General features: G+C 48.0%; 1 protein-coding gene and 1 pseudogene across 2 annotated transcripts; one reads left to right on the forward strand and one right to left on the reverse strand.

The window, feature by feature from the left end:
• Positions 1–893: 893 nt before the first annotated feature.
• Positions 894–97,160, forward strand: TppII (Tripeptidyl-peptidase II). Of its 2 annotated transcripts, none has more exons than XM_089546554.1 (29): positions 894–1,090; positions 1,598–1,726; positions 10,089–10,184; positions 12,880–12,972; positions 26,782–26,936; positions 29,630–29,727; positions 29,807–29,872; positions 31,543–31,771; positions 40,762–40,892; positions 42,199–42,298; positions 55,508–55,641; positions 57,191–57,315; positions 57,391–57,571; positions 61,324–61,481; positions 61,729–61,805; positions 64,719–64,825; positions 65,367–65,521; positions 65,591–65,707; positions 67,123–67,223; positions 69,945–70,041; positions 70,962–71,099; positions 71,794–72,041; positions 73,792–73,870; positions 78,045–78,184; positions 83,965–84,070; positions 87,957–88,084; positions 89,171–89,396; positions 95,885–96,004; positions 97,046–97,160. In XM_089546554.1, the coding sequence occupies exons 1-29, from the start codon at positions 929–931 to the stop codon at positions 97,133–97,135; spliced, it is 3,786 nt and encodes a 1,261-aa protein (XP_089402680.1). In that variant the 5' UTR covers positions 894–928; the 3' UTR covers positions 97,136–97,160. The 2 variants fall into 2 exon arrangements, with proteins under 2 accessions (XP_089402680.1, XP_089402681.1); XM_089546555.1 differs by having other exon boundaries at positions 26,785–26,936.
• Positions 1,802–5,708, reverse strand: LOC149345270 (uncharacterized; annotated as a pseudogene).
• Positions 97,161–144,179: the final 47,019 nt, after the last annotated feature.

The following is a 144,179-nucleotide window of genomic DNA, read 5'->3' on the forward strand; positions in this document are numbered from 1 at the left end:
CGGTTTTAAGATGGCCTAGCCTCACCGTCATTCCAGTACTTCTCTTTTACGCTCGGAAGACAACAACCAGACAAGATTAATGCACGTACTCCTTTGCCGCGACAGGGTGAGATCTGCATTCACGTTTTCTTCGGTTTCTCAGAAATTACAGGGTTCTGCACACAATGCTCTCATTTCCAGCGTTCAGCTTGCTTGTTCCTTTCGTACAACAGCAGACATTACACAAGAACAACGCAAAAAACTGAGAACGAAAGGGCAAAGACGCGACTTTTTGCATTGAAATACACAGCAGACACCCGCCTTCCGAGACAAGCTATCCAACTTCCGGTGGCTTCACTCGCGCTCGTCTCGGAAAGCAAGAATGCGGCATCCAGCTAATCCAGCTATAGTCACCTAGTGAGATCTCCTACTGCGCTCACGCGCGTGGTACAATCCCTTAAAAAAAAAAAAGAAGACGGCCCCTATTGTTCTACTAGCTCTGCGCGGATGTCACACGGCTTTTTCGTCGGATCACCGAGCAAGCAGTCAAGGCAAGGCTCAACGCAGGTAGACCCCGATCGGTACGGGGCAGTCCTTGATTCTAAAACATTTCATTCGCCGGAAAGAGCTTGGTAAGAGGTCGCGTTAAGTGGTCGAGATACTAGCCCTCGACGACTTTGTCAGGCCCATGGTCAGCCCTTGCCTTCCTCCATGGTCAGCCTACTCCACCGCCAAAGCTTGCGTTCTGGGGTCAGAGCTAGCCAGCACGCTCTCAGGCACTGCAAGCAGCATTCAAACCACGCGCGCCGATTATTGTCTCGTGATAATAATTTTGTTTCTTTTTGTGTATTTTGTAGTTATTTTTGATGATGGCTCTCGATATTCATTTTACCATCTCCCCAACCGTAGCCCGCTCTCGACCACCAGTCTGGCAACAGCGTTGTGGAAGATGGCAGCCGAGGCCTCTATGGAGTTCCCGGTCTGGGCGCTTCTGCCCAAGAGGGAAACCTGTGTGCCGGCTTTCCTCGGCAAGTACCCGGAGTACGATGGCCGAGGCATCAAGATGGCCATCCTCGACTCCGGCATTGACCCCGGCGCCCCGGGACTACAGGTTAGCGCTCTCGAGCGGCCGGCCTCGCGCGGTCTCCCCAGCCGCTTCCCGGCACGGGACTCGTTCGCCCAGTGTCTGATTGGAGCTTCGATAGAGGCGCATCTGGTTTTAATATTTTTTTCCATGTGGAAGTGTGCCGCAGGCAGGGTCAAAAATAAGCTTTGATTGAAGAAAGGAGTTGTAGTGGAATGCTGGGCTGGCAAAAGATGACTGCGCGGAAGCTCGGGCGAGTTGGTGGCAGAACAGACATCTCTTCACGGCGTCCTTGTCGCTGTTTTGAGAATGACAGAGATCAGACAACGTGCCGTACGTGTCCCTAAGCAGTGCGGTTTACTACCGGTGCATTCTTGCATTGCTGCATGGAGGAATGCTGACAGGTTGGTGCTGCATTTCTGGCAGGCACCGCAACAGCGGAGAGTACCAGGATAGGCAGCCATCAAGCCAGTGTCTCTTCGCTCACAAGAGCAGCGGCTCTGCATGGGGCTTGACTCTGCCTTTTGTCTGCAGGTGACCAGTGATGGGAAGCCGAAGATCGTGGACATGATGGATGCATCTGGTGCTGGAGATGTGGACACATCCAAGGTGGTGGAGATCCAAGATGGCACTATCACTGGCCTATCTGGCCGCAAGCTCAAGGTGGGTGATCTGCCGTGGGCCACATGTGCCAGTGTCACGTCCTCACAGGAAACAAGTACATGTTGCTTTGTGCCGTCAGAGCAGTCTTTTGATGGTGACTTGCTGTTTCTGGCCGCCACTGCGCCTGGCAGAGCTGTAGCCAGTGTAACTGGGCGGCCACGGCTGAGACTCCTCTTCACGCTGTGCCTCGTTGTGGTGGTCTTTCAGTGCTGCAGTAATCTGCATGGTTCAAGAGTTCTGTGCTGAAACATCAGTGCACAGGAGGAAAAAAAGTAGTGCTGCGGCCTCCTCTCCTGTCGGCCAGGAAGGATTTCCAGCTTGTGGAGAAGAACGTATAATTGAGGAGCAGAAAGGAAACAAGGACATCGAAGAAACATTCAGACGAGGACGATGCTGCACTGACAACTGAAGATTTATTTGAAAAACCGCATATTTATACTGAAGAACAGGCATTGCTTCGAAAGATAATCTATCGTCTTCTGCTTACATCACCGCGCAGGTACTTGACTTCTTTTTTCGATATAACCGCTGTGGTGGCTGAGTGGTTACAGCGCTCGGCTGCTGACCCGAAAGACGCGGGTTCGATCCCGGCTGCAGCGGCTGAATTTCGATGGAGGCGAAATTCTAGAGGCCCATGTACTGTACGATGTCAGTGCACGTGAAAGAACCCCAGGTGGTCGAAATTATTCCGGAGCCCTTCACGACGCCGTCCCTCATAGCCTGAGTTGCTTTGGGAAGTTAAACCCTAACAAATCAAACCAATCTTTTTTCGATAGGCAAACTGCTGGCTTGCTGACGCATTGCTCTCCCGAATCATTGATGGCCCAGGCTTCCAGGATCTCATGTGCCAGCTGGCTTTTGTTCTTTTTCAGCACGTGGTGAAGGTCAGCAGGGCTGGTTTGCTTTTTGCACGATTCGCGATCCCTGCAGTGGATTGCTAGGTTTGCCGGAGTATCAGTAGCCATATTCCTGGAGGAGCCTACCTTAGGTCCACCTTCGCTTCCCACGAAGACGGGCTGTATGTTCAAAGGAGTGGAGTTTGCATCGGCTCCAGAGTCGCTCCTGCACTTAGTGATCTGTACCTCGCGGCCTGCGACCTAAGAATTCACGAAGCTACCAAGGACAGACGCGTCGTGAGGATCGCCCGCTACGTCGATGATTACTTGGTGCTATGCAAACAGAGGGAAGGTGACATGGAGATCCTAAAAGGCTACGCGTTGACCACCTTTAATAAGTGTTGTCCTGGGCTTAGATTCACATCGGAGCTTCCTGAGCACGGTGTCCTACGCTTCCGAGACCTACGCCTTGAATTCTCACCAGTGCACCTATGTTGGTCGTACCAGCCTCGAGCTAAAAAGCAGTTCGTCCCTTTCAACTCGAACCACTCCAAGACGGTCAAAAGAGGAATTGAGAGGGCGGCATTATTGTCTGCCGAAAACCAGTCCTGTCCACGTCAGATGAGGCAGAGCTTCCAGCAGCAAATTACTAGGCTTCAAGAAGCGGGATACCCGGAGACTTTGCTATGCAACATAGCAGAAAACATCGTGCTCCCGAAGAACCATGGCAAGAAAAAGAATAGCGCTCCTGAAGAAACCACGGAAAGAATGAATTATTCCGTGGTTCCATATCCTGAAAAAGATTGGAAAGAAACACAACATCAAGATCATTCCCTCGGCACCTAACAAGGCGGAAAGCGTGTGCGTGAGTGAATGGACAAGAAAACAAATCATCGGTCACAGAACGGAGTTTTCTGAGTGCATTCAAGGCATCGTGTATGGCATCCCCCTTTTCTGCGGAAAGCATTACATCGGCCAAACATCGGAAAGCATTACATCGGTTAACGACTCAGCTAGAGAGCACTCTACAGCAATAGCAGGGAAGTCCAGCACAAACCTAGCGATCCACTGCAGGGATCGCGAATCATGCAAAAAGCAAACAAGCCCCGCTGACCTTCACCACGTGCAGGTGCTGAATAAGAACAAAGACCAGCTGGCACGAGAGATCCTGGAAGCCTGGGCCATCCGTGATTCGGGAGACCAATGCATCAGCAAGCCATCAGTTTGCCTATCAAAAAAAGAAGTCAAGTACCTGCGCGGTGATGTCTTGGTCACTGCGACCAGGGTTGGTTTAGGCTGTTTGGTTCATAATTTTTTAACAAAGAAAAAACGATAGACTGGGTGGTACTAGCAGTTGCTGAACCACCTTCCGTGTTTTACAGATTTATGCAGAGGCAAGCTGAGGAGGTTCTCAGTGTGGACGTATAGTGAACGCAGCAAGGAGCTTAACTCAGTGGTGATCGACGGATGTGAAGCATAATTTCAGTGCTACCTTGGCTGGATGGATAAATCTGGGCGGTGGCTTACGCCACGTAGTCATGACTCGTGAAATATCACATTATTTCGGCCCGCTTACAATCTATTTTTCCTTCACGGTCCTTAAACCCCAATGCTTTGAATAAATCAGCCCTGTTTCTTTCAACTGTAGGGTGATGCCCCTTACAGAAAAGTATCGAGTGTTCCGCCGTTTCCTTCTCGTCACAATGCACACCACATAATGCGTCTATCTCAGGGTACCTGACTCGGTAGGTGTTAGTCTGCAAAGCTCCCATCTGGGCCTCGAACAAAAAAGCTTCTCGTAGCATTATCATAGATAATTTCTTTGCCAATTTCCTGCTTAAACGTTTGTATGTTCCCAGTGCTTATTTCGTCAGCATCTCTATTCTCCACGGAGCCCTCTCTGTTTATTAAGGTGAAAGCCTTTAATGCCTCATACTGTAGTTAGCATTAAGAGGATTTCAAATTGGGCTAGTTGGTGGTTAACATGGTCAAACATAATTGCGCTTTTGAAAAGACGGGACAAAACAGGGACGACACAAACTCTTGTGCGACACGAGAGTTTGTGTCGTCCCTGTTTTGTCCCGTCTTTTGAAAAGCGCAATTATGTTTGACCATGTCGTTAGCAGATGCGTCGGCAGCCGTGTCGGCAGATTTAACTGCCTTTTGGCACCACTGCTTAAAATGAAACTGCGCCGAGGGTGGGAATCGAACCAGGGCCTTTGGAATTTGAAGCGGAGACGTTACCACTCCGCCACGAAGGCTCGCGGTTCGAGCATGAATGAAGGCGCATCTAGTGAATGCATGGGTTTCAAAAATAAAATAAAAGGAATAAAGTGAAGGAAAGGAAAAATAAAAAATAAAATTAAGAAAATAAACAAAAATAAAAACAAAATAAAAATAAAAACAATAAAAGTAAGAAAAGGAGCAAAAACAAATTATGAAAAAAAAAATAAAAAGTAAATAAATACAAACAGTGCGCCAGGAAACGCTTTCGCCTTGGCACCGAGAGCCAGGGGGCACTTTGGCACCGAGAGCCAAAGTGCCCCTTGAATTTTTTTTTTTTACCTTTTCCTTAACCGATAATTCCTGATTTGCCTTCAGACTGCTGTCCAGATATTTGCTTGGAAAGTTTCCTAGTTCGCATTCTCCATTTCGTGCCGACATCCCTCGTGTACAAGTAGCTGAAAACTTTCCTGGCCCACTGCTTTTCGCCCATTTCTCTCTCTATCCTCAAATTCTATCTTACTGCTTCTCTGCTCTCGAGCGACGCCTGTGCCATGTCACCTCGAACCCACTGATTGGTTGTATTGCGATATGCTCCCAAAGCAAGCCTCCCTAGATCACATTGTTTGATTTCTGACCGTGCTTGCACCTCTCGTCTCATGCACAGGATTGCATTGCTGAAAGTCAAGAACCATCGCCTCTTTCCAGATCCCTCTTACCACTTTGTACCTATTGTAATTCCACAATGCCCTATTTTTCATGACAGCTGCATCCCTACTAGCTTTGGTCATTACATATTTTTCATGCTCTGTCAGATACTCAGCACCATTACTGATCCACACCCCAAGTTACTGGTACTTATCCACTGACTCTAGCATGATCTCCTGTATTCTATGCTCGCTGCCCTCATCATTAAACGTCATGACTGCAGATTTTTCCTTATTAAACTTGAAACCTAATCTATCTCCCTCTCTACTGCGGATGTCTATCCACTTCTGCAAATCTTCCTAGTGGTCAGCCATTAGCACTGTATCATTCGCGTGCATTAGTCCCAGTAATGACTGTTTTATCCATTCGCCTTGCTTGAAGAAAGAAAGGTTGAAGCCTAGTCCGCTCCACTCTAGTTCGGTCTCTATCCCTTGTAGGTATGACATGAACAACAAAGGTGGCAGAGGACACCCTTGCCTAAGTCCCTTCTGTATCTCTTAGGCTCTGGTACACTTTTTTCCCATTTTATAATGTTTACTCCATCTTCCACATCAAATCGGCCCAGTATGTCCCACAAATCCTCTTGGATAGCGCTGTCGTAGGCTCCCTTGATATCCAGAAATACTAGCCATAGGGGCCTCTGTTCCTTGTCAGCAATCGCTATGCACTGCATCAATGAAAACAGATTCTCCTCCAACCTCCTTTGTTTCCGGAACCCATGTTGTTTGTAGCTCCCCTGGCACCCCCTCTTTTTCCACCCATGCCTGCAGTCTGTCTTCATAATCTGCATCACCACCCTGTAAACCACAGACTTTGCTGTTATGAGGCAGTTGTTTATGTCAGCTGTCCTGCTTAATCGCCTTAATCATGTCCTGCTTAATCGCCATCCATCAGGGGTTTTCCCATCAATTATCATTTTGCTCACTTATCTCTATTATTGTTTGCTTGGATTTGGGTCCTAGCATCTTTATTAACATAATCGGAATACCACCTGGTCCCATCGGCGTACTACTAGGAACCTTATTCTCTGCCCTTTCCCACTCTCTTTCTCCATCCAAAACAATTACGGTGACTGGTCGGTCCTCCTTTGAAAAAGAATGTGCTACTTTTCTTTTATTCTTTCTTTTCTTCTTCTTTTCTTCTTTTTAAAAATTTTTCTGTCATCCCAGTTCCTATGTGTTCCATTGCCTCATCCCCTTCTAGCCGAATACTGTGATCTGTAACTGTAAACCTTTGCTCTAGCCTAGTCTCATTACTCATGGAGTTGAGATGTTTCCGAAATTTCTGGGCTGCTCTTCTACCGTTTCTATTTACTTTTGACGTCCACTGGGCCCCGTTTCTTCTAATTTTCTCATTTATCAAACAGGATGCTTCCCTTCTACACTTTATGAAGGTATCCAATTTTCTGTCCATTTCAGCTTCTGGTTCCCCCCTTCTCTTGGAATATCTGTCGAGGAGTTGCATCATTGAGTGGGCTGCTTAGACACTGTACTTCAGTTTCTTGCATAGTTTGCATTTTTCCTGTGAGACTGCAATTTTTGAAATGCCCCTGAAGTTGAGGTTCCGCCTAAGTGCGCTCAAAAAAATCCTGCTTTGCACAAGTCTACTGCACCTGTGGCAGGTTTTTCCAATGCATCAAGCAGTGGTTCTGACAGCAGTATTGCATCGTCGGATTTTGACTGCAACAAAAAAACTATGCAGTCTCAGCATGAAATGTGCACACATTATCTGCTTGTAAGGTGCATTTTTCGCTTTTTGACTGCTTGTTCATTTCTGGTGCCAGTTTACGCATTGCACTGATGTTGTGAATGATATTTCTGGTTTCTGTAGTGCCTTGTAATCACATGGGCAAGGTTTACTTCCATCTGCCCAATATAGAATAGACTTCAGGGCACTGATCTTTGATTGACGCTCCGTAATAGCACCAAGCTGTTTGCGAAAACTTGGATGTGTTCTGACTGCTCTTAAATAGTCCGAAACGACTTCCAAAATTGTTTCTTTAAAATCAAAGCACGTCCAATTTGTAGAGCATTTTCAAGCAATTTACTATCAAACGTTGTTATGATAGTGACCGCGGATCTGGATCATGAGAAGGAAGTAACTGGAAGTATAAGAATGGGGTGGAGCGCATTTGGCCGGTTCTATCAGGTCATGAATGGCAGTTTACCAATATCCCTCAAGAGGAAAGTATGCAACACCTGTATCTTACTGGTACTCACCTACGGGGCAGAAACGTGTAGGCTAAGGGTTCAGCTTAAGTTAAGGACAGCGCAGCGAGCTATGGAAAGAAAAATGATAAGTGTAACGTTAAGAGATCGGAAGAGGGCGGAATGGGTGAGGGAACAAACACGGGTTAATGGCATCCTAGTTGAAATCAAGAGGAAGAAATGGGCTTGGGCAGGGTATGTAATGCGAAGGCAAGATAACCACTGGTCCTTAAGGGTAACGGAGTGGATTCCAAGAGAAGGCAAGCGTAGCAGGGGGCGGCAGAAAATTAGGCGGGTGGATGAGATTAAGAAGTTTGCAGGGATACGATGGCCGCAACTGGCAAAGGACAGGGTTAATTGGAGAGACATGGGAGAGGCCTCTGCCCTGCAGTGTGCGTAGTCAGGCTGACGATGATTGTTATAATGAATGTAGATATTACGATATATTAGCTATATTGAACTATTCCTGAATATTTTCAGCAAACTCATGCATTTCTTACTTTGAATGTGGATTTTCATAAAACGGATCTTGCAAACTGCCATGCACCAAGCTGTGCTCACTTGGATAGCGGGTGGCAGGCTTTAACTCGCAACACTAGTGACTAGCGGTGGTGCGCCAAGCATTGTGTATCTCGTGTTTGCCAACACCGCCAGAGAAGGTATAGTGGCAAGAATGGCTGCTAGGCAGACGGTTGGCACCCGTCTGCACCTCTGCCACCTGTCAGTGGTGCCCTGGAACCAGCTACACGTGGTCTGTTGTAGCTTTCCAGCGGCATCCTTTGCTCACGTCGACTGTCCTGGAGCAGAGGTGGCAAAAACAGCGATAGCTTTCGTCTTGATGTCCGATTTTTGGCTAGACACCTCTGTAATGTAAGGAAGCCACCCAAGCTGGCCTGCCGCAGCTGCAGTGGTTTGTGGGGAAACCAACCTAACTGGCATTTGCTACTCATTTTTTTTTTTTTGCATCCTCTGCAACTGCAGCGAACGGCTTCGAAACTGTGATAAAGCTATGCAAGAGGTCGCTCCCAGTTGCCATTGTTTCGCTGATTAAATTTTACTTCTCGAGCTTGAGTTCTTGGTGAAATTTTATTTATTTATTTTATTTATTCAACATATCCCTAAAGGCCCTCCTTCGAGGGTAGTATTACGTGGGGGGGGGGGGGGGGGCAGTGTAAAATAAACATGTATAAGGAAAGGAGGAATTACCGCGAACTTGAACGAGACTTAAGAACGAGAAGAAGACAGGACGAGCGGTAACTAGCAACTGAAGTTTATTGGGAAAAAAAACATGTTGCAGCAAAGGTTGCACCTGCGCATAGCGTACGTAACACATTGTGAGAACTAAGATAAGGATACATGGAACACGTGAGTTGGCTAAGGAAACAAATCGAAACAAACACAAAAAACAAAGGAGATGCCTGTCACAGGTTTAACAGAAACTGGGTCTCTTTATCTAAGAGCGCCACAGAAGGCTCACTCACACACATATCGAGCCCAAGTTTGCGCATGTGTGCCGCCTCTAAAATCTCTCTTTCGAGCCTCGACCTGCCCCTTCCGATGATGGTGGCTTTGTTGAACTGTGGGTAGCAGCCATCGCATTCCCAGCAGTGTCTCGGCAGATTGGCGCCGTTATCAGGTTTCAAGGACCGGTAGTGCAGTCGCAGCCTATCGTTGAGACATTGACCTGTCTGGCCAACGTATACTCCGCCGCATCACAGCGGGAACTGGTATACCACATCAGTGGCACAGTTAACATATCGGTGTTTGTGCTTGGTCGTACACGCGACACTGCGCCTACCTTCCGCCACGCGCCTGCAGAGTTGAGATAGCTTGCAAGGGGCTGAAAAAACAATTTGAATGCCTTGTCTACCCGCCGCCCTCTTGAAGTTATGGGCTATCTTGTGCACATAGGGCACAACTTCAAGCGGGCTTTTGTTCAGAGGGATCGCCTCTACTTGACCACGCACCTTGTTCCACGAGGCTCATTTTAAAGGCCTGCTATATTAAAAAGCTAGGTAACACCTGTATCAGCAGCCCATCGATGAATCTACTACCTAAGGAACATGCGTATCTTAATCAGTGGCGTGCCTATTTTTTCAGTCAGGTTATGTGGTCGTGCGGTATCTTTTTCTCATGCTTTTCTTGTGTTTTTACTTGTGTCATTTCATTTATAAGCTGCCTTGCCTGTAGCAATAAACCATTTAGTTGTTAGTCAACACTGGTGTTTGTCCTTCTCTTGTCTCGTCTTCCGGTGCACCATGCACGTGCACGTCTTCCGGTGCACGTCTTCTGGTGCATACGCCAGACCGGGTGTTGACTACCCTAGTGAGCTGCAAAACTTTTCGTCACCTTGTGCGTAATGCCTGTGTGCCATTGAACCCAATGCAGGTTCCGGAGTCCTGGAGCAACCCGAGTGGCAAGTTCCACGTGGGGCTCAAGTGTGCTTACGAGCTGTACCCCAAGTGCCTGAAGGAGCGCGTCCAGGTGCGGTCCCGCTCTTCTTTGCAATGCTGCCTGCTCGTTAACTGTTGTCACAGCAGGGGCATGCAGGATAATGTTATGAGGGAGGAATGCAGAACGAGAGAACAACAAGACAAAGCAATAAGTGGGACAAAAAAAAAAAAAGATCCGAAACACGTGCTAGGAAGGATGCATCCCCAAGGTTGTACGATTGCGTCCTTGTAAGTATGTGTTTTGTCTCCTTTGTTACCCGTTCATCCTTAATCTTCTATCAGTTTTTTTTTTGTCCCGTATATTTTTTTAGTGTTTTCAGTCTCATCCTAAATATTCCTAATAAAATTTCAATTATGATCTTGCTTTTTGTATCCATTGTTTTTTGCACTGATTTTCCCGAACATGCAACTTATGCTCTGCCGTGGAAAAACTAATTTTTGCTGCCCAGATGCATAGTTGAAGGGATATGTAGTGGAAGCATTTCATCCGATTCCAGGTTCATGGTCTCAGATTTCTTTTGTCCCAATGTAATAGAAGCAGAGCAGCGTGTTAGACATGGGAGGGCCCAAAGAACTGGATTTATTTGCAACACACTGCTGGTGCATACTTTAAAACTGTGGTGGTTGTATTTTTGTGTGATGTGAAGACTTTGCTGCGGTTGACGACAGGTCTGCTAAGGCAGCAATTGCTGCAAGCACTAGGAATTTTGGAGGAGGACAGGCTTCTTAACTCTTGTGCACCACTTGTGTTTTAAAAGGCCAGCCTGAAGCTGTAATTTTGCGCCTTCTAAGAATATTCACCCAAAAGGAATAAGGCCGTGCTTATGGGGCGATGGTACATAACCTCATTGCTTACGGCATAATCGAGGTGGGTTTCACGGTAATATTTTATGAGGTAACACAATATAAGGTAACACAACAGTTACTAGAATGCATTTCTAGAATAAACACTGCTTGACCGTAAACAATTGCTTCATGCAGAAAGGCAGTGCTTTATGGCTGAATTGGAGGAGAGAAGCGCGGTGCCAAACGTCTCTCATTGTTCCTTGAACAAAAATTCCAAGGGTGCACTCAAGTCTGCTTAGGTGTAGTAATGCGAGAGCATTTCTCTCACTGCTGCCGATTATGTTGCTGCGTGTTCGTTATTTTATGCTTTACCGTTTTTAAGTCGTGTTTTAAGGCGAAAGCCTTTAATGTCTCATCGTTGTAAGCAGCAGTTGTCGACAGAAATGTCACGCTTTTCAATTGGTCGAAACGGTCGTGACGTCACAGTGCGCGAATTTCAAACGGGGCCAATTGTACTTTGGCTAGTAACCATGCAACCAATTGAAGGGATCATATAGTGATGCTCCAAGTAAGTGGGACTGAGCTTCGTTAATTGCCTAATTACCCAATTAGCCTAATTAACTTTTCTAGTCAGGCCATATAAATAAATAAAACCGAGTACGAAATTGGTCGAGCTCGGGAATCGAACCCCGGTCTTCGGAGTGCGAGACGAGCATGCTATCCACTCCGCCATGCCAGCTCGATGGTTTGGAATGAACAAAGGCACGTCTAGGGAATACGGTGTCTTCGCTCACTCCCATCCTCCTCCCTTCCCTTCCAGCGAGGTTTAGGTGTCCACCGAGATGACAGAGAATTACTGCGCCATTTCCTTTCCTCAAAAAGCGTTGCGTTCAAAGGCCAAGGCATCGCGCCGAACGGGTGGTGGCGTTCCGTGGACTCCCTGGCAGCGCTACAAGACGCTGTCGCGTTCCACTCCTAAAGGCGAAGCTTAAGCGTTATTAATTAGCAGTTAATTAGTATTCAGGCATTAATCAGTAATTAACCATTAATGATTTGTCATCACTTAGTAATTAGTACTCAGTTACATGTGACGCCACCAGTGCCACAGAAACAGTCAAAGTGGTGCGGAAAACGCTTTCGCCTCTACGCACTTTAGACAGTCAAAGTGCCCCCTGAATTTTTTGCTCTTAACTTCGGTTCTACCGCATCTGAAGACGTGGGTCCCCTAGCTAGAGTGTCTAGCAAGCACACCTAAGTACTATCAGTTAATTAGTTAATTTAAATAATTAACACAATATTAACTAAACCTACAGTTAAATTGAATTGGCAATTAATGTAAGAATTTACAAATTTGACTAATTTGGTCAATAATTTAATTACCTAGTTAATTAACACTTTGGTGACTACTGTAATACAGCTTGATTGTTTATTTAATTAAGTAATTAAACAGTTCACAGATTCAATAAATTGCTGCTTAATTTGTTAAGTAATTGATTAATTCAACTAGTTAATTACTCTGGTAAATTATTTATCATTTTAATGATAAATACAGCAGCTAGTAGCAGACTGCGCACTCCAATGCAAGCGCCAAGAGGCAGCACCCCACCCGTCTAGCTGTCCGGTCCGTGTTGGCCTAGTTCTGTCATTGCTTCTTTCTTCAGCCGTTCACCTGAAACGCATGCCTATGTTGCCCTTCAGAGCAGATGTTGCACCACCTGCTTATTCCAAGCTCATTTGTGCATCTTAAAGGCAAACAAAACAGCAACACTCTTTGTCTGCGTGCACCACTGTTTGGGTCAGTCCTACAAGTTTCCACTCCAGAAGATGATTTGTTTTGTTGCAGTTGTGTGGTTTTGATTAGAAGGTCAGCCACTGAGCCTCGACAATGCATGATGCATGTGCTGATTTGGGGAGTGGCTTTCTTGGTGTTGTGTGTGCAGAAGCTGTACAAGGAGCGTGAGTGGTCGCCCGCCCACAGCTTGGCCCAGGCCCAGGCCACCCGCAACCTGCAGGAGTTGGAGGCCTCAGGACAGGTGGGTGTGTGTGTGTGGCCCTGCAACCTGGTCAGGGGCATTGTTGGGAGGGAAGGGGCTCGTGGAGAGTTTGTTGTCCTTCAGTTAAGTAAAGCAACATGCAATTGTTCTTCAGTGTCTGGACATTTAGCACCCCACTCACTGTTTGCTTGTTTGTGAAAAGAAAAGGTGGCGGAGCATCCTGCACAGGTAGGCCTTTTAGAATTACCCACTCTTTATTTTGCATTGTTACAGCTGAACAGTTTCTGCCTGAAGGGGGCATGGTGCCAATAGGAGCAGATTTCGCCCCAAATGCTGGCTTTGGTTTATTCTTTGTATTACCGTTGACCATGTGTATTAATGTACAGCCTTTGTCAAAAGTTTGCAGCCCAGGGGGTTTTTCTTTTGAGCCACACGGTGTCGCTCTTAATGAATCTCTAGTGCTCCAAATTTCCTGAAGGCAAGAAGATTTCTGGTACTGCCTCCTGCAATAGGTAGGACTTCCACGAATGCTCCTGGAGTCCCAATCTAAAGCTTAGAAGTGAATCCCCTGGGCTGTAAACTTTTGACAAAGACTGTACCTGCTCATTAAGAGCAACCCCAGCGATTTTTCAATGTTCACAAATGTTGATGACTTTTGTATTGTAAGTTCTTCTCCAAGTGAACATTCTGTGTGCCAAATAGCATGCCCAAGAGCAATTTAATTTAGCACCGACGTAGTGCTTGGCGGCAAACAGTCGTTGTCTACAACGAGGCAGACCTTGCGATCTTAGCCAACCGGATCGTCATTCCAAGCCACTTGACCAAAAGTTTGCACGTCGTCCACGCTCTTCGACTGGACCTGTAGGACACCGGATCCAAAAGCATCACAGAGATTTGCTTTTTCCGCCGGGTCCGCTTTAACCCAACGCCAGTCTTTTTCTTCAGAATGGTGGGCTACTCGGAATCTTGTACACTGCGGGGATGCCAGACTCCTCCTCACCTTGTCGTGGAAAAGGGCAGGTTCTGCCATTTCACGGCTGCTATCACAACAGAGACAACGAAAACCATTGGCAGCACCGTATGTGCCAGCTGCGCAATAGTGCAACTGGTGCAATATGCTCAAAATGCGTAATGTGGTTGGCCGGCTATGCATGCGCCACCTACGCCATGGGAAAATGCAGGTGATGCGCCATTTTTCAAAACAACTTTTAGGTTTTCGGTCGGTGTTGAGGATTTGTTCCATTCCGTTCCTCATGACGACCTTCTCCGATGTACGAATGAGAGTATAGATAATTTTCGTGCAGTTGTCTTTCAAAGCGAATGCGGCATTCTTGTTGAATGAAGGCTCCAGGGATCTCCTATCAGCTTACCTGAAATCAACTCTTGCGACGTGGAATGAGTGTCTTTTTTGGCAGAAGCAGTGTATTTGCATCAGACCTGTTATAGCCCCAGTATTAAGCAACCTGTATCTAGCTGAACTTGGCAATGTTATTAAAGGTGCACTGAACAGGAATCTGAACTCGTCTTTATGCCACGGGAACTCGATCTACACGTTCCCAGCATTCTTAGAAACTGCAACTTATTGCCCTGTGTGGCCGATTTCCCGAATTAAATCGGATTAACGTCCGGCTCCCGCCTTTATTTTTTGAATTCTCCCCGTACGGTGGGCGGAGTCGACCAACGCTTGAAGTGCTTTTCAGCCAGCTCCGTGGAGGCTTTGCTTTTGCTTTATTTTGTTTTTTAGGTTTTCGTGAAGTTTTATTCGCAGATATTATAGCTGCAAAATAAGCCCGCAGAAATAAAAATACGCGCAAACTATTTGCTACTACGGACTACTACGTATTACTCCGCCGATGGCAGAGCGGCAAGCCGCCACGGGACTGGCTGAAAGGCACTCCACGCGTTGTTCGACTCCGCCCACCATACGAGGAGAATTTTAAAAAAAAAAGGCAGGAGCTGGATGTTAATCCGATTTAATTAGGGAAATCGGCCACACAGGGCAATAAATCGAAGTTTCTAAGAATGCTCGGAACGTGTAGATGGAGTTCCCATGGAAAAAAGACGAGTTCAGGTTCCTCTTCGCTGCACCTTTAATAGCCTCCTGGAAGGAATGAAGGTCATAAAAGTCTTCCAGTTTGTTGACAATTTCCTGGTGCTCTTTAATTGCACTCAAGAAATGGTTTATGGGGGTTTAACGTCCTCAAGTGACTCCAGCTGTGAGGGACATTGTAATGAAGGACTTTGGAAATATTGACCACCTGGGGTTCTTTAATGTGCACTGACAGAACACGTGCTTCCATTGAAATTCAACTGCCGTGGCGTCAATCGAACCTGCGTCTTTCAGGTCAGCAGCCAAACTCCATAACTACTGAGCCACCGCAGCAGCACTGTACTCAGGGATGTTTAATTTGGAAGTCTTGGGAGCCTTAACTTTCCTAGGACTCAGTCTTGAATTTAAGGTAGATCATGCCTGTTGCACGTGTAAACCTAGGGGCAACAAACCCACTCTTCCGTTTGACTCAGCCCATTCAAAACTAGTTAAAAGGAACATAGTTGAAGCTGTATTCAGAAATGCTCTCACAAAATCCTGCGTTCATAACACTGAACAAAGTTTCTTAGGGCAGACAGGTAGGTTGGAAAAAGCAGGCAACTGTTCTAAGCTTCTGGCCTCGGTTGCTGGAGTTATGCTGAAGAAATCTAACCGACCTGGAACTGAAGGAGGACAGATGCGCAGAAATAAATTGGTTCTCCAGCATCAAATTTCGCACAGCCTGAGAGAAAATTCAAAGAAGGGTAGGGTTGAGGTCGCTTTCAGTGCCCCAGAGCTGTTATCTCGTCTCTGCAGTCGTGTGAGCAAGCCTAAAAAAGAGAGCAGTATTTGCACCACTCACCACAGACAGCCCTTTGCTCAGTGCTCTGAGTCAGTAATTTATTCCATTCTTCTGTCTTGGGGCAAAAAGTACTTTGTCAGACCTGTCCGGTCGCTGCAAAAAGGGAAACTGCATAGGTTTTAGAAATCAACTAGCTTAAGAGGGTCGAATGTGTGAAACCTGCACTTAAAGCATGCGAAGTCGTTTTGGGCTAGCACTTGAAATATTGAAGTAATCATAGAAAAAAATCCGGACGCTCTTCAAGCTTCTCCGCAGTGCACAACGCCAAGTGGGGGGCGCATGATGACATCATCGAAGGTATCGGTATATTTTTAACGCACAAATGCCTGCTTTGAAGGGAAAAAAAACAACGCCACTGAAGGCGAACCCTGCCGAGAGTTGTTTGGCAGCCTCTAACGAGTCAGGGCAGGGTGTGGCTGACAACAGCGGTAATTTGAAATCATACCTTCTGTGACATCATGCTGAGTTTCCCTGCACTCCTCTGGTGCATTGAGGAGAAGCGCAAAATTCAATCGTCGATTACGTCACTATTTTAAATGCTAGTGCGAAAACACTTGGCATGCTTTACCTACAACCTATATAGATTTGAATCCTTGAATATGCGAAGTTGTCATAAAAGTGCTGCAGTTGCCCTTTAATGAGAGATTGAAAGGAAACAACTACAGTGTGAGTGCTCAAAAGTTGCGCCGTCTTGGCATTTACTGCAGGGATTGTAAAGTTTTTGACACAGGCTGCTTACCAGACTTAAAAAAAAACGCTGTGTTTGGGAGACACGTTGACAAGCTCGCATGTGAGATTAACGAAGCTGCCAGCATATCAAAGTTGAACGATCAGTGCGTGAGCATGCCTTCAATTTCATTGTCAGAAAAAGAAGGAGCCTTTGTCTCAAGAAATTCCAGATTTTAGCAACATCCTTTAGAACGCAAGTTGTTTCTCATTTCTAGGTTTTTCTTTTTGCCCTTTCTAGTTGAACACCGCTATTTTACCTGCTTTTTTAGCCATGTTATTTGTTGGGGTTTCATCCTTTCACTGTCATGCGTACCAATCATGTTTTTATCTGATCATCGCTGTTTCTAATTTTTTTTTGCCGTGCTCACTGTTGAGCTTTCATTATTTTTAGTGTTCATATTGTTACCCATCATTTCATTGCGGTTTTTGGCATTTTTAATTTTTGGCCATGTTCTTTGTTTTATATTTCTCGCCTTAAAAATTTTGATTGTGTCTTTGTTGAACCTTATAATTGATCCTTTGATTCACTTTGGGTCTCTTGGCACTGATTGATTCTTGGCTGTTCTTTGAAGAGAAGCTTTTCCAACTTGGTCGCTGTGTGTGGGAGTAATGGTTGGTCTGGAGCTATCTCTGTATCCTTCTTCACGGGTTTGTTTTGTTTCCTGCAGCCTTGGTTGTGTGGCCTGATTTCGAAATAAAACTGTGGGAAGGAAATGGGCTATGTAGCACCTACACGTCTATGCGGGAACCTTAAGGGACTGCCAGTGTTGCTCCAAGTTGGATCTATCGGATGTGAGGGCTAATTTTTGTGCGATGTAGCCATGCATTTTCCTCTACATTGACTTTGTAGCTTTTCGATCTAACAGAGTGATAATCAACCACAGTGCTTGCCCCCATATTTAATCAGCTTTGAATTAGTAAAGAGCTTCCACTGCTCCGTGTGTTCTCTCAGAATGGAACTTCCATAGCAGGTCTCTAGTGGCATATTGACGACAGTCATTGTCTGGTGAACATCCGCTTTATGCAGTTGGCATTCTGGGTGAGGGCCATTTTGTGGCATGATGGCGAAGTGTTGGCATTGCTTGAAAATTAACTGGGGGGTGTGCGGGAAGGAGTTGAACCACATGAAATGGAAGGATGTTGCTCACAAGTCACCATCATCGTAATCAGCCTGACTACGCCCACTGCAGGGTAAAGGCCTCCCCCATGTCTCTCCAGTCAACCCTGTCCCTCGCCAGCTGCTGCCACTGTATCCCAGCAAACTTCTTAATCTCATCCGCCCACCTGATTTTCTGCTGCCCCTTGCTATGCTTGCCTTCTCTTGGAATCCACTCAGTCACCCTTAAGGACCAGCGATTATCTTGCCTTCGCATTACATGCCCTGCCCAAGCCCATTTCTCCCTCTTGGATTTCGACTAGGATGTCATTAACCTGTGTTGGTTCCCTCACCCACTCTGTGTGCTTCCGATCTCTTAACGCTACACCTATCATTTTTTTTCTTTCCATAGCGTGCTGCGTTGTCCTTAACTTAAGCTGAACCCTTCTCGTTAGCCTCCACATTTCTGCCTCATAGGTGAGTACCGGTAAGATACAGCTGTTGTAGACTTTTCTCTTGAGGGATATTGGCAAACTGCCTGCCGTATGCGCTCCACCCCATTCTTATTCTTCTAGTTATTTCCCTCTCATGATCCGGATCAGCTGTCACTACCTGCCCTAAGTAGACATATTCTCTTACGACTTCCAGCATTGCGTCATCAATTGTGAACTGCTGTTCCCTTGCTAGACTGTTGAACATTACTTTGGTTTTCTGCATGTTAATTTTCAGCCCCACCGTTCTGCTCTGCCTGTCTAACTCATTAATCATGGTTTGCATTTCATGTCCTCAGTGGCTTAGCAAGGCAATCATCATCAGGATTAATGTGACAAACTAAAAGAAGGTGATCTCTTAATTGGTGCAGCTTGGAAGTGTTTGTATATATGGGCAAAGCTTTTCGCTCTCTGCTGGATTTCATATTTCCAAGCACTGTAGCATTTCACTGACACTTGGTAAGGATGTTGTGCTCCTCTTGGGCTGACTTTTATGAGTGACTTCTCATTGAGAACAAGGAGACGGTGCTTCTATGCTCGGATGCCAATGGTTCCTGCCGTGCTAGTACGAATCGGAGCTTGGATGGTTCCATGTGTGGAACAATGAGCTGTGAGCTGCTACTTAGCGCCACTTGATAGCAGGTAGAGCAGAGTTGCAGCAGGTGTAGGATGCCCTTCTAGGAGACACGCATCTTTGAGGGGATGCTGATCAAGAAAAAGGCTGGTTGGCACCGTCCAAATGTTCTTCATTATCAAGCTGCTGGGGGCGGGGCACGTTGCCAGAGAATTCTCAAATTCCAAGGTGTCTGTAGCTTGTAATGCCACGAAAGGTTATGCAAAAAAAAAAAAAGACGACACGAAGACACGACAGGATGAGCCCAAACTAACAACTAGTTTAGTCAGAAGTTTACACCTCTACATATAAGACAAGCAGGTGCATGCGCTGCGGATACACTCGCAGCATGCCTGATAAACGTGATAACACCATCATACCCTACAAGACAGATCTTAACAATGCTGACTCGCTTCTATACAAAGTAAGAGACGTATCGCTGATGCAATTATGTGCATTCTTTATCAAGAAGGATTCCATTATTTCTCGCCCCAGGGCGTTGCTGCCCTGGCCTAGAATCTTGATCTCATTCATATGTGGCCTGCATTGGCATTTTCGCAATGCTTGGTCAAAGTCTTGCCACTTTCCCTATCACTACATTGCCTACATTGGCCAAACAGGATGCTGCGTTAATGATCGTGCAGGGAAGCATGAGCACACTTTAAGTGGTAAGGAAAGGGGCAAGAGAAAAAGGTGCTGAACAGCAGCTTGACAAGCTCCCACCCCCCGTGGTTACATTGGGAACAGCAGAGCACACAGAATGTGTATGTATACAATTCATCATGTACCACAACTATCATGAAACGTTGTGATATACAAAGCAATCATGGGTGAAGATGTGAAGCAGAGGTAGACTGACAGGTGCTTCACATAACGTTTTATCTTTGTTCCTCTCTTGTTCTCTGATAGCTGAGCTTGCAGTTTCTTCTTTTTTCCAATTTTTTCGCTTGGGAGGATTCGGGGTGTGGACTTCTTTTACCTCATCATACCCGAAGACTTCTTCAATGAGCTGCTCCCTCAAAGCCAGATGATAAAATTTGGCACGTTAGGAGAGCTCTAAAACATCAGGATGGGTGATTATTGATGTGGTTCAAAAGCCAGGACACTGCAAGTCTTGTCAATAGATGCTGCCGCCACTGAATCACCCAGGTCGGTTACGTGCAAAAAACAAACAAACAAAAAAGCGAAAAACTAAATTTGGGATATGATTCTTGATGGCAGAAGGCCAGAATAGATTATTCCTGTATTTTAGTGGAGATATAGTCGCGGCAGGTCAACAATTCCAATCGATATGATGATTTCAATGTACTTCAGCATCTCCAATGGATTCACGTCTTCTCATGAGCCATCACACCGAGCGTATGTTTGCCTGTCCAAAATCTTCATCCATGCATATTTATTAGTGTTTTCGCACGTGTTCTTCATCACTTCACCCTGAGGAGCATAAAAAAAAAAGTCGAGAGGTTGAGCGAATTTCCGAGCACCGCTTTGCAGCGATGCGCCAATATGGACACCTGGCTGTCGTCTTGGTTGAAAAATGCGGAACCTGGAGCATTTGGCAAATTGTTTTCGCCATACGTTGTGAAGACCCTGAAGCACAAAAACAATCTACTCTCATCAGTTACAAACTGCATGCACCGCAGAAAACACAGAGCGAAGGAAAACAGAACCTGCATGCAAGTATGCGCTGACGTTCCAGGCCCCTGAGGTGAAGTCTCGCTGTCTTAACCGAAATCTGGCATTTGTACATTGTTGCCTGACTCATAACCGCTGTTTTCATAGCAAAAAACGAAACCGAAACTGGCCAATGTGCTTGGTGTCAGCTTTCGCTTTCAAGGAGTGCGCGGCGATGCGGACGCCATTTTCTCCAGCTGACTTTGCTGTGGCCATTCAAAGTTTTATTTTTCACGGTGCCCCCTCATATTGAAACACCGAAACAAAAATTGAAATCAAAAGAACAGTTGTTGAGCACACAAACTAGATGGCGCAACACGTCCACGACGCTTCGAAATAAGCTTTTTTCTGCGGGCGATTTGAATCATTCATATGTGAACGATGGCCTATGGCGCGGTAGCAAAAGAGTTAATGCCAGCGCAGCGAGCTGTGGAAAGTAAAATGATACGTATAACCTTATGAAACCAGAAGCGGGCCCAGTGGGTGAGGGAACAAATGCAGGTTAGTGACATCCTAGTCAAAATGAGAAGAAGAATTGGCTTGGGCAGGGCATGTAATGCGAAGGCAAGATAACCACTGGTCCCTAAGGGTAACGGAGAAGGCAAGCACAGCAGGGGGCGGCAGAAAGTTAGGTGGGCAGATGAGATTAAGAAGTTTGCAGGGATAGGGCGGCCGCAACTGGCGTAGGACGGGGTCAGTTGGAGAGACATGGGAGAGGCCTTTGCCCTGCAGTGGGCGTAGTCAGGCTGATGATGATGATGACGATGAAAAGCACTGATGTCTGCTCAACCACCAGTCTGACCGGTTGTATGGTTGAAAAAAAGTTGTCAGTAATGCATTGGTGTCCCAATAGAGTAAAACCACATTTATTGGAACGTCAAGGGACTGGAAAATAGGTCTGAATGATCTGAAGTTTGCACAGTCGAATGACTACAAAAAACCTTTCAGAAAACTGTTTTGCACCACAGCAAATTGAACTGATGGAAAGATGAGCAGTTTTGGTTTGCTTTGTAATGAAAACTGCATGGCAGTGACGATTTTTCACAGTTACGTCATGGTGTACTGTTTGCCGTCTGTCATGAATATCGAAGGAGAACTGCTTCAAAATAATAGGGCCTTCTGTGGCCTCCTTCACAGGTTCTACACAGTAGCGGTGGATCCACCACACAGCGAGCAGCTTGCGATGACCACGCATTTTCGGCAAACGACCACATAGAGGGAAGTGAAGGCACGCACATTTGCCTTGGAACAGAGCGCCTAAAAAATAAAAAGACCAGTGAAGGTTGCTGCTGACACTTCAGAATCACTTGGTTTTATCAGACGGCACCTCAATATTTCCCCTCCTTTCATTTGCAGTCTAGCCTACAAAACTTTCGTCCGTGCCAAGCTATGCCCGGCTGTCTAGACGAGGATTAATGTCATTCCGCCAGAAGTTAAGAACATGAACCAAGCTGCACCCCTTTAGCTCGGTCCTTCTAACAGCCGAGAAACTAGAATTTGCTTCCCCAATTTGGAACCTACAACAAGCCTATTTAACTGACAGTCTCGCCAGATGTTTGCAGCACGACGGAAGGCAGAGCTGTCTCATCCAATTGGGGCTCCAGGAGCACAAAACATAGTCCCTCGAATATTTGAGCAGTGTAGGACTATTAATCAAACAATAAGCACAGCAATCGAAAACATAGTTTGGACTGGTAGATTTAGATGGTAGAGAGTGCTTCAATCACTGGTGAAATTAACAAAGCCCGCACGGACACAGCTCTGCGGAGGCCTGCTGCGAGGTAGTGATGTGATGCCATTTCCCAACATGGCGTCGGCGAAGTTGGTTGTGTTGCCTGTGTGCCCTACACCGACAGTGCGCTGCTGTCCCAAGCAGGTGTTCGCATTTGGCTTCTTGAAGTGCTTCGCGTCGAGAGGGGGCAGTTCAAATACGAATGCGCTCATCAAGAGGACAGCAAAACTCACCCAGGTGAGCGAGCGAACGCTTTACCAGTGAACAACGCAGACGTTGAATGCGGGCTGAATGTTGTCCCCGAAGAAGCCGGCAGCGTTACAGTGATGGACAACATGCTGTATCATTCTGTGAAGCAGTGCAATGCAGCAGATGAGCAGCCTCAAAAAAGGACATACAGACTTGGCTGTCTGGAAAAGGTGTCGCGTGGAGCAGCATGTCGCTACTCCACGCGACACCTTTTCCGGACAGCCAAGTCTATGTCCTTTTCTCCAGTCCCTTGACGTTCCAATAAATGTGGTTTTAATCTATTGGGACACCAATGCATTATTGATAACTTTTTTCAGCCATACAACCGGTCAGACTGGTGGTTGAGCAGACAGTGCTTTTCGTCATCATCAGCAGCAGCCTGACTCCGCCCACTGCAGGGCAAAGGCCTCTCCCATGTCTCTCCAATTAACCCTGTCCTGTGCCATCTGCGGCCACCATATCCCGCAAACTTCTTAATCAGATCAGCTCAACACTTGCGCTGCTCAGTTACGAAGTCCGCAACCTTTTCCTCCAGTTCGACGTGACCGCCACGGCGAGGCATTTGCAGTCGGGCTCGCATTTAAAAGGCACCTCCCGCTGCAGCCGCCCCCCGCGGATGGTTGACTCCTTCACACCCAGCCGTCTAGCTGCCTCAGAATTTCCGAGCTTTTCAGCTATCAGGATGCTTTTCTCTTGAAACGAGTGTCATACTTAGCACGTGTTGCCATCATGTGGATTGCAGTAAGCAGTTGAAACAACCTAACCATGAACGAACACGGCGAGACCAGCATGGGCACTCAGTCAACACTAAGAATTACTTTTGGTTGTAGTTTTGACTTTGAATTTGGCTGGATTTGGCTTCTATGATAGTCAGGTTGCCAACACAACATCGCAAAACTGCGGAAACCGAAACTGCCTTGGGGAGTTTGGTCTGCCGCTGCTCCGATATGTGATGTGCCGTGCTGATCGCTTTAGGGTATTTGTAGCTCGGAGTTCCCATTGGTCGACCAATGCGACATTCTAACTGTTTTTTCGTTCCCCATTGTTGGGGGCTGACCTGCATGACACAGCAGCCAATATGTTGCAAAATATGTCATAGCGAGCTTTTTTTTTCAGGAATATTCGATTATAGCGTGAGGTGTAACATTTCACTTCTAATTTTGGTAAAAAAACTCGCATTATAATAGAGTAAATATGGTATCTAATACCCCTCGCTGGAGTCTCTAAAGGGTCCCTGAAAAGGGTGTTGGAGGTTGGCTAATAAAGTGTTTGCATTATGTGGAGTACAGGCCCCTGAGCGTTCATGCTGCATACGAGATCTCAAAAGTGAGCCGATAATTTACAATACAGTTTTAAGAACTTTCGCTTCCACGCCTCGCAGCAACCAGTGGTGTCGAGCTTTCGCTTGAATCCGCGTGCATTGCGTCGTGTAGCGCTCTTTACGTCAGCAGTGGAATGCCATCATTGCTGGGGAAAAAAACAGCGCTGAGAAGAAAGAAGAGGACAACAGGACCGGCCCTCATCTCAGCGCTGTTTTTTCCCAGCAGTATGTACCAACCAGCTCAACTGTCCGTTTTATTTAATCATTGGTTTTTCGCGTCAGCGCTGTCGATGCCAAACCACTTTAGGAGGTGTTGGCTCCGCCTCCTGGGGAATTCCCATGGGCGTCAGCGGAGGGGCCGAATGTGTTTAGCCGGCTGACCGACATTTGAGCGTGCAAAAAGTGACGAGAGGAGAGGGAAAGGTGCAAAGATGCGGAAATCCAGATTTTGACTACAGGTAACCCAGCGTCAATACAGATGCGTGCCAATATCTGGTAGTGAAGTGCAGAAAACGAAACTGTTCCATGTCAGGGCGACTCCAATTGACACAACCCCCTTCAGACCGCATCTGAGTTAACCACTTGGAGGGACCAAATTTTAAGCTCAGGCAGTGCCGCAAACTGGACGTATCCAACCTCAGCCGCCACTTTTTCTTGCGCCGCGAGCATTTGAACAAGTCAAGAAGTTTGAATTAAGCGAATTTAAGACAGTTGAATTAAGCAGCTTTAAAATGCGTTGAAGATATAGCCTAGCCAACCGAAATCTTGAAATGTGTTTAAATTAACCGCTGTATCTTACTGGTACTCACCTATGGGGCAAAAATGCGTAGGATAACGAAAGGTGTTCAACTTAAGAACAGCGCAGCGAGCTATGGAAAGAGGGAGTGGATCAGTGATCAAACAGAGTTTGATGACATCCTAGTCCATCACTTCATTTTCCTTGAAGACCCCTAGTGGGATGTTACATGAGGAATGGGATTTACAGGATGCAGGCGTTGAAAGCTGTCATAAACTTGATGGGCAAGTTATAATGTTGAGAAGGCTGTTTCGGTCAGCTGCTGCTCGCCAAAAAATTGAGTCAGTAAAGACCTTAGTGCGGGTACCTTGGCGCAGAACTTGGACGAAGGTGACCGATGCGATGGGATCTGCGTAGTAGGGGATACGCAGACGTAGGGTTCTTGCCTCAGCAGTGAATAAAAAACTTGCGGAACAAGACAAAGCTGGCCGTGTGGCAGCGAGCAGAAAGATTACACAAGCCTGATTGCAATTTTAATGATTATATGCGAACGTCACATGAGTATGGAGAACGAATGAAACTGGTGGCTCTGTTTTGTACAGCTTCGAGGGCATTCGTTAAATATTCTTGACGAGGGTTTCAGATGGCTGATGCGTATTCTAGTTTAATTCTGATGAGCAAAATGTTGAGGGGCATCCCGCTGGTGACGTTTTAAGAAGCCAAGTGTTTTATAGCCGATGATATCAGGTTAGTTGCATGCGAATTCCAGGATAAATCATTAGAAATGGTGATAGCTAAGTATTTGTATGACTGGACAAGGTCAACAGGGGAGTAAGTCATCAGCCACTCTAAACACCAGTTTTGCACATCATTTAGATGAAATCAAGAGCAAGAAATGGGCTTGGGCTGAGCATGTAATGCGAAGGCCAGATAACCCCTGGTCCTTAAGGGTAACAGAGTGGATTCCAAGAGAAGGCAAGCATAGCAGGGGGCGGCACAAAGTTAGTTGGGCGGTTGAGATTAAGAAGTTTGCAGGGATAGGGTGGCCACAGCTGGCACAGGAACCGATGATGATGTGAAGATCGTATTGGAGTAACGCTATTTCAAGGCAGTCTGATTTATTAATGATGTTTCAAGCATTTGTGTTTAGCAAATGCACATGTTTCTTTTGAGTTTGAGAGTGACGTCATGCCTGAGATCCCGCAGCAGGTGATTTCACGACGAGTGATTGTATAGTGGGTGATTCCACAGTGAGTAATTCCATAGCCTGAGTTTCCACAGAGTGATTGATTAGCCATAACTTGGATGCTCCTGTTTTGTGTTTGATCCCAAACAAAAACATCTTTTTCGATCCTCAGCCTATCATGACCGAGAAAAACCTTCTTTTTAGCATCCTGTTCCGCCTTTGCACTTTCCCACATCAGCTTGTGTTAAAAGAGTCGAATTGGAATAGTTGTTTTGAGTGAAGATACCGGACCCTTTTAGTTTCTTCACGTTTACTTGTGTTGCTTTTTTTTTCAGCAAAATTTTGGAGATATACAATAACTGGTCTTTTCCCGCTTTGATTTCTGAGCCTGTGAGCGCCCAATAGACTTTACCTTCACATTAAGTTTATTATTGAAGACTTGCTTTATTTAGCAGCTTCGCTTTACAGGCTGAAAGAGTTTGAGTGCCTACTTGTTCAGATCTGCACACTTGTATGGCTCCCATACAGGAGGCCAACAAGGCCATTTCTCTTGCTCATCAAGTGGACCTGCACTTTAGTTTGCCCAAACATGGGCTTGGGCAGTGTGGAAGGATTCTTGTATCCAGCCGTCGCTTTCCTCCTGCACAAGGCAGTCAGCAAAGGCGTCCTTATAAGACCTAAGCGCCACAGACACAGAAATGATTCTCTGTGGGTACAAATTTTGTGTGTGACTGATGTATTCTTCACAGTCTTGTGTGATGTGCTAGGCCTAACGCAATGAGCCAAGCAGCCCATAGTGAGTCGAGGACGCTGCGTAGATAGCGCACCGTGAAAGGCAAGGCAGTAAGCAAAGGCTTCCATTCTTTGTGGGTACAAATTTTGTGTGTGACTGATGTATTCCTCACAGTCTATTATGTGATGCGCTAGGCCTAACGCAATGTGCCAAGCAGCCCATAGTGAGACGAGGATGCTGCGTAGATAGCGCACCGAGGAAGGCAGCCTTGCAGTTTTTTCCCGTATTGCGACCAGTGCACGAATGTAACGTTGTCTTTGTACGTTGGCTTCCTGCCAGCGTTGTTTGAGTGGGGAGAGGTGGCGAGTGACGGAGTGACGGAATGTGCTTGTTCCAGCAGCCGCAGCAGCAGCAGCAGCTGAGCCTGGAGCAGAAGCTGGAGCGGGAGGAGCGGGAGGCCCAGGTGGAGGTCTTGGCCAGCCTGGAGAAGAAGTTTGAGGACGCGGGGCCGGTCTATGACTGCGTTGTCTTCCACGACGGGGCCACCTGGAGGTAGTGGCGCTTCTTTCGATTTTGAATGACGTGTGTCCTGCTGGGGAGATGGGCTCTTTCAGCAATGTGCGGCTGTGGGGTAGAATGAGCAGACCCGCCATTGTGAGCCATTGTCACGGCTGCCTGCTCCGCATGGACTGCACGGCTTCATTCCCTACCTTTTTTTGCCCTTGGGCATGTGGCAAAGAACCGCCCGTGTGAATGGGGCTGTTTTCTAGCTTTCAGCAGGTGGTTTCTTATTCAGTGTCGCTCATGCTCAGACCTCCGACCCCAAGACTAGGACGCACAGAATCTTTGTCCAGCTTTATCTGCTGCTCCCCACTTTCCATCAGCACTATTTTTTTCTTCTTATTTTGACAGATATTGGCTTTGCAGTGTGAATGGATTCCCCAGCGGCAAAACTCTGCCCCAGCAGCACCAGATAGCTCTGAAACAGGCCCAGTGAGACGCTGCCGCTTTCTTTTTTTGTTATGGCTAACTTGGCGGTGCTGCCCACACTTTCGGTACGCATGCGCACGAGTGAAGAATGGCCAGAGGGGTGAGTTGGTGCATGATGAAATGAATGGCGGCGCAACAAGGACACTAACAAGAAAGGGGACACCACATGCGGAGGGGTCTATGTAGGCCAGATGGGTCGCTGCACTAACGCCAGGGCACGGGAGCATGAAAAATCGTTGGAATACGGAGGCGGGTCGAATTTGCCCCTACATTGTAAAGATTGCATTGCGAGTGTGAGGCAGTGCTTAACGGAATAAGGATTCTGGGCAGGAGTCGCGATCAGATGGCATGTGAAATTCTGGAGGCTTTTATGATCAATAAGAAGGGAAGCACTTGTGTTACCGACCCTTCAGTATCCCTCTGTAGAAATGAAGTGTCCTTTCTGGATAGTTTTTTGTGACGTCATGTACTGTGCATCTTTTCAGCCCTGCATTTTCAGCCCTGCAGCCCTGCACGAGTTCTTAATTTTGTTAGTTTTTGTCTTTTCCTTTTTGTTGTTTTTCGGGTTCTGACTGCTTTTGCTTCATGTGTTTGACTCTGCCTTTGCTACGATTGTCATTTGTTCTTTACTTTTTTTACTTTTTATTTTCGGTGTTTGGTTTCTGACTGATTTTGTTTCTCATGTATGACTCTGCTTTTGCTACGAGATGGCCTCCTCTAATTTCTGTTATCAGAATCTCTTAGTTTTTTTCTGCAGGGTTTCTTCTCTGTTATCCTGATGTTGCTGCTTTTTTTCCACGTGTTTGGTTCGGAGCGATAATGTGATGAGTGTAATATGCCTGAGCTGCATGTTTAAGTATGCCACCTTTTCGTGTAATAAACAGTTGGTAGTGTGCGCATGTGGTGTCCCTTTCTTGCTAGTGTCCTTGTTGCGCCGCCGTTCATTTTTTCATGCGCACGAGTGAACGTAACACACGTGGCCACTGAATTAGCAGGCATACGAGAGGCCGTCCATTATATTGGTGAGCAGACAGCCAATCAGTGGACTATATTCTGCAACTCAAGAGTCACATCGCTGATCATAAAAACTTTCATGAACCCTGGACGTGCGAGCAGCTAACTGCAAATTGCACTTTTGCTAGCTGAGGCGTTCCAGTGCTGCCACACCATCAGGCTTCAGTGGATGCCACCCAACCACTGCAGTATAGCGGGAAGTGAGAGCTGGCTCATGCTGATCGTTCTTCCATCCAAGTCAAGGAGTGACGCAGCACCCTTACCGGCTCATTCAATGCACTGGAACGATGTGAACCACCAGCAGGGCCTCGTCTCTCAGCTTGATGCTGGTTGGTGACTTCGCCCACCATCAGATGTTATGCGACGTCAAGCTTCATCAGTTGCAGTTTGGTGTAGCATGCACTGAAAGCTACCTGCACAAGACTGGTGTTGAAGCAAGCCCGAATTGCTTGAATTGCAGCCATCCAGAGACAATGCATCATATGAATTGCAAACTACACTGGTGCGGGGAGGGCCTTGGAAAATGCTCTCAGTCAGCTGGACGGACACCCTCTCTCTGAGCAAACTACCCTAGATGCCAGGGCGAAACTTACTAACGGCTGGTCTGCAGTGAAGGCTGTTCTCAGGTTTTTCAGTGGAATAGGCCTAGATTTCCATGTGTGGGCTGTGCTGTGCGTGTATACAGTGCAGACCATACATGTGCTTACGCGTTTGTGCCGGGACATGTGTCTGTGTACTTTCAGCTTTTTCAGCAACAGTGCGCGATGTGAGTGCACACCCGTTTGTGCCGGGATGTGAGAGTGTGCAGAACCCTTCTCTGCAGCCGTGTGTGGTGTGTGTGTGTATGCTGCATAAGGAAGACATGTGCTCGATGTGCTACACGTCATCTCGGGAAATGAGTGCTGCCCAGTGTGTGCGTAGTCTCCTCTAACCCACAACACTCCCAGCAATTCATGGCATCATCACCCTCCACTTGCACCCTCACTCTCCTTTTACTTTCCTTTTCCCCTTCCCCAGGGGCATCCCTCATACCCTGAATCACTTTGAGACATGAAACCCCCATAAACCGTAAACCTTGCACAATTTGCGACCGTGCACCAAGCTGTTGTTTTTAGAACATTTTCGTGGTAGAGAGGGGGCAGTTTCTCTCAGCTCTCAGTCACCTCTGAAGGTGGTCCTGAAATATTGTGCTACTATTGCATGTTCTCAATTGTCTCGACTGAATTTCCCAAACGATGCAGGGCGGTGGTGGACAGCACACAGCAGGGGGACCTGGCCAGCTGCACTGTGCTGGGCAGCTACAGTGAGACGCTACAGTACGCCACCCTCACCAAGGAAGGCGAGTAACTCCTCCGCATTATTGACAAGAGAAGGAGAGTCTGGGTAGCTCAGCTCACTGCTGTTGTATTCCCCTCCAGACTGCCTCAACTACGCCGTCAACATCCACGATGAGGGGAACCTGCTTGAGCTGGTGGGCAACTGCTGTGAGTGTCTTTCAATTCTGGCTGCTGTGTGGTCTGCACAGATTTCTGGTACTTAGATTCACACTGCACTATTGCAGTCTTCCGGGTCATCTTAGCGCATGGCTAGACAGATCATACACTTGTCATGCCGGTTGGGAAGCAACTCTCAGTGGACACTTTGCTGGGATGGGTGGAAGTTAGGGTGTCCCCTTTGAAATGTGGGGGGGGGGGGGGGGGGGGGGCAGTTGCTGCTTGGCATTTTCTTTTCCCTCATATTTCTTTAAGCGGCCCGTCAAGCTTAGCAGTACTATCTATGAATTCGCCATTTCTGTTTGCATGCATTTTTTAACCCTGAATGAAGTATTTACCGTATTTACTCGCATAATAGGCGCACTTTTTTTCCAGAAAATCCGGCTCAAAGTTCTGGGTGCGCCTATTACGCGGGGTAAATTTTCCGGAAATTTTTCGACTCGCAAAATTGAACACACCGCGTAAACGCACTCGTGTACGGGCCGCACCCCGTTTTCGCGAAGAAAATGTTAAAAAAAAAATCCGTGTAAGGGTCGCACCGAAACTTTCCACGACACACGCGGGAATAGCCTTTGTAATGCACGCGCCGAGGCCTCCGCGATCGGCTCCAGCTGCGCACAACGGGCGCTTGATCGCGGAGGCCACACACGTGCACAGGAGCTTCCAGACGCCGCCCACGGACGGCGCCCAAGGCCAAGCTCATCATCATCATCATCGTTTTCCTCCGCCGCGAGCTTTCGCTATCTATATCGCCATCAGCATCACCAGCTCGTTTTTTTTTTGTTGTTGTTGCTGTCAAGTGCCGGGATTTGCGCGATAGTTATCGTGGTTTATGGCTTTGCCGCGGAGCGTTGCTGTTTTAGCACGACAGGCAAGCAGCTTAACAGCTACATGGCTGGGAGTTTGCTCTCAAACGCGGCAAGCGTGCGGCAGGTCAGAAAATACGATGTGGCCGAGAATTGCGGCAGTTGCGACTGCGGCGTCCCTAAATTTTCGCACGCGACTCCAAGCGCCGAGGTTTTCGTGGGCCTAAGTCGGGAACGTTTCCGGCTGGAGATGAAGCTTTCCAAACAGACGTTTAAAGTGAGCATCCCTGAAAACTGTGTGCGGCTGTTCTACGTGATGTCGTTGTACGTGCTGTGGGTCCGCAGCAGCTGCGACGGCAGCAGCACTAGTAGGGACTAGTTGTCAGTTCAGCAAAAACTTTGTTAAAATAAAGATTGGGAAGCGGGGGGTGGCGAGGCGTCAGCTTGCAATCGTGTAAATACAGTACTGATCACAGTGCCAAGTTCGGGGTGCGCCTATTATGCGCGGAAATAAAAAAATCTGATTTTTCGCGCCCTAACTAAGGGTGCGCCTATTATGCGAGTGCGCCTATTACGCGAGTAAATACGGTACATACCTGCCACACCGTTGCGCGCCTTGCATGGTGCATGTGAAGTGTATTGTGCTGCACTAGAGCAGAATTAGCTTGTTCTCCTACGACTATGTGTGAACTCTCGATTGTATTAGAGGCCCGTGGTGTACTGTGCGATGTCAGTGCACGTTCAAGAACTCCAGGTGGTCGAAATTTCCGGAGCCCTTCACGACGGCGTCCCTCATAGCCAGAGTCGCTTTGGGACGTTAAACCCCATAAACTAAACTAAACTAAACTGTTCCAGCGACGCATGGCACCCACGTGGCGTGCATTGCGGCGGCCTGCTTCCCGGAGTCGCCCGAGCGCAATGGCGTGGCCCCCGGGGTGCAGCTGGTGAGCGTGGCCATTGGGGACCTGCGGCTGGGCTCCATGGAGACCGGCACCGCCCTGGTGCGCGCCCTGGTGCGCCTCCTCCGCCAGGGCTGCCACCTGATCAACATGAGCTACGGGGAGCACACCCACTGGGTGGGAGGGTGAGTCGTGTGGGGGCTGCCCACAGTGTGTGCGGGGGGGGGCACACCGGGAGGGAAAATTTGTGTGTGTATATTTGTACCCTTTATTTCACAAAAACATGGATGACTTCAGAACTGTTGGAATACACATGTCTACGTTAGCGGAATAGCAGCCTTTATCGGAACAGCAGCGTAAGCGGAATAGCAGCAACTATATTTAGGAATCTGCAAATATTCAAATCTTTTGCGTACAAATCGAATTGTTCTGCACTGTGTTCTTGTGCCTTTGTTCTGCACTGGGTGTTGTCAGGAGGATGATGATAATGACTCATAAATTCGATCATGGCAGAAACACAATATCTGGGCAGATTATTCAAAAATTGAGTTTAAAGTGCCGAGAAGACAATACAAGTGCCACCTCTTCGCTTTCTTCTTCGTTGTTTATTGCGTGGACGGATCGCATTAGGACACTGTTAGGATTGGCCTAGTGCAAAGTTCAGCAAGTGAGCTCTCCCACATGACACCTGTTGTGAACTAGGTGGACGACCATCTGCTTTCTTCTCCTTAGTTTATCTCGTGTACTGATCACATTATTACATATTTGGAAAAAACAACGCACCCTTAAGATACGGACTGAGCAAGATAGGATGACACAGCATAACTTTGCTTGAACCTCTGATCTCATGGGTCGGACTGCATTGTCGAAAGTCGGACTAGGAGCCACCTCCCCTTTTCGAATTCCTCTTGCCACTTCGTACTTATTGTAATTAAGTAATGCGCTCTTCTTTGTAACAGCTGCATTCCTGCTACCTTTTGCCATTGCATATCTTTCATGCTCCATTCGATATTCAGCACCGTTAATTATCCACACCCTAAGAAACTTTTACTTAACCACTACCTCTAGCATAATCTCCTGTGTCCTGTGCTCACTGCCTTCATCATTAAATGTCATGACAGCAGATTTTGCCTTTTGTAATAGATACTAAAGTGCAAAAAGACGAGCACACGGAAGAAATGCCGCACACAACAAGTGCTTACAGCAACAAAAGCGGATTTATATCCGCACTGAGAATAAATAGCAGTTGGGAAAAAAATGTCAAGGAACAAGACGGAGAAAAAATGATTTGCCATTACTACCCAAAAATGCAAATTCTTTCCCCGAACAGATGATTCCCTGACACATCCTCCTGTCTTGGCAATATATTATGCCTCCTCAATCTCGCTTGTCCTCGGCGCACGGAGGCACATTCTTCTTCCCGCATGCTGGTAAATTGGTTTTTGAGGAAAGGAAGTGCCGTAGTATCAGTCTTGCATATCTTTGGGGGGGGACAAGTATCTCTTGTGTCTCGTCCTCGTTTCTTTCTCGTAGTGTGCATGGTTTGTGCTATTTTTTCTCTAATTCAAGTATGCACCAACTAGCCAAAAAAGAGGTGTTAATCAGGCTACGAGAGACGCCGTAGTGAAGGGCTCCGGAAATTTTGACCACGTGGAGAAATTTCAGTGTATTTCTAGGAAACATTCACTGATAAAATGTTACAAGATTTCTTATTCATATCAGCAGAGTCCGAGTTGAGAAATTTGTAATTTTAGTTGTGTATTGGCCTCTGCTGGGAGGCAAAAGAAAACTCCTGCAGTTTTTTGTGATCTGCTGGCTCAGAACAACAGTCCTGGGTTACTTTAGGAGAGACGTGTGTTGCTCTGGTTATTATCGTCTACGTAGCTGTCCTCTGCTCTGAGAAGCTTGCAACCGCTTTCCTTCTTTTTAATCTTGAGTGCAGCAGCAGCAGCAAGCGTTACTCTATTATTTGCCTGAATCAGATGTTTGTAGACAAACAACACGGCGATATCTATTCTCTTGTTTCCACATTTGTTCAGAATGTGATTTTGCTTGTTTCTTCGCACAAACTGCACAACCATGTTTTGCATTCTGCTTGTGAACCCGAGCACATTGTCAGTATCAGCAGTGTCGGCTGTCTCACCAACATTGGCCTATTTCTGAGCTATGGTGATAGGATTGTTCCCTGAGGGAACACTTTCACTTCCAAGTTGTTTTGTCATTGATGCTGTTCTAGATCGTTACATTTATGTGCTAGTCTGTTTGAGGTGTTGGTTTGCTTGTAACAATTCTTTGCTGCTTTATTTCATCTGCTGTGGTTTTTCACTTCCATGCAAACACCTGTGCAGAATGAAATGCTTTCACATTCCTGCCCTGCAGTCGCATTTAAAACTCTGAAATGCTTTCGCCAACTCATGCATTCCAGTTATATCTGTGGGTACTTTTCCAGTGTCTTCTTGAGCATTTTTTATGCCCTCTGGCATCATATTAACACATGACACACAATTTGCGCAGTGTTTGGGAGCAGTGCGCAGCAAAATCACACACAATTTGCATAGTGTTTGGCAGCAGTGCGCAGCAAAATCACACAATTTTCGCAGTGTTTGGCAGCAGTGCACAGCAAAATCACACAAAATTTTCGCATTGCTTGGCAGCAGTGCGCAGCAAAATCACACACAATTTTCGCAGTGTTTGGCAGCAGTGCACAGCAAAATCACACACAATATTCGCAGTGTTTGGCAGCAGTGCGCAGCAAAATCACACACAATTTTTGCAGCGCTTGGCAGCAGTGCGCAGCAAAATCACCTGCAATTTTCGCAGTGTTTGGCAGCAGTGCGCAGCAAGATCACACAATTTTCGCAGTGCTTGGCAGCAGTGCACAGCAAAATCACACACAATTTTCGCAGTGTTTGGCAGCAGTGCACAGCAAAATCACACACAATATTCGCAGTGTTTGGCAGCAGTGCGCAGCAAAATCACACACAATTTTCACAGTGCTTGGCAGCAGTGCACAGCAAAATCACACAAAATTTTTGCAGCGCTTGGCAGCAGTGCGCAGCAAAATCACATGCAATTTTCGCAGTGTTTGGCAGCAGTGCGCAGCAAAATCACATGCAATTTTCGCAGTGTTTGGCAGCAGTGCGCAGCAAAATCACACACAATTTTCGCAGTGCTTGGCAGCAGTGCACAGCAAAATCACACACAATTTTCGCATTGCTTGGCAGCAGTGCGCAGCAAAATCACACAATTTTTGCAGTGTTTGGCAGCAGTGCACAGCAAAATCACACACAATATTCGCAGTGTTTGGCAGCAGTGCGCAGCAAAATCACACACAATTTTCGCAGTGCTTGGCAGCAGTGCACAGCAAAATCACACACAATTTTTGCAGCGCTTGGCAGCAGTGCGCAGCAAAATCACATGCAATTTTCGCAGTGTTTGGCAGCAGTGCGCAGCAAGATCACACAATTTTCGCAGTGCTTGGCAGCAGTGCACAGCAAAATCATGCACAATTTTCGCAGTGTTTGGCAGCAGTGCACAGCAAAATCACACACAATATTCGCAGTGTTTGGCAGCAGTGCGCAGCAAAATCACACACAATTTTCACAGTGCTTGGCAGCAGTGCACAGCAAAATCACACACAATTTTTGCAGCGCTTGGCAGCAGTGCGCAGCAAAATCACATGCAATTTTCCCAGTGTTTGGCAGCAGTGCGCAGCAAAATCACAATTTTCGCAGTGCTTGGCAGCAGTGCACAGAAAAATCACACACAATTTTTGCAGCGCTTGGCAGCAGTGCGCAGCAAAATCACACACAAGTTTCGCAGTGTTTGGCAGCAGTGCGCAGCAAAATCACACACAATTTTTGCAGTGTTTGGCAGCAGTGCGTAGCAAAATCACATGCAATTTTTGCAGTGTTTGGCAGCAGTGCGCAGCAAAATCACACACAATTTTCGCAGTGCTTGGCAGCAGTGCACAGCAAAATCACGCACAATTTTTGCAGCGCTTGGCAGCAGTGCGCAGCAAAATCACACACAAGTTTCGCAGTGTTTGGCAGCAGTGCGCAGCAAAATCACACACAATTTTTGCAGTGCTTGGCAGCAGTGCACAGCAAAATCACACACAATTTTTGCAGCGCTTGGCAGCAGTGCGTAGCAAACTCACACACAATATTCGCAGTGTTTGGCAGCAGTGCGCAGCAAGATCACACAATTTTAGCAGTGCTTGGCAGCAGTGCGCAGCAAAATCACACGATTTTCGCAGTGTTTGGCAGCAGTGCGCAGCAAAATCACACAATTTTCGCAGTGCTTGGCAGCAGTGCACAGCAAAATCACACAATTTTTGCAGCGCTTGGCAGCAGTGCGCAGCAAAATCACACACAATTTTTGCAGCGCTTGGCAGCAGTGCATAGCAAACTCACACACAATATTCGCAGTGTTTGGCAGCAGTGCGCAGCAAGATCACACAATTTTAGCAGTGCTTGGCAGCAGTGTGCAGCAAAATCACACGATTTTCGCAGTGTTTGGCAGCAGTGCGCAGCAAAATCACACAATTTTCGCAGTGCTTGGCAGCAGTGCACAGCAAAATCACACACAATTTTTGCAGCGCTTGGCAGCAGTGCGCAGCAAAATCACACACAATATTCGCAGTGTTTGGCAGCAGTGCGCAGCAAATTCACACACAATATTCGCAGTGTTTGGCAGCAGTGCGCAGCAAAATCACACACAATTTTCGCAGTGCTTGGCAGCAGTGCACAGCAAAATCACACACAATTTTTGCAGCGCTTGGCAGCAGTGCGCAGCAGAATCACATGCAATTTGCGCAGTGTTTGGCAGCAGTACGCAGCAAAATTGCACACAATTTTCGCAGTGTTTGGCAGCAGTGCACAGCAAAATCACACAATTTTTGCAGCGCTTGGCAGCAGTGCGCAGCAAAATCACACACAATATTCGCAGTGTTTGGCAGCAGTGCGCAGCAAAATCACATGCAATTTTTGCAGTGTTTGGCAGCAGTGCGCAGCAAAATCACACACAATTTTCGCAGTGTTTGGCTGCAGTGCGCAGCAAAAGCAGTGTTCCTTATACAGTAATCCCTCGTTATAACGAAATCGCTTTACTCGAAATATCGCTTTATTCGAAATTTCTTCCGGTCCCGACCCAAAGGCATGCATTTTAAGCCGCATTACTCGAAGCGCACGAAGGGCTTGACACGCTTAGAGCGAAGTGGCGAGCGGAGGCACCGCCGCCGCCGAGCGGAGGCATCGCCGCCGTGGCAGCAACCTTTTGCGCATGCATTCCAGCGCGCATTCCAGCGCGACACTCTCATGCTGAATTCCAATGGCAGATCGAGACCGCTCCGTAGGATCGCGTACGGAGCGCGTCGGAGCGCGTAGCTTCGCCACCTCCCATTTTGCGATTGGAATGCGAGTGCTCTCTCGGGAGCTAAAATCGGGAGCACGACGCCAGCGCCGCAGCGGCGAGCCGTGAAACTAGGCGCGCCGCCGGAGCGGACGCCCTGCTAGCTTCGTGTTCGAGTCCGACAGGAGTTGCGCGAGGCGCGATCTCTGCGTTGACAGACGCCGTCTGGGCGAAACAAAAAGGAGGTAGTACGAAGGCCGGAATGTAAAGCCAAAACCAAAGCGTATGTACAGGATGGTCCACCCTCCGTGAACACGCGAGTACGCGGCCGCGGTCTTCGGAGAGCCAGTGAGCCTGTCCCTACCGTTCACGAAAGAAGTGGCGGACGACGCGCAGGCAAGTCACTCGCTGTTCGATTTTCCAGCCTTGCGACTGCGAGACGCAAGCCGCTGAACCAATCAGCGAGACAGTCGGGCTTTCGGCAACGACGCCGCCCGCGGACACGCAGAGCGACGAACTGCGCTGCCCCCCGGACAACGTTTCTCCCTGGCTGCCGTAGTCGTCGCTAAGCCTAAATGTTTTTCATCGATGCCGCAGCTGAGGGCCCTTCGGAACTGGCCAGCGCTGTAGTAAAGGTGCTACTCGCGTCACCGTTTTACTGTGTTCCTCGTCTCATAATAAAATAAAGACATGATCGATTTCTGCGACGCCTCCAGCAGCGGAGCTAGCAGACAGCAGGCCAGCCGCACTGGGCGTCAGGAAGAAATGTGCTTGTATCGCAGTTATCACTTCTACCAGCAACTCGGTATTGGCCAACGATCCTCAAAAATGATTCATTTGTTACATTCCTCTACTCCAGGGCTTGTTATGAACGCAAACAAAGAATATTAGCGCATTTTTCTGACGCCGGCGGCAGGCATATACAGGCCGGCAGCTTCACACTCGCTGTCCGTTTCAGACGAATCTTCACTGCTGGACTCTGAGCTTTCAGTGCCCGAGTCGGAACTGTCACTTCCATGAAGCAAAATTAGTGCCGCACGGCTCGAAGCAAGATCATTGCCGTCCACTGTTGACTGGAAAGTGCCCGGCTCGCCCGGCTCACCACGTGCGACGAAAGGAACGAAGCGTCTGCTGCCGGTCGCGACCGGAAGCAGACGCGGCAGAAAAAAAAAAAAACGTCACGCGAGGTTCCGGTCAAATCTGCCGATTTCGGCGGATCAAGTATTGCTGCTCCACGGAGCGATCCGGGATTTACGCCTGATCCCGATCTGCCATTGGAACATACAACTCGCGCTCCCATTTTACCATTGGAATACGACTGATCCAAACCGAGCAGAAAAACTTGATCCCGATCTGCCATTGGAATTCAACATCAGTCTTTCGTAACCCGCGCACCCCCCTACAAAAGTGGCGACTGCCCCCCCCCCCCCCCCCCCCCCCCCCCGCCTTCCCCCCTCAATGTCACACTGCTGGCTAGGCAGGCAGCTGCGCATTTGTGTCCGCTCTCCCAGTGCTCTTTCCTCCCCATCCCACTTCCTTTCTGTCGACACGCAGGCAGCGGGCGGCTCAGCCACCAGTGGACGAACACCCCCTACACTGAGTAGGCAAGCCGTTTCACTTCCTCTTTCTTCCCGCAACCGGCGCCTCAACGCTCTTTCCAAGGTCAATGCTCTTTCTCTTCCCTCTTCTTTCGCTCTTCGGTCTGCTAGCTTCTCGCACGCCAGTTCTCCGCTCACTCGTCTCCTCGCTGCTAGCTACGACGTAGCGCGCTCTGCCTTCTGCGTCGCCCGCCGCGTGCGTTTGGATCCCGGCTGTAGGCCGTGTGATTAGTTGAGCGTGCCTCACGTGTGCTTTTGTGGTATTCAATCATAAATGGCTCCGTCAGTCTCCGGGCGAAAGTGTCTGACTTTGGAGCAGAAAGTTTTGCTGATAAAAGAAGTGGAAAAAGGCGGCCGGCAGAAAACCGGCATTGCGAAGGAATTTGGCATACCGCCTTCTACTTTGTCAACTGTGTTGAAAAACAAGGAAGCTGTGCTGGATGGCTTTGAAAAGAGCTTCTCTGCGAAGAGAAAGAGGAATCGCGATTCGAAATATCCGGAAGTGGAAGGTGCACTTCTACAGTGGCTCAAGAACGCCAGGAGTGCAAATCTCCCCGTACATGGACCTGCTCTTACCGCAAAAGCCGAAGCTCTCGCCCTTCAAATGGGCCATACAGATTCCAAGTGCAGCAATGGCTGGCTGGAACGGTTCAAGAAACGACACGCCGTGACCTCGAAGTCGATCGTCGGCGAAAGCGCAGCCGTGAACCGTGACACTGTAGACGTATGGCGCCAACATCGGCTCCAAGCTCAACTTGAAAAGTATGCAGACAAAGACGTCTACAATCTAGATGAGGCAGCATCTTTCTACAAGATGCTACCGAATCGCACGTTCACTACCCCTGGCGCATCCTCATCCGGAGGAAAACAGAGTAAGGAGCGTGTCACGGTGCTCTTTGGTGCCAATGCAACAGGCGAAGACAAGCTTCCCTTGTTAATACTGGGGAAGGCAGAGAAACCGCGGTGCTTCCGAAATGCAGCGATTCCTAAGGAGTGCATCTATAGGAACAACAAGCGGGCTTGGATGACTGCAGCTATTTTCGAAGACTACGTGCGCCTTATGGATAGACGGTTCCGCGCAAAGAATCGGCAAGTGCTGTTTATAGTTGACAATTGCCCGAGCCACGGGAAGATCGAAAACCTGACGGCAATCACTGTAGAATTTTTGCCTGCCAATACAACCGCGGTACTGCAACCGATGGACCAGGGCATCATGGAGACCACCCGGAAGCTGTACCGCAAGGCTTTTTTGCAGCGCATGCTCACAGCATATGATGCCAGCAAGAGCTACAACATCGATTTGCTTGGTGCGATCCACTTGCTGAACTTATCCTGGAAAGAGCTCGCACCTTCGAAGGTCGCGAACTGTTTTGCACATGCCGGCTTTTCCCGCGCCGTCGTCAGCGGCCCTGACGATGACCAGCCTGAGGATGACCAACCTGACGATGACCGGACTTGCAGTGATCTTTACGAGGCCGTTTATGAACTTTCTGGCCAAGAGGTAGAAGGAGACTTTGTGACATTCGCGTTGGCTGATGCTGCTGCTCCCGTGGTTGCCCCAGCGACGGATGCGGATATAATTGAAACTCTTGGTGGTCCCGACGAGGACGAAGAGTCGGCGGACGAAGAGCCACGTGAAGTGCCGACTATGGTGCAAATGCGCGAGTATCTACGCCTCCTGCGAAATAAGGTTGAGTGCACGGGCGGCGACCGCGGCCTCTTGCAATGCTTGGGCAAGTTAGAGCAGGGGTTGCTCGCGCCCGGTATGAACATGAAACAGGCAAAACTCACTGCCTTCTTTTCACTTGAATAAAGTTTTGCTTCACTGAATACATCGTATTTTGACTTTCTCGCAGTTGTGGCGCAATTAAATCTCGACTATTTTAGTTTTTTTTCGAGCGGTCACTTATATCGAATTATCGCTTATAACGAATTTTTTCGCCGTCCCGCTGACTTCGTTATAACGAGGGATTACTGTATCAATGTGCATTGCTGCTGAACTGCGTGGTGAGCTTTTACGCCATTGTTGACCCTCAAAGTGTTGATAGCGTCGCCAGATTTCCACAAACGATGGGCGTGGTTCCAGAGGGATGCTGTGCTCCTGTTGCAGAAGTAGCGTCTGGCTAAAGCAGAGTGCCAGACACAAGGTGATGCCATTCGTGAGGGGATGAGACGAACTGTTGTTGGACCCCACTGATTGTGGGGTGGATTTGCATGTGATGCAGGCGGCTGCTGGACCTGATACACGAGGTGATTGACCGGCATGGGGTGATAATGCTCAACAGTGCGGGCAACCATGGGCCAGCACTGTCGACTGTCAACGCACCGAGCACCATGCCCACCTCGTCTGTGATCCGTGAGTGCTTGTGCGAAGCTGCTTCCTTCCTTGCAAGGCTGCTTACCAGCGCGAGCGCCCTGTCCTACGCCACTGCCAATGAGTCAATAGCAGTTCGCAATTTCTAGCGGGGTGCTGGAAGCAGTAAGGGAATACTTCTACTTAGAGCAAGCAGTGATCACTGATCCAGATCATGAGAGGGAAATAACTAGGAGGATAAGAATGGGGTGGAGCACATATGGCAAGTTCTCTCAGATCATCAATGGCAGTTTACCAATATCCCTTGAGAGAAAAGTATACAACAGCTGTATCCTACCGGCACCCACCTATGGGGCAGAAACTGGGAGGATAGCGAAAGGGGTTCAACTTAAGGACAGCGCAGCGAGCTATGGAAAGAAGAACGATAGGTGTGACGTTAAGGGATCGGAAGCGGGCGGAGTGGGTGAGGGAACAGACGCGGTTTAATGACATCCTAGTTGAAATCAAGAGGAAGAAATGGGCTTGGGCAGGGCATGTAATGCGAAGGCAAGATAACCGCTGGTCCTTAAGGGTAACGGAGTGGATTCCAAGAGAAGGCTAGCATAGCAGAGGGTGGCAGAAAGTTAGGTGGGCTGATGAGATTTAGAAGTTTTATGACGGTGAAGAAGGGGACGCCGACCAAAAGAAAAAACAAAAAAACAACAAGACGTTTCGGCTCCCGTATGGGAGCCTTGTTAATATTGAAATGAAGCAAGGGGCTGAGTGGCATTAAATATGCTTGAAAAGAGGGCGCAGCGAGCGTGCGTAGACTGGGTTCAGATTTCCATCGTTGTGGTTGAGGGTGTGACTAGTGCCCTGGAGTGGGCGTAGTCAGGCTGCTGCTGCTGCTGCTGATGATGATGATGGCAGCATTGTTAGAATTGAATTACTCTGTACTGCATCCACTGCAGGACAAAGGCCGCTCCCATATCTCTTCGATTAACACTGTCGTGTGCCAGCTGTGGCCATCTTATCCCCGCAAACCTCTTAATCTCAACCACCCGCATAACTTTCTATCACTCACTGATGAGCTTCCCTTCCCCTGGAATCCAGTAATCCACTCCGTCACCCTTAAGGACCAGCGGTTATCTTGCCTTCGCATTACATGCCCTGCCCAGGTCCACTTCTTCCTCTTGATTTCAACTAGGATGTCATTAAGCTGCATTTGCTCCCTTGCCTTCTTCCTTGTGGCGAGTGCCACGGTGCGATGAAGGTGGCACCGCCTGTGCCATGTTAGGCCATGGTGTGCGCACTTAATATGGCTGTGGGTAGTGGTGCACTGAGTGCCCTCCCCCCCTCTTCCTGCCAGCGGTTGGAGCGTACGTTTCTCCGGACATGATGGTGGCCGAGTACTCTCTTCGGGAGAAGATGCCTGGCCTGGGCTACACCTGGACCTCCCGGGGACCCTCGTAAGTCTACTCATTCAAATATATCCCCCGGATGGGAACCCAACAGCTGGCTGACACCAGTCTTTTTTTTTTTTCAACTGTGCTTGCTGGCTGTTGTGTCATTGGTGTTCAAGAAAGGTCATGTGAGCCTGATGTTTTTTTGAAGAAGTTAAATGTAATATTCTGACATTTTTATTTCAGTTAACGTTGTAAGAGGGGAAAGGCATTCTATTGGAGCTGGCAGTCGCACTGCCAGCCCTCCACACGAGTGTGAGCACACCAGAGTGCCAGCTAGCCATGCCGGGCAGTGCCTTTGATCTCAGAGGGATGAGCACTTGCTGATATTGATGGCTGCTAAAACAGCAACACTGGCTAGGACCATACGAGAAGTTCCTCTAGGGGATCCAGGACATCCATCTGGGTTATGAGCAAGTGTCCACCCATTGCTTTTGTGGGAGTTGCTCCCAGGGTGCTGTGTTCGGCTGCCAGAGAGAAGAGCCTGAGAGAGCGAAGCTAATTTTCGCTGCATTGCTTGTGTGCCCTTGCTATAAACACGATGCAGATTTGAGGACTAGGATGCAGGCCTTGTACGTGATGTTCAAAAAAGAATTTTTTTTTTTTTTTTATCAAATGAAAGCAGCACACAAATCGGGGAATGAGTGGCATTTTTCTTCCAACTCACTCTGAGCTGGCGCTGGGCTCCGGTGCGTGCTCATCCCATAAGGAGTTGTGCCATCCAAACTGTTTGAGATGCCACTCGCCTTCATACTGCACGATGTTAAAGACAGAGTTCCACGTGCACAAGATTCTGCCAAGCACAGTCATGAGCGGTGCCTTATTGGCCCGCCCGCCGGACATTTCCTCTTTGACTTTCAATTTAAAGCCAGCCTGTAGCTTGCCCATCGTGCTGAAATTGCAACGCTTGGCAGCAGCTCATGACAGAAAGCAAGCAGCACATGAAAGCCACAGTCATAAGTTGGCGAATTCACTCATGAGTCGACTCACTCGGGCTCACTTAGGCTCATTTAAGATCATGATCTGAGTTGTGAGTGAGCTCGGACTTGCATTCAGATTGTGATATGAGTTGTGAGTGAGTCCGTACTCATATTCATGATCTGAGTCGTGAACAAGCCCGGACCCATGGTCCGTTCACGATCTGAGTCGTGAGTCCGGGCATACGTTAAGATAACGATGTGAGTCACAGTGAGAGTGGGCTCATCTTCAGTCTTTGATCTGAGTCTTCCTCGCCAGTCTGGTAGAGTGTGAGCTTATCGAATCAAATAAGTCCTTGATGTGAGCCTGAACAATCACGCCATTCCAAATGAATCCATGACGCCGATTAGGCACGAGTTTGTAACGGTATTAAATGAGACTTTCCTGTGCACTCATAATACTGAATATGCTTTTGGTCGAAATGATGATGTGGAGCAATTTCGTTGTTTTGTGGTATGCAATTTTCGTGGCTGCTGCACTCTGGAACATAACTAAAAGGCTTGAAAAGTTGGTTAGTTGCCGTGCTTGGTCACATTGGACATTAGCTGTGGCTTTCTCTATTGCGGCTGCTGTTTTTTAATTGGTTGCAGAACACATGCTGTGGCCTTAGACCGTTACTTCCCACGAGGGGCAGCTGCAGGCCTTTAGGCCTCTGAGCCAGGTCTGGCTACAGGCTAGCTGCAATTAAGAGCTCATTGCATCACTGTGTTTAGAGTGAAAGCTTTACGACGCGAGATACAACTTCTGATTTGGCGTTGATTCGTTGCTATCACCTTCAAAGCCTAGCAAGATCAATCTAGGACTTAGTCATTCTGCCATAGCCATGATATTCAAGGTTTTCTTTATAAGCTTGGCTGCTGTGGAATTTGAGGTGTTGCATCATGTCTCATCAGAAGTTGTCTTTAAAATACGAGATCATAAACGTCAGTGGAGAACACTCAGAAAACCTACAAATAAATGTTGGGGTACCTCAAGGTTTATTTCAAAGTGTAGTGCGGGGTAAGGTATAACTAATGACCAACTAGCATAACCACTCACCAGCGGTCATATGACCTTTGAGTTTGACTTGAACTTTGTTCTTTAGTTTCGTGATGTGTTTTCCATAGTTCGCTGCGCTGCGCTCCCTACATTGCCCCACCAGCCGGCATATCCCACCACATTCGTCATCCTTTCCAAATGTTTTGCCCCCGTGCCCGTACTGTTACCTGTGCCGCTTCTTTTTTTCACTGTGTTTCTGTGGACTGGAACGACCTCTCCAATGACATCGCTACCATCTCATGCCCATCAACATTCGCCGAAGCTGTTACCAACCATTTTTCAACATAACACTTGTTCATTTGACTGTTTGTACCCACCCCTTATGTAATACCCCCAGTGGGTCTTTAAGGTATTAAAATGAAATGAAATGAAATGAAGTGGATGTCAGGGATGACGTGTGCTTCTGATGTCATAGTTTTCACTTGTAAAGCCAAGCAAAGTTAACAAAAGCCAAGCAAAACCAAGCACAAAACCAATCAATTTTCAATTTTCTGTCCAATGTATGAGCTTATAGTTCTTAGTCAAGGTGAACCTGGTTGAGTCATGAGTTGAATTGTGCGAGTGAGCCCGAATGAGTGAGCCCAGATGAGTCACTAGTCGGAATGAGTGAGCCCAGGTGAGTCCAGATGAGTCGCGAGTTGAAATGAGTGAGTGAGCCTAGGTGAGTCGCGAGTCTAAGACGTGAGTTGCTCTGGGTGGTTGACCAATGACCGTTGAGTCTCAGTGAGCCCAAGTTACCTAGTTGTGAGTTTAAATGAGTTTGAGTGAAGTCATGACTGGTTAGTCATGACTAGTCATGGCTGGTTAGTTATGACTAGTTAGTCATTAAACAGTCATGGCTTGTTATTCATTGCCCAGTCATCAACTAATTAGTCATCAACTAATTAGTCATGACTAACAAGTCATTACACAGTCATCAACTAATTAGTCATGACTTAGTCATTAACCAATTATGACTAGTTAGTCATTAAATAATAATGAGGCCTCTGTGAATGTCAGGTTGAGAGAGTCCAAACTTTTGTGAGTGAGTCTGAGTGAGCTCTCATGATTCTTCTGAGGTATGGCCACAAATAAAGTGAACTAGAATATACCGTAGTATCACAAATGACTGCACACAGGCGCCCCGTTTTCACATGGGTGCCGCAAGATGGCGCTGCTGCAACTTTTCCTACTGCTGTGCTGTGGCAGCCTACAGTTTCTGGGAATTTTCCTCGTGTACTAATTGTAGATATTGAAATAATCAGTATCTAAACAGTTCCATCTTCCACGTGCAGTTCTTTATTATTTTCACTCTTCTGGTGGTGGATATGCCGGTAAAGCAGTTCAAGCCCGAACATCACGCTATGCCTGTTCAACAGCATGCCCCACTGCTGGCTCCACTTACATGCACTGCCCTGAGAAAGCGCAAGCTGTCTATAGACGTAAGTGAGCAACGCAGGGCTGACTTTGCGAAACCTGCGCTCTGTGTCCTCTAACAGTGTTGTCACAAAAACCAGTAAACATTCTTGACGAGCAGTTGGTAAGCGCGCGTATTGACACGGATGTTCATTTCAGCTGGGCCAAACTACATATGCAAGTGTTCCACCACTTTGCCCTGCAGACAGATTGATTGAATGACGCACAAAGAATATTTTCTGCACTTTCTCTCTAGCTAGCGTGGTTGAGCAGGCTAGTTGGTAATTGGTGACAGCCAAAATTGCAACACAGACAGGGATGAAGCAAAGACGGGGTGCCTGTCTTGCAATAGGAAGCTAGTTGAAGTCAGCACTTTGTTGAGGCAGGCTTCCCAAATGTCAGAGGCACTACACTTCAATCTGAGAGCTGTTCAAGAACCCTCCAGACGCACCGTCCTCCACTCGTCTACCATAACCCTCCACGCTCTCTACTTTACATTCATTGAAGCAATGTTGTGAGATCCAGGTGAAGTTGGCCAGCTAGGTCACGTCATGGAGTGCGCTAAAAGCCAAGGCCACATTGAATTTGCAGAAGCAGAGGGCAGCAGCTCACCCACCCACCGTTTCTATGAAGACTCACAAGCACTCTACACATGGTTGGCACCCAAGAGAGAGAGAGGGACAAAACGTTTATACACTGCTGCTAGGGAGTGGAGTCCCTATACTCCGTTTCATACATAGCAGTCAACGCTGCCAAAGGTACGAAAGTAGTCTGCTGCAAAAAACAAGCGCAATGTATCCGTCCGCCTCGCATCGTGGCTGAGTGGTATGAAGCGCGCACCTGTCTGTTCATTTTATAAGGGGCCAAGGTTCGACTCCTGGCTTGGCTGTTTTTTTTAATTCATTTTTTTTTAAGATTAATTAGGTAGAAACTCAAACTGTCAAACTCTAATACCTACTTCGAAAAACACAGCGCTGTTTGCTTGTTTCGAAGGGAAAAGGCAGTGTAGTGTATGGCATACATACGATGTAACTTGAGTCGGATGGCGTTGAGTGCAAAGCTGTCATATTTAACACTGCAAGAGCTAGATATTGTCACCTTGCTAGGTCGTTGTTGCGGTGATCCTATTCCAGTAGAGAGACGTTCTTTCTTGAACCTCGCAACTCTCCGAGGGCTCACCCCGGTCATCTCGCCCACAGTTTCGAGAACTTCACCCACGGTCTTCTCCGGGAAGCGCTTCCTTACGCTAGAGTAAACGTTGACAATCACCTGCTTGCAGTCTTTCGAAATTTTCGGAGACTTCAGCTTGGAGAATAGGCGAGCAGGAGATGTTTTTGAAGCTGCAGTGGGCGAGAAAACAAGCGAGTAGGAGATAGCGGTGCCATTTTCGCATACTCGGAAACCGAAAGACGAAAGCAGATGACATCACCGACCGGCCTAGCTGCGAAAACCTGATACAGGAGGAGCCGGAAAAAAACCAGAAAACTAAGGCACTCTGTTTTGAAGAACATAAAAAAAAAGCAATCTTTCTGCAAAATAAAACACTTTTATTATTATACTTCAATTTCGACCAACATTTACTTTAATTTTAAGTTCATTACTTTTTTCACTTTCGATGCACTACGTTACGATGTGGATGAGGAGCGCGAACAGGCGCCGCAGCCTTCGCTGCGTTGACTGCTATGTATGAATTGGAGTATAGTCCAGGAGCCCTGCGGGCTCGTTCTACCAGTGAAAGCTCATCTCCAGGTTCCCAGCTGGACAACGCTACCTCCCACTGCTCTGGCCTGACATTGTGTATGACGGGCTGCTGGATTTTGTTTGTATCCCCATGGGGTGGAGTCTAGTGTGGCTCTCTCTCCACAGCATGGGCATGCATGCCTGTATGTATTGGGGTGTATCTTGTTTAGAATAAATACGCATGGATATGTGTTTGTTTGGAGCTGTCTCCAGCTCACAGTCTTGGCTATGGGGACAGATCCTCCAGCATGTCGCCATACGTCTGGCTACTGGCTCGAATCCCTACGCATCAGCTGTCTCTCGGTCAGTATGTCCTTGAGCGATGGTGTCCACTGCATGGTTCCCGGCCAGGCCGGTGTGTCCCGTCGCCCCCATGATGGAATGTTTTCCTTTGCTTGAGCCAGCTTGGCTTAGAATGGGGAGGGCATTTGTCCCAATTCTGCCTCCCGGGAAGCAGTCTGTGAGTCTGAGATGATTGCCAGGACTCTTCTGTTGCCTTTGTGCCTGTGAGAGCAGTCTGTCCTCTGCTGCAGTACAACCCCTCTTGGCGACGCTGGCTGGCTCCTTGTGAGTGTAGTTGATTACCTCTGCCACCATGGCTGTGCGTCTGCGAGGATGGATTCTTTTTTGCCAGTGATGCACTACTGCTCTAACACCCTTGCTTCCCTCCGTGCAGTTGTGGGTGCATGCACTTAGGGATGGACAGGACTGGGTAGGTCGATCCGATGTCATCCGGCACGTCCTTCGTCTCTGGTCAGGGTAGCCTAGTTGTCTGGGTAAGGCTCTGCCTGTGGTCGTACGTAGAAGTTGTTCTTTCTGAGCGTTGAGAAGTGCTTTCTGATTCTCTAGCCGTGTGTTGGAGACTCCAAGGTCCATTAATTTAGCAGTAGATGTTCTCAGTGCTAGACCCAGCGCCATCTTATGTCTTCCGCAGCATGGCTTCTACCCGCTTGAACCCTTGGGATGTAAGGATTTGTCACGGCAGGCTGTGTAGGGCTCTGCTGACTACTAGCACTCTTATCGGTCAGACCATTCCCTCCTCCTTGAAACCTCCTCTTCTGTTGGCTACTCGGGTGATCATCCGAGTCACTTGGCCTGTAGAGTAGGAGAGGAGTCTGAGCATGTGGTCCACTCTGTGGTTGAATTGTAGCCACATGCCCAGGATCCATTAATGTTGCTATTTCGGGTATCTCCTGTCCATCAGGATGAATGTTGAGTCGGAGGTTCTCCTTGTCGTATCTACGTGAGTAGATGCATGTAACTTCGGAGTTTTCTGGTGAGCAGGAGGGACCGCATTCCCTTGCGTGCTGGGTAATGCAGGTCATGGCTTTTGGAGTTGGTCATTTTTTTCCCCCAAGAGGTCCCTCGCTTGACCACACCGTGATATCATCAGCTCTCCTCTGGTGGCCGCTGATCGGTCCCTTAGGAAGGCACTAACGTGATCTTCTTGCCGCTGCTTAGACGGTTTAGTGCCATCAGGACTGCGTCATGGGTGACGTTGTCAAGACTTTGAGTTTGCCACCATGCTCGGCTTTTTTTTATATTTATATAATGGTGTTACCAGTTGGTCTAAAATTATGCCATTTCTTTCATTACATTTTCACTCGTACACTTCTAACCTTATGTCACCTTTCTGTTTTTGAGCCACCAATCTTCCAATCGCTTTTTGCCACTTGCTAACTCTAAACCCTACGGTCTCAAGGAGAGTGACTGTGCCTGCATCGACATCTGGATGGATGCTATCACATTCGAGTATGAGATGTTTAATCTTTTGTATAGATTTACCACATACAGCTCATGTGTCGTCTTCTTGTTTAAATTTGTTTTTGTAGCTGTGTGTTCTGACACCCTGATCTAGCTTCAAAGAGTGGGGCACTGCCTCTTGAGTTATCATAGAATGATTCCTTCCTTATCTGCCTTTTCCAGTGTCTATATTGTTCTACGCTATGTTTCTTTTTCATTAAATTAATCCAATTTTTACGTTCCGCGTTTTGTAACTTGTCATTTAATTCTCTTCCTTTCTCTATCCTCATGTCTGGCATACTTACTGGTTAGTTTCCTAGTTCTTTTCGGCCACTGTGTGTCGACACTGTTTCTGTATAAGTATATAGATAACTAAGCTGCCCACCTGTTATCGTCCAATTTCCTCAGGCATTCTTCAAGAAGTATTTTACTCTTAGCTTCCCGAGCTTCGAACGATGCCCAGCCCATATCCCCTTGTACTGCCTCGTTTGTGGCTTTGCCGTGGGCACCTAGTGCTAATCTTCCAACAGCTCTCTGATTTACGTCTAATCTCGACTGAACTTCTGCCCTTAAGCACAGAACTGCATTCCCGAAAGTAAGCCCCGGCACCATTATTCCTTTCCAAATTCCTCTCAGTACTTCATATTTGTTGTATTCCCCTAGTGCTTTATGTTTCCTTATCCCGGCGTCTCTTCGCCCTTTTGCCCTACGAAATTGGTAATTCCTTTCCATATATATCTGCCGTTCGTTTAGCCATATTCCGAGGTATTTGTATTCGGCCACTCTGGGTATTTCGTGGCCTTGTATTGTAAGCACCTGATCAGTTGTATCGTTGAAAATCATCGCACCTGACTTAGTTGTGCTAAAACCTACAGCGTCTCCATCTCCACAGCAATTAACCAAAGTTTGTAAATCTTCCGGGTTATCTGCTAACAGTACAATATCGTCCGCATACATTAAACCCGGGAGCCGCTACTCAACTACATTTTCGCCTAATCTGTACGACAGATTATAACCTAGTTTACTTTCTTGTAGCCTTCTTTCCATATTTGTCACATAAAGTATGAAGAGCAGCGGTGATAGAGGACAACCTTGCCTTAATCCTTTGTGCACCCCCATAGTTGTGGTACTTTTTATCCCTTCCCATGTAATTTCAACTTTATTATCTTGATAGATTTCCTGTAGAAAATCAGTTACCTCATAACCTATACCTACATCTTTTAATATGCTCCACAGGAGTTCCCTGTTCACGTTGTCGTATGCATCGCTTATGTTCAGGAAGGCTACAAACAGAGGTCTGTTTTCCGCCTTAGCTATTTCTATGCATTGGGTAAGCACGAACAGGCTATCATCTAAGCACCTACCCCTTCTGAACCCATTCTGAAGTTCTCCGAGTATCCGATTACCTTCTACCCATGACTGCTTTTTTAATTTCACCGCCTGCATTGCCAGCCTGTATTATCGTTATGGGACGGAAGGATTTTACCTTCATCTTATCTCCTTTCCTTTTGTGAATCAAATTCATTTCACTCTGTCTCCAGCTGTGCGGAATTTGTCTATTTGTTATGACTGTCTCCAATGCTTTTATCAGCGTTTCCTTGCTTCTTGGGCCAAGTTCATTAATCAGCTTAATTGGAATTTCGTGTATCCCTGCGGATCTGGTTTTAGGAATATTTTCTTCCGCCTTTTTCTAGTGAAGACTAGTTAAAACGCCTTATCGGTTGGCAGTGCCGCCTGGTGGTGGCTGCGGGAAGGCATCTCCGCTGTGACCACGCAACATCATGTTGAGCAAGAACAGCGCACGACGCATGCGAAGCCATACGACGCTGAAATGGAAGCTTCCCGAGACTGGACTGGATGCGGCGCATGCTTTTTGCCGCTACCATGTTCAGTCAGGTTGCAGGGTGTCTACCAACTGGGAAAACCGTGAAAACTGGACATTCTCTGGGAATTTGGGTAATCTGGAAAAACTCAGAGAATTTTAGCCTATGTCAGGCAAAATTAGCTGTAGTTCTACTTAAAGGGAAGTAAAGTCGCAATAATGCTGGCTCGTGTAAACAAAGAGGACTGGCATTGCACGGATTGTACAATACAGCGTTATGTGTCCTCTCCTCAGTGACCGCCTGCCTTTTGCGTTGTGCTGTCAAGTGGGCCATCCCAGCAAGGCGGCAAAAAAGCGTTGTGGTGCCAGCGGCACCTTTAATTTCAAAGCCTGTCAAAAGTGGACACTTCCCCGGAGCTGTTGCCGACGGCAGAGCACGTGTGAACTGCAGGAAGCACGTGTGCTGTTCGACGGCCAGCGGCCTCCCCTCGTTTTCTTGTGTTTTCCAGTAGGCAGTTCCAACAAGGCAGCAGAAAATGGTGCGAGAACTTGTGACGCTTCCGTTTTCCAATGGGAGCAATGCAAGTCCCAAATGAACTCTTCCTCCTTGTACACTGCCTCAATGGAAGCGTCCATTTTTGCCGCAAGGGGTGCACTCATGCAATGCAGGCGGCGCAGCTTTGGTAGAGGGAGGATGCAGTTTCGCCCCTTATCGCTATCTGCCGACACTGGCAAAGAAACGAATTTTGTCGGTACTTGGCTGTGCTGTTCTGAACCGACATAGTTTTAATGACCGCAGGCAAGCTTTGTGCAACTTATCAAGCATGACTGCTTTCAAGGGTACTTTTGTCCAGGACTGGACGAATCTGAAACGTTGGAAGCTTGGAGCCTGGACTCGGCCCGTCAAAAGTAATGCGAACGCGGCGCACTGTGCGCTATGCAGAAGCAGTTTTCGCTCAGAAACATGGGAAGAAGAATGATGACAAGTCAAGCTGAAAGTAAGAAGCACTGACTCACCATTACCGGAGCCGAGGCAGTCTCTGTAGTTTCATTTTTGGCACCGCTGGCCATCGTTGTGACCAATGCCGGGTCATTGCAGTCAGTTTCTGCGCAGCCTCTACGTGTTTCAACTATGGCGGCGGATGTCCAACCCAAGCATGCAGCAAAGGATATCTTTCAGCATGACTTAGAGGTCATAAATGCTTGAGTGATGTGGTGTCTCATTGCTGTTGAGACGACGCACACACCACTCTGCGCTGCCGCGGCATTGGCTTCTGTGTTCTCTTTGATGTTCCCATCATCAGCTACAGCCAAGAAAATGCAGCTTGGCATAGGCAAGGTAGGATATACTGTTTTCTGGGGCCTCGCACCTATCTTCAAGGAGAACCTTGGGTCAGAAGTGAGCAAAGCCTCCCACCTCATCGTGGAGTTTCACGAATCGTTTGCACGAAAAGAGCAAATGGACGTGTTGGTTCACTTTTGGTCCGATTCAGAGCAGAGCGTGAAAATGCGCTATCTGACATCATGCTTTCCGGGGCGCATGCGAGCTGAAGAATTAGTGTCTGTTTTTGAAAGTGCCGCAGATGAACTCTCATGACAAAAATTCTCCGGATACCAATGGATGGGCCAAACGTAAACATGAAATTTCTCCGTGAGATCAAGCAAGAACTTTGTAAATCCAGCAACAGCCGTCGTGTTCTCCAAGTTGGAAGTTGTGGCCTTCATGTTGTGAATGGTGCTATTAAAACTGGACACATGGGAACAGGGTGGCAACTCGTGGAACTTCTTCGGGCTTTGTACAACTTGTTCAGATGTGTACCTGCCCAACACGCTGAATACGCATGCATAACCGCAACTTTTACCCTTTGAAGTTTTGCTCTGTATAGTGGCTTGAAAATGTTCGCGTAATTTCAAGAGCTATTGATATTCTGCTGTACCTAAAAGTGTACAGCCGACCAACCCTCGCCAGTAACTGCGTGGTCAAAATAGCCATTGGCGATCCTCTGCTGACTTCAAAGCTAACCTTTATTCTTGGCATTGCGGAGGAACTGCAGCAATTCCTGGCTCAGTTCCACACCAATTTGTCTATGCTTTCATTTCTTGGCGCAGCTTTGGAGAACCTTCTCGGATAACTATTGAGTTGAATAGTAAAGCAAGATGTGATTATGGCAGCGGAGAGTCTGTTGAAGTTGATGAAGGTGGACATGGACCTGACTGCAAACGTTGTTGCGACGCCCAAGGTTGATCTTGGCTTTGCAACGAAGAGTGTGCTCTGAAAGGCCCCGAAACTTTCAGATTTGGCTATCCTTAGGATCGTCATCTCTGGATCCCGTGTGCGCACTGATTCCCAATCTCGGGGAAAGGCGTCTAACTGATGCACTCTGAAGTTATAATGGTGCACCAAGGATGACCGGAACAGAAGCTGATTGGGCTATGCGGTCCGACAAGCATGTATGCACCATAGCGTAAGCGGCATTAAAAAATTTTGACAGGAGCACATATCGGCTGGATGCCCTTTGGGCAGGCATCTGTGGTTCAAACAATCACATTTGTGAAGGTGATTGTTTCGCACGGAAATGTCTTTCGAGCGGTGATTTTCTGTTAGCAATGAATCGTCTATGACACCGTGTTGTCGGCTGGAGCAGTTGTCAGCTGACCAAGAGGATGCTCCAAATGGTCCGTGGAGCAAACACACGGGGGAACTGGAGCACAGAAAGGGCTGGTGCACTGAGGAAGGAACGGGAAAGGAAGCGTGCCACCGTTTCTGTGAGGGAGCTTGAGCTCGAGTGTTCGTTGATGCCGAGATGCCATTGTCCCTCATACTAACGAAAATATACTCCCAAAGCACTGAGGCATTGTGCACAAACTGAAAGTGTGTCAGAACCGTTGAGGTTGACTTTCTAGTGTTCCGTTTTGATTTGTCGCTTTTTCAGTCCTACAAACCAACTTAGATCTCAATAATCTGCAGTTTGTACGAAGAGACTGTACTGTAATTGCTGAGAGAAAATCTCACGTCTGACACTAAAGATTGGATCCCATACTAGTGTAGTTACTTTCAGTAGATAAAAATATCTCATGTAAATATTTGTTTCGACATGCATCCTTCTTTTAGTTCATATTTGAAAATGTTCGATTCGATTTGCAGTTGGTTTTAGAATTTTTTTCGAAGATAATGGATTTGTTAAGCATTTTACTAATCTCTCCCTTCTGTTTTCTTTTTAAATGAAATAAACTCTGCTCCTTACTATTCAAATAGGATTAAATCAATTTTTCTGTTTTTTAACATGCTTACTGGAGATTGATAGCATCAGGCGGCATTCTGTCAGCCCATTTTCACGTAAAAGAAAGTACTGTGTCAGGGAATTTTACAAATGCATTCAGACAAAGCCTGGAAAGCTCTGAGAATTTGGAAACTTGGTAATGAATTTGGAAACCCTGGATTGTTGAGAGATTTTGACTCTGTCCGTGCTACTAGGACATATTAAAAAACACGATTTTAACATAGCATGATTCCACTGCCATAAACTGTTTCTGCAGGAAGCTATACCTGCGCATGCACAGATAGATCTCAGGAGCACACACACTGCGCAGCCGTAGCTTGGTCGCCGAGGAAGCCGATCAGAAGGCTACAACTCTGTTCTTTTTTCTCTTATGTCAGTTTTCTTATTAAACACAGTTGCTGCGAACAGCAAAAGATGGCACGCAGTGGCGTGCCATTTTCTACCATATATGAGTCACACCTATGAGAAATCCAGAAAAAAAGAGTGAGGATTGTACAGTGGAGAATATGGTGGCTGCTCCAAAACAACGTTGTTCGATCAGTAAGGCTCTTGTATGTCTTGTCTCTCAGATCATCAATGGCAGCTTACCAATATCCCTCAAGAGAAAAGTATACAACAGCTGTATCTCACCAGTACTCACCTATGGGGCAGAAACGTGGAGGCTAACAAGGAGGGTTGAGCTTGTGTTAAGGACAACGCAGGCAGCTATGGAAAGGAAAATGATAGGTGTAACGTTAAGAGATCAGAAGCGGGGGGACTGGGTGAGAGAACAAATGCGGGTTAATGGCATCCTAGTCGAAATCAAGAGGAAGAAGTGGGCTTTGGCAGGGCATGCAATGCAAAGGCAGGATAACCGCTGGTCCTTAAGGGTAACGGAGTGGATTCCGAGAGAAGGCAAGCGTAGCAGGGGGCGGCAGAAAGTTAGGTGGGCGGGTGAGATTAAGAAGTTTGCGGGGATACAGTGGCTGCAGCTGGCGAGGGACAGGGTTAGTTGGAGAGACATGGGAGAGGCCTTTGCCCTGCAGTGGGCATAGTCAGGCTGATGATGATGATGATGTCTTGTCTCCTTCATCCCATAAAAATGTGTAATCTCGCGTGTAATTTTCCTATTTCTTTTTTTTGAGTGTTCCTTCATGTGGAGGCAGGTTGGGTAGTTGACAGAGTGCTGTTCATTTGATGGGCTGCCCATGCTGACGTGTGTGTGGGGTGGGGGGCCAGCCCAGATGGTGACCTAGGCGTGAGCGTGTGTGCCCCCGGTGGTGCCATCACCTCAGTGGCCGGCTGGACCCTCAAGGGCAGCCAGCTGCTCAACGGCACCTCCATGAGCTCCCCACACGCCGCGGGGGCCGTAGGTGAGTGTTCTCTGCTTTCCTGGAAAGCGGTGCTATACTCCGTTTCATACAGAGCAGGCAACGCTGCCAAAGCTAGCGCGACTGTTCACGCAGGCCAAGTCCGTGTGCAAAAGGTAGTTTGCCATACAATCAAAGCATACAACACAAGCATATTTCATTGTGACAAATCTTACGTGCCGTGACTGGCACATTTTGGACTTCTCTTTACCTCGTGCGACATTTTTGCAATGCGACTCGTCGAGACATCGAAAAGAAAAAGTACACATGGCAGTATGATACGCGCTTGGTAGGGCAAATCGCTCCTGCTCAATCTGCGCCCAAAAAGTAGTTCCCACTCCGTGAAAATTGTGCCCAGGGAGCCCGCACAGTGAGCGCCTTACAGCTTCGACTGTGATTTTCAATGCTACCATATCGTTTTATACCACTGTTTATTTCCGTCCAAACAGTGGCCGAAGTTTCGAGAAGAACAAATGATACGTGGCGGAGTAATATGGTTTCCCGTACGCACTCCTTCTGGAACCTCCGCAGGGTATGAAACAGAGTATAGGTCTGACCTGCTTCACATCGACGCTGCTGCGGAAGGTTCTTTTGGAACTAGCCACTGCTTTCTTTAAGGTGCCTAATCCTGTTGCCAGTACAGTATAACTATACTTGGTCTCTGTGACGCCTTCTGCAGCGAAGCATGCCAGGCAAGGGCCACCACTAGGCTTTAGTTAGTTAGGCTGGCTGGCTTGGGGACTGAGCACAACAGACCAGAGGCCACCTTAAGAGAATCCCATGTTCACCTTGTCACGCAGTTTGGCAGCACTAGCGCTGCGAGAAGTGGGCTGAAGCTGCACAGAATGTGGTCGAAGAGCGTCATTAGGGGAAGCGCCACTTGTAGGGACATGGCGCACAGTTTGTTATAAGATAAACGACTGGCGGAATCGCAGTTTGATATACAGTGTGACTTTCGTACACTTTTATGTGGAATTTTCAAGGGGGTAATCTGTGTATTCGATGTAGCCAGTAATATGAAACGTCCAGCTTCGACATATCCAGTCACGACTGTAGTTGCATTTGTAACCTAGAAGCAAGAATTTGATCCATCGGGCCACCAAGGTGTTACCCAACAGCACGCTGTATTGGTTGAGTTGGAAGTAGTTCATCTTGAAGACCATTGCTAACTTCCAGATTTCTCCAGCGGGTCTTGCTAGACCCAGCTGACGTCGCGTCGAAGCTGCTGGAGGTGGTGCTTTGGAGCTAGCCACTGCACATCATGAGGAGCCTCGTTCAAATTAGGCTGTAGGAGGCCTTCGGCACCTGAGCAAGCGAGGCAGGTCCAGTAAGGGCCACCTGCAGTCAGCTAGGTTACTGCATGACAGTTCCCTTTGTGACAACAATGCGAACTGAAATTTGGGTGCACCAGACCGCACACCGAGTTCTCCATGTCACATGGTTGGCAGCACGCTTGACGAGTGATGATGGCAGCATCATTAGTGGATGATGTTTGAAATGTTTTTTTCACACTTATCCCACAGTTAGGGTGATGTTTGTGTGCGTGTTGCAGCTCTGCTTGTGTCGGGGCTGGTGGCTCGGGGCCTGCCCTACTCCCCGTACAGTGTGCGCCGGGCCCTGGAGAACACTGCCCAGCCGACCCGGGACACGTTTGCCATGGGCCACGGCCTCCTCCAGGTTGTACTGCTGGCCTGTTCGTTGGGCGGAAGGGAGTGAGTGAGACGCATGGACTCACTGCCTTGACACGTGCAGGTGGACCGTGCTTTTGAGCACCTGCTGCAGCACGGCCAGGGGCCCGAGTGGCAGGTGCGCTTCCGGGTGAGCTGTGGCCCCAACCGCCGGGGGCTGTACCTGCGCGAGCCCCCGCTCACGGCCAAGCCGAGCGTGCACACCGTCACCATCGAGCCAGTGCTGCTCAACGAGGAGCGCGCCGGTGGGTCCACTTGTGAGAGTGCCGTCCTGGTAGGGGGAGTCTGCTCCACTTTCATATATCCAGGATCCTTAGTTGTTTACATCTGCCGGGTGTCACGAGACTCCTGCGTGAGCATCTTGCTCATGTGGCCTGCGTGCCACACAAGTGATGTCACGTGAATTAGCTCTATGGCATACATTCCTTATACAGTAAAAGCTCATTAATTCGAACTTCAAGGGACCGGGAAAAAGTTCGAATTATCCAATGTTCGAATTATCCAATGGCCTCAAAAAAACTGATAAGAACCATTTGCATTACGTATTTACTTGCGTAACGAACCCACTCGCATAATGAACCCACCCACCCTCAATTTTTGCCTAAGAATTTAAAAAAAAAAAAGCGTCAGTCATTAATGCTTCCCTCCATTTCGCATCGTCATGGTCCACGACGCATTTCTTGTCAGTGCACCAAGATGCTGCACAGCGATAACACCATGGTGCCTTTCGACATTAGCTCTAGTTCAAGGGGGGAAGCGAACTTGGCAGAGTGCTAGCGCTTGTCCAGTTGTGCAAGCCTGGTTATCAGTACGTTCGCCTTATCGTGCCATGGGCAACTGGGGCGGATGCCGTCTACTGCCACTCAATCATCGGAACGTGCGATAGCAGCAAACGCGTTTTGCAGCGAACGATGCTAAAAGCCGGCGTCATGATCGCGTCTGACCACGTGCTTCCGTTGGTGGCCGATGGGTGGAAGGATGGACAACACTTGCAAAGAAAAAAAAAAGTTTTTCGCGCATAATTTGTAGCACCCGTCTGAAGTCATAGCCTTTCATGGGCGTTGGCTGGGACTGCGCCCACAGAACTTATCCGTACTTCTGAATTAACAGGGCTCGAATTAACGAGTATTTGCAAGTTTCGGAGGTTGCGCGGAAAAGAGGGTAGGCAGCCGCCACCGCGGCCGCCAACCCTTAACCGGGCCGCCGCACCGATGATGGCGCCATTTAGGCTTTACCCACTGTTCCACGGGTTTATCTGGTTCCATCTTCTGTCCCCGTTTAGGACGTGCACAGCCTCTAACTATGCGGGGGTGCTTTTTTTTTTTTGGCCACATGCTGTGTGCCAAGCTGCCCAGACACGGCGGCGCGTAGTTCGAATTATCCGTAGTTGAACCGACTCGGTTTCGAATTAACGGGCTTTTTTATACACAGATCTCTATGGAGCTTGGCCGGACCAAGTAGTGCAGTTCGAATTATCCGAAAATTCGAATTATAGAGGTTCGAATTAACAAGCTTTCACTGTATTCCAATGTTTGCAGTAAATGCACTGATAAAAACGTCACAAGGTAGACTTCGATGGTGTGCTTTTGATGCCTTATGAGCAAGCCACATTCAGTCCAGCATTTTGGAACCCATTTTCGTGCTGCTCCCATTTCTCTTAACCGGCTGTCACACTGGCTCGACATGACGCAGACCTAATGGCGATGCGGACGATCGGTCAGCAGGCCTTGTCTATGGCAGACCAAGCTGTCACGCTAGCATACCTGCCAATCCTCCGAATTCGCCCGGGAGACTGAACTTTCCGATTGTACGGCCACTGCCCTGTATCTTCCGAAAGGTTGTCTCTGGCCGCGCAAGAATAGCGTTTGTGAAATCGGCAACGTGGAATCTGCAGCCGCATCGTAATCGCCAACGTCACCATCAGTGACTGCACTAGCTCCATTGGCATCATCGGCTAAGCAGCCAATCAAAGCCAAATCAAGCCAAAAGCAAAGCGTTCATAATACTGATGATAATACTGTTGCTTGCATGCTGCTGCTGCTGCTTGTGTGTATGTTTAGCGTTAGCTATGCCGGCTGTGTACGGCATGCAGTGTAAAGTTAGCATTGGCGCTACTGTATATCAGAGCTGAAGAAAAGATATTTGCCGAAGTTTTTGAGACCTTGTGCGGAAGAATTTCTGTGCTTACGTCACATCAAGAAAACGCAAGCATTTTGCTTTTTGCATAATGTGTAGATGCGATGTCAGCGTGATACCGCACACCAATGCCCAGTTTGAAAGGATTTTTAGCGCAGTGCGGAAAACTAGGACTGAGTTACGCTTATCAATGTGCAACACGACGCTCCAACATCTGCTGTTGGTGAAGGGCCATCAGTCCGGATCAAGCTTTTCAGCAAAATTACTCCGACAGTTTTTGAAGCGAGCAAAGTCTAGTACTGCAAGGGCCCTGCAGAAGACTATGTCCCATTCATGAATCAGTATTCTTTAGAAGAAAATTTTACTAACGCAATCAGTGCCTGACTTTTTTTTTTTAAAAGCTTCCAAGATTTCGCATTCAATCTGTGTTTTGCCTTGGCTGATGATTCTCACATTGCTGAAAAGGGGAGTACAGTTTTTACAATTGTTACAATGTTTTGGGAGGTTGGCCGTGCTGTCCGGTTGCAGTGATGTGCGATGCTGGTTTCTCTCCCCAGTACCATGCACTGACTGGCCCAGCAAGCTACGCTTCTACGGTGAGGCGTAGCCTGAGCCCCACCCTGGAAATCTCCAGTTTTGCTAGAAAATCTTGATCGGTGTGGTGTATTTGACTGGTTACATTCTGCCACACAAGAGCAGCTGTAGCTCCATCACACTTGTCCAAATACCTCCCCACATGATGGCATAACAGGAAACATAATGCAAATGTTTAGTGCGCAGAGACTGTAGAAAAACGGTGAAAGCTGCTGGGAGTGCCACTTCACAAAAAAGAAAAATTTTACTTGCTCTAGATGTTCTATTGCGAGGCAAACAAAATAAAAAAGTCTCACATGCAACTTTTTTAAAAAAGCGTGAGCTAGTGCCAACTCTTTCCAGTAACCCAGGTCATTTCTCTCTTCCACAAAAGAGTTCCAATCGTTTTTTTAAACGTGTATCTTCATTGACACGCCACGAACACAATGTTGCTACCTGTAACACCGACCCTTGGCTCATTCCTCATTTTCGCACCAGTTATAAATTGCAGTCCATGAAGCACAATCTACCTGTTATATTAAATTGCTATAAAGATATAACTTTTTGCGTAAAAAGCTACACGAATACTTCAGTAAATTGTAATATCCTTCTGCCTCGCATTTTGTGGTTATATAACTCTGTATATGTGTGCTCTTTTGTGTACTTTGTATATATGTATCTACTTTTTATATGTGTACACTCTGTTTAATTTTGTACTGTTTAGCATTTCTCCGTATATACTGCCTGTCGCTGCTCTGTAAACGTCTCGGGGACTCAGTCAAGGCCCAGTCGGTCCTTTTAGTCCGGAGAACGTTCCAGTGTATAACTGGAGAATAAATTGAATTGAATTGAAAATTGAATGCTGTGCAGTCGCGGACGGCCTACGAAAGCAAATGGGTTAATACAAGACCAGTTGACTTTGAGGCTGGTGTTTTGTTTAATTAATTTGTTAGTTGAAATTCTACTTTACATCTTGCGAGTCTCTGTGTGAACACTCCATGTAACAAAAACTTGCATTTGACAAAAAAGTGTGAACTTTTTTCAGTGCCTCTCTAATGGCCACCAGTGGCAACTTGAGATGTATAAAAAGTTGTGAGAGGGAGTCAATCCCTCACTCAGGGACACCTGGGATTGAGTGCCCGTCTGTGTGGGGATAGAAGATGCTGCTGGATCCTGTTGATGCACCATCATTGGAGGAACGCATGTGCAGCGAACTTGTCCACTATTTTTGGGAGCATGTTACCGCTTTGCCGTAAGCCAGTAAAAACTGGTAGGTGTGCGTGTGCAGACCCGCGAGACAAGATTGGCTTTGAGCTGCACCTGAACCTGGTGTGTGACGCTGCCTGGGTGTCGGCCCCGGCACTGCTGAGCATGACCTACACCTCCCGCTCCATCTCCCTGCGGGTGGACCCTGGCGGACTGGCACCGGGCAGCCACTACACCGCGGTGAGAGCGCACTGCAGCTGCCTGCACTGGCACCGGGGGGGCCTCCTTCATGGTTGGTGTGTATCAGCAGCACGAACACAAAACAGGAAAGAGGAGAAGATAGTATTGAGTGGTGACTGACTGATCAGCACTCTGTACTATGTTCTCCTTCTTCTTCCTGTTTTGTGTTCGCGCTGCTGATACATATGGAGCACAACCAACTAGCCCGGCAGATGGTGATATTCAAGTTCATGGTTGGTCTGTGCAGGTGAAGGCATTCGACACGGCCTGTCCGGACAAGGGCCCAGTCTTTGAGATCCCCATCTGTGTGATCAAGCCCAGGCCGTGAGTGGAACTGCGGGGGAGGGGCATTTTGGCATTAGTTCGGTATTTGGTTTGGTACACCTTACAACAAAATGGTTCTGTGGCACAATTCTCAGCCAAAGTGGCCGTTTAAAAGGCCATAAGACATGCCAACAGGCAATATGCCTGTAGGGCATCCAGGAAATCAAGCCTCACAGCTGCTGCTGCCACGTGAGCAAAGAAATGAGTGAGACATATTGGACTGAGTGGAATGTTGTGCAAGGGAACTGTTACAGCAAGGTTAGAGAGTTAACCGTTGGGCTAGTTGGTGTTCTGGCGACAAGTGACAGGACAGCTGACTCCTAACTAGGAATCTTGTAAACTGGCAGAGGAGGAGGTTATCATCCTCATCTCTGCATTGTAAATTGATGTATCAATAACTTTAATCTTGTTCCGCTTTTCTGATTAACAAGTGCCTCTAATGTTGTACGAGTGGTTTTTGCTTACTTTTGCCTTGGATTGTCATGTATACGACATTCGTATGAGATCCCATGTCCGGTCGCAGATCGGCCAGAGGGGTCAGTGACTGCCTCTGGAGGCACGCACGTAAGAGGCGCAGTGTCAGCACCTAAATATATTCCTTCGCTGTGATCTTAATTCACAAGAAAGGTGACGTCAAGGACTCAAAAAATTACAGACCCATCAGCTTACTGCCAATTGCCTACAAGGTAATTGCTGTTGTACGGTAAAACCTCATTAATCTGGAATTCAAGGGAGTGGAAAAAGATTCTGATTTATCCAAAGGTCGAATTATTGAATGGCCCCCCAAAACTGCAAAAAAACCGTTTGCGTGAAAGCGATATGTATTTGGAGCGAACCTGGGAAATTGTTATTTCCTTTTGAGATGAAAACAGTTCGACAACAGTGATTTCTCGTAGTTCCTTCACATTATCGGGAGTGTCAGAAACAGAACTGCTCTAGATTGCAAAGGGTCACCATGGCTTTTTTCAGAGTCCTAAACGGTAACACGGGAGCTTTCTTTGCATGTGACATCGCATGTGAGGAGGCTTCACCATACCAACTGCGAACAGCATGTGCTGAACGCGACGTTTGGCTAGCTGGAAGAATGGAAATACCACATGGAAGGAAGTAAGGAAAGCACGCATTGGTGCCAGTGTGGCAAGACGCCTTAAAAAAACAAACAAAAAAAGATCAGCGACGAGGCAATCATCGTACCAAATGGTGTGGGGCTTGTCTGTCCCGCTGGTTTGTGCAGCAGATAGCCGCCGTTGCTGCGGACTAGCGACGAAGCTCTGAAAACGAAACTACACAGCCCTTGGCCTCTCAAGAGGAACCTGTCAACATGCCTGTCATTGCACGCATATCGGAGGGTCACGGGGGAGAATGCAATACTATGCCCTGGGGACAGATATCTGGTTGATCGCTTGCCAAGCAAGTCATATCTCAACACAACGGCCCTTTGGGCTCCCGTCCGTATAAAGCGGTGTGAGCCGCGCATTGTCCGAAACAACGAGTTTCCGTTGCCATAGACTTGCATGTGTGTTTGGCGGAACTCTGCTGGCAGTCCGGCTTGTCCGAATCTCCCAATTAACAGTGACCGGATGAATGAGTTTACAGTTGGTAGCGAGGTGTTGGAAGTGGTGAGGAAATATGTGTGCTGGGCAGGTAGTGACTGCAGATCCATATCGCAAGAGTGAAATAACTATAAGAGTAAGAATAGAGTGGAGCGCATTTGGGAGATTCTCTCAGATCATGAATGAGAGTTTGCCAATATCCCTCAAGTGGTAAGTATATGACTGCTGTATCTTAGCAGTACTCACCTATGGGGCAGAAACGTGGAGGCTAAGGAAAAGTCCTCAACTTAAGGTGAGGACAATGCATCGAGCTATGGAAAGAAAAATGATGGGTGTAACTTTAAAAGACAGGAAGAGGGAAGAATGGGTGAGGGATCAAACGCGGACTAATGACATTTGAGGTGAAGTCAAGAGGAGAAAATGGGCTTGGGCAAGTCATGTAATGTGAAGGTGAGGTAACCGATCGTCCTTGCAAGAAAGGTGTAGTTTACGAGATACCGCTTGTATGTGGTCGTACATGCGTCGGTCAGACACGACGCTGCCTTAATGACCAGCTGCATCTGGTCATTAAGTTGCCTTAATGACCACGTTGCCTTCTGATCAGTGCGTATTGCTTACATAAATAAACGGCGCCTCAGTTAGTAGTAGTAGTCATTGCGTGTTTTTGTCTTTCTTTCTCTGTTGTCGTCATTTCTTTTGCGCTGCTTTGGTCCTCTGTGATGAGCCAACTAGCCCAAATTGCCACCTTTCATCAGTGCTTGTGGGTAACGGAGTGGATTCCAAGAGAAGACAAGCATAGCGGGGGCCAGCAGAAAGTTAGGTGGGCGGATGAGATTAGGAAGCAGGGACACATGGGAGGGGCCATTGCCCTGCAGTGAGCGTAGCTATGCTCTTGATGATGATGATTATGATGTGTTAGCGACTGCATTCCCTTTTTTTAGTTATTTTTATTGCGAGTATTAGTAGGAAGGTGAGAAGGGTGGAAAAGTAGTAATTTACCGTATTGCACAAACCTAATGCAAGGAAGATACTGAGACCTCAGCAATATTTTAAAAGGAATTATTATACATTTATAATCTGATCTCGAACTTTTGAGGCCTTCCCTTAAGAAATATGGCAGTAAAGGCATGCTCAGATCACAGTCAGACGGCCTCCCATTGTGCCTTTCCATCCTCAGGAGGCTGCTTGAGCTGCATTGAGGAATACCGTGGTTAAAGTCGCCAGGCGTCTTCTGAAAGAGAGGATCGAAGTGTTGCCTTGCAAGTGTTGACCCTTTCTTCCCTTGAGCAGGGGCGACTGTGCACCAGCAGTGGCCTTTGCCAGAGATGCATTCCCTGTTGGGTGGGTGTGTGCTCTGCAGGGTGGGCGAGGAGGACAACTACCAGTGGCGTGCCCAGAGGCTGGCCTTCCGCCCCGGGACGGTGCACCGGGAGTTCCTGGGGGTCCCCTCGGGGGCCACCTGGGCCTGTGAGTGCCCCTCACCTTCCACCGCATGGGGCTCCCTTTGTCCAAAAAGGGTGGTTGCTTTCAAGCCCTTAGTGTAGCACACTTGGTTTGTCCCCAACCTGCCAGAGTATGCTGTCTGGAAGAACAGCGCACAAGGAACACGAGGGACGGAAAGGAAACAAGACACAGACAATGGGACAATCCCATTGTCTGTTGAGACAAGGGACAATTCGTCCCTAGTGTTCCCTGTGTGCTATTGTTACATCATGAACGTTATCCAACTTGCCCAACTTTCGGCTTTGCTTCATGCTGTTTGGTTTGCTGTTTAGTCAGCCAGGCAGCGCGAGCATGCTGCAATGCCTTCCTGTGGGAAGTGCATTGAATCAAAACGACTTGAAGAGAGCGTTCCAGAAAAGTTGTTTATACTTAGAGATCGGACATTGAAATCGAATGGAACATGTTACTCGCCCACACTGGACGTGGTAACTCAGGGTACTGTCACAGCGGACTGACTTTCAAGGCAGTCAGGCATTGCATGGAGTGAAATGGATGGGTGGTGCAGGTGTGCAGCTGCGCTCCTTGGACCCCAACCAGGCAGCTCACCTGGTGGTGCATGCCCTGCAGCTGCAGCCCCTGCGCTCGTGCGAGACGTCCGAGTTCCAGAAGACGTGCGTGCTCTCCCCACTGGGGGAGGTGTCGCACGCCTTTGCAGTGGTGGTGAGTGCTGCTGCTGCTGCCGTGGGGGCCTCCCCTCCCCCAACTTTCTCCCCTCCCCCCCACACACAGGGTGGCCTGACCCTCGAGCTGTGCCTGGCCAAGTGGTGGACCAACCTTGGCGAGGTGGAGGTCGACTGCAGCCTCACCTTCTACGGACTGCAGCCGGACCCCAGCTGCCTGTCCATGGTGCGTGCCACACTCCCTCACCCTCTGCCAAGTGGAAGGGTTGTTGCTCTTGTGGGCGCCTCTGCCCAGTGCAGCATGCAGGCCCTTGCGATTCAAGCTGCGTGACAACAGGGGGCACTTTAAGACTGCTAAGCTCTGCGGTGGGATTAGTCAGGCTGATAATGATAATGATGATGATGATTGACTGTGGCCGGAAAAAAAAAGGTTGGCATAATATTTCTTGCAAATTTCCTCCGTTTGTCCCAGGCTGAAGCGAATAACGAAGAGCACGCACGGGACATGGTGTCACTTGAGCCAATGGCAGGAAATTATACAATGTCGTGGAACCGTTGTATTCATGGTGCCAGCCACCAACCATGGAGCTTAACTATGGAACAGGAGAGCTGCACACCCAACACAACCATCGACCACACCTCTAATCCAGGAGAGCATAATGCATGCCCACCCTTGAGCACTGTATACGGCCCCTCTGAGCTCACTAAGTGCACATACAGAGCACTTGTTCGGTAATATAAACCCTGGCCGATCAGATCTTTGCTACTATGCTTTGAAAGTGAATATCATGAGTTAGGAATACTAGAATAGTAGATGCCCTACCTGAGATCGCCCCAATACTTGATTCTTTGCTGCCATGGTACAGCCTTCCCACTGGGTGTGACTTCACATTAACATACTTTCATAGAAAACAGACACTACATGAATGAATGCCTTGCTCTAAAGTACAAAAAACAATGCATGTCGCAAGTGCGCTTTTTCGGAGTCAGTAAAATCAGCAGTTTACTTAGTAATTCTGAAATTTCAGGTAACATTGAAGTTTGTTACATTGAGATTTAACAGTATGTGTACAAGAGAAACGGGAAAAAATAATAAGACCGGTGTATCTTACTGCTAATGTTGTGTGTGGGCAGAGTAGTAGATGAGGTGTTATATTACATCATAATCTATACAGATTTCCTGAGCCTACTTGCAGTGCTGCAGTGAAGAAGTGGAGTTGAACATTGATTCAGAAGCATCGTGCGCACCACAGAAGATGTCACCGCACCAGGGCTGTTGCAAGTGTCAGTGGGAGATGCATTTGACAGAGCTGACACACGTGCTGTCACATTTGTGAAATGAAGAACACGGCCCACAATGACTGCGTGAAGTTTGTGCATGGTAAATTTACAGAATAAATGGCAGGAGTTGTGGTATAATGAAAGGAAACAGGAAACTCCACTTGGTAAAAATCACCTTGGGAGATGGGAACTTATTCTAGGACCAAGGGCGTGTATTGAAGCAATTCTCTGCCGTCATTGAATTGGGCCCACACCTTGCGCATAACTGGTTGCTAACAAAACAGGACCTTGTGAGAAATGTGGAGAAGAGCGTGTAAGGATTGTACCGTTGGGTGAGTGAACTGTGTGACCACCTTGCAGCGTGCCTCGGACGGAGTGTACCGCTTTGATGTCGCCTCGCACCTGCGGCCGGAGGAAGTGGCGCCAGTGGCCAGCCTCAAGCAGCACGTCATCGTCCTCCGGTGGGTGGGGCCCCCTGCTGCTGCTCTCCCACTGGGCATGCCTTGGGAACTGACCGTCATTAAGGGGGGATGAGGGTCTTAAAACTAACTTTTTTATTTGTGGCTGGAATCTCATGAAATATTGCACCCAGGTGCGTTTTTATCTTCCGATTTCAAATATGTTATCATAACTGAGCTGGTGGTCTCAGATGCAGAAGGGTTGAAATGCGGGCCAGTTGGTACATTGTAAACGAAAAAACCAGTCACACAAGACGACGGACAAGAAGAATGTACACACCACAACGACTGGACTAGCAACTGAAGTTTATTGGAAAATACATGGTCCGAGCAAGGCCAGCAGAGCATGCGCAGCAGCATCATCACTAATCACTGAGCAAAAGAGACAAAGACAAGAAATCCCATCTATTGTGGACGACCTAAAAAAGCAAATTCTTTTTCAAGCAAGCGCACCGAGGTTGTGCTTATACAATCAGAGCCTAACAATCCGATATGATATGCCTCCAGTATTTCCCGCTCCTGTTTTCCCTTGCCTCTGCCAAGAATGGTGACATTGCTGAACAAAGGATAGCAGCCACATTCATTGCAATGGCGAGGCAAGTTTGCACCGCCACCGGAACCCAGGGAGGAGTGATGCTCACGAAGCCGGTCATTTATACACCGGCCAGTTTGGCCGATGTAAACTCTCTCGCATGTGAGGGGGAACTTGTACACCACCTGTGCGACACATGTCGTGAAGCGATTCTCATGCTGCGTTGTGCAAACGTGGTTCCTTTCCCTGCCTCGAGAAATGCGCGAACACAGTCCCGACAGCTTGCAAGGAGCAGAGAACACCATGCTCACTCCCTGCTTGGCCGCCACTTTTTTCATGTTGTGGCTCACTTTATGCACGTACGGCATGACCTCGAACTTCTTTCGTTCAGTTGGCCCAACGTCAGTCCTCTTCGTGCGTCCTTTCTTGAGGTTCTGAAGCAGCGATTCAGCCAATTCAGTCTCAGATCTTACAGAGTCTACAATGTAATTAGGTGATTTCTTACACAGCTTTAATGAACTTTCTCATTGCATTTTGTTGCTTTTAATCACATGAATTGATAGCCAGAGAGTTCCCATACCCGGCGACATTCTTCGTTTTTCTGTAAAGGCATGTCATCCTGATGTACTATGTCAAGAGTAAAAGGGTCGCAACATTTGACACTGTAGTTCATTAAGCTAATTGTAAATTGCTATGTATTCGTGGCCTACACAAAAAAAAGTAAGAATGTCATTGGGTATGGGAATTTGCTGGCTATCACATCATGTAATTAGAAGGAACAAAATGCAGTGAGAAAGTTCATTAAAGCTGCATAAGAAATTACCTAATTACACTCTAGAATTTAAGGTAACTTTTGATTTAAGATCACCCACTCAATTATGGCTACATTTTTGAAATCAGAAGAGAAAAAATGCATCTGTGTGCAAAATTTTGTTAGATTCGAACCATAAATAAAGAGGTCAGTTTTAACACCCTCGTCCCCCCTTAAGTCAGGTCATGGGGCTGCCAGTGTGAATTCTGAGTGCCCAGCACTGTGAATGTGCAGCATGCCTGTTTACCAGATTGGAGCAGTGCTTGCTGAATTACTTTTTCCAACACGCACCTTTTTTCCTAACAAAGATTTCATCAAAATGACGGGCACGTTAGAATCGAGTGCAAAAATGCAACTAGGCCAGCCTGTTGTCACGACAAAATGGCGCCTGGATGAAGCATTTGAGCCAGTTGGAAAACTGGCTCCGCTTTTAAGGGCATGGCAGCCCAAGGGGATGCTGCACAGCTACTTTGAAAGGCTAAGGAGGAAAAGCACAGAGCAAAAAAAGAGATGGCAAGAGCTCAATGGCAGTCTATGCACAAGCACAAAGCCATTGAAATCGCTTCCTCTTGCATCCTTGCACTGTGTTAATCCCAGATGACTCGAACCAAATTCCAGCCCCAGTGCATGGACCCTGCAGGCATGCTGCACTGCAGTGTCAATAACCACTGTAGCAGGCTGATTGCACTGTTTCTCTGTGTTGTGGGCATAGTGCCAGGCTTTTCAGCATATATGATTACTTTGTCCAATAAAAATAGTGAGTTTTTGGCCTAGGTGCCGTTTTTTTTTTTTTTCACTTTGCATGGTTAATTTGAAGACGTGCCTACTTTGAATATCTTTCTTGGTCCCAGTGACTCTGAATTAATGAGGTTTTATTGTATTCAAGAGTAAAAATTGGCTTTAGTCCCATTTCCTGGCATTGTGGCCCTGCTGAAAAAAATGCTAGGAAACTGCTCCAGATTTTCCTTGTGCCTGCTCCAGAATTGCATGTGGCCATTCCCAGCATTGGTACAGTTCATTGTGATAGTAAGTCTGGAGGTCCTAGATTAGACGAGCTTAACCAAGTTCTTGATACTGACTGTGTGATAGGTGCAGCGTTAAGGGAAAGATGCATTTTAGCAGAAATATGCACAATAGCCAGTTCATGAGTGATGGTGACGGAGGGTAACGGAGTGGATTCCAAGAGAAAACAAACGTAGCAGGGGACGGCAGAAAGTTAGGTGGGCGGATGAGATTAAGAAGTTTGCGGGGATACAGTGGCGGCAACTGACAAAGGACAGGGTTAATTGGAGACACATGGGAGAGGCCTTTGCCCTGCAGTGGGTGTAGTCAGGCTGATGATGATGATGATGAGTGATGGTGATGGAGACTTGTTGTGCAGGCCCACGGAATCCAAGGTGCAGCCACTGGGTGCTCGCGACGTGTTTCCGGATGGCCGGGTCATCTACGAGATTCAGCTCACCTACAGCTTTTCCCTCGTGAGCTCTTTGAGTAATCTGCTCTGGTCCAATGGACAAAGCATGCTGGGATATAGCCGGAACGTTCATTGTTCCTGGTTGCAGCCATCGACATTTGAGGGAGTGCAAGGCAAGGGGGTGCAGAAAGTATAACCCTACTACTTAGTAGTACACATCAGCAGAGGGGAAGAACGTAAAACCTGGACTCTGATCTTGGGGATGATCTCGCTGTAAACGGCACCTTGGAGGGACACTTGATGTGTATGCCGAGATATTTGTACTCTGATAGTGAAGAAAGCTGTCTCCCATTTATTGCATAAGAGAATTCATGTTTTTTTTCTTTTTTGTGACTCGCATATACAGAGATTTTTTCAAGTTAATAAACGTCCCACATTTCATACACCATTTATCTTGTACCCAGTCAATCATTTTCTTATTAATGTTATACCAAGGCAATTTGTCAAGCAGGAGAGAGTGAGCAACAACATCAAATGCCTTTTTGAAATCCAAGAAGGCGCAATGTATAGAAAGCCCTTCATCAAGTGCACTTGTCTGGTCATGCATTAGTTGAGGCATCTGTGTTCCACAACAAATTCAAATATGATAATTCAAATATTTTCAATGGTCCCAGTGACTTGGAATTGGTGAGGTTTTACTATATTTTGAAACAGTGACTTTAGCAGAATTTGCAAAGTCATTTACTTGTGCAAAAATTGTCTTTAACTTTACCGACTTGGCTGGCACCCTGAAGTTAGGGAGATGAGCAGAGCATCTGGTGCTGAATCTGCAAAGGTAACGGAAAGTGGGGCCATCTGTCGAACAGACTGGAGGGAAGTGAAAAAGTGTTGGGCCCTCTCAACGTGCAGAGTCTGTCCTGTGCGTGTTACTCTGTCCTCGTGTCGAAATGAGCGCCAGCAAATGGGATGACTTGACATGTGCAGAGCAAGGCAACCGAGGTGACCCCCAGCTGTGGCCTGCTGTCAGAACTGCTGTACGAGTCGGAGTACGAGTCTCAGCTGTGGATGATCTTCGACACCAACAAGCAGCTGCTGGCGACAGGAGACGCTTTCCCCTCCAGGGTGCGGCTCTTCATCATCATCATCAGCCTGACTACGCCCACTGCAGGGCAAAGGCCTCTCCCATGTCTCTCCAATTAACCCTGTTCTTCGCCAGTTGCGGCCACTGTATCCCTGCAAATTTCTTAATCTCATCCGCCCACCTAACTTTCTGCCGCCCTCTGCTACGGTTGCCTTCTCTGGGAATCTACTCCGTTGTCCTTAAGGACCACGGTTATCTTGCCTTCACATCACATGCCCTGCCCAAGCCCACTTCTTCCCCTTGATATCCACTAGGATGCCATTGACCCACGTTTGTTCCCTCACCCACTCCGCCCGCTTCCGATCTCTTAACGGCACACCTATCATTTTCCTTTCCATAGCTCGCTGCGTTGTTTTTAACTTAAGCTGAACCCTCTTTGTTAGCCACCACATTTCTGCCCCCCATAGGTGAGTACTGGATAGCTACAGCTGTTGTAGACTTTTCTCTCAGGGGATATTGGTAAACTGCCATTCATGATCTGAGAGAACCTGTCGTATGCGCTCCACCCCATTCTTATTCTTCTAGTAACTTCCCTCTCATGATCCCGATCAGCTGTCACTGCCTGCCCTAAGTACACGTATATTCCCTTACCACTTCCAGCACCTCGCTACAAACTTGCTCTTGCTCTTCACTGTGTTACCATTGCAGTCTAACTCTCTCTCCCCCTGGGTGCAGTATGCCACCAAGCTGGAGAAGGGGGAGTATGTGCTGCGCCTGCACGTGCGCCACGAGCAGAGTGCCCTGGTGGAGCGCCTCTCCGAGCTGCCCCTGGAGCTGAGCCAGCGGCTGCCCACGGCCATCCCCCTGGACGCGTACCGCACCCAGGGCCAGGCCATGCTGGCCACCTCCAAGCGGTTTGCCCCCATCATGGCACGGCCAGGCACCCGGCTGCCCGTCTACCTGGCACCCCTGCCCTGCGACAAGTGAGCATATTAATATGTCAAGGGGTAACCCAGCTCGCTTCTCCATTACCACATTCGTTATACACGATGTTGTGTACATTGGAGCGAAAACGCACCATCAAAAGAACATGGGTAATCTGCACCAAAAGTAATTTATTGGTGAGATAGGTGAGCACACCTATCGCAGTAGGCGGTCATTTTGGTCTGCACATTGCATTTAGCTCCATCAATTAGAATTGCATTTTCCACACGCGACATGATTTCTGCATCAAGTCCCAGCCGTGTAGCTTTTAAGATGCTTGCGTGTCGTACTAAAAATTGCAATGCTCGGCGGCAGCACACAAAAGCCACCTACGGTGAACACACTACCACAACCCCGTGCTCCCAAGTGGGCAAGTGGCCGGGCGGGAGGCGTTTGGTATGGCCACAGCCTCTGGCACCATCCATAGGCGGCACCTGGAAGCTCCTGTGTGCGTACCTGGCCTGAGAGATTAAGCACACCGCTATTCGCAGCCGGAGCGGGCGGGTGAGTGGGCAGGCGTGCAAGCGGGCAAGTGGGCAAGGGGGCGGGCGGGCGTGCGGGCAGGCGTTGGGAGCAGGCATGGGAGCGGGCGGGCGTGCGAGTGGGCAAGTGTGCAAGCGGGCGTGCAAGCGGGTGGGCCGGGTGGGCGTGCGAGCGGGCGGGCAGGCAGGCAAGTGGGCGGGCAGCGGCCGCGGCCTCTGGCGCCATCTATGGGCGGCACCTGGAAGCTCCTGTGTGCATGCGTGGCTTCCTAGATTAAGCACACCGTTATGTGCAGCCGGAGCTGATCGCGGAGGCCACGGCGTATGCATTTCAAAAGGTATTCCTGCATGGGTCGTGGACAGTTTGAGTGTGGCCCTTACACAAATTTTTATTGCGAAAGCAATACTGCTAGCACTTTTCTGCCGTCGGTGGAGGTCGTTCCTTCGCTCCGGCGTAGCTGCGGTGTATGACCACGTGACAGCGTCACGTCACGACCAGAGGAAAGCAGGGGCCCCAACTCGTCTCTTCGGCCGTAGTCATTCCTTCGCTCGGCGCGGTGGCTACCACGTGACAGCCTCCTCGGCCCGCCGCGTGAGGGCACTCGCTAGGAGAGGATAAACGGGGCGCCACAGGCGCGCTCCGCTTAGTCATGTCTGAGGAGTTGTACAAGGTGTCGCTGGAGCGACGTGCTGCACGCAAAGGCCGGAGCCGTGCTGAGGAGACAGATGAAGAAAGGCAAGAGCGGTTGGCTAAGCAACGCGTCTATACCGCAGAATGGCGAGCCCGGCGGCGTTCATAGCGTGTTCATTGGAATAAACAAACAGTACAAACCATGTTGTGTCCAGAGTAAATCCCTTAGTTGCACAAAAGGCAAAGCCATGCCAAACCACCAGCAGAGCCAAGTGCAGCCAGGGAGCTATTGCTTTCGCAATCACTCAGGCTTAACCAGAGCTAAGCCACAGCTATTTTTTTCTTTTTACTATTTCCTTAGGGAAGACACGGTGTGGCCAATACATGGGTAGGGCCCTTACACATGTGCCTTTATACGGTAGTTTCAGTTTTAATGCACAAGAATGCGAGTCGAAAAATTTTCGGAAATTTCACCTCTCGTAATAGGCACATCCCAAACTTTGAGCTGGAATTTCGGAAATAAAAAAGTGTGCCTATTATGCAATTAAATACGGTAGTTCCTTTGGGATCCTACAAGTTATGTTCTCAGCTGTGTAGTTTTTTCATCCTGGACTGTCCTATTGTTGGATGTTTCAGGCTCCCCAAGGGCTGCAGTGCAGGACACTTCCTGACGGGCACGGTCACGGTCACCAAGGACGAGCAGGGCAAGAAAGTGGTCAGTGCACCCCTTGTATTGTGGCACAGCTGCCGGCCGACGCATTGACGCTCACAGCATGTTGTGGGTGGCCATTTTTGTCGCTTTCTTTTTCACCGACAGCTTCTGCAGTATCTTCATCCGCTGAGATGTAAACATGTGCTGTTGGCTGAGTTGCAACAACAGCACTGTAGAAGCTGCAGTGGGGTGTGTCATCAATAGGGGTGTGCGAATGTTTGGAAATTTCGAATACCGAATCAAATATGCCTTCAAGTTTTCGAATACTTTTCAAATAATTGGCGAAAAGTTTGATGCAAACAAAGAACTGCATGAATGAGACACAGATGGCGTAGAGGCAAAAAGGCACACAAACTTGGGGGCTAACAACTTTACTTTGTAAAGAAATACGAGGCGTATATAGTATAAGCGATCTCATCATTATGCTTAGTCTGATAAAAAAAACACTGGCATGTGAACAAGTGCCGAGGCAAGAATAAAAAAAAATCTGGACAACTATCACGTATAAACTAATAGTCGTAAACTGGGCTGTCCCACTCGGTGAAAACCTAGAGAAACCATAACACACTAATAAAGCCTGCCATATTTTTCTTCCGTAACTAGTCTCACAGGAACCATGCACACCCCGTTACCATGCTGCCATGATCAATATGCATGGGATGGAGGCTTCAGTGCCATGGTGCGGTCCATTTGAGTGGTGATGTTCGTAATCCTCATGCATGGCCTCAGAGATTGGTTGACACAGCTGGGCCTCAGGCATGTTCAGTAAACATGGCCTCTGTGCCCGAACTTGGAGGCCATGCCTCATACGTAAGCTCTCTCCCGTCTCATGCGCTGTGATGTAGCACCGGTTAATTATCTTCACTTAGAAGGTACTTAAAAGGATGGAGATGAGTGTTGCGTCTTTTAACAAATGCGAAAGCAGTGCTTTCACAGTTATTGTTCGCTGAATATTCGCACAAGTAGCAAATATTCGTCAAAATATTCCATTCAGTTTGGTATTCGCACACCAATAGTCATGCTGCTGTGAGGCCACCTGCAGTGGTTACTGTCGCGTACACATCCAAGTAGAACTGTGTGCCCTTTAGCTGGCAATTGCATCGTTAAGGGGGGAGTGAAGTCGCATTTATGAAAACATCATGGAATATTGTATGCTCTGGACAACAAATTTGGCTGTTTTCATTAATGCAAATGCTCCCCAGTGTATGTCTAGATGAAGTGATTTAAAATCAAGTATTGGTGACTTCAGGGGAAGTGGATAAACTAGCATGAAGCACCGGCCAGGATCACACGCATGAATCCTGCGGACTTGCTGGTTTCAGGGCTGGAGGTCCACCATCGGCCCAAATTTATGATTGCAAAAGTTCACTGCTGATTAGTGCTAAAGCCTGAAGATATGAAATGCATCTGCTCATTTCGCTTTTTTTGATATGGATAAGGTAGACACTAGCGCAGTTTTTCAGGCCTTACCGGGCATGAAGCTTTTACTTGGCCACACAAGCCCAAGTGATGGTGGGAAGCGACACCATTGAACAGTGGGCGCATTTGTTTTTCAGTCCCGGACTGTCCGGGACTACTTGCGGACTCGAGTCTGATATTTGTTTTTCTCGGGCAGCCCGAAAGCTCCGCCCACCTGCCTGCATCGCCATAGCAACGCGTTCGTTTTTCGCCTATGGCAGTCCACGGGCTACTTGGGGCTGCGGGGAAGGCAGCAGACGACAGCTGCGTGCCGCGCTGGCAGCCATATTGAGCTAGACTCTGCGTGCATTTTGCGTACTTTTCGTGTTCCTGGAGGACGCTATCGTGCGTTAAACCTTCACATGAGCTCCGTAGCTGCTCTCTGAGCCATCGTAAGACTTTTTGTTATTGCATCTTCGTTCTATTTTCTTGAAATCCACCACACACGGATGTGCGTTTGGAGCTGCGAGTGCATATTATTTGCTCGTGTTGTCAAGAGGTTCTTGTTTGCTTGTTTTGAAAAATGATGTCTGCGCGCTTACCTGAAACCATCACAGGTGAACCACTGGTATACTGGAGCAGCTATAGCGCTGGTTAACATTTTTGCAAAGGCTTTCGTCTGTCTTCCTATTCGCAGCGAGTTGGACTACTCTGTACGAACTTCGCTGCAAGCAGTAGCGGCGAGCATACCTCCGAAGCTGAGTTCTGTAATTTACCTACGCTAAGCTGACAGTATGGTCTTCGAATCGACTCAGTATCATGATCGAGTGCACGGCATTGCTTCGGTGTCGTGGTGGCCATGGCTTGCGTCGTCTGCCAGCAGATGACAGCATCCATGCACGGTAACCGAGGGGGAGCCCGGCTCTGGTGGCGAATCCACAAGCAGCCTATGGCAAGTAGGTCATGTGACCATGACGGTGTTTCCTGTCAGAGCGGAAGCCGAGACCTGTCAGCAAGTAGCCCGGGACTGGAAAAACAAATACGCCCAGTGTTTTGTTCGTGTCGCTTACCTCGCCACTCAGTTCTGTGCACAGGCACCCAATGAAAGCACATCTTCGCTTGGGCACATACATCACACATGTCACCGCGGCTAGAATGAGGTCTTCTATAAGTTTCTAAATTTTTAATTTTACACATTCTCATGCCATCTAGTTCGCACCACTCTCTTCTGGTTCTCACTAAGCTCACTCTTTGCACTACTACGATTTGCGGTCGTTGGCCATGCTGGCGTCGTCATCGGTGTAGTGTGGGCTTACCGACCAGCCCTCCAACCGCCGATTGGTGTGGCACCTGCCCAGTGTGGCCGGACCCTAACTATACGGACAAAATAACTACATTACTGTTATTGCTTTTGCGGCACCAGTCGCTTATATATGAAGGACGACTGCTGCTTCGGTCGCCCATGAAAGTACAGGAAATAAGAGACCTCGTTGTGCACATTGCAGCAGCGATAGCAGACGACGCTGCTGCGTCTATGCCCTTGTGACATTGCACAAGCATTCAATATGGCAGTCCCTGCCTGCGGGAGGAGTTTTGTAGTCTCAATTCGAATCACATTTTTTAGAATATAGAGCGCATCCAGGGCACTCAAATTTTTGGAAATTGAATCGTAGGCTGTTGTATTATTTACTGAACTACAAAACTGCAGTATGATGAACAATCATGCCTTTGCCGTTTTAACAGACGTCGTTGAAAAGCGAGCATCGGGATTGGCTACCGAAGACAGGTTATGATTGTTTTAGTGTCCTGTGGGAACAATCTCTAGTGCCGAGGTGTTGCATGTGTTGCTTTGCTTTGGTAGTTGTTCCTATATTCACTGCGTGATGCACTTTCTCTAATTACTTTTTCGAGATCGCTTTTTTCGAGATATTGGGCCCATACTGCTACTGCAGCGTACAAACAGAGTTTGTATTTGTGGACTTGTCTATAGTGTGTTAAAATCTTGATGTGGCACCGCGATCATAGCACTGAGGTCAAATTTAACTCAAAACGGAGCCAAATTTACCATCGCTGTCATGACATAGTCTCAGTAACTTCACGGGAGTGAAAACAACTTGTTAAACAGTGTGTGATGCGATAAAAGTATAAAAGTCGCTTGCCTTGCGCTTGTACCCCAGGTTCAACATTGTTACCGGACTTTCTGTCATGTGCCTATCATCCTTGAGATGAGCGGAACATATCCGAGAGTCGGTAATTGGTACGAAGACATTCTCATTTACGCAAGACGTCTATTGGCCATTGATTTCCCAGTCGGTGCGAAAGCAGAACCATGTCACAACTGCATTGGAACTGTCTTGCATGCTTCCCGCATGCGCTTTCATCAGTCCGCTTTTGATTTCTTTGATTATTTGTGCTGTCCACGGTCGCGCAGTGCTGTCCCGACGACATTGATAAATAGATACAAGTGTTGAAAATGGCCAAAGCCTGACAAAAAAGACTGCTCTACAATGCATAAAGCGTGGAACGGTGGAAACGGAAATGTTAAAGAGTAATTCCTTCTCCTCAGCTTGCCTTCTGTAAAATGGCGTATAGTGACTGGTAATCATTGTGTTGGCTCTTGTTTCAGCATATTTCAGCAACACTTTCTGAATGCATCAGGGAAAGCTTCTGAAAACCGTGAGAAAAAGTAACAGCGGATGAAACGCGTAAACCACACATGCTTAGCAGGCAGGCTTGCAACCGTGAGACACATTACTCAGAGAGCGATTTGGCTTCCCAGGCAGTGTTCCCGCTCACGTACCACATTGGGGAGCTGCCCAAGAAGAGTGCGTCTTGTGCCAAGAACTCGTCCGAGGACAAGAGCCCCGACCAGGAGTTCCAGGAGGCCCTGAGGGACCTCAAGGTGTCCTGGGTTGCCAAGTGGGTCTTTATCTGTTTGTTTTCACCCTTGGGTCTGTACAGGCATTGCAATGGGCAGAAAGAACTGTGAAAACGATTGAGTTGGCCGCCAATGTTTGGGTTAGCCGACAAACCTTTCGTCGGGAAGCCAGTGATGGAAGGCTCAGATTAATTTTCATTTACGTTATACTTGGTCCTTACTTATACAGTAAAACCTCGTTAAAACGTACCCGCTTAAACAGTACTTTCGTTTTAAAAGTAGTAAAGTCAAGTCCCCGACTGAGCACCCATTGAACATAATGCATTTTGCATCCGCATAAACCGTACCAGCTTATCGCGGTCGTATCGGTTAGCACGTACCATTTTCACTTTTCGTCGCACTCGCGCGTGACGAATTCACGCCAGTAGCACCGACCCAAAGGACGGTTCGGCTAGCGGCGCAACAATCTTCCCTAAATACCGCCGACGGGACGGCAAGCCACACAGCTAATGAGAAATTGGCGCCAAAGTTGGTAATCATACAACTAGCGCCATCTTTGGGGGTTTTTTTGCCGCGGCAGCAATAACTACCCGTGGCCTCCGCGACGGCGAGCCGCCGGAGCTGATCGCGGAGGCCATAAACTACCGCAGTGGTAAGAAAAACGTTGGTGGTAAGTGAAAGCTCGTTAATTCGACCCCCGTTAATTTGGAAAATTGGGTAACTCGACGCGCACGCGAGGTCCCTACAATTATACTTAAGAGTCTATGGGGCGAAACTCTCGTTAATTTGAACAAATTTTGTCGTGCGTCGGTTAATTCGACTTCACTCCGCAGCCCGCAAAGCCGGTGCGCCGAGAGCAAAAAGAAAAAAATACTGCCACGAGCGGCGCTACTGTACTGCTCATAGGCGATCCGTATGGTCACCGTCATCAGCAGCGTGAGAAAGGGCGAGGGAAGCGAGGTTAGCCAGCGGGTTAGCGGCGGCCGAAGCAGCTGGCGTTTTTTTTTTTTTGTGCTTTGTTGTTGTCGCAGCAGTCGTGCGCTGCTTGTTGCTGTTTTGTTGCGACTGAGAGAAGGGTGAAAGGAAATTGCACCCTGCCTACTGGCTCAGCCTGGCCGAGCCGCTACCGCTGCCTAGTGCAGATAGAGGAGAGTTAAAAGATCAGAGGAAAGATAAAGAGAAAAGATAAGACGCGTGTCGCTGCAACAACCGCGAAGCCGACGCTGGCTGAAAGAACAGATAAGTGGCCAAAGCCGCGCTCGCTTCACCTCCTCCCCGCGCTACTTTCGAGTGGGTAGCGCGCAGTGCCTGCGCGCCGGACAGTGATGACGACGACGTGGAAAGTGAGGGTGATTCGGGCCCAACAGTGGCAGGGGCTGCGCGCGCTGTAAACGTGATGCGGCTGTTCGCTGAAAAAAGGGGACTGGCCGAGAAGCTGGCTCGCGGCCTAAATGAGTTTGAGGCTGCTGTTGTCGCTGCCAGAACACCGCGGCGTCAAACGAAGATTGCCGACTTTTTCAGTGCAAAATAAAGGCTGCATGTTTTTTTTCCTTCTTTCAACTACTACTGATCTCTGGTTTTGTTTTTTGGCAGGTAAGTGGGCGATTTTATGCTACTCCTGTTAAGCGGTACTACCGTTTAGTACGTACTTTTTCCGGGTTCCGGCCAACTACGGTTTAACGAGGTTTCACTGTAGTTAGAAATGGAAAGAGCAGTTATTCTGACACTTCAAGCCAAGTAATTAAGTAGTCATGGCTAGGATACGAGGGTGCTGTCGTGGGCTAGTTCGTTACACATTGCGAAAAGGGAACAGCGCAAACACAGGAGAGAGGAAGATACAGCACAGGCGGTGACTTACAACTGAAGTATATTCGAAAGGTGCACACACACTAAGTAGTCTCAAGGCAAGCTGTCAGCTGAGTCAATGTCAGGGGCGGTGTAAAGGGCCGGATAGAAGCGATAAAATCTTAAGAGCTTTTAAAAATGGATGTGGGGTTCCCCATGTCGCACCTCGCTAGCTTGGCAGAGAAATTACTGCGAGAGCTTTGCAATTTTCATCATGCCAACAGCAGCCTGGACCAGTCAAGAACAGCGGTGGTTCCCTATGGACACGAGGCAAGCCATAGACTCAAGAAAATAGCCGGGAAACACAGAATACGTGTTGCTCTTTCGGCGCCCCTGTGAAAGAGTCAGTCAAGAAGATCAGCCGAAGAGCGTGTGCGAGATCACTCACAAGGCAGCATATCTAAAACCCTGTGTGGCCTCGGCTGTATATGAGGTACCACTATCGTGTGGTGTGCCCTAGGTTGGACAATCAGGAAGGTGCATCAACAAGTGTCTGATGGAGCTCTCAAAGTTACTCAAGACCGACACTGGCGCCAGTCTGGCCATTCACTGTAAGAAATGCTCTTGCGTGCCAGCCCTCAACTAGGCAAAGATTTTGAAAAGATATTATGGGAAGCGCTCCCGTGAGATACGTGAAGCTTACCTAATTCAAGATCGTGGGGACACGTGTGTCAGCAGTCCATCCATCAACCTACTATGGAAAGAGGCTGCCTATCTGAAGAAGTGATCCTATCTCTCGTAGAACACTTTTAACTTTTTAACCCTTTGACATAAAGTGCTAGCCACGTTCTTTTTTTTTTTTTTACTCAGCCGCATGCTCATTATGCATCCTTCACCTGCATCTTGTTCTTTTCATTTTCTTCTGTCACTCTTCCCACAGGCATCGTTCCCTGTTAAAACTTTTAAAGCTCTTTAGATTTTATCGCTTTTATCCGGCCCTTTATACACCGCCCCTGACGTTGACTCAGCTGACAGCTTGCCTCGAGACTACTCAGTATGTGTGCACGTTTCGAATAAGCTTCAGTTGCAAGTCACCGCCTGTGTTGTACCTTCCTCTGTCCTTTGTTTGTGCTGTTTCTTTTTAGCAACGGCTAGGATCCCAGGCTGCTGTTGAGTATGTTTTATAAAGAACTGGTTTCAATGCACAAGAAAAATTACGCCACAGATAACCTATTGTTTTTTTTATAATGTTGTTGATGACGTAATCTATGTGCAGCCTCCAGGTGTGTAACTTTTGTTGTGGGGCTAGTTGGGGATGCATGTTAAACTTGCAGAAATGAGGTGCTACAAAACACACAAGACGAGACAGGACAGCAGTGCAGGCGCCAACTTCCAACTGTTTATTCGGAGAACGAGGTACATGCATTTATACACCATAGAACTGCCCACATTCATTTCTTTCGGGGCTTATCAGAAGCCGCCACTTGACATGCCGCACTGCCGTGTTGGCAAAGAAAATCAAATTCCACCAAATGCAGGTTAGTTGACAGATAGCTTATGCAGATCAGCCTTTTTCTTGATGTGAAATCCTCAAGCAAAACCCTTGCCTTTTCGTTCTTGCTCCTGCCTAGAATCCTAGCTTCCCCGAGTTGTGCCTCGCACTTAGACGTGCCAATGTGCTGAACCAAATTAGCGTATTTTTCCCTGTTTTCTACATTTTTGCCGTGCTCCCTAAGGCTGCCATTAATTCATCGGCCTGTTTGTCCCATATAGGACATTCCACAACTCAAGGGGATCTCGTGCACCTCTCCTACCACGCAGCGAACGTAGGCCGTCTCATGTTTTGTCTTGCAGCCAGGCACTTCTGTGCCGCATATCCGAGGTGTCAATCTCGGTGGCTTATTTGGGGCTGAAAACACCAATGTAACCTTGTGGCTGTTCACAACTTTCTTTAGGTTGTGCGACACTTTGTGCACATACGGCATAACTTCAGGCTACAACGTGGTGTGCCCATCAGTAAAAATTTACTCTGTTGTTCTTCGCTCATTCCTTCTCTCTTCTTCTTCACTCGTTGTTGCTTGTTGTATTTCTTTCTTCTCAGTAGGTCCCGTCTCCCTGCTTTGCCCAATGAACTTCTCGAATTGGCCGGATTAACTGAGAAAACTTGTTTAATTAAACATTTGATTACGACAAGAAAAAGGTACAGTGCAGTTAAAATGATGACAGCAGCATAGAACAGAATAATTGAGCTGGGTCACCCTTGGACCTAGGACAGTCCATTGTCTTAAGCAAGCATGCGGGAGAAAGTCCGTCTCCTACCGAGCTCCAACCTCAACTGCCACCTGCTCAGAGCTCGCGGCAGTCACTGGGTTTCTTCCACAGAAACAATTATTAGTTCAGCTCTCCCACATTCCCAAAGACACTTTCCCACAGTTTTGGGGAATGCATTTACTGCAGACGGGGCCGTGATGCCAATGCGTCTGAGCTCCGGTCCGCAATGTTAGGAAGCCCTTCCCGTGGAGAAGTGCAAATTTTCGACAAGTGGCTCCAACATCCGGCAAAGAAAAGCAACGCAAACCCAGACACCTAGCAGACGCGCGGGGTGTAGTTTGCCGAAGGTGCCCGGAGTCCCGTACGCTAAATGTTACGCAAAGCGGCGTCTACGGAGACATACGGCACTTCCCATGTCAATGCCATAGCAAGACCCGACAAAAGGAATTGTACACTCATGCTCACTCCTTTCAAAGTTCAGGTTCACCCGCGGAAACAAACACATCAAAATACGGGTGATGAACATGCAGGCCGTCTTGCCTGAGTCTGGGCAAGACTCACCCCCGCTGCTCTCTGCACATGCGTTGCGCTACGTCGTCTGCTTCTCATGGTGCCACGACCACGGCCCCAAATCCGTTCACGGTACTATAGGGCTCTAGAATACTATAGCGGTGCTAGCGTGCGCTGCAAGTTCAAGTCAAGTGCTTGAGCATTCTGCTTGAACAACGTCGGAGGAGAAGGATGTGAGAGTGGAGTCGTCTGCTTCCACGGCGGCATTAACTAAACATGCACCTAGGTGGTGAGCGTTGCCGGATTGCATGGATGGCTTTGCAACAGCAGTGACAAAGGTCTACGCAGAGTCTTCCCCTCTTGGCACGGCACACTTGTTTTGTTCTGATTGGCTTTCTTTTGAATTTCTTTATGAAGGGCCAAAAAGTCGAAAGGGCCAACTAGCCAAAAAGTTTGAATGAAGTCAATTTAAGAGAATCAACAGCATGAATTTAGCAGCTTTAAAATGCATTGAAGATATAGCCAGCCGACCTAAATTTTGAAATTTGTTTGAATTAACGGAAGGTTCTCCAAATTTGGGTTATCGCGACTCTACTGTATTTGTGTATCAGTCTGGGGTATTGTCCTAGAATGGAGATGAGCCAAACTTTGGTAGGCATGGCGTACGCAGGACTGTGCACCAGTTGTCATCATCATCATTGAGGTCATTCTTCAAATGGAGGTGCATTTGAAGTATGCTATTTATGTTTATTTTGTGGGTCTTATGTTTCCTGTGGAATATTGCAAATTCTCTGTCCTGAGTTAGCGGAATGTAAAATTTTGCATCTCAGAAAATCAGAGGTCTTGGTAATGGTGAATGAACATGGTTGAGTAAGAAACGTTTTTGGGCAAGTTGGTAGCATTCTTGATTTATATCGGCAGCGAAGAAGCACCAACACAAAGAGAAGGAACATGCTAAAACATGGGACGAATGCTGCAGCGTCCATCCGTGAACATGGTGAAACCGTGGTAGAAGCATGACAGTGCCACCGGGTGCCCACCGCTTTCCCCTGTCCTGGTGCTTGGTCTTTGACGCCCATGTGCCTTCTGCCCGGGCACTCTTTGGCAAAAGCTGCCCATGTGTTGTAAAAATGCATCCTCATCGTTGATGTGGTCCGTAAAATGTCTCGTAGAGTGTCTTCCGCATAGTGCATTGTGGCAGATGTGTGCCAGAGCTGGAAAGGAGCGGCCACAAGAGAGCACTGTGTGTGTGCAGGCTGCAGGGGAACTCATCCACGCAGCTGTACGAGGAACTGAAGCAGGCCCACACCAAGCACGTTCCACTGTTGCTGGCACGCATCCAGGCACTGGACAGTGACAAGGTGGGTTGCACCAGTGAATCAAGGCCAACGAAGAAGCCCCGTGCATTCATCTCAGAAGAAGAATTAAGAGAGCTGTCACTAGCCAGCTGTCTCATGAGCTAGCAGCAGAAATTAGATTAACAAGAAACGTAATTTTTTTTTTCCACCGCACTAACACGTTCTAGGACTCAACAGCCACAGAAATTTTGGCATTGCCTTTCAAACTCCATAACTACTATGACTAAGATACTATAATCAAACAACTGTATTATTGACAATGACTTCACTATAGTAAATTCATACTTCCAGATGCTTTTTGCCACCCAAGTGCTTCTGATTGACGATGACTTCACTATAGTAAATTCATACTTCCAGCTGCTTTTTCACACCCAAGTGCTTCTGACGAGTTAGCTCTGGGGCAGTCCGAATTAATGCCAAACACCATGATCACAGAATATGGAATCCTTAAGTTGCTGCTTAACATTGATGTAAAAAATCTGTAGGCCTCGACAATATTTGTTTATTGTAGCTGCATCACCAATAGGCACTGCAGTAGGGAGGTTACTTTTGCATTCACGGAAGCAAGAAATCATGCACTTAACGCCATGAAAATTGCCTCATTTGATGCAGCATTCTTCCTATTCCGTTCATGGACTGACCGCACAAAGAATGAATGACAGGGAACGCCACTTTTAAAAAAAGTTCATAAAGTCTTAAATTGTGGTTCCTCCTTCTCTTCGAAACTTAAGACGGTGGCTTTAGATTCTTTTTTTTTGTCTATACCAGTTTTAGTACAGTAAATATTGGGCAAGAATTTTAACCTTAGGTCTAGTCCAGGTGTTCTCAAACATTTTTGCCTCAAGGAACCCCAACATCCTTCAACATATGCCAAGGAACCCCCCCACTACCAGCTACCAACACTCCCCGGAAGCTCTGCCTTTCCGAGTGGTGGTGCCGCCGCGATTGGAACAGCGACCCTTCCATCAACTATCGGCACTGCCTTGAGTGCCGAGTGCTCAGTTGAAAGTGAAAAAAAAAAAAAAGAGAAAAATGTTTCTGAAAAAACGTGCAGAATATCCGAATGCTACTGGGTAGAACCATAGAACAAACATAAAATTGCAACCATACTGTAGCATCATCCTTTATATCTTGTCTCGCCTGTTTATAAGTTGACCCCCCCCCCCCCCCCCCCTTTGGGATTTTAAAATTTAAAAAATAAGTTGGAGGACGCTCAAGCTTCACCTTTAAGAGTGAAACGCGACAGCGTGTTGCAGCCTGTCAGGGAAGTCCGCGGAACGCCATCATCTGTTCGGCGTGAAACCTAACCCATTGGACAAATCGCTCGGAGTCTCTAGGAGATCTCTAAACGAACGGGCAGCAAGCCACAAGCTTCGTGGTGAACATGCCCTGGATGTGCGCTGGGTTGTTCGCCACTCACCACGTGATTCCTGCGTTCCCGCACGGCCCCACTGAGCCTGAACGAGACGAGCGGGAGGCGCTGCTGTGGTGCGCTACCTCTTGGGGCAGTGGAGTACATTGCGAGGAGGAGGAGGTTTTAGTGGGCGTCGCCTGATGGCGCTACGTGCACACCAAGCGAAGAGGAAAAGTAGCAGGCTTTTAGGGTTTTTCGCACACAGCCAACGCTGCCGACGGCGACAACGGCTTTTCTGCTATACGGGGCCCTTAACGCTGTCACGTTAATAGGTCAACTTACAGTCGTGTAAATACGGCATGTGCAAGGGCAGGCAGATGGGTGCGTTTGTCAAGTGTGAGTTGGGGAGCTGGATTGTGCGCTATTTGAGAATTAACCAATCCATGCGGCACTTAGCAGTGGAGACAAGAAATGGAGAGTGGAGGTCCAGTAGCAGGCACCCCTTGCCAGCATAATGGAAACATAAGCCACTGAAAACGAAAAAAATTGGCGGTGGTTCAACTCTGCTGACTGCGTTCTCATGTAGTGAAAGCTCACTATACGTGCACACCTCGTCTCACTCTCCTTCCTCCGTGGCGTCTGCCGAAGTCACAGAGCGCACATCTGCGGTTTATGTGCCCCTTACCCTGATGTCACTTCTGTAAATTGAATCAAGTGACACCATGCGATTACCACGTGGCTTCTTTCCACCCTCTGCTGACAATTTGAGAAGTCAAGGTCAAAGGTCAAGTAGTGTAGCACCAAGGTGTACCACACATGGTAAGGCAGATGTGCAGTACTTATCTCAACCACTCGCCCAATCTGCCGTCCTTCTACAAACAAATCCGCACCATTCTTAAGTCCGTATCAGTGCAGTGACACATCATTTCATACATCTTCATGCTGTAACGATCGATACCAAAGCATTGGATGTACTGCGATTCTCCACGGATCTGAAAAAGTCCCACCAACAGTCCTATTTTTGCCAGTTCTGGTGGTACAAGTGTTAAAAGTCTCTTGTGCAGTAAATGGTAGATACGGGAGATGTAGGAAATGTTTCTTTAATAAAATGCTGTGTTGCTATGTCCTTGAAAGAAATAGTCGGGGGTTCTTAGAAGTCCTTGAAAATCCTTGAATTTCATGGCTGAAAACCTGCATGAACCCTGTCTTCAAATGCAATGACAATGTACAGTGGAACCTCGATTATACGACGTTCAGGGGACCGCGCGAAACCGTCGTATGAGCTGGGTGTCGTATAATCGAAAATCAGGCGTAATATTTTTTAACGTCTGAACTTCATCGTCATCTTTTTTTTTTTTTTTCGGAACACAAATGCAGCAAATTTTTGCCGGCAGAGGGCTAGTCTTCAACAAACAAGATAAAATGGCCGTTGAGGCTGCCGTGAACAGCGGGGCAGGGGCTCGCGTGGTTTTCTTGATAGGTGGAAAGATTAAGGCGCACCGGTTATCGACTGGCTAAAGTGTGCCTACCGTATTTATTCGATTCTAAGCACCCCCTTTTTTTCACGATCGCGATGCCCAAAGTGAGAGGGGGTGCTTAGATTCGAAAAATCTAAACTGACCCCCCCCCCCCCCCCCCCGGCCCCTTTTCGCAGCGAAATCTCGATGAAGCGGGCGCGAGAAAAAACATTTTATTTAGGAAACATTCAAAATAAAAATAGCTGCAGACAGTTCTGTGCCGCCATCTGTCTTGTAGTGTCTGAACGCAGCAACACAAAAAGCGCCGTGGACGCCGCTGTCCTCGCTTCGGCGAGCGCGGCCTCGCCCGCTTATCTGTTTCTTCGGACGCATTTGTTGCTGCGACGGGTGTCTTATCTTTTCTCTTTATCTTTCCTCTGATCTTTTAACTCTCCTCTATCTGCACTTGGCAGCGGTGGTGGCTTGGCTCGAGCCAGTAGGCAGGCCCGTGCAATTTCCTTTTCATCCTTCTCTCAGTCACAACAACAACGCGCAGGCCGCGCCTCCTCGGGACTCCGACTGCACAGGCTCGACGAAAAAGAGAGCAAGTGCACTTGGCGGCCTCGGCAACGCTCTCTTCCGCGCAAAAAAGGGGGTGCTTAGATTCGCATGCAAAGTTATTTTTCAGAAATTTTTTTCCGAAAATAGGGGGGGTGCTTAGAATCGCGAAAATACGGTACATCCCAGCCTGCGTTTGCTGGCAACCTTTTTGACAGACGGTACGAGCCAGACGTCGTACGAAGCAAGCGGGGTCCTTCTAAATTTTGCTTCGTATAACCGAGGTTTTTAATGCATTGTCTCTATGGGGGTTTTGCCGGGACCGCACAAATTCGTCGTAAAATGCGGGTCGTCGCATGACCAGGGGACGTATAATCGAGGTTCCACTGTATTGGCACAGTTTTTTATCACTGTTGCAGGCAAGTGATGTGGGCCGCTTGCACCTGTCAGTCTGCCACACTGCGCCATAGCTTGCGAATAATGCCTGTTCCCAGCAGAGGAGGGTGTGGTTGCCTTGCAGGAGCGTGGCCGCTACCTCTGGGACATGGTGGCCCTGGCGGACGAGGCGTTGGCGGCCATTGACTCCCTCGAGCTGCTGGCTGCCCTGGGGGCCCGCACCGACAAGAAGGACGTGCAGGCCAACAAGCAGTGCGTCTCCCTTCTTCTGCACATTTGATTCCCGCTGGGCTGTTTCTGCCTGTGGCTCGAAGTGAGCAGTAGCTGTTGGCCTGTGCTATGCCAATGGGGGGGGGGGCACATCATTCCGGATCATCCACCTTGATGCAAATAGCGTGGGCAGCTCCATGATCCCTCCTGCAGTATGGCGGTCTCAGATACTGTGTGAGCCCTTGAGGCTGAAATGGCCGGGGGTTGGGCACAGGAGAAACTTTTTGTTGGGGACTCCTCCTCCCTAGTCATCTCTGCCGCTGCTACCGCAGAGGGTCAGGGCGTGCGACACAGCAGGAAGATGTGAAGAAGTGTCAAGTGATTTTGACATTCATCATCATCAGCCTGACTACGCCCACTGCAGGGCAAAGGCCTCTCCCATGTCTCTCCAGTGAACCCTGTCCTTTGTCAGTTGCAGCCACTGTATCCCCGCAAACTTCTTAATCTCATCCGCCCACCTAACTTCCTGCTGACCCCTGCTATGCCTGCCTTCTCTTGGAATTCACTCTTTTACCCTGAAGGACCAGCGGTTGTCTTGCCTTCGCATTACATGCCCTGCCCAAGCCCACTTCTTCCTCTTGATTTCGACTAGGATGTCTTTAACCTGCGTTTGTTCCCTCACCCACTCCACCCGCTTCCGATCTCTTAACTTTACACCTATCATTTTCCTTTCCATAGCTCGCTGCATTGTCCTTAACTTAAGCTGAACCCTCTTTGTTAGCCTCCACGTTTCTGACCCACAGGTGAGTACTGGTAAGATGCAGCTGTTGTATACTTTTCTCCTGAGGAATATTGGCAAACTGCCATTCGTGATCTGAGAGAACCTGCCATATGTGCTCCACCCCATTCTTATTCTTCCATTTATTTCCCTCTCATGATCCGGATCAGCAGTCACTACCTGCCCTAAGTAGACATGTTCTCTTACTACTTCCAGCACCTCGCTGCCAATTGCAAACTGCTGTTCCCTTGCTAGGCTGTTGAACATTACTTTGGTTTTCTGCATGTCAATTTTTAGCCTCACTGTTCTGCTCTGCCTGACACTAGCATATTTGACCCTCCCCCTTGCAGGCAGGACAGGCAGAAGGCCCAGGTGGTGGAGGCCCTGATGCGCAAGGGGGCGGCCCTGTGTGAGATCTTCCTCGCCCGCCAGGAGGCCGGCCGGGGAGACGGTCAGCCCCCTCCCCCTCCTTCAGAGGGTGGTGAGGAGGCCACGGACGAGCAGGCCCCGTCGGTGGCCGACCTGAACCGCATCTACGCCGAGCTGCTCAAGTGGGCCGACCCTGGCGACATCAAGGTGGGGGAAGATTCTCTACTGTCTGGCTGCTTCCCATATTAGACCAACTGTCTTTTGTGTGTCCCTCGGCTGCCGACCCGAAAGACAGCAAAATGTCAGAGGCCTTTGTGCTGTGTGATGTCAGTGTATGGAGAACCCCAGGGGGGGTGAAATTATCCGCAACCCTCCACTACAGCGTCCCTAATAGCCTGAGCCATTTCGGGACGTTAAACCCCATAAACCAACCAACTAAACCAACCAAACTTTGTCAGCAAAGCAACCATGAAGAACAGATAGTGTGTGCAATAATACTCAGAGCACCACCTTGACACACTAGGGGGGTGAGGAAATGGGAAAAAAAAAATTTATTGCTTAGCATACATACTTGTATAAGTGCTGCACGCCTAACTTGGCAGCCGTTAATTCGGAAGAAAAAAAGGTCAGCCAAGAAACTGCATTGGGTGGGCAAAATTTAGCCTTTGTATTGCGTTAAACTGATAGCTGATAGACGATAACTGCCTGTGACACGGCACAGCTACGCACAAGTCGTCCCGCGCTGCTAACTCGTCTTGTGTGCTCGGTGTTCGCACCAGAAAGGACAAAGGCTTATGCTAGCAGCGTGTTTCTTTGCAGCGACGTGCTGGCCACCAGGCTCAGGCGCCAGATATAGGAGCGTGCCGTCGCCCGGTTTAGCGTGCTTCGCATTGAAGCCGCAGCAAAGGTGCTTTGAATCTAGTCACGGTTTACTATGAAAGGTCTAATCTTGTTATCACTTCGCTATTGCACAGTAACCTGACATTAAAATGAGCGTTAAATTGATTTTTCGAATGCCTCCGACACTGGAGCACTTGCAAAAGCAGGCCAGGCAAACATCACACACGTCACTCACACACGTGGCGCGTTGCTCCCAACCGTCATTCAGTCGAGCTGCAGATCTTCAGGGGATCTTAACTTCGAATCACGTGATATTTGCCAGTAAACTGATCTAGCCACCTGATTTCATTTCATCTCATTTCATTTAGCAGCAACCTGATTTTTTTTTTTTTTCAGGGCATTTCGTGCCGGTCATCGGGCACGCATCCTATGATCGATATACTTTCAATGCATTGTGTACTTGAAGGATTCGTCAGGACTGCATTTATTCGTCATAAAAATCCATGTTACAGCATAAAAAGGACAGGGTTAATTGGAGAGACATGGGAGAGGCCTTTGCCCTGCAGTGAGTGTAGTCAGGCTGATGATGATGATGAAGAATAGAGGTTCCACTGTTGTTGGAAAAATTTAACGGAAAAATGCCAGTCCCGCCGTTTAAGGGCCACACTCGCTCGAAACAGTGAAAAAAAAAAACACAAGTATATACTGCATTTATCTTGTAGCGGCAGCACAAGTTTGGCATTGCGGGTGGGGGGATAGTACAAGTAACAATGCACATTCAAGATAGAGGTAAATGACAGAAGCAAAAAGAAAAAAAAAAATTAGGCAGAGACACTTAAAGGCACCCTGAAATGACTTAGATGGGCATATTCTAGTGCAACAGAGGTGATCTTTGCGGGTATTCGAGTCAAATTTGAAAGCTCTGCGTGGACCTTATATCTTAGATATTGCTGCTCGCAGTAGCTCGCAGCCAATTAGGACGACACCTCATTGCCACGCGTCCCCTACCCGATGAGGTATGCCACCCTAATCGCTTGCAAGCTTCTGCAAGCAGTGATCTTTAAAAATTATTTCCAACTGGGTAGCCCATTTGGATTGCCTAGTTCCAGTTGGGCATTCCAGTGTTTCCAATTGAATTACCCGAGTGGTTTGCGAGGTTCCATTTGGTTCTGGCACTCCCAGTTGGATTGCGCAACTGGAACCATTTGGAACCTATTGGCACTCCCAGTATGAACCCAGGAAACCAACAGGAAGCTGATCTACCAACTGTAGGCACCAGTTGGTAGCAATTGGTCAACCAGTTTGAAAATTGAAGTTTGGGTCAGTGATGTCATTCACCTCTGTATATGCATTTAACTGCCTATAAAACAGAACACTAGAATAATTAAGTTCTTGTAAAAGAAATATTTGCAGCTTAATCTGTGGAATTGTTTTCATCATCTCCACCATCGCAGCGGGCATTCTTAAATAAATAACTTCGCTTAATGGTCAACCACCACTGGTTCGAGCTGGAGGGTCTCATGAGGGGAGTATATGACTGCAAAATTGCGTTCTGTGCGTATATATTGGGAATTTATGTTGGTATACAGTGTCTGACTATAGTGTTCAATGCGTGCTTGTTGTCCTCGCGTGTAAATATAATTCCAATTTCCTTGTAAAAATGTTGGCGGAAGTCTTACAGCAGTCATAGAAGAAAAGCCAATTGGTTCCAAATGAATTTTTTTTTTTTTTTTGCTGGCCAGTTCATACCATTTGAGTCTAATAGGTGCACCATTTGAGTTCAAGTGGTGGGCCATTTGGTCTGGTCCATCATCACCATCATCAGCCTGACTATGCCCACTGCAGTGCAAAGGCCTCTCCCATGTCTCTCCAATCAACCCTGTCCTTTGCCAGTTGCGGCCACCGTATCACTGCAAACTTCTCGAGTGACCATTTATTTCTGATTGGAAACACCAGTTGGGCTCAGTTGGTCGAGCCCAATGGGTGGCGAAAACACAATTGGTTTTTAACCAATTGGTTTCAACTGGACATTTTCCAACTCGACCCATTGGTTTTTTTTTTTTTTACTGTGGTGGGCTAACAATTCCCATTTGCATTAATTTTTGTGCTATTGGGGCACTAAAATTTCGTCCTTTGAATACATAGCGAGCTGGCAGTATTTTCTAGTTTTTTTGTTATCAATTATGGTAGGAGGATCCTATAGTGCGCATGCATAATCCAGAGCCGATCGTACTTGACTCATGTATGATAATGACCACGGGAAGTGGAGAACCAGTGGAAAGGACGCTTTCACAAGCAGGAGAAGTACACAGGACAACTCTGAAGCGTTGTCTTGTCCTGTGTACTTCTCCTGATTGCAAACGCGTCCTTTCTGCTGGTTTTCTACTTACCGTACACCAACTGGCCCAACAAGCTACGCTTCTTCAATGAGCACGGGAGTTCTGCTCCAGCTACTCCATTTGTGCCATTCTGATACATTTTGCGGCACCAGTCTGCTTCAAAAACGACAAATGGATGAATATTGTGCCTTAGCTGTGCAAAAAAAAATGATGTGGTCACGGGAAAACTACTATTTTTGGAACCATTCAGGCTGTAAGTTGGCAACATAGGGCACTGGTGGGCTGGCTCATGGTAGAATTTAGCCGCCACTTTATTCCCGCACATGGAGGAAGGAAAGAACTCAGGAGAGGCGATTATGTGACATTTTTTGAAGCAGGCTCCCCCCTGCTCCCTTCCTACTTGGCTGCCATCTCAGCGCGCTTGTGCATGCGCACCAGGCATTGCAGCAGATGACGACGCTGCCCCTAGCATTACTATTGGCTGCACCGTCAGCCAGACTCGAGTAGTCCGGCACGCGTTTTGGTAGAGTTTTCCTTCCTGCATGTTCGTGCATCATATCCCTGAAGACTGCTGAAGAAGTATCTTCTGGCTTGAGAAACGAAAGCTTGGAGCATGTCCACCGAAGTCAAGCTTTGTTGGAACAGGGGAATTTCGGCCTTGCTGGTTCACTTTGCAGGCTTGACAAATTATCGAAAGTTCCAAAACGCATTGAAATACAGTTAAACCTGGATGTAAAGAAGCTCGATATAGCGGATTTTTCAATATTACGAAGTTTCTGAATTCCCCAGTGCTGCCCCCATTGAAGCACGTGTATTTCAGACCTCCATGTAAGGAAGGTGTTGCGGCTGTTGACCTTGATGTAATGAACTGGCTACTCCATCTATCTGTTAGCTAGTGCTGAGCCACTCAAAATTTGGCTCAACCACGCAAAAGTTTCTTGACTATACAGCATGAACTGACATGAGAGGATTGCAACGAGCGACTGCAGTTGACACGATGCGCCGTGCTTCAACGCCGTTGGCGTATCTCTGGTGCTCTCTTTTGGAATGTCATACCACGTGGCAATACAACAGTTTATACTCAAAAGCAGTGAAAAGTAATAGGGCATAGCAAAAAAAGAAATGACACGAGCAGTGCACAGCCATCGCTGCTGCGCAGTTGCTCGTGTGATTCCAGTGCCGATAGGTCTCACGCGTTGGAAGTGGGGACGGCGGAGAGTGCCAGTGACGTAAAGTGAGGAGTCCGTTTTTTGGGGCAACTGCGAGGGGAAGATAGAGAGAAGGAACATGCAGGAAGAAATATGAGCCGTGCACATTCCCCTCTGTCTCAGTTGTGGTGCCCCCGCCTCCCACTCTTAGCGGTGTTGCACAAGCCATGGTGGAGGTGGTGGTGGCTGCTGCTGCAGTTTTACTATCAGCGAGATCGATGACGAAATGTTTCTCAGTGTTTACAACTTGGAGTAACGCTGTTTTCTGTAAACTTCTTCAGGTGATTTTGCCTGCATTTATTTCTTATTTTGGTTTCCATTCTGCAGTATCCTTTCAATTGGCTCTTGTCGCCAAAACTATATGACCAAGAACCTAGATGTAACAAAAAAAATTCAGGGGGCGCTTTGACTGTCTAAAGTGGGTAGAGGCGGAAGCGTTTTCCGCACCACCTTCGCTGTTTCTGTGGCACCGGTGGCGTCACATATAATTGACTACTAATTACTAAGTGATGACAAATCCCTAATTAATGGTTAATTACTGATTAATGCCTGAATACAAATTAACTGCTAATTAATTACGCTTAAGCTTCGCCTTTAGGAGTGGAACGCGACAGCGCGTTGTAGTCCTGCCAGGGAGTCTACGGAACAGCACCCATTCAGCGCGATGCCTTGCCCTTTGAACGCAACGCTTTTTGAGGAAAGGAAATGGCGCAGTAATTCTCTGTCATCTCGGTGGACACCTGAACCGCACCGTAGAGGAAGGGAGGAAGTGGGAGTGAAAGAAAATAGATAAAGAGGAGCCGTAATGAAGAAAATGAAAATTGTATTTGAGGAAAGGAAATTACGCAGTAACTGTCTCACAAAATTCAGGGGGGGGGGGGCACTTTTTTGACCTAAAGTGTGGTCACTGACGCCCCTAAGAGTGGAACACGACAGCGTCTTCCAACGCTGCCAAGGAGTCCATAGAACGCCATCGCCCATTTGGTTCTACGCCTCGCTCGTCAGTAAATTGGTTTTTGAGGAAAGGAAAAGTATCTGTCTCTCATTTGTTGGACACCTAAACCTCGCGGGAAGGGAATGGAGGAGGATGAGAGTGAGTGAAGACACCGTATTCACTAGACGCGCCTTTGTTCATTCCAAACCATCGAGCTGACATGGCGGAGTGGATAGCCTGCTCGTCTCGCACTCCAAAGACCGGGGTTCGATTCCTGAGCTCGACCAATTTCTTAATCGGTTTTATTTATTTATATGGCCTGACTAGTAAACCTAATTAGGCTAATTGGGTAAATAAGCAATTAACTAAGCTCAGTCCCACTTAATTGGAGCATCACTATACGATCCCTTCAAGTGGTTGCATGGTTACTAGCCAAAGTACAATTGGCCGCGTTTGAAATTCGCGCACTGTGACGTCACGACCGTTTCCACCAATTGAAAAGCGTGACATTTTCTGTCGACAACTGCTGCTTACAACGATGAGACATTAAAGGCTTCCGCCTTAAAATCTCGGACTTCTTTTAATGTCGTCATGACCAGGGTTAACTGTAGAGCCAACATGAAAAAATGGTTCTAGTGAACATGTTCATTTGGACTTTTAGTCAAGCACTGTTGGCTGAAGTTGCGTGCAAGACAGTGTCAGTATTATTAAAATGTTTTGTCACTGTTTTCTGTGAACACCTTTCTTGAGTTTTTTTTTTTAGTTCCTGCAAACATTGCGAACCAGTGTGTACAATGCACGTAGCACTGACCGCTGGGCAGTTCCTCGCACCCGAACAAATTACGGGCATCAAAGGTTAAAATACTGTCTGCCAACTACTCTCAACTTGGAATGGCATCTCCTCACTCTGAAAGAAGATTGCATGTCATTCGTTTTCTGTCTTGTTTTTGTGTTCTTCCGAATTTTTCCTATTGTCTTGTGCTCATTTAGTGATCACCACAGCTGTTTCTGCGAGGTGTTTGTTAGCAAGGTGTAGGTCTCGTCAAGCCTCCAGAGGGCCTGCACCAGCAGCATTGCAGTGTACGTTGTGATGTTGAAATAAATTTAATTTGATTTGAGCTACACATGGATGAACCTTATCTCGCTAGGAAGAAACTCTTCTGGGTGACTCCTTTATTGCATTCGTGCTGCTGCTTGAGGATTATTGTTTGATACAAAATGGATATTTTTCTGCTCCAAGAGTTGCTCTGAAATGGCTGGACCATCCCTCTGAGTTTTGCGGAGAGGCTCCTGTGTGGGGAGTGCAGACAACCTCCGCAGTGGTGCATAGAGCAGCAGTGGTTGTGCGCAGTGCTGAGTGGACGTGCTGTGCAGGTGGCCCCCTTTGTGGAGAAGCATGCCATGGCGCTGCGGCATCACGGCCGGGCAGCGCGCGTGCTCTTGCGCCTGCTGGAGGAGAAGCCCAGCCTGGAGGTGGAGCGCCGGCTTCAGCAGGTGGGATGGGCCACACTGGCCGCACTATTCATACGCTGGGGCTCTGAGACACGGCCGAAGAAAAATTCAGCCTAGCTTTGTGAATCACGTTTCACAGTAAAGAGGCAAACAGAAGCTGCTTAATTCACCTATTGGGTTCAGTAAATAAAAGCAATGCTCTTTTGTACACCACAAAGGCCGGAGGTGTACGTGAAGCAACGCACACAACTACGCGTGGCTTTGCAGTGAGAGAGGGAGGCTGCTGCAGCTGCCGGTGAAAAATAAGACGCTTTACTACATTTATCCTGAGGGGATAAAGGAGCTGCTGTGCCGACTAATCAGGACGCCATGATGACTTGCTTCCTGCAGCACTGCTGCACATAAGTTGCCGCCGCTAGGGAGAAGCACAGCTGGGAACAGGTTTCCTGATGAAAAATCCAGGTGCTAACAAACAACGACACAGCGCGTACTCGCAACTACAAGAATTTTTATTCAGAAGCTTCTGTATATGCAACAAAAACCAAAACAAACCCACTGTAATCACACATCACATGCCGACCAATGTGCAGGAAAAGATTAACTCGCTGTTTTCAATTGCTCTTTCAAAAAACTTATTTCTCTACTAGACAAGGCAACTGAAGGGTCACAAACACATGTATGCCCCATTTTTGTGATATGATAGGCTTGAACTATCTCCCACATTATACGATCTCGGTGACGAAAAAAAACACACGTTTTGGAAAAGATGGGAGCACGTTTCTTCTTGTGCTTGCTGCAGTTACGACAATGAAGAACCATATTGTTTGAAGTGTCACCTTTTCCCTCCTTTGTGTCCCCTCTGTGTCGTTGTTTGTTAGCGCCTGGATTTTTCATAATGAATTTTTACCAACTAGCTCAGCTTTCCGCCCTGTTGCAACGTGTTTCCCCTGTATCTTCAGTGTGCTACACTGTGCTAAAGCACTAAATGAATTCTTTGCCATTTTTGTACTGCTTTGAACTTGATGTAGAAACAGCAGTGGGTGTGCAGAGTTGTTGACATGCTTTTGCTTGCACTCCACCCAGGTGTACCAGCTCCTAGGATGGGAGCACTGTAGTCGACACCTCGAACGCAGCATGCTGGTCCGCTACCCACTGTCCTACAGGTTGTTTTGATGTTCATTAAAAGTGGTGTGCTTCACTTCTGTGTCAAGTGGTCTTTGAATGTGCTGCAGGGGTCCTGTGGTACAAAACCACTGGCAGGACCTACCATTGTAGCTGTTGATATATGGCGCCTATGACCGATTACCCCCTTGTGTAAAAGGGTCAGGAAGTCCCGCTGTTTATCCAACTGCGACCCTGCACATGGCACTTCTCCTAATGGCACCCTCTGTGTGCTTGGATGCTGGGCACCTGCTGGCGACACTGTGAAACTGCATGCACACGTTATAATGGGGGCTAATGCGGTGAGGCTAGCCTAACTGTCCCAGCATGGTGTTTTGCTTCAGCATGTGTTATGACCGGTAATTATGTACTTGTAACAAGATTACACACTTTCGATAGTGCAAAAATACTGTTTGCACCAGCTTGGATGCGAACCAAGTTGCACATAATGCCTGGCGAGCGGTGCGTTGGGCGGCATGTGTCTTCATGAACCAGCATGTATTCTCCCTTCTAGGTATTCGCCGCGTTGACTCAGTGGTTATGGCGCTCGGCTGTTGGCCCGAAACACGCGGGTTCGATACCGGCTGCGGGAGTCGCATTTCAATGGAGGTGAAATGTTTGAGGCCCGCATGCTGGGTAATGTCGGTGTGCGTCACAGAACCCCAGGTGGCCAAAATTTCCGGAGCCCTTCATTACGGCGTCCCTCATAGCCTGAGTCACTTTGGGACGTTCAACTCCCATAGACCATAAATATTCTAGGTGTCTATAGCCACTTTTTATATGTAGAACACTCGTGAATCCCAAGACAACACAAGCATTCCGAGTTCAGCAACTTACTAAGGAAATCATTACCAGGGCTCCAGGACTGCTCCCTGCCCTTCTTTTTTTTTTATAAGCTACAGATGATGCCAACGTGCTATTTTTGAATGCTCAAATCCATGCACCATTTGGTGGCAGTGATGATGCATGAAAGATAAATATCATGGTGATGTAGTACTCTTGATTATGAGATGACGCCTAAAATAAAGTGGCCTTGCTAAGTTGGGGGTTGACCTATATGCAAAGTCATAAGGTCGACTTATAGGCAGGGTCAAAAGTCGTTTCAACCAGGCCGAGAGTAGTGTCACACCCTGTGCACACTAATTTGCATAATAGCAGTCAGAGGCTGCTGAAGTGAGTCCGCTTCAAAAAAAAACAAAAAAATTTATATTGAGATACGGAAAAAGTGGCAACACTGCAAGGAACTAGACAGCATGACCATGTGCCCAGGATTCTGGCATATTTTGCATGCCTTTTCGTCATATTTTTTTTATTCTGCCGAGGGTGACAGTCGTTAACAGTGGTGTTCAGTGCTTAAAGTCTGGAGGGGTCTCCATCAATACTGGCAAGGGATCTGAGACCACCCATGCTAGAATGTAGGCACCGCATGAATGTAAAGCAAGCAACCATATTTAAGGCGACAGCACTATATGTCCCATTAGCACAAAATCCATCCACCGCCGCCCATGGCACGCAATTCGGATGATATAACACCGGTGTATGATGTCACAGTGCATTTAAGTGAACATGTAAAGTCATGAATGATAGAACATAGTTTGTCATGGCTTGTACTCATGGTCATTCTGCAGTGTATCATAGCACTTAAAGGACTGTAGGCACCTAACTTTTGCATGCGTATTTTCGTCTTGTAACGATGTCTAAGGAATTTTTGTGCACGGATTACCACGTGGTATTCTCCTACGACTGCTAAATAATTTATATTTAGATTTTCATTTTATGCTGTTTTTGTTTCAACAGCTGCACGATAACTGTGACGTAAAAGTGTGTTGTAGGTGATGTGAGGGCTCAAAAAACTGCAATACAATCACTTCTTCTACATTCATTGTCATTTCAGCTCCTGAGGAAGGCTGGCTTCAGCACTCTAGTGACACCTTCGTTTCACAAGTCGTGGTTGTACACTCAAAAACGCAGTCTCTCAGAACTGCGTGAAAAGCACGTATTCGTGCTTAAATCGGCAGGATACATTGTATTAGAGCAAAAGAAGTCAGATTTCAACACCTTCATTTCACAGGTCATCATGGGTGTACACTCAAAAACGCAGTCTCTCAAAACTGCGCGAAAAGCACGTATTCGTGCTTAAATCGGCAGGATAGATTGTATTAGAGCAAAAGAAGTCAGATTTCAACACCTTCGTTTCACAGGTCATCGTGGTTGTACACTAAAAAACGCAGTCTCTCAAAACTGCGTGAAAAGCACGTATTCGTGCTTAAATCGGCAGGATAGATTGTATTAGAGCAAAAGAAGTCAGATTTCAACACCTTCGTTTCACAGGTCATCGGGGTTGTACACTCAAAAACGCAGTCTCTCAGAACTGCGTGAAAAGCACGTATTCGTGCTTAAATCGGCAGGATACATTGTATTAGAGCAAAAGAAGTCAGATTTCAACACCTTCGCATCACAGGTCATTGTGGTTGTACACTCAAGATCACAGTCTCTAAAAAATGCGTGAAAAGCACATATTCGGGCTTAACTCGACGGGATACATCAAGTTAGAGCAAAACAAGCCAGATTTGAACACCTTCATTTCACAAGTCATCATATTTGCACACTCAAAAACGCAGTCTCAGATCTGCGTGAAAAGAATGTGTTCGTGCATAACATGTCGAGATACATCGTTTTGAGAGCAAAACCAGGCAAATTTGAACAACTTCACAAGACATCACAATTAATTGGCTGTGCACTCAAAAACAATCTCTCAGGTCTGCATGAAAAGCACTTATTCGGGCTTAACTCCACAAGATACATCGATTTAGAGAAAAACGAACCAGATTTGAACACCTTCGTTTGGCAAGTCATCCTGGTTGCACACGCGAAAAGGCAATCTCTCGCATCTGCGTGATAAGCATGTATTCATGCTTAAAACGTCGAGATACATCGTTTTATAGCAAACGAAGCCAGATTTGAACACATTCGTTTCACATGTCGTGTTTGCACACTCAAAACGCTGTCTCAGATTTGCGTGAAAGCATGTATTCGTGCTTAACATGTCTAGATACATTGTTTGAGAGCAAAACAAGGCAGATTTGAACACCTTTTCACAAGTCATCACAAGTCATTGGTTGTACACACAAGAACGCAATCTCACAGGTCTGCGCGAAAAGCATGTAGTATTCGTGCTGAACACGTCGAGATACTTCGTTTTAGAGCAAAAGAAGCCAGATTTCAACAACTACGTTTCATAAGTCATCAGCTTTCATTGGTTGTACCCTCAAAAACACAATCTGTCAGATCAGCTTGAAAAGCATGTATTCGTGCTTAATTAAACGTCGATACATCGTTTTAGAGCAAAACAAGCAAGATTTGAATTTTCGTTTCACAAGTTGGTTGTGCACTCGAAAGCGCAGTCTCTCAAAACTGCGTGAAAAGTACGTATTGGTGCTTAACTTGATGAAATATGTCGATTCAGAGCAAAACAAGCCAGATTTGAACACCTTCGTTTCACAAGTCATTGTGGTTGCACACTCAAAAAGGCAATACCTCAAATCTGCGTGAGAAGCATGTAATCGATTTTACACTGCGAATTACATCGTTTTAGAGCAAAACAAGCCAGATTTGAACACCTTCATTTCGCAAGTCATAGTGGTTGCACACTCAAAAACGCAATCTCTCAACACTGCTTCAATAGCACGCATTCGTGATTAACACGTCGAGATACTTCCTTTTAGAACAAAAGAAGCCGGATTTGAGCACCTTCGTTTCACAAGTTATGGTTGGTTGTACACATGAAAATGCAATCTCTCAAAAGTAAGTGAAAAGCTACACTGCACGTGGTACGTCCGCCGCTGGTGCTACTAAGAAGCAACGATCGTCGACTCTTGCGTTATATAACAAGGTTCCAGGTGCCACCCACTGCTAGGCCCCAATTAACGTTGCAGCTGCAGTGTAGCAGAACAGCAGTCGGTAGCCTGGTGCGCTACAGTTTGTGTATAAAAGAAGCTATCGCTACTTCGTCAGACGATACCGTGATATAACGGTGCTTCCTAAAAAGAACCCAGAGGACCTGCGATGTGCAGAGCGAGCGTGTTAGCTACACTGCACGTAGTACGTCCGCCTCTGGCGCTACCAAGAAGCGACGATTGTCGACTCTTGCGTTATATAACAGGGATCCAGGTGCCGCCTACTGCTAGGACCAATGAATGTTTAAGCTGTAGTGTAACAGCGACGCAGTCGGTAGCCTGGCTCGCTACAGTTTCAGGATAAACTAAGCTATCGCTACTTCGTCAGGCGATACCGTGATATGACGATGCTTCCTAAAAAGAACCCAGACAACCTGCGATGTGCAGAGTGAGCGTGTCAGGTACACTGCACGTGGCAGGTCTGCCGCTGGCGCTACCAAGAAACAACGATCGTCGACTCTTGCGTTTTATACATGGAGGAAGAAAAAGTTTTTTTACCTCCATGGTTTTATAGCAGGGATCCAGGTGCCACCTACTGCTAGGACCAATGAATGTTTCAGCTGCAGTGAAGCATGCAGCGCTGCAGTCGGTGGCTTGGCGCGCTACGGCTTCTGGATAAAAGAAGCTATCGCTGCTTCGTCAGGCGGTACCGTCATATGACGACGCTTCCTACAAAGAACCCAGACAACCTGGGATGTGCAGAGCGAGCGTGTTAGCTACACTGCACGTGGCAGGTTCGCCGCTGGCGCTATCAAGAAGCGACGACCGTCGACTCTTGCGTTTTATAGAAGGGATCGAGGTGCCGCCTGCTGCTAGGACCAATGAATGTTTTAGCTGCAGTGAAGCAGCGCCGCAGTTGGTGGCTTGCCGCGCTAGAGTTTCTGGAGAAAAGAAGGAATCGCTACTTCGTCAGAAGTTACCGTGATACGTGGACGTTTCCTAACAGGGACCTAGACAACCTGTGATGTGCAGAGCGAGCGTGGTAGCTACACTGCACGTGGTGCGTCAGCCGCTGCCAAGACGGGACGATCAGTGACACTTGCGTTATATACCAGTGCCCCTGATGCCACCCCCATCCAGGAGCACTGAAAGTTTCAGCTTCAGTGTAGCAGCTCCGAAGACGGTAGCCTGGTGCGCTAGTTTCTGAATAAAAGAAGATGTCGAGACTTCGTAAGACGGTACCGTGATACTGCGATGCTTCCTAACAGGAACCCAGACAACCTGCGGCGTGCGGATCGAGCTTCTTAGCCACACTGCGCGTGTAGCGTCCGCCGCTGCAAAAACGCGACGACCGTCGACTCTCGCGTTCTGTAACGGCAATCCAGGTGCCACCCTGTGCAAGGAGAAATGAAGGTTTCAGATGAAGCGTAGCAGCGCTGCAGACGGTAGTCTGGCACGCTAGAGCTTCTGAATAAAAGAGGATATTCCTACTTCGTGAGACATACCGTGATACGACGATGCTTCCTAACAGGAACCCAGACAACCTGTGACGTGCAGATCGAGCGCGTTAGCCTCTCCGTGCGTGGTGCGTCCGCCGCTGCCAAAACGCGACGATCGTCCACCCTTGCGTTCTGTAACGGTAATCCGGGTGCCACAATGTGCAAGGAGAAATGAAGCTTTCAGGTGAAGTGTAGCAGCGCTGCAGACGGTAGTCTGGCCCGCTAGATTTTCTGAATAAAAGAAGATATCACTGTAGTCGGATACAACTTAAGAAGGGAGCGGCTTTTCCCTGTTAAAGGATTCCCTTCTATCCAATGGCGTCGGCCAATTCTCATGACCCTGCTAGGGTGACAATGCAGGGAGCCCTGCGACAATGGAGCGAGGGGTCTCGCCCCGACTATGGAGGGAGGGGACTATTACCTTATATCTACCACTCCCTGCTTTGTGACTCTAGCATGGTCATGAGAATTGGCCGACGCCATTGGCTGGAGGGGGGGTCGTTTGACGGGGAAAAGCCGCTGCCTTCTTAAGTTGTATCCGACTATAGTTCGTAAGACGGTAGCATAATACGATGATAATAAGGGAGTAATTACTCATTGGCATCCACCCAAGCGCAGCCATACGGCTACAAAGGAAAGCTATACAGCTTTCTCAGAAACTTCGTAGTTAAAGAAAAATTCGTCCTGGTCCGGGGTTCGAACCCGGAACCACCGCCACACCGGAGCAGTCGCTCTACCAATTGAGCTAACCGGGACGGCAAGCTTATGGTAGGGCGAGAGCGAATTGATCAGTAACTCGAAGTGGGAAGAGTGTTGGTCAAATGTTTAGGGGAATCCCCCAAGGTGGAGTAGATTTGTAATAAGGGAGTAATTACTCATTGGCATCCACCCAAGCGCAGCCATACGGCTACAAAGGAAAGCTATACAGCTTTCTCAGAAACTTCGTAGTTAAAGAAAAATTCGTCCTGGTCCGGGGTTCGAACCCGGAACCACCGCCACACCGGAGCAGTCGCTCTACCAATTGAGCTAACCGGGACGGCAAGCTTATGGTAGGGCGAGAGCGAATTGATCAGTAACTCGAAGTGGGAAGAGTGTTGGTCAAATGTTTAGGGGAATCCCCCAAGGTGGAGTAGATTTGTAATAAGGGAGTAATTACTCATTGGCATCCACCCAAGCGCAGCCATACGGCTACAAAGGAAAGCTATACAGCTTTCTCAGAAACTTCGTAGTTAAAGAAAAATTCGTCCTGGTCCGGGGTTCGAACCCGGAACCACCGCCACACCGGAGCAGTCGCTCTACCAATTGAGCTAACCGGGACGGCAAGCTTATGGTAGGGCGAGAGCGAATTGATCAGTAACTCGAAGTGGGAAGAGTGTTGGTCAAATGTTTAGGGGAATCCCCCAAGGTGGAGTAGATTTGTAATAAGGGAGTAATTACTCATTGGCATCCACCCAAGCGCAGCCATACGGCTACAAAGGAAAGCTATACAGCTTTCTCAGAAACTTCGTAGTTAAAGAAAAATTCGTCCTGGTCCGGGGTTCGAACCCGGAACCACCGCCACACCGGAGCAGTCGCTCTACCAATTGAGCTAACCGGGACGGCAAGCTTATGGTAGGGCGAGAGCGAATTGATCAGTAACTCGAAGTGGGAAGAGTGTTGGTCAAATGTTTAGGGGAATCCCCCAAGGTGGAGTAGATTTGTAATAAGGGAGTAATTACTCATTGGCATCCACCCAAGCGCAGCCATACGGCTACAAAGGAAAGCTATACAGCTTTCTCAGAAACTTCGTAGTTAAAGAAAAATTCGTCCTGGTCCGGGGTTCGAACCCGGAACCACCGCCACACCGGAGCAGTCGCTCTACCAATTGAGCTAACCGGGACGGCAAGCTTATGGTAGGGCGAGAGCGAATTGATCAGTAACTCGAAGTGGGAAGAGTGTTGGTCAAATGTTTAGGGGAATCCCCCAAGGTGGAGTAGATTTGTAATAAGGGAGTAATTACTCATTGGCATCCACCCAAGCGCAGCCATACGGCTACAAAGGAAAGCTATACAGCTTTCTCAGAAACTTCGTAGTTAAAGAAAAATTCGTCCTGGTCCGGGGTTCGAACCCGGAACCACCGCCACACCGGAGCAGTCGCTCTACCAATTGAGCTAACCGGGACGGCAAGCTTATGGTAGGGCGAGAGCGAATTGATCAGTAACTCGAAGTGGGAAGAGTGTTGGTCAAATGTTTAGGGGAATCCCCCAAGGTGGAGTAGATTTGTAATAAGGGAGTAATTACTCATTGGCATCCACCCAAGCGCAGCCATACGGCTACAAAGGAAAGCTATACAGCTTTCTCAGAAACTTCGTAGTTAAAGAAAAATTCGTCCTGGTCCGGGGTTCGAACCCGGAACCACCGCCACACCGGAGCAGTCGCTCTACCAATTGAGCTAACCGGGACGGCAAGCTTATTACAAATCTACTCCACCTTGGGGGATTCCCCTAAACATTTGACCAATAATACGATGATGTTTCCTACCAGGAACCCAGACAGGCTGCGACGACGTGGAGATCGAGCGTGTTAGCCACACTGCACGTTGTGCGTCCGCCGCTGCCAAAACGCAACGATCGTCGACCCTTGTGTTCTATAATGGTGGTTCAGGTGCCACCCAGTGCCAGTACAAATGAACATTTCAGGTGCAGTGACCAGCGCTGCATGCAGACGGCAGTCTGGAGAGGTAGAGCATTCTGAATAAAAGAAGATATCACTAGTTCGGAAGATGGTACCATCATACGGTGATGCTTAATAACAGGAACCCAGACAACCTGCGACGTGCGAAGCGAGCGTGTTAGCCACGCTGCACTTCACGCGTCCGCCGCTGCCCCTGCCAAAACGCAACGATCGTCGACTCTTGCGTTGTATAACGGTAATACAGGTACCACACTGTGCAAGGAGAAATGAAGGTTTCAGTTGAAGTGTAGCAGCGCAGCAGACGGTAGTCTGGTACGCTAGAGTTTTTGAATAAAAGAGGACATCGCTACTTCGTTAGACATACCGTGATGCGACGATGCTTGCTAACAGGAACCCAGACAACCTGCGACGTGGAGATCGTACGCGTTAGCCTCTCTGTGCGTGGGGCGTCCTCCACTGCCAAAACGCGACGATCGTCGACTCTTGCGTTCTATAATGGTGATCCAGGTGCCACCCTCTGGCAGGAAAAATGAACGTTTCAGGCGGAGTGCAGCAGCGCTGCAGTCGGTGGATTGGCGTGCTAGTTTCTGGATAAAAGAAGCTATCGCTACTTCGTCAGGCGATACCTTGATATCACGATGCTTTCTAAAAAGAACCCAAACAACTTGCGATGTGTGGTGTGAGCATGTTAGCTACACTGCACGCGGCAGGTCCACCACAGGCGCTAGGGATCAAGGTGCCGCTAGGGATCCAGGTGCCGCCTACTGCTAGGACCAATGAATGTTTCAGCTGCAAGGAAGCAGCGTGGTAGTCGGTTTGTGAACAAACGAGCGCAAAAAAACACAACGGACAAGAAAAAGGCGGAACACAAGGGCAGGAGCGCTGAACTTACAACTTTATTTCGGAAGTACGGATGGAACCCAAAGCCGCCGCGGTGGCTCAGTGGCTATGGTGCTCGGCTGCTGGCCCGAAAGACGCGGGTTCGATCCTGGCCGCGGCGGTTGAATTTCTTTGGAGGAGAAATTCGAGGCCCGTGTACTGTGCGATGTCAGTGCACGTTAAAGAACCCCAGGTGGTCGAAATTTCCGGAGCCCTCCACTACGGCGTCTCTCATAGCCTCAGTCGCTTTGGGACGTTAAACCCCATAAACCAAACCAAACCGGATGGAACCTATATATACAGCCATGTCAGGGGGGCGTACCACACAAGGAGAGCAAGAACAAGTGGAATCTACAAGGTCATTATGAGACAAGCCGCACAAGTAAACCAAAGATCTTACGTGAAGGTGAAAAGTTTCAATACTAGGCGAGAAAAACAGCAGGGTGTTCCGCCGTGTTCCGCCTTTTTCATGTCCGTTGTGTTCTTTTGCGCTGGTTTGTTCACAAGCATGTCCTACCAACTAGCCCAACAAAAGTGTCGTAGTCAATCCCAAGGAACCACAGATATCCGTCGGACGTACGAGCTAGATCCGAACATCCTTTGCCGAGATCGGACGTCCATCGGACGTACGAACACAATCCGATTTCGGATGTCCGTATTCGTACATACGCCGGACGTACGGACAGTGTCCACTTTTGTACATCCGCATGAGAGACGAGGTGCACGTCCGAAGGATGTAAGGCCGAGTATTTTCCCAGGCCATGAGTATGGACGTTTTTTATTTCACAGAAAATTCGCGTCTTTCGTGTATGTATACTGTTTTATTTGCATCAGTTGGAGGGCTTGACGCGAAGATGTTTGTAAATTGGTGCGATTGCACTCCTTCCTGCAGTGCAAGAGCCGCCAACGAGCTTTTATCGAAGAGAAGCAGGTGTTGCAGAATTTTGCAAGAACTCAATAAGTAGTTTTATATTTATAAAACTTCTCCAAATTAGTGGAGTTGTGCGACATGTCCACCGTTTTGCTAGCAAAACTTGCCATTGAAACCACTCCTAAGTATCATCAAAACTCTCGTGCATTCTGCTATCACCATCATCATAGATGTCAGTTCGCGGTCAGTCCAATCCAATCCATCAGTACGGCTCCGTAGCGCTGTTTTGATTTGTCACGTAGTGTTGTCGCGCAGAGCTTTATAGCTCTGTTATTATAATGTGTGGCTTTGTTCGGTCTGTGGACGAAAGTATATTGTAACTAAGCAATTCGAAAGATACGGGAAGCTCCTGAAGCTCTTCAGGAACACCGGAATCCCGTACTGCGTCGACCTTGGTTTAAAGAAGGCTTAGTGCACATGTGATTGCCTACGAAGGTATGTATCCAGTACACTTCTTGGAACTTGCTTCTAGGACAATGCAGCATGCATGCTCATATAAAATTCGTTCACAGGACAGTGGGAGCAGTAAGCGCGAGGAGATGGCTTCCACAAGTGTGTGCTGTTCTCACACTTTCGGGAGCCCTCGACTCGCGCGGCTAATTCCCACTCCTCTTCAAAGTTGCGGGACGGAGTATTTTCGCATCTTGTTAATATTTAAGGCATCGCTAGGTTCTCTGTGCCTATATAAAGAGTGACAACGCGCGAAAGGCAGACCATAGGAAGCACGTGTAGTTCGCAGTGGTTCGCAACGGAAGCTTTGCGGCTTTCTGTGCACAGTCGCGTACAGTGCTGCGCAGGTTAGTGCGCTAGGGCCCATAAGAATAAATAAAGAACATATACATTGTCAAATATGGTGTGGAAAGTGAGAGCAGTTATTGCCTTATACTTATTGAGAGAGAGAGAGAGGGAAAGGCAGGGATGCCTTTCCCTAAGTGCATTGTCTGTTATACTTGCAGCATTAAACACTTCTATTAATTGGTTCCAATGTTTTTACTTGGGCTACTGCATTGTGCCATTTGTTTTACATGACTGATGTTTGCCGCGTTCTTTTTATTTCAGAAATACTGTGGGTGGGAAGATTACGGATGTGTGTCCCAAGCTTGCCACATTTGAAGAGTCACATTTACGAAATTTTCCGAATATAACCCATTGCTCTGCTGATGTATCATCAACCACAATAAAATATGCCTGCTATGCATCAAACTGTTTTTTGTTTTATTGCATCGCGCAGAGTGAAAAAAGCACGCATGCACCATATATGCGAATATTCGAGAAAGATCCGCCAATGGACGTACTCAACTGGACGTCCGTCGGCCGGCGAACCGTATACCTTTGGCCACCTTTCGGACGGCCGACGGACGTCTACCGGCGGTTTGCGGATGTTCAGCGGACGTACAGAACATCCGAAACAGACCTCTGTCGGCCGTCCGAAGGATATCGGTGGTTGCTTGGGATGGATTGGCGCGCTACAGTTTCTGGATAAAAGAAGCTATCGCTACTTCGTCAGGCGGTACAGTGATATGACGATGCTTCCTAAAAAGAACCCAGACAACCTGCGATGTGCGTTGTGAGAGTGTTAGCTACACTGCACGTGGCAGGTCCGCCGCTGGCGCTACCAAGAAACGACGATCGACGACTCTTGCGTTTTATAACAGGGATACAGGTGCCGCCTGCTGCTAGGACCAATGAATGTTTAAGCTGCAGTGTAGCAGCGACGTAGTCGCGCCTGGTTCGCTACAGTTTCAGGATAAACTAAGCTATCGCTACTTCGTCAGGCGATACCGTGATATGACGATGCTTCCTAAAAAGAACCCAGACAACCTGCGATGTGCAGAGTGAGCGAGCTACACTGCACGTGGCAGGTCCGCCGCAGGCGCTACCAAGAAACGACGATCGACGACTCTTGCGTTTTATGATAGGAATCCAGGTGCCGCCTGCTGCTAGGACCAATGAATATTTCAGCTGCAGTGAAGCAGCGTCGTAGTCGGTGGTGTGGCGCGCTACAGTTTCTGGATAAAAGATCTAAGCTACCGCTACTTCGTCAGGTGACACCGTGATATGACGATGCTTCCTAAAAAGAACCCGGACAATCTGCGACGTGCGGTGTGAGCGTGTTAGCTACATTGCACGTGGCAGGTCCGGCGCTGCAGGCGCTACCAGAAGCGACGATCGACGGCTCCTGCGTTTTATAGCAGGTATCCAGGTGCCTCCTACTGCTAGGAGCAATGAATGTTTCAGTTGCAATGAAGCAGCGCCGCAGTCGGTGGCTTGGCGCGCTACAGTTTCTGGAGAAAAGAAGCTATCGCTACTTCGTCAGGAGATACCGTGATATGACGATGCTTCCTAAAAAGAATCCAGACAACCTGGGATGTGCGGTGTGAGCGTGCACGTGGCAGGTCCGCCGCTGGCGCTACCAAGAAACGACGATCGACGACTCTTGCGTTTTATGATAGGAATCCAGGTGCCGCCTGCTGCTAGGACCAATGAATATTTCAGCTGCAGTGAAGCAGCGTCGTAGTCGGTGGTGTGGCGCGCTACAGTTTCTGGATAAAAAATCTAAGCTATCGCTACTTCGTCAGGTGACACCGTGATATGACGATGCTTCCTAAAAAGAACCCGTACAATCTGCGATGTGCGGTGTGAGCGTGTTAGCTACACTGCACGTGGCAGGTCCGGCGCTGGCGCTACCAGAAGCGACGATCGACGACTCGTGCGTTTTATAGCAGGGATCCAGGTGCCGCCTACTGCTAGGACCAATGAATGTTTCAGCTGCATTGAAGCAGCGCCGCAGTCGGTGGCTTGGCGCGCTACAGTTTCTTAAGAAAACAAGCTATCGCTAGTTCGTCAGGCGGTACCGTGATATGACGATGCTTCCTAAAAAGAATCCAGACAACCTGCGATGTGCGGTGTGAGCGTGTTACCTACACTGCACGTGGTAGGTCCGCCGCTGGCGCTACCAGGAAGTGATGATCCCCAACTCTTGCGTTTTAATTATAGCAGGGATCCAGGTCCCGCCTTCTGCTAGGACCAAAGAATGTTTCAGCTGCAGTGAAGCAGCGCCGCAGCTGGTGGCTTGGCGCGCTACAGTTTCTGGATAAAAAAAGCTATCGCTACTTCGTCAGGCGATACCGTGATATGGCGGTGCTTCCTAAAAAGAACCCAGACAACCTGCGATGTGCAGAGTGAGCGTCTATAGCTACACTGCACGCGGTAGGTGCGCCGCTGGCGCTATCAAGAACCGACGACCGTCGATTCTTGCGTCTTATAACAGGGATCCAGGTGCCGCCTACTGCTAGGACAAATGAATGTTTCAGCTTCAGTGAAGCAGCGCCGCAGTCGGTGGCTTGGCGCGCTAGGTTCTGGAGAAAAGAAGGAATCGCTACTTCGTCAGAAGTTACCGTGATACGTGGACGTTTCCTAACAGCTAGGACCTACACAACCTGTGATGTGCAGAGCGAGCGTGGTAGCTATACTGCACGTGGTGCGTCAGCCGCTGCCAAGACGGGACGATCAGCGACACTTGCGTTATATACCAGTGTCCCTGATGCCACCTCCATCCAGGACCATTGAAAGTTTCAGCTTCAGTGTAGCAGCTCCGTAGACGGTATCCTGGTGCGCTAGTTTCTGAATAAAAGAAGATATCGCGACTTCGTAAGACGGTACCGTGATACCGTGATGCTTCCTAACAGGAACCCAGACAACCTGCGACGTGTGGATCGAGCTTCTTAGCTACACTGCGCGTGTTGCGTCCGTCGCTGCAAAAACGCGACGGTCGTCGACTCTTGCGATCTGTAACGGCAATCCAGGTGCCACCCTGTGCAAGGAGAAATGAAGGTTTCAGATGATGTCTAGCAGCGCTGCAGACGGTAGTCTGACACGCTAGAGGTTCTGAATAAAAGAGTATATTCCTTCTTCGTAAGACATACCGTGATACGACGATGCTTTTTAGCAGGAACCCAGACAACCTGTGACGTGCAGAACGAGCGCGTTAGTCTCTCCGTGCGTGATGCGTCCGGCGCTGCCAAAACGCGACGATCGTGGACCCTTGCGTTCTGTAACGGCAATCCGGGTGCCACAATGTGCAAGGAGATATGAAGGTTTCAGGTGAAGTGTAGTAGCGCTGCAGACGGTAGTCTGGCGCGCTAGAGTTTCTGAATAAAAGAAGATATCACTAGTTCGTAAGACAGTACCGTGATACGACGATGCTTCCTAACAGGAACCCAGACAGCTTGCGACCCCCTACTGTAGTTAGCTCCCCCGCAGCGCACTCTCCTCAGTTTGGTTACTTTAGCTAAGAGAAGAGGGCGCTCGCGTCGCAGCGGCACCAGCGCCATGGATGGCGTTTTGCTGCGCGCTCGCGGGGAGCGACGGGCTCTCTTCTGCTTGGTACCGGGGAAGGACGCGGACGCTTCGCGTTCCGCTCCGCTCTTCGCCGGCGGCGACCTCGTGTGGAAACATGTCCCTCAGCTCGTCCCGACCGGCCTCGGAGTTTTTCCCCTGCCCTAGCGTGGGCGAACATTCGCTCGTAACCGTGCTGGTGAGTCGGACATCCTCGATTCCTCAGTGTATTTTGTTGCTAGCTGGCGTTATTGTTATAGCAATAAATGCCTTGTTTGTGTCAGCCAGTGTGTCATTGCTTTGTTCCCCCAGAGCAAGGCCCACCGTGGTCGCCGTGCGCTGGGTAGCGCTCGTTACCACGGGGTGGGGTGCGCGCGGTTTTGAACTGTGTCAGCCGCCCTTAAGCGGGGAGAACGAATTTATCTCCCCATTTTAAACCCCACACCACACTGCACGTAGTGAGTGCGCCGCTGCAAAAAAAAAAAAAAAAACGCGACGATCGTCGACTTTTGCGTTGTATAACGGTAATACAGGTGCCACCGCGTGCAAGGGGAAATGAAGGTTCCAGGTGAAGTGTAGCAGCGCTGCAGACAGTAGTCTGACGCACTAGAATTTCTGAATAAAAGAAGATATCACTATAGTCGGATACAACTTAAGAAGGGAGCGGCTTTTCCCCGTTAAAGGATTCCTTTCTATCGAATGGTGTCGGCCAATTCTCATGACCCTGCTAGGGTGACAATGCAGGGAGCACTGCCACAATGGAGAGAGGGGTCTCTCCCTGACTATGGAGGGAGGGGACTATTACCTTTTATCTACCACTCCCTGCTTTGTGACACTAGCATGGTCATGAGAATTGGCCGACGCCATTATCTGGAAGGGGGTCCTTTGTCAGTGAAAAGCCGCTGCCTTAAGTTGTATCCGACTATAGTTCGTAAGACGGTACCGTGATACGACGATGCTTCCTACCAGGAACCCAGACAGACTGCGACGTGGAGATCGAGCGTGTTAGCCACACTGCACGTTGTGCGTCCGCCGCTGCCAAAACGCGACGATCGTCGACCCTTGCGTTCTATAATGGTGGTTCAGGTGCCACCCAGTGCCAGTACAAATGTACGTTTCAGGTGCAGTGACCAGCGCTGCAGACGGCAGTCTGGAGCGGTAGAGCTTTCTGAATAAACGAAGATATCACTAGTTCGGAAGATGGTATCATCATACGGTGATGCTTGTTAATAGGAACCCAGACAACCTGCGACGTGCGAAGCGAGCGTGTTAGCGACGGTGCACTTCATGCGTCCGCCGCTGCCAAAACGCGACATTTGTCGACTCTTGCGTTGTATAACGGTAATACAGGTACCACACTGTGCAAGGAGAAATGAAGGTTTCAGTTGAAGTGTAGCAGCGCAGCAGACGGTAGTCTGGCACGCTAGAGTTTTTGAATAAAAGAGACATCGCTACTTCGTTAGGCATACCGTGATGCGACGATGCTTTGCTAACAGGAACCCAGACTACCTGCGACGTGCAGATCGTGCGCGCTAGCCTCTGTGTGCGTGGGGCGTCCGCCACTGCCAAAACGCGACGAGCGTCGACCCTTGCGTTCTATAATGGTGATCCAGGTGCCGCCCTCTGGCAGGAAAAATAAACGTTTCAGGTGGACTGTAGCAGCGTTGCAGTCGGTGGATTGGCGCGCTAGTTTCTGGATAAAAGAAGCTATCTGGATAAAGCTGGATAAAGATGCTTTCTAAAAAGAACCCAAACAACCTGCGGTGTGAGCGTGTTCTACACTGCAGGTGGCTGGTCCACCGCAGGCGCTACCAAGAAACGACGATCGACGACTCTTGCGTTTTATAGCAGAGATCCAGGTGCCGCCTACTGCTAGGACCAATGAATGTTTCAACTGCAAGGAAGTAGCGTCGTAGTCGGTTTGTGAACAAACCAGCGCAAAAAACACAACGGAGAAAAAAAAAGGCGGAACACGACGGACAGAAGCGCTGAACTTACAACTTTATTTCGGAAGTACGGATGCAACCTATATATACAGCCATGTCAGGGGCGTACCACACAAGGAAAGCAAGAAAAAGTGGAATCTTTAAGGTCATGATGAGACAAGCCGCACAAACAACCCAAAGATAAACACATAAACAAAGATAAACAAATATAACACGTGAAGGTGAGAAGTTTCAATGAAGATAAGAAAAACAACAAGGTGTGCCGCCGTGTTCCGTCTTTTTCTTGTCCGTTGTGCTTTTTTGCGCTGGTTTGTTCACAAGCATGTCCTACCAACTAGCCCAACAACAAGTGTCGTAGTCAGTGGCTTGGCGCGCTACAGTTTCTGGATAAAAGAAGCTATATCGCTACTTCGTCAGGCGATACTGTGATATGACGATGCTTCCTAAAAAGAACCCAGACAACCTGCGATGTGCGGTGTGAGAGTGTTAGCTACACTGCACGTGGCAGGTCCGCCGCTGGCGCTACCAAGAAACGACGATCGACGACTCTTGCGTTTTATAACAGGGATACAGGTGCCGCCTGCTGCTAGGACCAATGAATGTTTAAGCTGCAGTCTAGCAGCGACGCAGTCGGTGGCTTGGCGCGCTAGTTTCTGGAGAAAAGAAGGAATCGCTACTTCGTCAGAAGTTACCGTGATACGTGGACGTTTCCTAACAGGGACCTACACAACCTGTGATGTGCAGAGCGAGCGTGGTAGCTACACTTCACGTGGTGTGTCAGCCGCTGCCAAGACGGGACGATAAGCGACACTTGCGTTATATACCAGTGTCCCTGATGCCACCCCCATCCAGGACCACTGAAAGTTTCAGCTTCAGTGTAACAGCTCCGAAGATGGTAGCCTGGTGCGCTAGTTTCTGAATAAATGAAGATATCGCGACTTCGTAAGACGGTACCGTGATACTGCGATGCTTCCTAACAGGAACCCAGACAACCTGCGGCGTGCGGATCGAGCTTCTTAGCCACACTGCGCGTGTAGCGTCCGCCGCTGCAAAAACGCGACGACCGTCGACTCTTACGTTCTGTAACGGCAATGCAGGTGTCACCCTGTGCAAGGAGAAATGAAGGTTTCAGATGAAGTGTAGCAGCGCTGCAGACGGTACTCTGGCGCGCTAGAGTTTCTGAATAAAAGAAGATATCACTAGTTCGTAAGACAGTACCGTGATACGACGATGCTTCCTAACAGGAACCCAGACAACCTGTGACGTGCAGATCGAACGCGTTAGCCTCTCCGTGCGTGGTGCGTCCGCCGCTGCCAAAACGCGACGATCGTCCACCCTTGCGTTCTGTAACGGTAATCCGGGTGCCACAATGTGCAAGGAGAAATGAAGGTTTCAGGTGAAGTGTAGCAGCGCTGCAGACGGTAGTCTGGCCCGCTAGATTTTCTGAATAAAAGAAGATATCACTGTAGTCGGATACAACTTAAGAAGGGAGCGGCTTTTCCCTGTTAAAGGATTCCCTTCTATCCAATGGCGTCGGCCAATTCTCATGACCCTGCTAGGGTGACAATGCAGGGAGCCCTGCGACAATGGAGCGAGGGGTCTCGCCCCGACTATGGAGGGAGGGGACTATTACCTTATATCTACCACTCCCTGCTTTGTGACTCTAGCATGGTCATGAGAATTGGCCGACGCCATTGGCTGGAGGGGGGGTCGTTTGACGGGGAAAAGCCGCTGCCTTCTTAAGTTGTATCCGACTATAGTTCGTAAGACGGTAGCATAATACGACGATGCTTCCTACCAGGAACCCAGACAGGCTGCGACGACGTGGAGATCGAGCGTGTTAGCCACACTGCACGTTGTGCGTCCGCCGCTGCCAAAACGCAACGATCGTCGACCCTTGTGTTCTATAATGGTGGTTCAGGTGCCACCCAGTGCCAGTACAAATGAACATTTCAGGTGCAGTGACCAGCGCTGCATGCAGACGGCAGTCTGGAGAGGTAGAGCATTCTGAATAAAAGAAGATATCACTAGTTCGGAAGACGGTATCATCAGACGGTGATGCTTGTTAACAGGAACCCAGACAACCTGCGACGTGCGAAGCGAGCGTGTTAGCGACGGTGCACTTCATGCGTCCGCCGCTGCCAAAACGCCACATTCGTCGACTCTTGCGTTGTATAACGGTAATACAGGTACCACACTGTGCAAGGAGAAATGAAGGTTTCAGTTGAAGTGTAGCAGCGCAGCAGACGGTAGTCTGGCACGCTAGAGTTTTTGAATAAAAGAGGACATCGCTACTTCGTTAGGCATACCGTGATGCGACGATGCTTTGCTAACAGGAACCCAGACTACCTGCGACGTGCAGATCGTGCGCGCTAGCCTCTGTGTGCGTGGGGCGTCCGCCACTGCCAAAACGCGACGAGCGTCGACCCTTGCGTTCTTTAATGGTGGTTCAGGTGCCACCCAGTGCCAGTACAAATGTACGTTTCAGGTGCAGTGACCAGCGCTGCAGACGGCAGTCTGGAGCGGTAGAGCTTTCTGAATAAACGAAGATATCACTAGTTCGGAAGATGGTATCATCATACGGTGATGCTTGTTAACAGGAACCCAGACAACCTGCGACGTGCGAAGCGAGCGTGTTAGCGACGGTGCACTTCATGCGTCCGCCGCTGCCAGAACGCTTCATTCGTCGACTCTTGCGTTGTATAACGGTAATACAGGTACCACACTGTGCAAGGAGAAATGAAGGTTTCAGTTGAAGTGTAGCAGCGCAGCAGACGGTAGTCTGGCACGCTAGAGTTTTTGAATAAAAGAGGACATCGCTACTTCGTTAGGCATACCGTGATGCGACGATGCTTTGCTAACAGGAACCCAGACTACCTGCGACGTGCAGATCGTGCGCGCTAGCCTCTGTGTGCGTGGGGCGTCCGCCACTGCCAAAACGCGACGAGCGTCGACCCTTGCGTTCTATAATGGTGGTTCAGGTGCCACCCAGTGCCAGTACAAATGAACGTTTCAGGTGCAGTGACCAGCGCTGCAGACTGCAGTCTGGAGCGGTAGAGCTTTCTGAATAAAAGAAGATATTGTTACGAGGTGGAAAGCCTAGGAAAAGAACGACATGATGACAGATGCTAATATGGTTTAATGGCCGTGGGCCTTGCGCGAGCGCTCCGTCCCGCGCCAGTGCCCTCTTCGTCTTCGTAACATGACCCGGGTCCTCCGAGCGATCGTCCCGATCGATTGCTTAAATTCTCAATGATGAGGTGACGATGACCATGATCAAAAAGAATAGGAGAAGATGAATGACTTGCCACCAAGATGAACGAGATGATCTGGTGAACGGTAGTACCTGGAGCTTCAGGTCCAGCGGTCGGTCGCCACAGCCGAAGATCACGGTTTAAGGACTCGCCGGACAGCTTGGGCAGGGGTGCCGTCTTGATTCGGGTCGTCGTAGGGTCATAGTTCGTCTGGTCCTGGTAGTCGTGTCTTGTGGTCGGGGCGGGGGACGGGGCTGGGGATAGCGGCTGGTCGGTTCTGGTCAGTTGGGGCTCGGGTTGAGCCGGCGGTGGAGTCCAGGTCCCCTCGGCCAACGATGAAGGCGAGCAGAAAGCGGCGATGCTCCAGGGACCAGGATGACGAGGATGAACCCGCACCTCCACCAAATGCTACAAGGTGGCAAGCCTAGGAAAAGAACGACATCATGACAGAGGATAATATGGTTTAATGGCCGTGGGCCTAGCGCGAGCGCTCCGTCCCGCGCCACTGCCCTCTTCGTCTTCGTAACAATATCAATTGTTCGGAAGATGGTACCATCATACGGTGATGCTTAATAACAGGAACCCAGAAAACCTGCGACGTGCGGAGCGAGTGTGTTAGCCACGCTGCACTTCATGCCGCTGCCGCTGCCAAAACGCTACGATCGTCTACTCTTGCGTTGTATAACGGTAATACAGGTACCACACTGTGCAAGGAGAAATGAAGGTTTCAGTTGAAGTGCAGCAGCGCAGCAGACGGTAGTCTGGCACGCTAGAGTTTTTGAATAAAAGAGGACATCGCTACTTCTTTAGGCATACCGTGATACGACGATGCTTGCTAATAGGAACCCAGACAACCTGCGACGTGCAGATCGTGCGCGTTAGCCTCTCTGAGCGTGGGGCGTCCGCCACTGCCAAAACGCGACGATCGTCGACACTTGCGTTCTATAATGGTGATCCAGGTGCCGCCCTCTGGCAGGAAAAATAAACGTTTCAGGTGGACTGTAGCAGCGTTGCAGTCGGTGGATTGGCGCGCTAGTTTCTGGATAAAAGAAGCTATCTGGATAAAGCTGGATAAAGATGCTTTCTAAAAAGAACCCAAACAACCTGCGGTGTGAGCGTGTTAGCTACACTGCAGGTGGCTGGTCCACCGCAGGCGCTACCAAGAAACGACTATCGACGACTCTTGCGTTTTATAGCAGAGATCCAGGTGCCGCCTACTGCTAGGACCAATGAATGTTTCAGCTGCAAGGAAGTAGCGTCGTAGTCGGTTTGTGAACAAACCAGCGCAAAAAACACAACGGAGAAAAAAAAAGGCGGAACACGACGGACAGAAGCGCTGAACTTACAACTTTATTTAGGAAGTACGGAAGCAACCTATATATACAGCCATGTCAGGGGCGTACCACACAAGGAAAGCAAGAAAAAGTGGAATCTTTAAGGTCATGATGAGACAAGCCGCACAAGCAACCCAAAGATAAACACATAAACAAAGATAAACAAATATAACACGTGAAGGTGAGAAGTTTCAATGAAGATAAGAAAAACAACAAGGTGTTCCGCCGTGTTCCGTCTTTTTCTTGTCCGTTGTGTTTTTTTGCGCTGGTTTGTTCACAAGCATGTCCTACCAACTAGCCCAACAACAAGTGTCGTAGTCAGTGGCTTGGCGCGCTACAGTTTCTGGATAAAAGAAGCTATATCGCTACTTCGTCAGGCGATACTGTGATATGACGATGCTTCCTAAAAAGAACCCAGACAACCTGCGATGTGCGGTGTGAGAGTGTTAGCTACACTGCACGTGGCAGGTCCGCCGCTGGCGCTACCAAGAAACGACGATCGACGACTCTTGCGTTTTATAAGAGGGATACAGGTGCCGCCTGCTGCTAGGACAAATGAATGTTTAAGCTGCAGTCTAGCAGCGACGCAGTCGGTGGCTTGGCGCGCTAGTTTCTGGAGAAAAGAAGGAATCGCTACTTCGTCAGAAGTTACCGTGATACGTGGACGTTTCCTAACAGGGACCTACACAACCTGTGATGTGCAGAGCGAGCGTGGTAGCTACACTTCACGTGGTGTGTAAGCCGCTGCCAAGACGGGACGATAAGCGACACTTGCGTTATATACCAGTGTCCCTGATGCCACCCCCATCCAGGACCACTGAAAGTTTCAGCTTCAGTGTAACAGCTCCGAAGATGGTAGCCTGGTGCGCTAGTTTCTGAATAAATGAAGATATCGCGACTTCGTAAGACGGTACCGTGATACTGCGATGCTTCCAAACAGGAACCCAGACAACCTGCGGCGTGCGGATCGAGCTTCTTAGCCACACTGCGTGTGTAGCGTCCGCCGCTGCGAAAACGCGATGACCGTCGACTCTTACGTTCTGTAACGGCAATGCAGGTGCCACCCTGTGCAAGGAGAAATGAAGGTTTCAGATGAAGTGTAGCAGCGCTGCAGACGGTACTCTGGCGCGCTAGAGTTTCTGAATAAAAGAAGATATCACTAGTTCGTAAGACAGTACCGTGATACGACGATGCTTCCTAACAGGAACCCAGACAACTTGCGACGTGCGGATCGAGTGTGTTAGCCACACTGCACGTAGTGCGTCCGCCGCTGCAAAAAAATGCGACGATCGTCGACTTTTGCGTTGTATAACGGTAATACAGGTGCCACCCCGTGCAAGGAGAAATGAAGGGTCCAGGTGAAGTGTAGCAGCGCTGCAGACGGTAGTCTGGCGCGCTAGAATTTCTGAATAAAAGAAGATATCACTGTAGTCGGATACAACTTAAGAAGGGAGCGGCTTTTCCCCGTTAAAGGATTCCCTTCTATCCAATGGCGTCGGCCAATTCTCATGACCCTGCTAGGGTGACAATGCAGGGAGCCCTGCGACAATGGAGCGAGGGGTCTCGCCCCGACTATGGAGGGAGGGGACTATTACCTTATATCTACCACTCCCTGCTTTGTGACTCTAGCATGGTCATGAGAATTGGCCGACGCCATTGGCTGGAGGGGGGTCCTTTGACGGGGAAAAGCCGCTGCCTTCTTAAGTTGTATCCGACTATAGTTCGTAAGACGGTAGCATAATACGACGATGCTTCCTACCAGGAACCCAGACAGGCTGCGACGACGTGGAGATCGAGCGTGTTAGCCACACTGCACGTTGTGCGTCCGCCGCTGCCAAAACGCGACTATCGTCCACCCTTGCGTTCTATAATGGTGGTTCAGGTGCCACCCTGTGCCAGTACAAATGAACGTTTCAGGTGCAGTGACCAGCGCTGCATGCAGACGGCAGTCTGGAGCGGTAGAGCTTTCTGAATAAAAGAAGATATCACTAATTCGGAAGATGGTGCCATCATACTGCTTAATAACAGGAACCCAGACAACCTGCGACGTGCGGAGCGAGCGTGTTAGCGACGGTGCACTTCATTCGTCCGCCGCTGCCGCTGCCAAAACGCGACATTCGTCGACTCTTGCGTTGTATAACGGTAATACAGGTACCATACTGTGCAAGGAGAAATGAAGGTTTCAGTTGAAGTGTAGCAGCGCAGCAGACGGTAGTCTGGCACGCTAGAGTTTTTGAATAAAAGAGGACATCGCTACTCTGTTAGACATACCGTGATATGACGATACTTGTTAACAGGAACCCCGACAACCTGCGACGTGCAGATCGTGCGCGTTAGCCTCTCTGTGCGTGGGGCGTGCGCCACTGCCAAAACGCGACGATCGTCGACTGTTGCGTTCTATAATGGTGATCCAGGTGCCACCCTCTGGCAGGAAAAATGAACGTTTCAGGTGGAGTGTAGCAGCGCTGCAGTCGATGGATTGGCGCGCTACAGTTTCTGGATAAAAGATCTAAGGTATCGCTACTTCGTCAGGTGATACCGTGATATGACGATGCTTCCTAAAAAGAACCCGGACAATCTGCGACGTGCGGTGTGAGCGTGTTAGCTACACTGCACGTGGCAGGTCCTGCGCTGGCGCTACCAGAAGCGACGATCGACGACTCTTGCGTTTTATAGCAGGGATCGTGGTGGCGCCTACTGCTAGGACCAATGAATGTTGCAGCTGCAATGAAGCAGCGCCGCATTCGGTGGCTTGGCGCGCTACAGTTTCTGGAGAAAAGAAGCAATCGCTACTTCGTCAGGCGGTACTGTGATATGACGATGCTTCCTAAAAAGAACCCAGACAACCTGCGATAGTAGGAAGTTAAACCTCGAATTCCATGGAATTTCAGAAAGTGAAAATGAAGACCTGCTGTCGAAGGTTAACGCTGTTACGAGCAAGGTGAGCCTGCCCGCGCTGGCTGTGAGCGATGTGGCCGCAGTGCATCGATTGCCAGCAGCTAAAGATAAGGTCCCAGCGATTATTGTCCGGTTTTTAAGACAGTCACCCCAGCAAACCACAAACCTCCCAGAGATGTCCAGATTAAGTCTGAAAGTCTATGTACCGAGGCAATGGATGGATGGAAAAACTTTATTTTCGTCAGAGAGCATGTGTGGACAATTCCATGTTAGATGGCCATCAACCCATGGCTGACGGCGACCTGGGTGGCCCACTCCACGGCCCTGGTCTGGACGACCGGGTCTGAGCTGGCCAACACGGCCTACCACTGCTCGAGGAAGGATCACGCATAATGTCCGCCGGTGGCGGTGCTATGCTACAGCTCCATAATATGTGGTCATAGGTTGCCAATTCCTGACGCACATTTGCACTCCGGCTGAATGTCCGGGTAGATTTTGCAAAATCTCTCAGACGTCTCATTTACCAACATTTTTTCGTGGGAAAGCTGGAGACGTACCCACGACATTATATCTGCCTTAACATTGACTCCTCGTAGATATTACTTGTCACGTCCTGGGAATGTAAATGAGATATAATTTAAGAATTCCATATTTTTCAATCGTTCGATATTTCGTGTTGCTTTACTGCATTTAAAGTTGGAAATTGCTGTTGACTACAAATTGGAGGCACGACCAGCGCTGCCCGTATTTTTGTGTGTTTTCGTGCTCGCTTCACGGCAACATTATCCTACCTAAAAAGAAGAAAAATACGGGAAGTAGTAAAGACAAATCTGAATGCACAACCATCAGGTTTCTGACTCAACTGTACGCAGTTGGTTTAAAATGCCAGTCACTTTGGTCAGGATTGGCATTGATTTCATTACTATTCTTACATTCAATTTATACCTTGTGCTCCAGCCAATGCAAGCTATCTCAACCACACTGAAAAGTGAGGACACACTGAAAAACTTTTTGTTATTCAGCAACCAGGACTACAATAACCATTTTTTTCTGATTAAGCATATTTTATTCAGCTTATCCAACTATTTACAGTACAAAAATTGGTTCAGTTCAATTTTTGGGAGTTAATTTTTCTCAAAAATGTGTTAAATCTGCTAATCGCGCTAGTAACTAACTATTGGAATGTTGAACTGAGGAAAGCTTTGTTTGACATTTGTTTAGCTGAATGTGTGACCTCATGTTTTTTTGTTAATAAACTTCTTGAGTCCAACTTTTTATCATCACTAGCCTATGTCCACTGCTGGCCACAAATTTCCCCATTTAACCCTGTCCTGTGCCAGCAGCGGCCACCTCATCCCAGCACACTTCCGAACCTCAACTGCCCACCTCACCTGATCCGCTCTGCTGTGCTTGCATTCTCTCGGAATCCAGCCTGTTACCCTAATGATAATTAGTTGTCTTGCCTTCATGTTACATGCGATGCCCATATTTCGACTATGATATTTTAACTTAGGTTAATAACATCGTAGTTGAGATAACAAAGCCGGCATAGGTCAAGGAAAAAAAACGCGATTGGAAGCCAACATGGTACCCCTTTGAAACTCAGTTGGAATTCAACTGGTCCCATTTGGGGCCAAGGGGGAGGCAAATTGTTCCAGTTTTCCAGCAACTGGGAAACATCGTTTTCCACTTGCTGGAAACAGGGAAACATCGGAAAATTGGGTTGGGAAACATCGTTCCCCAGTCGAGGGCCAAATGGGAGGAACTGGGGACCAACTGGGAAGTAAGTGAGTGGTTCCAATTGTGGGTCAAGTGGGAAGCAAAAATTCCCAATTGAGGGCCAACTGGGCAGAAATAGTCGTGGGTAAAAACCAAATGGGAAGTTTTTCTACAGCTTGGAGGGACGATGAGAAGGAAATGAATGCTCCTCTGGCTCAGCAGTCACTAGGCGCAGACACGAACTGTGAAATTAGATTGAAGCTGGCTTATCGGCGAACATCAGTCCGATAGCACTGTGTGCACAGCATGCGAAAATGCCGGTAGGCGCTCTCCTGGCGAATAAAGCCACTTCCCTCAAAACTCTGCATTGCGAGTTTAGCATGGGTCGCACTGCAGCGAACATATCGTGTGCCCACGTTAATAGCAATGCTATTTTTCTTCTTTTTATTAAGCCCGCTCTCTTTCTATCTCCAGCCCGTTGTAACATAGGCGTTTCGGGCAGGGTAACATTATAATTATTTATTTATAACTGCCCAACCACCGAAACGAACTTCTAAAGCTGAGACCGTGATTACCGAGACATGCCGTGAGAGCCGCGTACCGGCGACGACGCGGAAAGCGCGGTGAAATTGTCAACGCCGCCATCGCGTTGACGTTCGTATCGTATTTTATCAATAATAGCGCGAACTGCGCATGGCGATTACCACTTTGAAAAAAGTAATATGCTACAATTTAAACGTTATTAACTTACTTTTTGTGCCACAGCAAGCAGACTACTAAGTATAAAAAAGAGACGATACAAACATGCGTCAGTTTCGCACACTCCGCATGAGGGTCGGCCATGGCGGCAGTGGTTGAGCGCACGGCGTGAGCGATTTCTCATCGTATTCCGTGGGAACGTTGTGTTTGGAGAACTTCGACATAGAATTAATTATTCGCTTATTACTGCTGGCGAGATTGTTCAACACTTCTTTCCTTGATGGAGCTGAAGGAAGACAGTTTGCTTGCTTCTACTACTCGGCGAAGTGGACCCGTCAGTACGAATTAGGACTACAAGTCGTTTTCACCGGCTGGAATCGTGACCTTTCCTGGTGCGTACTGAGTCTCAGCTCACTCACTGAAGTGTATTTTATGCTATTTTTGCCTTCGTAATGAAAAATTCTAACGCATTTATCGGCATGTTATATTTTTACGCTCACTCGTTTAGCCGTTTTGCCAAACTCGCTGTGTACTGAAACAAAGGCTGGTGATGTATGCAACTGGCCTCTACTACCGAAATGTGGGCATGTTTTCGGATGGTGTGCCGAAGTGCGTGTGCAGGCACACTCCGCTCAGCACGACTGCCTTTTAGTGCTGCAAGGGCAGCCTTTGACGCTTCATAGACTTGCGTCGGTAAAAATGGCAAAAAATTAGTGGGCTTGTTTGTTGTGGTAGCTGTGCTATTCTCTTGTCACCTATAAAAGTGAACAATTATGCTTTCTTTTGCTGCAACTTTGACTTATTGGGCTTGGCAGACGAGTATTGATGCCACCGCAGCTGCAGACCTGACGATTATGCTCAACGAGAAATTCAAGATTCAGTGAAAGCGCCGAGCGCAATAAAGCACTGACGCACTCAAGTCATCTGCAGTGTTTTGGCCTCCCGTGATGGCCATGTACTCGCTTACTCAACTGTATTTGAGCTAGCTGGAGTGCTTGGACGTCCCGACGACTCCATAGGGAAGTCTGTGGATGCGATGCAGTAGGTCTCCGTTCCATCTGGAATTGTAACAGGTGTCAGCTGCATCTCGTATTGCAACTGGGTATTGATCCATGTATAGTCATATTCTCTTTATATAGACGTCTAGACTACGTAGACGGCGTACTTACACCGTTCACAAATATCTGATAAATGTCGAGCTGGATGTCTGCACTACGTACTTATAACATGGACTGGACCCCAATTTTCGTGTTGTAGGTACGTAGATTTTTCATAAACGGTACTAAAATGGATGTCTAGTGGAGGTGTGTAATGTCCAGCGTAAATATCTCGCGGATGTCTATGTGACGTTTTATGGTTTACTGGGACAGAAAGATCTGTTCTTGAGCAAGAGGGCAGAACTGAACCAAATGAAAACAAAGTGCTTTATGCTCGAGAACTTGACAAAAAGGAACAAGGAGTTGCTCAGGGACGCAAAAAACTGAGCTAAAAACAAGCTTCTGGTGCGTTGGGCACAGAAATGAGAAAATTTTTGGCAGACAGCGAGACGGAGCGAATGTAATTCATGTTGCGTGTACAGCAGATTTGGATAAAGCTGCTGCTGCTGCTGCTGATGATGATAACAACTTTATTTTCTGCCAGATAAGGAAGCCCCCTACTCCCCGTCCCCGGCACGCAGGCCTTGGTGACGGGGTCCGGGACCTCCGCGATTAGAAGCAGGAGAAGAGGTCTTGATTCCTCGCGGCTTCTTCCGCCAGACGGATGGCTTGTTGCTGTGGAGCAAGGGCCTCGCTCCGCAGCACGGCTTCCCAGGATTCTCTGCAATTTATGTTTTCGTTAGCCCCTGGGGAGCTAGCGCAGTCCCAGATTATGTGGTCGAGGGTCCCTCTCGCCCCACAGTTCTTGCACTTATCGTTTTCTTTGTTATCTCTATGTACAGCCCCCGTCAAAGGTATACAGCCCAAGGGGTTTGATTCTAAGGAGTTTAGCTGGGCTCTCTAGCATATCTAGCAGTCCAAAGTTTGGCAGGATTGAGGACGCAATGCCGTTCCTCACGTGAGAGGTTACGGTCGCTGAGGATGCATAACGAGGCATGCAGCAGGCCTCCCAAGCAAACCCCTTGGGCCGTTTACTTTTGACGGGGGTGTACATGATATGCCCAGACCGGGTTTACGAAGTTCCCAGCTTGGAGGCGCCGCCATGCGATTGCCTCCCTATTGTTTACACTTTTATACGGTGATGGCACCAGTCTCCACTGTAACCTATAGTTTTCGATCATCTCCGTATAATTTTGCAGACGACAGTGTCCGCCGCAGCCTGCAGGCGCTCCTCGATACTCCATCTCCATCCGACCATCTCGTGTGGCCACAGACGCTCTTTATGGAGCAAAACGATCTTTGAATAAAGCTGTTTAGCTTTACTACGTGTTACTTTTTCGTTAGTCCTTTTCAGTTTCTGTTTTGTCAGTGACATCGTCAAGGTACAATTCCTTCATTGCACATGGCGTTGGACACTTCTGGTTGTGTAATGCCAAGTGAATTTCTGAATGTTTGCGGATCTCAGAACCCGCAATCATTTAGTGTATTTCATTTAAATGCTCGTTCAGCGGTTGCTAAGACGGCCGATCTCGAGTTGCTTTTTACGCAGTTAGGCTTTTATTTTGGTACGGTCATGCTGACCGAAACCTGGTATACTGAACATAACAATGTATTCGAGCTTCCTATGTACGACTCACACTTTATCAATCGCACGAACGGTCGCGGTGGTGGAGTTCTATTGATGGTAAAAAAACATTTTCAATCCGACGTGTAGCATGAATTTTCTTTTGTCAACCCTGATTATGAAGTCCTGTCTCTCGTTATCGAAAGGAAGGTTGTGGCGGTTATCTATCGCCTCTCCAAACGGAAACTTAAAATCCGTTTTTGCCTTTCTCGATTTTTTTAAATCTTTTATAAGCGAAAACAAATACGATATTATTTTAGGTGGTGACTTCAATATCAACTTCCTTGTAGATAACCCTACAAAAATTGAATTTGAAAATCTATTGAATTCCTTCGCTCTTCTGAACGTGATTTACAATCCTACACGTGTTACACTGCAGTCCGAATCACTAATTGACCTATTTATAACCAATACGCACATGCCTGTCCTGAACGCAGGTGTAATAAATACAGATATCAGTGACCACCGCGCCACTCTTATATGAATTCCGAAAAGTAAATTTCCTAAAAGAAAAGTGACAACTAAAATATTTCGTGATATTTCGAGAAAAAAACTGAAAACTTTCAAATAGGAAGTTAATAGTCATGATTGGAGCGACGTCCTCAAGGAAACAGCTGCCGAAAGGGCTTATGCTTTGTTTTTAACGGCTTTTTTACGTATTCACAACAAGTGTTTTCCTTATAAACATGCAGAGAAACGTAAGAAGATTAGGAAGCCATGGATCGCACCTGAATTACTGAAGAAAATTCGTAAAAAGAATAGGCTTTACAAAAAGTTTGAAAAAACACGAGACCCTGACATATTTAAAGCGTTTAAAGTGTTTCGAAATAAACTGACGACGGAAATACGGAGAGCGCGCGATCAATATTTTTGTGACAAGTTTTCGTCTATGAATAAGTCAGATGAATTATGGAGGAAACTGAATGAACTTCTGGGCAGGTCTTCAGGTTCAAGCCTAATAACAACAATTCAGAATGGGGGTAAGGAATTGACAGGCATTGACTTAGCTAATGCATTTAGCACACACTTTACAGATATAACTAGTAATTTCGTCGATTCAAATACCCTTGATACTCGAAACGAGAAATCTATGTTCTTAACGCCAATATGGCGCCTGTCCGTTGTCTCCTCGTCTCTTTTTGTGTCCTTGTGAAATTATTTGCGCCTAGGTGGGGTTTTCCCAAGTTTCAAGATGCAAAACCAACTAGCCCCTCAACATGCCTTACTGAGCAATATCAGAATCAGATGCTGACGCAGACGACATTGTAATAAAACCAGTAAAGCATGTGATAGAAAACACAGCAGGGTGCTTAACTCAAATATATGACCTTTGCTTATCTGAAGGACTATTTCCGAAGCAAATGCAGCTTGCCAAAGTTAGTGTACTGCACAAGAAAGGAAGTAAGAATGAATTTACAAGCTTTAGACCCGTGTCAATACTTCCAGTTTTTTCGAAAGGATTTGAAGAAATGATTCTCTCTAGAATAGCAAATTTTAGTGAACATTGCAATATTCTTCACGACGCACAGTACGGCTTCAGGAAACACAGATCAACAGAAGTGGCGCTGCTGGAGCAAAATGAATTTGTTCTAGAATCTCTCGAAAACAAAGAAGTAGCCCTTGGGGTATACGTCGATTTCACAAAAGCTTTTGATTACTTAAATCTCCCTATCCTACTGAAAGAAACTTAAAATGTATGGCTTCCGTGGAACTGTGCTATCGCTTTTGACATCCTACCTAAATTATCGAAATCAGTACGTATATTTAAATGGCCTACTCATCCCATGTATTGCCCAAGTCTGCAGGCGTGCCCCAAGGGAGTATTCTTGGCCCGTTTTTTTTTTTCAACTTAGAACAGTGCGCAGGGACAGGACACAGTCGAGAAACACACAGACACAGCACTTTTTTTTTTAACTTGTACCTAAATGACATCGTAAGCATCGATCCCACGGTGAAATTTGTCATTTACGCGGATGATGTGACACTGTTGTTGTTGTTCACTGCAGCTAGCCCTGATGAGGTCATCACTAGAGCGAACAAAACCCTTGAGAAATTAGACATATGGGCTCAACTGAACAAATTAAAAATAAACGTTAGTGAAACGAAGGCTGTCCTATACCGTGCGAAAAACAAAAGTACTAGCATTGACAAAGACATTAAGTTGAAACCCTCAAAGATAGAGATAGTAAACGCATTTAAAATACTTGGACTATATTTCAGCGAAAATATGACGTGTGACAATCACGTGAGCCACGTTATCTCAAAACTGTCTTGCATCGTGGGAGTAACGTACGCAAACAGATATACTTTACCTCCAAAGGTTAAACTTTTATTGTACCATGCACTATTCCACTCACACATAAACTATTGCCAACTAGTCGGGGGGAATACAACCAAAGGAAATTTGCAAAAAATCCTGACATTGCAGAAAAAAATGTTAAGAAATATTGAAAACGTCTCCAGAAGTCACCCTTCCCACCTATACTTGCACGCTTTGTGTTCACGTTATAGGATTGGAATAAAAAACAACACCCATTGTCTATTACGGTTCCATCTCTTTGTACAAGGACACTACCTTATCAGTATAGAAGCACACAGCCTTGGTTAGTAAAAACTTGCAGGACAGATTATGGACGACAAATGATAAACAGAATGCTACCACACTTGTTAAATAGCTGTTATAGAAACGGTATTACTCCCGAGTTAACTTCAAAAAGAGAACTGAAATTACTCTTCATAGACAACAATCCGTTCATATGACGCTGTATTTCTCGCATTCTGTATATGTACGCTGTACCCTCCCTTGAGCAACGCTTTTCTGCTAAGCGCATTGTTTTTCTTCTTATTTTTTCTTTACTTATGTCACGTTCTTTTTTTTTCAAGCTTTTTCCGGAAGTACTTTCGCTTATCACCGGTGTCTCATGCAGTTCGATTAGAATTGTTTTGTTCATTTTCCTTGCACAAGCCGATCTGACTTTGTAAAGAGAGTATTTCTGTACTTTGATTTGTGCTGTTCTTATACCGCTCTGCCATTATTTTATTTTTTTCTTCTCCTGTCTTCTTTTGTTTCTTGAATTTTTGTACTCTGGGGAGCTGGGAACTAGCCAAGCTGAATTTACAGGTTTTTCCCCGCACTACCTCACTAAGTGAGTGAAATAAAGAATTTATTATTTATTTATTTATGTATTTATGTGCGGAATGAGCGTGCTAGCTATACCGCACGTGGTACGTCCGCCGCTGGCGCTATCAAGAAGCGACGACCGTTGACTCTTGCGTTTTATAACAGGTATCCAGGTGCCGCCTACTGCTAGGACCAATGAATTTTTCAACTGCAGTGAAGCAGCGCCGTAGTCGGTGGCTTGGCGCGCTACAGTTTTTGGAGAAAAGAAGCTATCGCGACTTTGCCAGAAGTTACCGTGATACGTGGACGTTTCCTAATAGGGACCTAGACAACCTGTGATGTACAGAGCGAGCGTGGTAGCTACACTGCACGTGGTGCGTCAGCCGCTGGCAAGACGTGACGATCAGCGACACTTGGTTTGGTTTGGTTTATGGGGTTTAACGTCCCAAAGCGACTAAGGCTATGAGAGACGCCGTAGTGGAGGGCTCCGGAAATTTCGACCACCTGGGGTTCTTTAACGTGCACTGACATCGCACAGTACACGGGCCTCTAGAATTTCTCCTCCAAAGAAATTCTAGCCGCCGCGGCCGGGATCGAACCCGCGTCTTTTGGGTCAGCAGCCGAGCACCATAGCGGCTGAGCCACCGCGGCGGCTCAGCGACACTTGCGTTATACCGGGTGTTTTTTTAGAAGGTCCAAAATTAAAAAAAAAAAAAAGGTAAATTGCCTTAGATTTATTTTAGCACTGGGGCTATACTGGAGGCTACGGCGGGCGCCAGGCAAGAGGAAAACTGCTTTAATTAGTTCGCTGATTAACTAAATATGTTAATTAACTTTTCTCATTTTTGTTTTAGGGGATATGTTGTATTCGCAGAATTGGAGATCGTCCTCTAAACAGTCCAACCGAGAAAAAACAATTTTAATTAGAAATTTTTCACGCACATTACGAGCCTCGAAAAAAAAAGTCACCCTTGTAGGCATCTTCAAACCGTAACGCAGCGGCGGGAGCGCCTCTGACGTAGTTCACTCCGCCCTGCGCTTTGCGTCACGCGTCCCGGACTGGCGGCCTGCGCTATCGCTGCTTATCTCGCTTCGCTCCGCGGCCTCATAGGGTGCCTCGATGGCCTCACGGAATGCCGCGCTGGAACAAAAACGCATTGACACAAAGTGCAGGGCGGAGCGAGCTACGTCCCAGGCGATCACAGACGCTGTGTTACAGTGTGAAGCTGCCTACCAGGGTGACTTTTTCTCGCTTCGTTACGCGCGCAAAAAAATTTTTCATGAAAATCTTTTTTCTTGGCTGGACTGTTTGGAAGACGATCTCCAATTCTGCTAATACAACATATCCCCTAAAATAAAAATTATAAAAGTTAATGAACGTATTCAGTTAATTAGCGAACCAATTAAAGTAGTTTGCCTCTTACCTGGCGTCCGCCGTAGCCCTCAGTATAGCCCCAGGGTTAAAATAAATCTAAAGGAATTTACCTTTCTTTAAAAATTGTGGACCTTCTAAATAAAAAACACCCGGTATACCAGTGCCCCTGATGCCACCCCCATCCAGGAGCACTGAAAGCTTCAGCTTCAGTGTAGCAGCTCCGTATACGGCAGCCTGGTGCGCTAGTTTCTGAATAAAAGAAGATATCGCGACTTCGTAAGACGGTACCGTGATACTGCGATGCTTCCTAACAGGAACCCAGACAACCTGCGACGTGCGGATCGAGTGTCTTAGGCACACTGCGCGTGTTGCGTCCGCCGCTGCAAAAACGCGACGGTCGTCGACTCTCGCGTTCTGTAACGGCAATCCAGGTGCCACCCTGTGCAAGGAGAAATGAATATTTCAGGTGAAGTGTAGCAGCGCTGCAGGAGGTAGTCTGGCACGCTAGAGTTTCTGAATAAAAGAGGATATCGCTACTTAGTAAGACATACCGTGATACGATCATGCTTGCTAACAGGAACCCAGACAACCTGGGACGTGCAGATCGAGCGCGTAAGCTCCCTGTGCGTGGTGCGTCCGCCGCTGCCAAAACGCGACGATCGTCGACCCTTGCATTCTATAACGGTATTCCAGGTGCCACAATGTGCAAGGAGAAATGGAGGTTTCAGGTGAAGTGCACCAGCTTTGCGGACGGTAGTCTGGCACGCTACAGTTTTTGCACAAAAGAGGATATCGCTAGTTCGAAAGACATACCGTGATACGACGATGCTTGCTGACAGGAACACAGACAACCTGCGACGTGTAGATCGAGCGCGTTAGCCTCTCCGTGCGTGGTACGTCCGGCGCTGCCAAAACGCTACGATCGTCGACTCTTGCGTTGTATAATTGTGATCCAGGTGTCACCATGTGAAATTAGAATTGAAGGTTTCAGGTGAAGTGTATAAAACAGAGTTCGCGCCAGTGGCGATTTTCCCCAGCGGCGGTTGAGCCCGGCGGCGGGGACTCCGTCCTAAGCATCCCCACGCCCCCCTCCTCACGCACACACTTCTCGCTGTCTGGTCTCCGACGGTGAGAAAGCAGTTGTCTGGCCAGTGACCTCCTGTACGCGGAATTCCGGCTCGGGCGTCTGCGGGGCCAGCCGGGGGCTCGGCGCGGGACGTTTCGGCGCGATAGTTTACGTTTCGTCGCCGCCTCTGATTCGTCGGTCCCGGGCCCCGGGCTGCCTGGAGATGGTGAGGGAGAGAGGGGGACACTACGGGGGGACTGTGGAATGTGGCGGAGAGCAGTCGAGGTGGAAATCATAGATGTGGCGGTGTGCTGGCTAACCGCGCGTGTGTGTGAAGTGTCAGCCGAGAGGTGGTCGGCTCGTCGCGAAGTGTCTGGGCAACGAGTAGCGACTCCGGGGACCCGACATCGGCAGCCCGACGCCTATCTCGGACCGGACCTCAACCACCCGAACAGCTAAGCCCCCGCCACTCCCACATTTACGAACTATACCCTAAATTCTTTCCTTTAAAAGTGCCTTGTATTTGTATTTCCTCTCGCCTGCCATATTTGATACTGTGTGTCAAAGCTAAAATTTGTTCCGTCCGTCCTGTGTTTACGCTGTGCTATTCTTGATGAATTAGTGAAAGTGTTGTTCTCTTTGCTAATTAAATTCTATTCACCCTCATTCCCGACTCCTGTGTCGTGCCTCCGGTCAGTGGCTGGTCAGGCGTGGACCTATCGCCGGTTAGCCACTCGGGCCTGCTTAAGATCTGGCACCTGGGTGGAGGTGTTCGTCTCTCCTCCCCTAGAATTGGTAACAGAGAGTGTGGAGCCCATTGGAGGCGTGCTCCCACTTCGTGACAGTGTAGCAGCGCTGCAGACGGTAGTGTGATGCGCTAAATTTTTAGAATAAAAGAAGATATCACTAGCTCGTAACACGGTACCGTGATAAGAAGACGCTTCCTACCAGGAACCCAGACATGCTGCGACGTGAAGCTAACCTGTTCAGTGTGGTGGACGCACCACACTGAACGTGGTGCGTCCACTCCTGCCAAACCGCAACGATCGTCGACACTTGCGTTCTATAATTGTGATCCAGGTGCCACTCTGTGGCAGGACAAATTCACGTTCCAGGTGCAGTGTAGCAGCGCTACAGACGGTAGTCTGACAAGCTAGAGTTCCTGAATAAAAGAAGATATCACTACATCGTAAGACGATATCATGATACGACGATGCTTCCTAACAGCAGCCCAGACAGGCTGCGAGGTGGAGATCGAGCGCGTTAGCCTCTCTATGCGTGGTGCGTCTGCCGCTGCCAAAACGCGACGATCGTCGACTCTTGCGTTGTATAACGGTAATAGAGGTGCGACAGTGTGCCAGGAGAATTGAAGGTTTCAGGTGCAGTGTACCAGCGCTGAAGACGGTAATCTAGCAAGTTAGAGTTTCTGAATGAAAGAAGATATCACTACTTCGTAAGACGGTATCGGGATACGACGATGCTTCTAACAGGAACCCAGACAACCTGCGACGTGCAGATCGAGTGTGCTAGCCACACTGCACGTGGTGTTTCCGCCGCTGCCAAAACGCGACGATCGTCGATCCTTGCGTACTATAATGATGGTTCAGGTGCCACACTGTGGGTGGGATAAATGAAGGTTTCAGGTGAAGTGTAGCAGCGCTGCAGACATTAGTCTGGCGTGGTAGAGGTTCTGAATAAAAGAAGATATCACTAGTTCGGATTGGATTGGAAAACGTTTATTGTCAGCACTGAGCCCTAGTGGGCATTATACTAGGTGGCTTCGAGCCCATGGCTCTTGGCGACCTTGTGAGCCCACTCAGTGGCCCGGACTTGCGTCAACGGGTCTGAGCTGGCCAGTATAGCCTCCCACCGCTCTAGAGAAGGGACTGGTAGTAAGGTCCTCCGGTGGCGGCACCTTTTTGCAGCTCCATAAAATGTGGTCATATCCGGCTATCTCGCCGCATTGTTTGAAAAGTAGCGTTGTATTGTGTTGGATACATGTGTGCTAGTCTCGACGGGCTAAAGAAGGCTCGCGTCTGGAGCCGACGCCACGTTACCTCCTGGCTTTTTCGAGCTTTTTGTCTGATGGCGGATAAATCCTCCTTTCCAGTTTAAACTGACTGGTGTATTCGTGAAATGATATGAATGCATCTCTCGTGAAATTTGGGGACTCAACCCGGCTCACTGCTCGGCTGACATAACCTCGAGCTATAGTGTGAGCCAACTCGTTTCCCCTGTTCCCCGAGTGTGCCGGCACTCATATTAGTTCCACCTCTCTTTGGTCCCAGTCTTTATGTCTTAATATTCGTTCTGCCTCCTGGGAGATCCTACCCCGCGAAAAATTGTTGATAGCCACCTTGGAGTCGCTAATTATGGTGACTGCTTTGGTGCTGGCCATTGCCATGGCGATAGCCGCCTCCTCCGCTGTCCCTGAGTTTTTTGTTTTGACCGAACCGGCCGTTAATGTTTCACCCGAGTCGTTCACGGCCACGACCACAAAGGAGTCGCCTCCTTCGTATTCCGCCGCGTCTACATAGGTTGTGTATTCCGAGCCTTCGAGCTTGGCTTCAAGGGCCTTTGCTCTGGCTCTCCTCCTGCCTTCGTGAAAAGCAGGGTGCATGTTTTTTGGAAGTGGTTTAATAGTGAGTGATTTTATAACTTTGGTCTGTAATTTTGCCTGCGCATTTCTTTCCGGAATTCTATCATGTAATCCTAGGTTGCTCAGGATCTTTCTCCCCGGGGGTGAGGTCGCAAGCCTCCTTAATAGCGCAAATATATGTGCCTCGCATAGTTCCGTGGTGGTGTTGTAGATCCCCAGTTTAAGAAGTCTTTCAGTAGGAGTGCAGTGGGGCAGCCCCAATGCTGCTTTATATGCTTGCCTTATGATCCCATCTATTTTGTTCTTTTCCGCCAGCCCTACCTTGAGGTAGGGAACGGCGTAAACTATTCTGCTTATCACGAAAGCCTGAACCATTCGGCAGAGATCTTTCTCTTTGACTCCCCGTCTTTTGTTAGCTATTCGCCTTATGAGCCTGGTTGTCATGTTAATTGTGGACTTAAGCCTGTTTATTGTCTCTGTGTTCTTTCTATTGTCCTGTATTATAAGTCCTAGGACCCTGATTTTGTCAACTCTGGCTACCGGAGTCTCATTTACCAGTACGTGAATGTCTCCTGCGTTGGTATCGCGGTTCCTAGCCCCCCGGATCACCAGAAGTTCGGATTTTCTTGGCGAGCATTTTAGTCCTGCCCATTCCGCGTAATCCTGGACAATATCGATCGCGTGTTGGAGATTTTGTTCTATTTCCCCATCGTTTCCTGTATGCGTCCATATTGTTATGTCATCCACATATAGCGTATGGTCTATACCCTCGACAGTCTTCAATAGCGGCGGTAGGTTCTTCAACGCCAGGTTGAATAAGAAAGGAAAGAGCACTGAGCCCTGCGGAGTTAGTTCCCTTGTCTCCCAGCTTAATAGTTTCTGACTGGATGTCTCCTAGATTTATTTCTGCGGTTCTGCCGGTTAGAAAGTCCCTTACGTAATCGTAGGTCCGCTTTCCAGGGGCAATCTCCGCCAGATTAGTTAGTATGACCTCGTGTTTGACGTTATCGAAGGCTTTATGTAGGTCTAGGCCCAGTATAGTTTCGGCGCCCCCTTTGTTGGGCGGGTCTATGATGTCTGCTTTGAGCTGGAGCATGACGTCCTGCGTGGACAACCTGCTCCTGAAGCCTAGCATCGTTTCAGGAAATACCTCCCTTTCCTCTGCGTATTCCTGGAGTCTGTTTAATATGACATGTTCCATCAGCTTCCCCAGGCAGGACGTTAGCGATATCGGCCTGAGGTTGCCCACTTCAAGTTTCTTCCCGGGTTTTGGAATAAAGATTACTTTGGCATGTTTCCATTGTGAAGGTAGACTACCTCGTTTCCATATCTCATTTAGGTAATCTGTGACTGCCGTGACCGAGACTAGATCTAGGTTCCTTAGCATTTTGTTGCCCCCGCTGCCGACGTGGTTCTTAGTTGACTCATTGCTCTCCATACCTCCGCTATCGAGATGTCCTCATCTAGCTGAGTGTTCTCTGCTCCTTGGTAAGCTGGAGATGAACCCCCTTTGTCTGTGTTAAGGTACCTGCTCTTCAGTTCCTCTATTAGGTCCGCGGCTGTTCCCTGGTATTTGTGAATCAATCGTTTAAGCTGCCCTTGTGCCGCGGACTTTGTTTGTCCTGGGTCTAGTAAGTGGCGAAGAAGAAGCCACGTGTTCTTGCACCCTAGCTTTCCATTCATTTCATCGCAAATTTGTCCCCAGTGTTGACGCTGAAGCTCGTTTGTGTAGTCTTCTATCTGTTTTTCGAGTGTCGATATTCTCTTCTTTAGCCTTCTATTGTGTTTCTGTTTTTTCCACCTCTTCAAGAGGCTCTCGTGGGCTTCCCACATGTGGGCCAGCCTCGAGTCTGTGATGTCATGTTCGGTGGTTGGGGTCTGTCTAGTGTGACTGTTTACGTCTCTTTTGAGTGTCTCAACCCATTGATTTAGATTCGATATCTCCCTCGGAGCGGTTCTGTCCCGGACTTTTCGGAGGGTGTCCCAGTCTGTCAGCTTCGTTTCGCGCAGCTTCCCCTTCATCGGCCTGGTTTGTGTTTCAATCTCTATGATGTAGTGATCGCTACCCAAGGTGTGTCCTGTGTTTGACCATCTTTCACCCTCGAGGTCTTCGCCTAGCGTCAAGTCTGGGGACGTGTCTACGCTGACGCTATTGCCTATCCTCGTGGGGGTCTTGCGGGTTGTTTAGTAGCGTGAGCCTTAAGTTTTGAATTTCTGTCCATAGTTTATTTCCCTTAGGGGAGGCCGTCCGATATCCCCATGCCGGATGTGGGGCGTTGAAGTCCCCCGTGATTACTAATCCCTTCTTATAAGATCGTCTAATGGCTTTACGTAATAGGTCCGCCAGCCCTGTGCCCCGGTTTTTCGGTGAGTTGTATATATTCAGAATGAAGAGACTGTTGTCCATAGGTTCCATCACTAGTTCCATCATAGGTTCCATCACTAGTTCGGAAGATGGTACCATCATACGGTGATGCTTAATAACAGGAACCCAGAAAACCTGCGACGTGTGGAGCGAGCGTGTTAGCTACACTGCACTTTGTGCGTCCGCCGCTGCCACTGCTAAGACGCGATGATCGTCGACTCTTGCTTTGTATAACGGTAATACAGGTGCCACCCTCTGGCAGGAGAAATGAGCGTTTCAGGTTGAGTGTAGCAGCGCTGCAGACGGTTGGCTGGCGCGCTAGAGTTTCTGAAGAAAAGAAGATATCGCTACTTCGTTAGACATACCGTGATGCGACGATGCTTCCTAACAGGAACTCAGACAACCTGCGACGAGCGAGCTTGTTAGCCACACCTCGCATGGTGTGTCCGCCGCTGCCGCTGCCAAAATGCGGCGATCGTCGTTGACTCTTGCGTTACATAACGGTGATCCAGGTTCAAACCAAGGCTAGGAGGAATAAAAGTTTCAGCTTCAGTGTAGCAGCGCTATAGAGAGAAGTCTGGCGTGCTAGAGGTCTGAAGAAAAGAAGATATCGCTACTTTGTCAGACGGTCGCTGGTCCTGATGGCGGTGGCATCTGGGGCACCAGTATGTAATGCAGGGGTCGACGCAGCACGTGCAGTCTATCTGACACGGTAGCTCTGCACATCGCAGGTTGTCGTGTACCTGTTAGGAAGTGCCTACGTGTCATTGTACCGTCTGACGAAGCAGCGATAGTTTATTGGTCCTGTTGGATGTGGCATCTGGGGCACCGGTATGTAACGCTGGAGTCGATGATCGTCGCGTCTTGGCAGCGGCGGACGCACCACGTGCAGTGTAGCTAACACGCTCGACCTGCAAATCGCAGGTTCACTTGGCCCCTGCCAGTAGGCGACGCCATATCACGGTACCGTGTGACGAAGTACCGATAGCTTCTTTGATTCAGAGTCTGTAGTGCACAAGACTGCACTTCTGCGGCGAAACGTTCATTGTTCCTGGCAGTGGGCGGCATCTGGAGCACCGTTATATAACGCAGGAGTCGACGATTGTCACTCTCTCTCTTTCTCGAGATAGTGTATCTGTTCTCGCTTCGGCGAGCGCGGCTTCGGCCGCTTATCTGTTCTTTGAGCAGCGTCCGCTCCGGCGGACGCTGTTGTTGCTGCGAAGCGCGTCTTTCCTTTCCTCCCTCTCCTTCCTCTGATCTTTTAACTCTCCTCTGTCTGCACGTGGCAGCGGTGGTGGCTTGGCTCGAGCCAGTAGCAGGCCCGTGCAATTTCCTTTTCATCCTTCTCTCAGTCACAACAACAACAACATTGTCGCGTCTTGGCAGCGGCGGACGCATCGCGTGCAGTGTAGCTAAGACGCTCGATCTGCACTTCGCAGTTTCGCTTGGCCCCTGATAGGAAGCGTCGATGTATCACGGTACCGTGTGACGAAGTATCGATAGTTTCTTTGATTCAGAGACTGTAGTGCACAAGACTAGAATCCTGCGATGGTGCTACACTGCAGCTGAGACGTTCATTGGTCCTGGCAGTGGGCGGCTTGTGGAGCACCGTTATATATGCAAGAGTCGAGGATCGTTGCGTCTTGGCAGCGGCGGACGCACCACGTGCAGTGTAGGTAACACGCTCGATCTGCACATCGTAGGTTCGCTTTGTACCTGATAGGAGGCGACGTCAAATAACGGTACTGTGTGACGAAGTACCGATAGCTTCTTTGATTCAGACACTGTAGTCCACAAGACTACAATCCTGCGACGCTGCTACACTGCAGCTGAAACGTTCATTGGTCCTGGCAGTGGCGGCATCTGGAGCACCATTATATAACGCATGAGTCGACGATTCGCGTCTTGGAAGCGGCGGACGCTCCATGTGCAGTGTAGCTAACACGCTCGATCTGCACATCACAGGCTCGTTTGGTCGCTGATAGGAGGCGACGTCAAATCACGGTACCGAATGACGAAGTACCGATAGCTTCTTTGATTCAGAGACTGTAGTGCGCAAGACTACAATCCTGCGGCGCTGCTACACTGCAGCTGAAACGTTCATTGGTCCTGGCTGTGGGTGGCATCTGGAGCACCGTTATGATGATACATCTCGGAAGTTGAGGAAGTAGAAGTGCTTCGCCACCTTGCTTGCGGCTGCTCGGCAGCTTGGAGCAGTTATGCTGCCCCGATTTTGTGGCGCGTAATATTCGTGACAAATCTGGTGGTGGAGCGGTGTGCGCTTCCAGACCCGCGTAAGCGGATCCTAAGAAATCTGTCATTGAATCTTGTATTGTTTGACAGACGCAGAAAAAGCGCAATCAAGAACCGACAGAGGTTTAGTGACACGTGCTTAGGTAAACGCTGCGAGCTATGTAAAAAAAAATGGTAGGTGTAACGTTAACAGGTCAGAAGCGGGCGAAGTGGTTGAGGGAACAAGCGCGGGTTAATGACGTCCTAGTCGAAATCACGAGAAAGGAATGGGTTTGGGAAGTGCGTGTAATTCGAAGGGAAGATAACCGCTGGTCTTTAAGGGTATGGGATTGGATTCCAGCAGAATGCAAGCGTCGCAGGGGGCGGCCGACACTTAGGTGGGTGATTGAGATTAAGAAGTTTGCGGGGATATGATATGCGCAACTGGCAAAAGACAGGGTTAATTGCAGAGACATTAGAGAGGCCTTTACCTTACAGTGGGCGCAGTCAGGCTGGTGATGATGATTATGCTTCTTCGTGATAAAAACTGGAGACAGCATGCGCTTAGATTTTATAAAAGGACATGCGTTTCATGTCAATTGGGACTTCGCGCTTCCTTTGCTGCATGTGTTCCTTAGTCTGTCCTTTGAGTTATGGAATAGTGCGCTGTAACGAAGGTGCAAAACCAACTAGCGCCTGTTCTATCACACCTTCCTTTTTTTAGTTTAGCGTAGCACACCAACGCATTTACCTACACGGTACATGAAGTGGCATGCACTATGGGACGCACCATCTACAGTATCTGCCACCAGCAGTTGGCACTCCGTGCACTCAACTTGATTAATTTATTTAATACCTGCATCGCCTACTTGTCATTAGAGAGGGGGTCAAACGCTAGAATAATTGAGCGTACAATGAACATGATACGTCAACAAAAACATGTATACAGACATTGATAAATTAAAAACTCAGCGCTTGGTAAAATGCCTTGCTTGACGGGATTGAGAGAATTTTGGGCAATAAAGCATTCGACTGACGACTTGTTCGAACCAAAAACGAATTACTAGAGGCATCACTCTTACATGAACACTCCTTCGTCCTGAAGACGTGGTCTTTTCTCTGTGATTAATAGATATGGGTGGGTTGACGTGCTCATCTCGATCTATGAGACTTTGGTGATGGAAAATACTAGGAAAAAACTTCAGGCGAAGATGCAATCGACGGTCCTCTAAATTAGGCCATCGGAGCGATCGTTTAGTATTCGTCATTAAACACCTGTCATAATAACGAGTTACGAAAACAACTGTCTGTTTTGAAGTTTTTCCAGGATACCAGCAAGTTCCTTTCTATATGGGTCCCAGAAAACATATGCATATTAAAGCACTGATTGTACGGATGCAAAGTACAACTCCTTTTTCAGGTCGCATAGGAACTGTTTGAATTGCGCCTTATGAAACCGAGAGTAGATGCAGCTTTATTTGAATTGTGATTTATATGTCTGGCCCATCGTAGGTCTGCAATCAGGAATACGCATATCCACTGTGGCTTTATGCAGAACAACATTGTTTGTCATGTATTCTGTTGGGTGCTGGGTCATTTTTCGTGTAAAGGTCACTTGCATGCATTTTTTAATATTCGGCGCCATTCTCCAACGCATGCGCCAAGCTGCTGCAGTGTTTAAATCGGTTTGCAAGGATACAATATCACTCTTGTCATTGGTAACCATGTACGCAATGCAATCATCTGCGAATATGCGGAACGATAAATGGATACCAAATGCGATGTCAATCATACACAGCAAAAAAAGAAATGAACCCAACACGGAATCCTACGGCACGCCAGCAGTAACTTGAACATATCTCCATGAAGCACGGTTCAATACAACACACTGTTTTGTAACTAGTAATCGGAAATCCAAGTAATATTTTCGTCCAAGTTAAAACCCCGCAGTTTTAATAGTAGAATACTGTCTGGGACTCTATCGATTGCTTTTCGGGAGTGTAAGTATAGACAATCCATTATTAACTGCTTGTCAGTTATGACGGACACATCATGAATGAATTGAACTATGTGTGCAGAACAGGAACGGCCACATCGAAAGTCACGCTGGCTTGGGTGTAGGACGTCATGATGTCGACGTGTTTCATTATGCATCTGCATAGTACATGCTCTATGATTTTACAGGAAATACTAGTGAATGAAACCGGCCTGTAGTTTTAAACAGAATTTCATGGACCATATATATGTATCGGGACAACACTCGCCAGCTTCCTGTCGGTAGGCAAAGTTTCCTCATTCAGGGACTTTTTGAACAAACGTGCAAATTACATCGTCAGCATTTCTCAGAAGTGCTTTAGAATCGGTTCGGGAATGTTGTGCGGCCCACAGACTTTACACTCATTTTCAATATTCAGTAATTTTTGAATGCCAGACACGCTAAATGTCACTGGAGGCATACGGTGGATATCATGGGGTGCTTCATCTATAGTTATCGGGTTTGAAGTAGCAGATACAGATGAATAATAGTTTCTGAATAATTCTGTTTTATGTTGGCCGTCATGTACGACAAATCTTTATCTGTTGACTCATGAATAGTGCGAAAGTCTGCAGTTACGACGGACGCGTCGCCAGAATTTTTTAAGGTCTGTAGCAAGGGTCTCTTCGAGGCAAACAAAATAAGATTGAGCTTTTTATTTAACAGCACACTTCAATTCCGACAACTGAGCACGATGAGCACGTGACTTGTTATTCTTAAACTTTAGGTACGCACGCCGCTCCTTGCGGACCAGTGCACGGAGATCTGCCCTGAACCATGGTTTGTCACGCGTTCATCGTGACCTCAGTATGTGTGATGATACCAACAGTTCGCGAGGCTGCAAAAGTTTTAATAATTGGCCATAACTCTTCAGTGAAAGGTTGTTCAGACAGCGCGTAAAAAGTCGAAAAATATTATTGAAGTGCGAAATTAATAGCACTGTAATTGGCTCGGCTGCAGGCATGAACTTTCCTTTCGGGCTTTTTTGTAAAGCGCACATTTTCAGTGCACACTTCTGCTATAACTGTATTGTGATCACTAAGGCCCGGCGTTACAGTCACGTTCGATAAAGGTCCGGGATTTTACAAATTAACAAATTAGAGGACGTGGCCTGTGCCGTCACTTCTCGTCGCTTCGCAAACGTATTGATAGAATGAACATTGATCTATGACATAAAAAACGCTAGATTATATTGCACCACCAAAAGTATATATCGGTTCATCAGCCGACCAGTCAATACTTGGTAAGTTCCCTACCAAAAGGATATTGTCTCCATTGATTAGTTCCAGAAATTCACAGACCTGCTTAAGGGTTCGGAGCGCTAGACCAGGAAGACGGTAATACGATCGAATAACCAAGCTCTTGCCGTTTGAAAGTCACAACTTAAAGACAACTCTCTCTGCTTTGAAAGTTGCTAATTCAATCTCAACGCACAGAATAGCTTCATGCACAAGTATAAACAAAGCAGTTCTTGCGCCGCGGTCAAGTCGATACCCGGAAGGAAAGATCTCAGCATCCGATATATCTGGGCCGAGCCACGGCTCGGTGCCTATTACAACTTTAGGTTTGCACTTTAGAGTGCAAAGAAGAAATTGGAGCTCAGGAACTTTATTTTTAATGTTACAGCAGTTGACTACCAGAAACAAAAGTGATAGTATTACAGCCCGATCGCCCTGCTGTCACTGTTGCCGACACAGATGCCAACACCAGCTGTGTCGTCCCACTTCAGTCGCTTGTCCCCCTAGGTAAAGTGTGTCAAACCGCAAAATCGGTTTTGCTCCCTCTACAGAATTCGCTTTCGCTTACTTCCACAACTTTCGTCATTGTTCTTGAGCAGTGCGTGCATAGTCCTCCGAGATACTAAACTTGGTGGCCTTTAATATATGGGCTGTTGTAAGCACAGACTGACGCCTTTATATGACGTAAAGTCAACTAACACAGAAAGGTTTTTACTGATTAAAAACTTTCAATACTATAGGCCCGTTCGATGCTAGCGGATGTCAGATTAAGATAGGAGCTGAGGAAATCACCAACTACCTGCTCTGTTTTCGAGGCTATCTCATTAGCATCAGTATAAGGCAGACAAAAATCACCGAATTATTCTGTCTCTCACTTTTGTGAAGAGTTTATCACTAAGGGAAGCCAAAGCAGTGAGATCCTGTTGCTGCTCTTCCTTAACAGCATTTAAAGTTGGACGTATTTAGACCACGGTTTGAAACTTGTGATGTATTGAAAGAATGCAAGTGTTTAAATCTGCTACGAGTTAGTCTGCGCGACCTCGATTAACGAAAGCTTCGATAATATCTCGCCCTGCCCACTTATCGAATCCCTGAGTCCTTCAGCATTCGTTGACTTTTTGCTTGGCCCTGTGTTCATCTCGATATCACCGGCACACAATAAGAGCAACATAAAGCAAAATGTAGCTCTCCGCAGCAATCGAAAATGATGTTTAGCATGGCGCCTTTTGACACGTACATGTGTCGAGCGTTGACTTGATGCCAGGAAAAAGAGCGACTAGGGTGGAACCTGGAGAGCAATAAGCTACAATTTGGAAGTCAGGAGAGGACACTAGGTAAGGGCAAACGCTATGTTGCCTGTTCCACGTCCCACTATCCTTGTGCCGCAGCGGTCTAATTGTTATTGATGTTTGATTGTACAATGCAGTATTCGTTTTCGCTGATCAGGGCACACTGTTTCCAACTTGAAACGAGGAAAAGACTCTCATAGGAGCCAGCCAGGCACATGGGAAATTCCGATGCTCTCGAGGAAGCCCATGCCCCAGCACCGAAAGCATCCCAGCATGCGTCGATGAGAGAAGCCGCTGGTGCCACTCGTGATCTCGTAGCGAACGTCGCCGAAATTACCTGCGCCAGCAGCGAAACGTGGGTAAGAGCAAACCCCATGTTGTCGGCTCCACGCCCCCCCCCCCCCCCCCCAACACGCTTGGAAACACGCTTTGCAGCAGCAGCAACTATGCAAGTAAGTAAAGTTATTTGGTGTTGATGATGATGATGGATTTTCATGTCGCAAGAGCATCTGTGACCAAAGAGGGCGATGGCACAATGTATTTTTTTTTCTACTCAAGATGCGGTCCAAGATCCATTGTCCAAGAATTTTAGCATATATAAGCCGAGCACGAGATTAGCGGAAAGCTTGCACCTACTGTATCACCGGTGGGTACCCGGCAGCACTGGTGATCGGTCCTCGCAAATACCGCAAGCGATGCGGACGCTAAGGGCAAAGTAAACATTTTATTAACAAGAACGTAGCGTAAAGACGAGACGATAAAAGAAAAGGGCAGGACGGTGCTACTAGCACCGTCCTGTCCTCGTCTTTCTTCGTCCTGTCTTTACGCTACGTTTTTGTTAAGAATGCTCGGACCGCTAGGCTTCACACAGAAATAAATCCACCAACGTCTAACAACACAGGGAACGGTTTAGAAGGGCGTCATTGTGGCCACTGTTGCTGCCAAAATG

This window comes from Amblyomma mixtum, chromosome 5, assembly GCF_055824585.1.
Source record: "Amblyomma mixtum isolate Tamu chromosome 5, ASM5582458v1, whole genome shotgun sequence".
Taxonomy (NCBI): Eukaryota; Metazoa; Arthropoda; class Arachnida; order Ixodida; family Ixodidae; genus Amblyomma; species Amblyomma mixtum.

What these genes read in the sequence shown, in the direction of transcription:
- TppII (XM_089546554.1), top strand. Translation starts at nt 929, where the DNA reads ATGGCAGCCGAGGCCTCTATGGAGTTCCCGGTCTGGGCGCTTCTGCCC. An exon ending in AGTTGGAGGCCTCAGGACAG is followed by an intron (nt 12,973 to 26,781) that starts GTGGGTGTGTGT and finishes TGCTTGTTCCAG; the next exon opens with CAGCCGCAGCAGCAGCAGCA. An exon ending in TGGAGCGCCGGCTTCAGCAG is followed by an intron (nt 96,005 to 97,045) that starts GTGGGATGGGCC and finishes CACTCCACCCAG; the next exon opens with GTGTACCAGCTCCTAGGATG.